At 42.3% G+C, this 142,730-nt stretch overlaps 7 protein-coding genes across 10 annotated transcripts in view; 2 read left to right on the plus strand and 5 right to left on the minus strand.

The window, feature by feature from the left end:
* LOC307269430 (ADAMTS-like protein 1) overlaps positions 1–29,149 on the minus strand; it is a gene marked incomplete at its 5' end in the record, with an annotated part of 96,575 nt that extends 67,426 nt beyond the window's left edge. The window contains one exon of the mRNA XM_080052398.1: positions 29,093–29,149. Coding sequence (XP_079908524.1) covers positions 29,093–29,149 — 57 coding nt within the window. The remainder of the gene's footprint in view (positions 1–29,092) is intronic.
* Positions 29,150–52,927: 23,778 nt separating this feature from the next.
* plin2 (perilipin 2) lies at positions 52,928–59,010 on the plus strand. The gene is made up of 8 exons (XM_080051707.1): positions 52,928–53,010; positions 53,208–53,248; positions 53,532–53,727; positions 54,139–54,221; positions 56,212–56,431; positions 57,282–57,460; positions 57,752–57,868; positions 58,373–59,010. Exons 2-8 carry the CDS (start codon positions 53,225–53,227, stop codon positions 58,799–58,801), a joined length of 1,248 nt encoding a protein of 415 aa, XP_079907833.1. The 5' UTR covers positions 52,928–53,010; positions 53,208–53,224; the 3' UTR covers positions 58,802–59,010.
* A 1,124-nt stretch (positions 59,011–60,134) lies between these two features.
* cdca9 (cell division cycle associated 9) lies at positions 60,135–62,255 on the minus strand (the record flags this gene model as incomplete). Its single annotated transcript, XM_080052399.1, has 9 exons — positions 60,135–60,173; positions 60,321–60,410; positions 60,557–60,638; positions 61,164–61,219; positions 61,432–61,505; positions 61,609–61,669; positions 61,777–61,814; positions 61,916–62,050; positions 62,159–62,255. 9 exons carry the CDS (start codon positions 62,253–62,255, stop codon positions 60,135–60,137), a joined length of 672 nt encoding a protein of 223 aa, XP_079908525.1.
* Positions 62,256–63,461: 1,206 nt separating this feature from the next.
* Positions 63,462–98,429, minus strand: dennd4c (DENN/MADD domain containing 4C). Of its 4 annotated transcripts, none has more exons than XM_080052158.1 (34): positions 98,178–98,429; positions 85,674–85,984; positions 81,432–81,684; positions 81,260–81,329; positions 80,236–80,405; positions 79,645–79,886; positions 79,185–79,251; positions 78,997–79,055; positions 78,135–78,279; positions 76,536–76,711; positions 76,335–76,435; positions 75,679–75,903; positions 74,981–75,126; positions 74,686–74,724; positions 74,262–74,395; positions 73,740–73,872; positions 73,097–73,303; positions 72,727–72,855; positions 72,477–72,612; positions 72,202–72,342; positions 71,596–71,715; positions 70,868–70,999; positions 69,344–70,428; positions 68,871–69,063; positions 68,667–68,764; positions 68,349–68,524; positions 68,090–68,236; positions 67,521–67,719; positions 66,839–66,949; positions 66,587–66,724; positions 66,378–66,495; positions 65,860–66,016; positions 65,451–65,515; positions 63,462–65,313 (listed from the first exon to the last, which is right to left on the minus strand). In XM_080052158.1, the coding sequence occupies exons 2-34, from the start codon at positions 85,970–85,972 to the stop codon at positions 65,177–65,179; spliced, it is 5,748 nt and encodes a 1,915-aa protein (XP_079908284.1). In that variant the 5' UTR covers positions 85,973–85,984; positions 98,178–98,429; the 3' UTR covers positions 63,462–65,176. The 4 variants fall into 4 exon arrangements, with proteins under 4 accessions (XP_079908284.1, XP_079908283.1, XP_079908282.1 ...); XM_080052157.1 differs by having other exon boundaries at positions 67,527–67,719; positions 72,465–72,612; XM_080052156.1 differs by having other exon boundaries at positions 72,465–72,612.
* A 2,257-nt stretch (positions 98,430–100,686) lies between these two features.
* On the minus strand, positions 100,687–109,877 carry haus6 (HAUS augmin-like complex, subunit 6). Its single transcript, XM_080052348.1, has 16 exons — positions 109,417–109,877; positions 109,158–109,253; positions 108,970–109,048; positions 108,530–108,662; positions 107,747–107,891; positions 106,635–106,697; positions 106,485–106,542; positions 106,156–106,329; positions 104,751–104,947; positions 104,236–104,365; positions 103,915–104,017; positions 103,747–103,825; positions 103,293–103,428; positions 103,099–103,197; positions 102,379–102,511; positions 100,687–101,679 (listed from the first exon to the last, which is right to left on the minus strand). Exons 1-16 carry the CDS (start codon positions 109,542–109,544, stop codon positions 100,949–100,951), a joined length of 2,484 nt encoding a protein of 827 aa, XP_079908474.1. The 5' UTR covers positions 109,545–109,877; the 3' UTR covers positions 100,687–100,948.
* Positions 109,878–110,416: 539 nt separating this feature from the next.
* Positions 110,417–117,602, minus strand: plaa (phospholipase A2-activating protein). The gene is made up of 14 exons (XM_080052282.1): positions 117,382–117,602; positions 116,753–116,946; positions 116,556–116,656; positions 116,298–116,418; positions 115,937–116,104; positions 115,644–115,779; positions 114,171–114,340; positions 113,915–114,066; positions 113,612–113,831; positions 113,052–113,117; positions 112,886–112,957; positions 112,348–112,455; positions 111,852–112,022; positions 110,417–111,384 (listed from the first exon to the last, which is right to left on the minus strand). The coding sequence occupies exons 1-14, from the start codon at positions 117,528–117,530 to the stop codon at positions 110,816–110,818; spliced, it is 2,397 nt and encodes a 798-aa protein (XP_079908408.1). The 5' UTR covers positions 117,531–117,602; the 3' UTR covers positions 110,417–110,815.
* Positions 117,603–118,573: 971 nt separating this feature from the next.
* On the plus strand, positions 118,574–125,016 carry zdhhc21 (zDHHC palmitoyltransferase 21). Its single transcript, XM_080052194.1, has 8 exons — positions 118,574–118,648; positions 119,290–119,453; positions 119,641–119,739; positions 119,868–119,979; positions 120,256–120,394; positions 120,638–120,754; positions 121,234–121,277; positions 121,579–125,016. The coding sequence occupies exons 2-8, from the start codon at positions 119,300–119,302 to the stop codon at positions 121,709–121,711; spliced, it is 798 nt and encodes a 265-aa protein (XP_079908320.1). The 5' UTR covers positions 118,574–118,648; positions 119,290–119,299; the 3' UTR covers positions 121,712–125,016.
* Positions 125,017–142,730: the final 17,714 nt, after the last annotated feature.

Genomic DNA, 142,730 nt, shown 5'->3' on the forward strand with positions numbered 1-142,730 from the left:
CAATCAATGTTTTATATTGACTATACCGGGAAAGGGTAGTCAAAACATTGTTATTTTCATTAGTGTCACGTGGACAATCGTTGCATGACCATATATTGATGTGTTTGGTGCATCACACCCATATATGGTTATTACTGCCCGACGACAATAATACTACAAAGAACATTTCTATTGGCTCCTGGCCTTTACAGGCATCCCATAAACTCGAGACGGAGCGGATAAGAGTGCCAATTGCATCAATATCCTCAATATACACAAGACTTTGACCGCCTAGCACTTGGCTTGCAGCAACACAGGTTCTTCAATCCACTCCATACGCTGTGCGAGTGGCCGTGCAGTGCTGTTTGAACAACAGTCTCAAGCAAGAACACGTTCAGATGTGTGAGGGGTTTACTTCTGCTGGTTAAAGGCCATGGAAGTCATCTCACCTGAACATTGCAGCTTCTCATTAGTCCAGTACCGGCGCAGACGTGGCGGAGAAGCGCAAAAGTATCAACATGTGACAAAGAGGAGCTCTAAAGACTGGTATCCTCCATTGATGGCCTTTGTGAGGAGCAGACTGCGCAGGGACCAAACAAACTTCAAAGGCCTGGTCAAAGAGACATTGTTGAAACCTGCCAGGAACTTGGAAGCTACACGGAGTCTAGTCTCAAGTTAGCAAATATGAAGGAAGAGGTGAGAGACACAATATGGTATATAATATATTTCTTTTCATATTGTAACAACCAACTGTTTTATAGTCAAGCTTTATAATTATTTAATTCAAAATGTTCATTAAACAAATGGTCTTTTATTTTTACAATTCCCGTGTGGCATAAAGTATGTACCTACTTTTTTAAATGATGGAAGGCTTTCGGTTTAATCTTACTTTGGCAAAAGTTCCTAAAAAGGTGTTGATGATGCAGAGGGTGATGCAAGGGCCCGTTACCACTCTGTCAAAGTAGAACAATAACTAATGTCGGCTTAGTAGAAGGCTCCTCAAGACGTAAACAAGTAATGCCTCAGACGTAAGCAAGGTTGGTTGAGTGACGTATGCTATAAACCTTCCTGTACACATGCATCATAACTCCTTGCTGGACTTCAGCCTGCATACCGTTACATCAACACAAGCAGAATCCAATAAACAATAGAATTAATTGGTTCTGACTCTTTGCTTTCCTCTTGTGTCTTCCTTTAGGTGATCCACTCATCATCTGACAGGAAGCAATGACAGATCGGCACCTCTAATACTTAGCTGCCAAAGTGACTGCTGGCCGTAGGACATCAAGGACATTGTACATTTCCAATGTTAAGCTTCCATTGACAACATGAAGTGCAATTAAAGCTAGGGTGGAGGATTTTGGGAGAAAATGGCAGTTGGGATAGAGATTCGAATCCAAATACTTCAACCGCTCCACTTGTTCTCTTTGGTCCCTCCCCTATGGTCCCTCCCTGACATGCTCTACACCAACAAAGTCGTGCCAAAGTGAATGGACAGTCCCTACAGCCAATAAGAACAGAGAATCGGAACCTCGCTCTGATTGGTCAAAGTGTACAGCTCATGTTAACTTTGACTAATCAGAAATCACATACCCCAGCTTTAAGGCTATGTAAATATGTATAATAGTTTTTTTCTACTCCATATTTAATAAATCTTCTTGAGGTATTCATGGATGGTGTGATTATTAAGGGGATCTTTTTCTATTTACATTAATGTGTGATGCTATAACAGCATGAAAATATAGCTTATCTTTTTATATAATTAAACCTTAAATATATACTTTGACATTTTAGATACCACTCTCAATTAGTCTAAACGCTCAGCTAACTACTTTTCAATATTTAGAGAAAAATATGTGAAGTGCATTTCCCGATAACTATTCCTTGAATCAATGTATCACGCATTTACAAGCTCATGTTTATTGTGCAAGGATCTTTGTTTAAAAGAAAGCACATATAGATGGCTATACAGAAAGCCCCCCTGTTAAAATGTGTGTGAGTGTTTGTTAGGGTTTTAGTGTGTCCCGTGGCTCTTTTGTAAAAGGGAACAGGATAACTCATCTAAAGAAGTAATCATCTATCATTTCATACCATTTGTCACCAGCCATTTTTCTTCAAATATCTGCAGGCTTTTGTGAGATTCAACTTTCTGACCGCAGAATATCAGTCTGCAATGCAAACAGAGACCAAATACTGTAATGCTCACACCGGCTGTGCCCGTACAATAAATCACTATTCTTAGAGTTGACCACAAGGTGACTGAAACTTGAGCGCTTGACCGGTCAAAGTGTGCAACATTAGCAAGCAGCATAAGTTCTGCTAAGTAGACAGGTTGGTCCACCTGCTGACCATGTGTGGGGCCATCACTGAGCTTTCTGCTTTAGCCTGGAGCTAATTATGTAGCGGTACACCCCCAAGTGCCGACTTCTCCTGGCTTACAATAAAAACAGATGGAGCCATGAAATCCAGCGCTGAAGCCTTTTGTGTCCCGTTAGCCAGCAGGGAGACATCTCGATGCAAAAATAGCCTCACTGCTAACATTAATCTCTGCCCCAGACATGGTGCTGTTTCCCCACTCAGGTAACCACTGCCATTATATTTATTGTGGAGGTTTTTAATGAGAGCCTCAAAAGAGTTCTGACTGCACGCCGAACAGCATGGAGCGCTGTGCAGAGGCCATTACCGGAACAAACTGTAAGACCGCAAAAAGTATTTTTTCTTTATACAATTCCCACGGTATCCCACAGCCACTGTGCTGATGATTCTGCATGGTTCTTCTTCAGTGGTGGTAATGTCCCTCAGTAGGCGAGTAGTGAATGTGTTGATTTGATGCAGACTTTTTGTAGACTATGGGGTCCTCTGTGTTTGCTGAAGGCAAAAACACAAGCATGGTAGTTGTGTTTCAATTTGGGGGGGTTACATGCATCTCTAGTGGGCTGCATAGCACGATTTCTCTCCACGTAAAAAATAATCCTTTCTGGCCCAGTGCGTAAATGAGGCAGCAGAAGTCAACACACTTTAAGCCCACTGTTTCACTTTTAGAGCCAGACACTGTATTGGATTCGCCTCAACTCTCTTGACCTTTATGCAGCAGCAACAGCAGGCAGCTGTGTCGAGCAAAAACAGCTCAGATAAACCCCCCTATATCCCAACAGCCCAGTGCTGTATGACAGTCTGACAAAGATAGTGACTGGCTGGAGATCATGGTCCAGTAGCTGCTCACCATATACGCAAATCAAAATTAAAGCTCAAGTTTCTGCTTGTCCAGTATGTGCATAAATGGGTCATTTTTGTCTAACAACCTACAAATTCAGCTTCATTAGGCCGTAATATATCAACAGTGTGTGGGATGATCAGCTGTCTATGGAGTTCTGCCAGTAGCCTATGAGTGCCAAAAAAAACAGATTTATGCAGCTCTAAGACTATGGAGCCATTGGACAGAGAAATAACTTCATGACATGTAACTTATGTCAAAACAAGGTGAACGCAGGCCCTCTGAAAGATGGGTCATGCACTGCAGTAACACTGACAGGCCCATGTGGGTTACCACGGTGATGCAAGTGAGGGCAGAATGGTGGGAGGAACCCATCCGGACAAGTCACATGTCATTTCCTGAAACATTCCTGCTCTTACCTTCCTGCAGCAAGTTTCTCTACCACACACTTTAGGAATGTCATCGCAGGATTGGAACTTGGAGCTAAAAGCTGTCACGTTAAGTGCAGAGAAGACGCCTGTTCACTGCTTCAAAGATGAGAGCCAAATAATGTTCAAGTCAAAACATTGATGTAGCTGGAGAACATACAGTAGCTCACTGTGGTTACATAGAAGAACGGAATGGATCAAACATGGTCTGGGGGTCCTTAATCATCAAAATCTTTTTGATACTCCCCTGTGCTCCAGCATCATTGGGCCAAACTCTTCATCCAACGTATGAAGGGAAACATAGACAGCTGAGAGACCTCATCTGGACTCAGCCCTGACATAATTGCTCTGCTGTAAGACATCCACCCAGTTTGCATCTTCAATCACACCCACTTAAAGACAAAAAAAAATAAAAATAAAAATAAAACAAAAAACACTTGTTTCCCGGACTACTGCCTCTGCTCGTTATGGATGGCCTTGGCCCTTTGTCATAGCTAAACGCAGGAGGGAAGAGTTATGTAAGAGGCTGAAACTAAAGCAAGTGAGGGCTAACAATCATAACCGCATCAGGTTTTCACAGGGGGAGACAGAATTAGTTTCCCCAAATCATCCATCTTCTACTCCTCTGTCTTAATGACCTTACGCTCAAAGGCAGATTGACCAAATCCATCATTTAGTTTCCTGCCAAGAGGAGCTTCCAAACGTTATCAATTACAGTGAGGGGGCAGGGAGAGGTGGTCTCAAGAAACCATGTTGGCAGGTATGCAGGATTTAGAGATGAAGAGAAATGCAGCAACCTCATCTTGGGAATGTTGAGCAACATAAATAATCAGGATCTTGTAAAGTAAAGCATGTATCTGCCTGTGGCCAAATCGCTGCACTGTTGCAACAAGTTAAAAATTGCACACAATTGATAAATGAAATTGATATACAGACCCTTTGGCCCTCCTGTTTTTATTTGGTGGGAAAGCATTTGTCAAAGTCCTGGTGCTTATGAAATATTAGCAAGTAGAGATTACTTGTTCCTTCAAAACCCTCTCTGGGTACCATTTCAGCCAAGCTATAGTGGAGTGGCTCTTGGGATGGTCCAGTCCACCATGAGTACATCGGCAACAATAAGATCTTTCTACATGAATATTTGTAAGGGCATTCATGATCGCCTGAAGATGAACCCAAATTATATTGGTAATACCCATACTTTTTATCTAGGGAAAAAAGACTGTCAAAATTCACACCTGTCCTGTGATGAATCTCAACCTCTACTCAATAGATTGGGACATTCAAGGTTCCCAAAGGAAGTATCTTATCGACTTTGGAAATCCCTTGACTTCCCTCACAAACCATCGTTGTTGCATAGTGAGAGGGAAAACTGCTTACTATCACATTAACACAACACTGGCAGCAGTCCAACCATCAGACAGTGCAGCGGCTATGCGACAGCTCTCCCTTGCAGCTTTTCATTAGTCAGATCGATTCAAGTAAGTGTGACCGCCGACCGCTATCAGTAATTAAGCTGTGTGTTATGGCGAGTGAACACAAGACCGCCTGCCTGCAAAAAAACGCTATAAGCTACAAAGATGGATGGTGTAGTGGTGGGTTCAAGAGAGCCATAACTAAGCAGTGGATTTCAACTGGGACTTTCAGTCGAGACTATGAACTGCACACATACGCACACACACACACACACACACACACACACACTTACACAAACATCTGTCCTCCTTCATCATATCTATTCGCAGAAGGATTAAAATTGACAGCTGGGTGGCACAATTACAACACACTGTTCCACACGTAACAGGCCAATGAGTTCAACATTCAGTAGCCTACATGTGTGCTGCAAAACTGATTCAAAACACCAGGGTAATTTCACACATAAAGGTGACTGTCACTGGATGATTGATGAGAACAGTTTATAAGGGGTTTTGTAGTGGCGCCCCAGAGCTTCTCTTTTTTTCCACTTTCCATTCAGGCTTTGGTCATTTCATTTTTTGATTTCACCCAGGAGGTTAAATTAAAACACAAATCACTCTTCACTATGAACCAAGAAAAACTGGTTTTACTCTGAGAACAAACATCTCATCAAGAATGAGTAGGAGTCTTTTGAGATCAGTCACCCATTTGATGAGTATGAAGTTCATATTGACCTGGGAGCTCAATTATACCGTCCAGTCATCAAAAATGAAATGCACTGTTATCTCAAAAGAAAATATTTCTGCAGTGTGCTGTTTTTTGGATCTTTTTAAGAATGAAACACATAATGGAAAGGATAAATAGTTCATGTTTAGTGTCAACAATCTGAAGAAAAAAAATTATAATGTTATTCCATTTGAATTCGGCTCCGTTTCCCAATATGTGACAATAAAACTTTACCTGAATATTGCCCTGTGATGCAGCACAGTCAACATATTGGTGAGTCTGGGGCTGTTTTGGAACATATTTCAAGGCCAAAAGCCCTCCCAAATCTGGTAATGTCTCCAGTATTATCCATTTATTCAATATAACATCCCATTGTGAGCCTCTGCAGAACTGACAGTGGCTATGTCCCAAACATGGATCCCTCCATGAAATGCATGCAAAGCCGTCCATGCCAGACCTCCCAGAAGACCAATGCAGTACTCACTGTTTTCTTTGAAATAGACAAAGAACAAACCTGGCTAGATGTAGGCCCAAGTCACAGCCACACATCACTGAGGGCAAAACACATTCAACCATGGTGGTGTTCTGCAAGGTATACTGCAAAGAACTTACTACGTGAGATGGAGAGAAAAATGTACAATCTGTGAAGACTCCATTCTCATACCATGGAGAGGGCCAACAAATTTGTTCCGCCGAATTTCCTAAACTGTTTTCGCCGACATCAACATGTGCCATGAAAGTCCTGCTCTTCTCCAGAGTGCTGTCTGCGGTTACCGCCGAATTGCTGTTGCATTCCTGCTCCCAAATTAAGCCCCTCGTTTGCGGAGTTGCCTGACCATTGAACAATCTTAATTTCCATATTCTGTGGCATTCTTGAGCCCTGATCTCATCTGGCTGGCAGCGAGGGAAAATAATGAAATGCTGCCATGCCTGTAGCATGGCATTTTTAACTACCCAGCCCTCCACTCAATAATCTTACATTCTTCAATTGTGCTTTGCATTACGAGAAGCCAGCTGCACACTGGGCACAAAGTAGAAGGAATTTTGGATGTTTACCAGTAAGCCTTCTGCATGTTACTTAAGACCTAAACTTACTTCCAATTGCTCTCTCTTTGCAATGTGTGCGTGATAGTGGCCACATCTTTCAACACTCAGAAGCTCTAGCCCTGTGGATGTCCTATTAACTGATTAAAATAAATGTTGAGGATTAGGCTTAAAAGCACGTTCATAAATCATAGAACCCATCAAAGTAGTTTGAGCAACATACTCTGTTGTCTAAGAATGACATGACCAAAGCAGTTAGGCTGGTAAAGCTATAATTACGTTTATCACATTAAGTACTGGCTTCTCTCTCAGCTGATTCATCTTAGTTATGGATGTATTTAATGAGGGCATGTTTCTTTTGTAAACTTACAATACAGTACAAGTTACAGTTAAAAAGCATCTACAGCCATGCCCTGCCTATCAGACCTAAGCCCTGTCTGACTGACGTGGGATTATTGATTTTAGTCATTTGTTTTTAATAATAGATCAAATATAGATATGAAGAGATAAACCTGGCATTTAGGCTTTCATAGACTTAGTAAGTTACGGTACAATGCACGTCTAAGAACAGTCAAATGTCTGCTCTTTGAAATACTGGAAACCTGGCAGCGCAGGCAATGAAGAGACACCAGAGCATGGATCTGACCAAAACCAAGAATAGTTCCTGGCTGTTCAGAACTGACTCTGGTAAATCTGGTATTTATTAAAACAGAATATCACTGCTAAATATGGTTGATAAGAAGTACATGTGAGGAATCAATGACCCGGCCACACAGTGACAGTTGATCTGGCCTTGTTTGAGAACCTGGCGGATGTAGGACAATCGGTGAAATTTCTTTTCAGTGACCAGTCAACATTCTGTCTTTAACAAATGCGCTTATCCGTTCGCTTCACTGAATAGAAGGAATTTCAAACTTTTTAAAAGGATCGTATTCTCTGATAATGTGCATTTCTCTTCTGAACAAAATGTCCCAAAAATCTAAGTATGTCTCCAAGGTTAATCATAAGTTATAAACTAAGGAGAACGGAACAGCAACGATTACTCAAATCAATGTAAGAAATACATTTGGTATTTTTGAAAGAGCCATTCTCCCGCAGTTTATAAGTAATTAGATAAATGAATAAATAGATTAGTAGATATCCTTGACAAAGCGATTTCACTGTCATCAACATTAATTCTGCATCAATCTGGCACGCTATCTGTATTTACAGAGGCATTGTGGGCAATTTTTTTTCACATAATAGCCAACCATGGCCAAGAAAGTGCCATGTTTTTTTTTGTCAGGTACAGATTGTACTAGAGTACCAGAACAAATGCTGACAATAACATAATTCAATTTAAAAAATAAAAAAGGGCCCAAGTCTCCGTCTGGGAGAAGCTCCCAGACATCCCCACTTGACTCGACATTCTCCCGTGCAGCCAAACAAACCACAACATCAACGCTGCTCTGGCAGACAGGGGGCTGGGGAAAGCATGTGATTTTTCTAAGGGCCCCTCTGAATATGACAATCACCAGAAGGAACTATAGCCTATCTAGCATACTTAAAAAGATACATACAAAAGATCAGAGGCGACAAAGTATTCCCCACCGGTCTACGATGACACACTTGACACAATGTGACAGCTTAATGTCGTCCTGCCATTGTCTTGTCGATATGAAGAGATTCCAGAGGGTGCAATTAACCCCAGAAGATTGACAGACAACATCCATGAAAGATGCTCTAAGTCTATGATCTAAAGGGGCAGAAACAGATCCTCTTAGAGAAGTTCAATCTGCTATGAAGAATACCTTAATTACATAACTCCTCCAAGAAAAAGAAAATGCACTTCTTCAAGGATGATTGACACATGGAAAAGGAGTGTCTTGAGCCTTGGTACATCATGCCAATAATGGGGGATGATTGCCTGGACTTGCGACAATGATAGCATGTCAAGAGAGATGATTCAGAGATCCCTGTCATACTTGTGTAATTGCCGGCGAGAGGGAGCGGTTTGATGAATGACGTCCGTGACATCTGGGATGCAGCCAAAGTGGCGTTTGAAGGGTGGGTGGGTTGGAGCAGGGGGGGATATGTTGGCACATTTTGTCCTCCACATTCCCCTTTGTGTTAAAGAGACAGACCGAGGCGCCATTTGAACTCTTAAACACACCAGGGGAGATGTATCCGACACCACGCGTGAGTCCGATACACAGTTCCCTGTTTGTCTAACGTTACGTCCTGCATGTGTCTGTGTGTGTGACAAGACTGTTCATATAAATTACATAGTGTTTAACCTTCCTGTCTCCTCAAGGGATTTCCAGGTTTGCTGTGATGTATGCGTTGTTTTTGTCAAATTTTTGTTCTGTGTTCCTGGGTTTTCTGCTTGCATGTGTACATTCCAGAAACTAAACTTTGTTTACTCTGTTTGTTTACTGTATTGGGGCATGCCTAGTCATGCCCATATAGAGCAAGCAACAGTGTGAGGCAGCGTGTCACATGTTTGTTTTTGCATTAGGGCTCCCTGTGGGACTGGCCGACAAGCGCTCTGTTATCTCAGGAAAATCATTTAGTTCCAAAGCCACAGCACAGCCCAAAGAAGCCTCCCCTGCTGTCAATTCATGGTCAGTTTAAATACACTGTGAGGGCACGGGGGTTCATCGGACATGGAAATATTTTGTTGTCAGGGTGTAACTGTACTGATCTCACCCTAAACTATTGAAGAAATTCCTTACCAAACAAACTATTGACAGTTAAGATAACACTTAACTTGTTCCAACAGAGAGATGTCAGTCAGGGGGAGGTGTTTGGCCTTGAATGTCGTTGTAATGTGATGGGATTTTTACATTAAAAAATGTGTTGCTTTCTAGTGCAGGACACACTGAGGACATTGACTAATTTAAACTAAGTTTGTGTGTGCGACTTTGTAGCTGGAATGAGATATTTGTGGTAATAAGTTCCGTGCAACATTAAAGGAGAAAAATAGCTAGAGTTAGACGGAGAATGAAGGTTGCAGCCATTAAAACGTCAGCTCACGTCTGCAGCTTGAGCGGCCCCGCTGCTCGTCGGGCTGATGGCAATGTGATAGTACTTACTTATCCCACTGCTCTTAGTACGAGGCAAGGAGTGGGCTTTTACACATAGTTGGACACAATTGATCTTTCATTTAATGACTTCAGAGTGGCCGCTTCCAAGCTTGTAAGTTCAGCCTGTGAGCCATTTAGAGTTGAACTCTGTCTAGTGTCAGATGGATGAATACCTGGATACTTATTCAGAATCAAGGGGAGGTTGCACAACGTTCCAAGTTGGAAACTTAAAGCCTCTGGAAACCTGGTCTGAAATAGTAAAAATCAATATTAGATAGCAACGTTGGGTGTTTAAATAAGCTGTTACAAAAATCTGAATGAAATAAATGTTCATATATATTGTAAAACTTTGTTAAAAAACAGCTTTTTTACTGTCTAGAACGATTGACAGGACTGTGTAGGCGTGGCAGTATGAAAGTCTCCATCGCAAGTCTTTTTCTTTTTTTACAAGGTTTGACTAAACTCAAGGTTTGTTTAAGACTTATCAGATCCTCAGATCCCATCTAACATGATGGGTTTAATGCCCTTTTGGACTGATTTTTAGCAGTGTTGCTATGTTCTTCTTCATTTATTCAATAAAGTATTCAACTAGAACCCTTGACCGTGCAAGCTCTCTTTTTGAACAATTGAGTACAATGTACTGGACAGAAATGATGGACAACTCAACAAATATAAAATCCAAGTTGTAGTAAAGGACTAACATCACCTGAAGCCCTGCACTTCATTAAAGGAAACATTACAGGCTGGTTGCTTATGTTCAGAAAGGCTGTACCCTCCTGATAAAAAAAACATATTTTTGACCGATGTCTGTGTCGACTGGCACCGTGTTGACTTTGGTGGTTCTCTTTCAAACAAAATGGAGTTTCGCGAAGAAAAATGAGCACACAAAAAAAAAAAAAAATGGGAGAAATTAAGCTGACAAGCAGGAGAATGTTCACACGGGGGAAATCTAGAAGAGAGAGTGGAGCCACAGTGGTGCGTTTGTCAGCCTTGTTCAGATCAGATGTACGGAGGTGGCTGAATATGCGCTACTGAAATGAAACGGGGGGGGGGGGGGGGAGAAAAAAAAAACCCGGGGCAAGGCAAATAATTGGATTTGGCTCAGCCTGAACGTGAGTGTGTGCTCAGCAATGCGGCTGTGTTTGCACAGCTGGAGCGTGTGCCCAGGGTCATCTCAGCAGGGAGCAGGGTTTGGCATTGCCGGGCACATCTATACAGAACAAGCCCGCTGAAGGATCACTGGGCGCCTCCCTTTTTCCCTGTCCTTCCCGTTTCACAGACCAAGTCAAGTCAAAAAGGCACACAAGGCCCACAGAGGAGTTTACTGTCAAAACACCATCCCACCTCTGGGGCTGACTGTTCTGGCTTTCTGCTGTTCTGGCATCATAATGACACGTTCAAAGAACATATGGGGGTTTTCTATCATATCATACTGTGTTACTAAGCTGTGTAAGCCTCATCCACTTGGTACCGATTAACTATGTTTGATGGGAGACGGAGTGAAATAAAGATGGGATATCATTTGTCGTTTTTTTGTGTAATCAGCACATGCATCTAGTGTCTTTTTGTTTGAAATACAGTCCTTATACCTTCCTCAAAGAGCAACTACAGTTCAACTCTCAATAGGACAAACTTGAAGGCTTGCTGGCTGGTTTCACCTTTTAAGATGAGGGATCTGTCTCTCAAGTCTTGCTCGCTGTGGCATAAGTTTGTGGTAGAAATGGAATGGCTTTAGAGTGAAGAGCAAAGCCGTGATGGCATGAAACCTAAGTGGTTGGAAGCAGCCCTAAAATCCACACAAGCTAAAACCCTGAACTTGGGTTTAGACAAACAGGTATGAGATGAGTGTGAGGTGTATCTGCACCATCTGCGCTCTCTCTACATGAGAAAGATGTGCCATGTCATGCCTGACTCAGAGCGCATAAACCATTTAGTTTAGCTCATGTTTATTACACACAGTCCAAAGCCAAAAATCTCATACAACATACAGTATGAATGTACATCAGGGAGATGGAGCTCACAGACCCTAAACACAGAAAGTCAGAGGGTCCATTGAGTGTTGAACTGTACGCAATGACAGAACAGATAACATTATACCTCTAAAATGAATGGAATAGTATTACACTCCATTACAACAACTCCCATACTTATGGAAATATAACACCACGCTTCTTATCAAAGTCATTCAGGCCACCTAAATACCTGAATAGCTTTGTCACAGACGACCTTGTATAGTTCAAGTCATAGAACCTTAAATCCTGGAGACATTCGAGAGGCTTAAACCTAATGGTGGCATCCTTAACTCCATTGTGATCGAGATTATCTGGCCTTGAAAGGGTTTCTCTTTGTCTTACATTAAGAAAGTAGCTTTCAAAAAGGCGCGCACCCCTCTTAGAAATTCCTGACAGAATTGACTTGCTTGGCATCTAGAGTTTCAATCTGATAGCTCCAAAATTGCTTCTGCAACCAGAACCTTCAAAATGTGGTTTCCAAGCAGCCCCCTTCCATTGTCGCTGGCGTGTGTAACGGAGATGGCTTCCCATTCTGCGGGTTTCGCATTGGCCACAGATATCCAGGTGACAGGGAGAGATCCTGGGGGTATATCTCAAGTCAGGTGAAACCAATGAAAGTTTCAGGTACACAGCTTTATAGCAATCTGGTTCCGCTACCAAACACCCCCTTTGTGCTATGGAACAAGGGCACGACCTCCACAAAAACCTCCATTGCCACAAATCAACACACAACCAAGGTTTTTATTTTTTGTGTTTCTATGTCTTTATTTGACCCTGATTATGTCCTGGATTAATTTTTTTCCCCCGAAGTGAACAGACAGTGTGGCCTCTCAGCAATGCCAAAAAATCACGATATCCAAATGAGTTTCGTATTTGGCACAGTCAATTCTGATATTGATACAGGTGGCCCTCCCAAGCTGAACAATGGCAGTTCCAACAACGGATCGGATCCCCCTCGGAAAACTGAACAGCTCGCCCCTTGGCCCGGGCTCTCCATGTCTGTTTCCAAGGATTAGAAAGAAAACAAAACTGGACCCCTGAGATTCACCCTGGTGCCCGTAAACGTGATGCCTCTAGCAGGTGGACAGGTAGCACTCCTGTTAATCTTTAAGAGTTAGGTGGGCAGGAAGAAGGGAATTATCGGTCAGGCAAAGGACAGAGAGGTGAAGACATGTGCTAGGCAGGTGGGTGCGTGTTGTGAGTGACGGCAGTGTAACCATCCATAGCAAAAGGTGAAGGGGCGATGCTTCATGGGCCACTGCTTTGGCTTATTAAAAGGTGGAGTCAGTGATTCTGCAGGAAGTTTGTTGTCAAAATGATTTTGACAAAATGAGTGAATATCTTCTGAAATGTAAACAAAGGGTATTTAAACAAAGGCGGCCAGAGTAACATGTTAGTTTACAGAGCCTAGGCTGTGTATAACCACTGGATTTATTTCCCTCAGCTGACACACAGCAAGTACAAGTAGTGCATCGGGAGGAGATATTCACTGTTTTTGACAACAAAAAAAATTGACAACAAGCATTCTCCACCATTAACATCTGAGATTGTTATAAATCGCAACTGCCGCAACAGCTGCATGCTGTGTAAAACTGATCTGCTATCAAGGAAAATTGCATCAACGAAAACTATAGAAAAAATAAAATAGAAGGCATGACTAAAAAAAATAAACATTGGAACATAAGAATGAGCTACAAGGTTCATTAAAATGTTAAAGGAATACTTCACCCATACGGAAGCAGCGTTCTATCATTATAAAATAACTATTATAATATAATGAATGAGGTTTTTCTTCCCTCAGTCTTCCCTTAGTCTTCCCTTGGCCCAGCTGTCCTGTTATTCCTGACCCTTACTGTGATGTCACAGTAAGGAAACTGTAGGGTTAGACAGTGAGACCATAAAACACTCTTTCTGCCTTTTCTCAGGCTAAGATGATCCGATTTAAAAAAAAAATTGCACATTTATACTAAATTGGATCTCCGAGTTCAATACACCTTCATATTCCAACCGGTGAAGTAGGGCTTTAAGTTGTAAAAGATGGACAAATGAACTCATTACTATTTTATCCAATGGCCTGCATGCTGTGGAATCCTACATTTCACAATTCTGATTAGACTTGGACTTGAGCTTCATGAGCATTTCCAAATGAATTTCCTTCCCAACTTTAAAATCTCTCTCTCCTCTTCTCCATCGACGTTTATTTACAAATTGGCTTTATTGGCCAAAAAATATATATATAAATATACAGTATATAGTGAAATGGTAATAAACCATTCATGGCGTGAAAACTCATTCAAAAACACATATTCAGTAGTGACATTCTCCTGGATCAAGAGCTCAATAAATGTTAAGGGTAATAAAATGTTTTATGTCTGATGGAGAGGGGAAAATAAAGACATTAATAAACTGGCACCTTCCTTGGTTCTGCTGCATTTTAAACTATTATTACTCTGGTAAACCTGTTATTATTCTAGGGCGGCACCATGCTTGGTGTGTAGTTGTATAGCCTATGCTTTGTTACATTTATTTTGTTATGTTAAGTCATTGTATGTGGTTAACATTGTGTGTAAGTATTGTACACGTTTAAGTAGTCTCTTTATTGCATTTATGGTGCTTGAGTAAATGTGTACTTTGAAAAATGGCATAAATAGTGATGATAAAGACTCATACATGAATATGACTTCTGAGCGCCTAACAGCACCAGATTGTTAGAATTACTGCCACTGAGCAGCAGACCAAGTGTCACGGATGAAGTAAGAGGGGATGGAAGCAGCAAAGGGCCCGCTATGACAACAGCTGGGTGTGCCCTGATATTAATGAGACACGAGCGGTGGATCTGCCCTGATTCACTTGCGTCATCCAGATAACTGGGGCATGCAAGTTCGGCAAAAAGGTGCGAGAGCCAAAGCTGGCTTCCTTATACACGCAGCGAAAGAAAAAAAAGACCTCGACGTGCACAGCTGGATGCACCAGTGTGACCGATACAACCTTTGACACGAGGTTCCGACCTACGTGGGAGTTCTGCTGTCCCGTCCATGCATGTGTGTATGTGATTAGTGGGTTCATTTGCTCTGTTAAAAATCTAGGGAACTAACTGGCCAAGTCTTTTTTTTTTTTTTTGCTACAAGCTGGATTAGTGCAACGGAAAGTAAAGCAATCCATCTTTTTTTGCCCTGGATCGTCACATTAAAGAAAGGGGGGGAAATGTCCTTCCAAATGTATCTCAACATGTTGGAAACTTACAAGCTCCACGCACGTCAGGGCTACGGCTGCAATCAGATAGCGCTGTACAATTAGATTATAACGTTTGTTGGGGAGTGCACAGACATTATTGCTCAAATACAAACACACACTGACTCCATAGCTTTAAGGCCAGGTGTACAATAATCAGGAACAATCCGCTTTGGAATTTAAAAAAATGAACATAAGAATATGTTTGAGCAACCCACTTGTATAGTTCACTTTCTATGTCTTTCTCTCTCACAGGAAATCATGTGGACCTCAGTGGCCCTGATCCGCCTATGGAAGGGGTATGCAGGGCGTCTAGCACACCTATGGCCTGTGCATGTATTGGTCATCTACCTCCCTCTTTCCACCTCTCCCTCCCTCCCTCTCTCTTTCACTCTCTCACAGTTTGAGGAAGCCTGGTTAGCTGAATAAGGTTGGAGCCAGGAAAAAGGAGAGGCCCTGTGGATGAACCCCCAGACCCAGGATCAGGGCTCAGCAGGAGCATAAAGTGAGTCAGCCAGTGGGCACGCAAAGGGCCGCGCACAGTGGAGCCCAGCCAAAAAAACGCTACCAATGCACAGCGACTCACAGGAGCAAATAAAAAGAGAGATTTACGATGTAAGTATATATCTCAAGGCTGCTTGCTCAGGGTTTATTAGAAAACAAAAAAAAAATCAGGGAGACATGTCAGGCAGATGAAAAGATAAGCAGTAAAATGAAAATGAAAAGATATCAGACATTTAAGCTCACACACTTGCATATTTACTTTCAGAGCGACCCAAAAGAAAAGTGGCGTGTTGGAGCAGGAATCACCTCAGGTTGCATTACATTACAGACACACATGGATGCACAGATAAAAAGGTTAACAAAAAAAAAGGGTTTGAGAGGAGCGAGACAGCTTTGGCACACATTGTTGAACATGAACCTGCATCCTCGGCTGCACCTCAAGGCAGTGTGTCTGCCTGACACACACCTGCACACAGCAGCAGCTCCACTTACTGAACAGCTGGCGCAAACAATAACTTTCTCCCTCTCTGCCAGACGTGCCCTGATTCATTACGCTTTGACTTTTTATGTCGCCAAAATACTATAAAGAGCAGCTCCACCCTACTACACACTGCAACGCCCTGGCGAGCTGTCTCACAGTATTACAGTGGTCTGTAAAGCTAAATGTTTTGTTAGCATTGCCCAATTCCACATCTGTTGTATAAATTAGCGGTCTGCAAGCTCAGTCTGGTTTTTGAGGGGAAAATATTCCCCCTGCAAAAATATTTGTTGTCAGCGTGGATTAAGCCACTGCAATTACAAACCACATATTTTAATATTAACACGGGGGCGAGTGAGCATCATCCCCTGTAGAGGTGAGAGGGCTGGCATTTTGTTAGCTTTGGGCAAACGCAATAAATTCCAGACCTGTTACGCTGGAAGGCTCCTTGCCAGTTACATTTAGGTGGAACTTTTAATGTGCGCAGACAAAATGTTGCACTGATTGATCGACCAACTGTGGCCAATTTGGCTTCTGATTAACATGTTGTGCGCTATGGGAAAATGAACAAGCCAGGGTTTTTTCTTTATTATTATTAGTTTTTTTTACAGATTTCTTCCAGCTACATTACCCAGTTTTTTGTATAATGAGGATATTTATGTCACCTCTCCTGGATACTTGGGCCCGTCTGTCAGCTCCCTGCAGTCTGTAGCTCTCACAGCAGTTCAAGTAAAACACCAAAGGGACATGAACATAAAATAAAACTCGCCCTGATGCACTTGTTAGTACAAGGAACGTCAACCTATAACATGCAAAACGTTTGGGTAATTGTTTTCAGAAAAGTGTCAGAGACACAGCTGCGAATACAGCACACAAATGGCTTTCCCTTGCTTTTGAGCGACACAGATCAATGGGCCATAAACTGACTGCACCAGAGTATGACGTGCTTGTTCTTTTCTCTCTCTACTATAACAGAGTGTTGAAGAGTGAGATAACATCAGGTATTAGTCATCACGTTATGTGGGTATTTGGGTTAACGTTTAATCACAGAGTGAAGACGTGAACTGAACATTTGTGCAATTTTGCTGTGATACAAACACATTTTCAAGATTGAATCCTGGTCCTTGGTGTTAACTGAGAATGGAGAAATTGCCTAAAGACAAATACAATTTCTCCACAGGGATTATTTAACTATAACATAACCATTATATTAAACTTTTTCTTTCCTTTTCCTTATTTGATAATGCTCTGCCAGAATTCGTTTTCAGGATAGAAACTTTAAAAAGGTGGAATCGGCGATTCTGGAGAATGCTTGTTGACAATTAGTCTTTGTCCAAAACAGTGAATATCTCATGATCCACTACCTGCAAACAGCCTAGGCTCTATAAACTGGCATGTTGCTGCTAACATACCAGTTAACAGAGCCAAATCGGCTGTGTATTAACACCAGATTTTCTTTTCAGCGCAAAAAGGTATGGAGGAGATATTCACTGACTTTGACACACAAAAAAAAATGTCAACAAGCATTCTCCAGCCTCCACCTTTAACTGCCTTTAACTACTGATGAAAGAATGTCTAGTTTGAGGAGGCCAGATGGGCTGATGTTGAGCTGGACTCTCATGAGAAGTTTTGGTTTTGACTCTTAAAGTCTCTCATTAAAACTGAATGAAACCAGGTGATCCCTTCATGATGGCTTAGCAATGTTCTTACATTAGAAAGCCAGCTATGAACATGGAAGTTAGACAGAGGTTAAAATCTGTCTTTTGGCATAGGCTGAATATGGGTACGCTCACCCAGGAACAACAGCTGACCTAGTAACAACACTACCCGCTTTTGACCTAAGGGGCCGCTAGAATGAACACAAACCCAAAGTTCCTTGTGGCCACTTTTAACTGTGCATGTAAACGCATGAGTGTGTCCTCAAAAGACAAAGCTCCCCCTCCCACCTCCTGTCAAACTAATCCCATTTAAAAATGTTCTTCCTACATTCCTTCTCCCTCTCTGTCCCTCTCTCTCTCTCTCCATCATTCCCTCCGCTGTTGTTGACACCACCTCGCAGAAAACACAAAGTCCTCGCAAGCCCTGTGCGCATATTTGGCACAGGCCCCTGTTCCTTCTGATCATGTAATGATTTGCCCGTAACCATTTACTCTCTCTCTCTCTCATGCGCTGACGGAGACATCCCGCAGAGAGCTAGCAGCAGCAGCCAGGCACATTCCTGCCAATCACACTGACACACGGGCATCTCTCACCAACTCACTCAGGTCGCTGATGCACTAACAAGAAACACACGAATGAATCCCGCTCACTCTTTGTACAAAACACACACACACACACACACACACACACACACACACACACACACACACACACACACACACTATTTGTCAGTGAAAGCATGCCTGTTTTCTCGTTCTCTCTCTGTGTGTGTCACTCAAAACTCAAGCGAGCCTCTCCCTCATTCCTTCCTCCTCCCGCGCTAATGAAAACAATCTGCGTTGGACATAAATGTCTTCGCCGCACCTCCAGGCATTCTGTCACCTTGTTTCGCATGTGTTCCGCTGACATGATTTCCTGACGTTTCATCAAAAAAATCCACACGGTAGTAGTGGTGGTGTTCGAATGGTTCTATAGCGCTCACCTGGTGCAAACTGCTGGGTGAAATATTGAGTGTGACGGATGAACAGACAGATGTTTCCCCGCAGTAACGTTAAAATGTCAGCAGGTGAGCTCAGATGAAGTGTGCTTGTTGCTTGGGGTCATGGGGTTAGCTGGGAATAGCTGACGTGGACGCCCTGGGTGATAATTATTCTTTCTTTTTTACCAAAACAAGCGCAACAGAATAGACTTAACCTCAATTTGGGAAAGAGATATCAAGGCAGTGTTGCATAACAAATGATGGCTAGAACGAAGACACAAGCGTGGTGCTCAATGCTGAACCTCTCATTTGGGTTCAGCTCTGCCATAGCCAGACATTAAAGCTGGGGTGGAGGATTTGGGGAGAAAATGGCAGTTGGGATAGAGATTCGAATCCAAATACCTCAAACGCTCCACTTGTTCTCTTTGGTCCCTCCCCTATGGTCCCTCCCTGACACGAAGAATTTCAGACAGTGGTTCGCTAGATAGATAAATCTACTGTAAATAGGCCTACTACTTGTAAGTAGGTTATTAGTTATAACCTTAGTTATTGTATTGAATGTTTTGGCAACACTGTTTTAATATGGTCATGTCAATAAAGTGAATTTGAATTTCCACATTTTATGAGGACTTGAGCAGTCAGACTCACGCGGAAACCATTAGCCACATAATTAAAACAAATTACCATTAGCAGATGTTTGAGTAAAGTGCCAGACAATCACTATAGTTTCTCAAATGTGAGTATATCCTGTTTTCTCTTGGTTTAAGAAGGTTAAACACACACACACACACACACACACACACACACACACACACACACACAGTAACCTAGGGGACATGGTCTGTTTCCCTTCTTTTGAGACACTAATTTATTCCTTCTTCCATTTCAACAAGCTCTTTAGCAAAATCATAGTTTGACACATTTACTCCCAGTTTGAGCTGCAGAGTGCTGAGAGACTGTGTCCACAAATGTTAGGAGAACAGTTGACATGGTTGGAGCAAGACGCGCACACACACACACACACACACACACACACACACACACACACTAGTTTGGTCTCACCTGCCCTGCTGCACCTTACACACAGCGACTAGTCCCACCACCTGTCTGCCCCCAATGTCCGTGTCTGTCAGTGTGCCCGTCTCTCAGCGTTGAGCTTAAATGATCTGACCACACAATGGCTGATCCCAGTATAACCCACAGTATCGGTCATATCATCTTAGGCTGGCTTCACAGGCCACCTGGTCACCACAATCCCAACTATGCCGGCTATGAAACAAACTGTGGCACATACACACACACACACATATACACACACACACACACACAACATGTCTTATTAAAAATTAAGGGGTAAAAAAGAGCATCATGTTGTTTGGCTAATGTAAAAAGAGGAGGAGGAGCGGCGGAGGAAAACAACGGGTGAGTGACATGCTCAATGTCAAATGTGTCACTTTTATCCATGGTCGAGTTTGCCAAATATTTTTCAAGCTCCCTACCTGTCATCAGGGAGGGGGGGGGGAGGTGCTGAGAGGATTCGGGCTGCATAGATTCACGACAGATTCAAACAAGCTGCACGCATTCAAGACTGCATTTTTTTTTGTGCGTGGTACAGGCACCCTCACTCCCTCAATCGCCCCCCTCTCTCTCTCTCTCTCTCTTTGTGGATGATGTCGTCACACAGAGGTATGCTGGGACAGGATTCCACAGTGGCACTTCAAATGAAACGCCACGTTGAGACAAAGGCCGTCAGCCGAGCCTACTGTGGACAGATAGAAAGAAAGACAAACCGACCTGCGGGTGCATTTCTTCATAGGGGTAATTATTTTCAGAGGGGTCAGGCATCAATCATTGCACAACACACAAATAACAAGACGGTGCACGCAGGCCATTTTTTTCCCCCTGTGTGCATACACATAATTTAAATAAAAAAGGTCATCTGGAGTTCACGGTCAAGTTCACTCTCAGTTCAGACCTGTCTCTGGAGGAGACTTGAACCAGAAATGTGATTTAAAACACTTAAGCCAAATAGCAAAAAAAAGAAGTTAAACCCAGCAATGCACGTTTACAACAAATCTTACTCATAAATATTTCTGAAATGTTGCAGTCTGCACTATTACAGCATCTCCTGTGATTGCTGCATATTTCCAGGCAATGTCAAGTAACCTTTATTTCCCATGACCTCCCACCTGCCACCTCGCTCCCTCACACTCTTACAACATAACACATAAACACACTTAAGGTACACTTTATCCTTGTCACACAAATGTTCCGAGACCACACAGATTGTTCCCAGGCAGGGGGTTTCCTCAAAAAAGGGGTGACCCAGGCCTCTTCACAGGCCTGGGTCTGCCGTCGCTGCATCTGTGATGTGTCACAGCTCGCTCGCCTGTGTGTGTGTGTGTGTGTGTGTGTGTGTGTGTGTGTGTGTGTGTGTGTGTGTGTGTGTGTGTGTGTGTGTGTGTGTGTGTGTGTGTGTGTGTGTGTGTGTGTGTGTGTGTGTGTGTGTGTGTGTGTGTGTAGTGCATTTCATAGAGGGGATCATGATCTAGGTAATCCGTGTGAGCAGCCTGAGAAAGGTCCCATGGTCACATCACCACCACACACAGAGAAGTCACAAGACTGCAGTCAAACAAACACACACACACACACACACACACACACACACACACACACACACACACACACACACACACACACACACACACACACACACACACACACACACACACACACACACACACACACACACACACACACACACACACACACACACACACACACACACACACACACACACACACACACACACACACACACACGTATACTATATCCAAATTACATTTTGAGGTACTTATATTCAGGTACAGCTATAGCTACTAGTTACTTTGCTAAATGATGTGACATGTCACCAGCTTTTATAATACGATGTGTTGTTTTAAATTACATTGAGTCATTTAAAATGGCCGCATGCACATAATGGGGTAAGCCTACTTTATTACTTTCACACAATGTATCGCTGTCACTTTGATGGTGCTAGTTTCAGAGGTGCAGGTATGACGGATAGAACCAGGCTAGCTTGTAAGCCTACATGTGCGCCATAAATAGTATGGAAGATGAATTACGTTTACCACACTTGTACTAGGTTGGTATATTGTATAATGTTGGTAAATTGGCTGCACTTAAAGTCATTGTTTCCAAAGCGCTTTACATAGTTTGTCTCATTCACCCATTCACACACACATATAGACACTCATACATCAATAGCAGCAGTTATACCAAGCAGCAGGTAACCATCGGGAGACATTTGAAGGTCTACAAGATCACTGAACCTCGCACATATTTACACAAAGACCCACACACACCGCACACATGTACTCCACTTAATGATCACACACTCATCAATCTGCTTCCGTGGGCGTATGCACAGTTATCCTAATATCGTCACTATTTGTTACGGGGGTCTCCGGTATTTACTCGAAGCACATGTTCAAGCCGGTCAGACACTGGTGCAGCGGACTCTCTGGTGAATCATGTTTCCACTGGATTTAGCTGTGCATCCTTACATTTTCCCCTTCCACATAACCTTTCCCACACTCGTACGCAACCTGCTTTTTCCAAAAGAAGTGAGGTCAGGCAGAGAGAGAGAGAGAGAGAGAGAGAGAGAGAGAGAGAGACCTAGGCCTTGTATTTTATTTTTCGCGCCTGTCAACGCCGTCGGTGGCTCTGGAATTATACGGCATATACGCCATTTTCCCCCCAAGAAGCTCCAGTTAAATATCTATGTTTTTACATTCCAATTTTATGCCGGTGGCTTTTTTGCTCTACACACTTAAGCCGTTGCTGGTTCTTTTGGCTCTGAGTGAGCTCTTCATGCAACTCTTCCACTCACACTCCATCAATACTCGGCTCTTGATTTTTTTTTTCGTTTTTTACGCAGACATCCTCGTGTCTGTGTGTGTCCTCTTCCCCTCCCCACATCACTATCACTCCATTAATATTCCACTCTTCCTTCATATCCTCTTAACGTGGGAATTGGCCTTCCATCTTTGCCTGGCCAAGTCTTTGACGGTTTTTCTTGTGTTTTACTGCGTTTTATTTGAATCTAAATCTGTAAGGATGTCATTCAGTTGTATTCTTTAGCATGTTGCTACATCTGGCGAAAGCTAAGACACATCACTTCCTTGAATACCTATGACCTCATTCCATTCATTTTGTCTAATCTCATTTGACTCCATATCATACAGCATAGATAGTCATTGTCTGGCACATTTCTCAGAGGCTTGCTCCTGTCCGCTTCCTCTCGCTCTACCATTCTTGACCTTTTTACCTCCACCATCCATCCTTCCTTCTTTCTTTCCTCTTTCCTTCCCCCTGCATTGACATATCTGGCTTATTCCCAGCTCCTGATGATCCTCCCCAGTACTATCACAGACGAGCACACGCACACACACACACACACACACACACACACACACACACACACACCTCCTACTACCTGCCCTCCCCTCCCCTCTAATTAGGCGTCACAAGAGGGGCCCGAGCGCTCCTTCTTCCCTCTCGTTAGCACCACTCCCCGGCACTCCCGCTGCAGTCCCAGCCCCGGGACGGTCTGAGGTCAAGGCCGGGGCAGAGCAGACTGAAGCAGACGCATGTGCTCAGAGCTACAGGGGCAGAGCGGCTCCTCTACAAGGGGTTCTGGGGGCTTTTTTGGAGATTGTCTGCGTGTGAGAAATGTGCGGGCCAGATGATCCGGGGAGGGCTGCCTGCCGGCTGCTGCTGCAAATGAAGTTTGAGCTGGCGTCCGGGGAACACACAACAGGATAAAACAACAATGCTTAATCACGCTGATGGAGGGGACGCGGCCGGCTCGCTGCAACACATGGAGCCCCCGAGACGTTTCATCAGAGCAACAGGATGCCAGAGGCTCGGCTTTCAAGCTTTCAAAGCTCGCCCAATGACAAATAAACCTTCGCCAAAGGAGGAACAAATGCATTCACCAAGGGGCGCCACAGGAAACGGAGAGGGGACGGAGGGCAGCCACCTGCAGAATCACAATAGAGCTGACTATGTGTGTGATGGACCTGAGCGCTCGCTGCTGAAGCGCACAGAGAAGAAAGCCCCTTTGCTGTGATGTTGCCATCTGCTGGCAGATCTTTATCAATGCATGACAGCTACCCCATATTAAAGGTGTAGTCAGCGATTCTGGAGAACACCTCCTGACAATCCACTACCTGTCCGTACTGTGGGTGTGCTGTAAAAGGATCTGGTGTTAATACACAGCCTGGGCTCTGTCAACTGGTTTGTAAACAAAGAGTCAACGAAGGGGGCCCAACGTAGCTAGCATCATCCCCGTGTACAGAGCCTAGGGGGTGAATTAACACTGGATTTTTTTTCCAGCTCACACACAGTAAGTAGGGTCGGTAGCGGATCTGGAGGAGATATTCACTGTTTATGACAAAAAAATGTACATCAAGCATTCTCCAGAATCGCTGACTCCACCTTTAAATCAAAGAGTTTAGCAGATTGTGTGGCAAAACAAGACATAAAACCACAAAAATGCATTATGCAAGTCGTCTGAACAACATGCCCTCTTGCATACACTTTGGCATCACACTGCAACATGACTCCTGCAAGATTTGCCATTTCTTGGCAAGTGCCACTTTGGACCGTCAGTCACGGCGTGTTATTAGAACTTGGCATGGAGTGATTGAAAGGCAAACAACACTATCGAGTTCCACAAGACCTAGAAGGGGAAAGCGGCGAAAGCCATATTCTTCGTCCCACAACTTTTCAATTTTTCATATGGCCTGGTTTGTTAATCAATTCCTTATGTTTCAAAGATTTTGAAAAATATACCCTATGATCCCTTCTTGCCACGAATTCGATGGGGAGATCAATACCACTCACTTCTGTGCACGTAATAAGAAGCTGGCGCCAGGGGACCGTTAGCTTAGCTTAGCATAGCATGAAGACATGATGCAGAAGGGAAACAGCAATCCTGGCGGTGTCCAAAGGAAGGAGAAAAGAAACACCAAACGGTACATTCTAAATCTCACTATTCAACATTCAAACTGTTCGCCCGTAAGCCAATAAGCATATTCCCCAAGACGTCAAAGTATTCATTTGACTAAAAATAAGGTTCCGGAGTAAAATAACTGTCAGGTTTCGTTTATCTGCTGCTTCGCTTGAAGCAAGTGTCTGTCATCACTGGGATTGTCAGGGGGGAAACAGTACTTTATGAAATACAATTACAGAGACCAGCTCATTATCTGGTGCTACTAGCCAGGTCTGATTCAATATATTCTTTTCAAGTGGTGCCATTTGTGAAATCTCTGATTGGAGGGTTTGAATTTCTACAATGTCGTATTGTCCTAGGTATGTTCTGTATTTTCAATAAAGAAGTAAAAATACAAATTGGAGATGAGGGCTTGACCTAAGCCTCAGCTATTGGCTTATTGCAACGACCCAACATCCAAAAGACACTTTTGTTGGGTTCTGCAGGACTTTCCCTCCGTTGGCCCACTGAGAGCGGTGTGGAGCGACTTGAACTTCCTTTTGGCCCGGCGCTGTGGGGATGAATGCCCGCTCTCTTGATTTCCAGAACTGGAAGAGCAGCTGCACCTCCGGTCTACCTGAGTAGGACACACACTGGAGACATTGCTACTGTGCCAGGAACACTGAGAGCGCTGCATGAAAAGTCAAACACTTTGCGGCTATACCAATCTATCTCAACATAAGAGTACCGGTGAACTTGGCCCCTTGTATTAAAGAGGAACATTGCACACACATATACACTTCAGCACTTCCACACTGAGCAACCAACTTGACGGATTAAGCCCAGATGGGAACAATGAGATGAGTATGAGGGCTTTCGCAGCCTAACTAGAAACACTCGCTTTTGTTAACGCTCTCCAAGATCTCGCTGAATCCCATCATCCATCACTGGCCATGTGTTCTCTGAAGCCCTTTTATTTTTTACTCCTGAAGTGGGACCAATCCCCTCTCAAATTTAATCTGCTTCCCCGTTCCACAACAAAGGCCACTCGTGAAAGCTAATTGGATAGTTTCTGGTCTTTATGACGAAGCAATCAGTCCGAGGAGCGTGTGTTTAGGGAGAACAAGAGATGGTGTTGTTGACGGGCGATCACTTGGGACCATTTGCGCGCCGTGACCCCACTTAATCCCACCATTAGACCCCAGAGCTTCCCCATATCCCGGGCACTTCAATGCTCGCTGCATTACCACTCTGAGAGGGACCATTTCCTTGAATAAACATCAAAATCTGTTGCTTTTGTGGCTAATTTCCTTTTGAAATTCCAGCTGAGGAATGAGAAGAAAGGCATGTTGGGAAGTGAGCACGGCAGCCATGCACTGTGGTGAAGGCCTGGCAGTGGACTTCAATCCATCATGTGTCAAAAGCCATAAAGCTTGTCGTTTACCAATAAATCCCAGACGGGGAGTGAGTTCATCCACTTCAATAAAGATGTCATTGTCAAAGTCGGTGTATTTTGAAGGCTTAAGCGAATACATGCGCCTGACTCTGTGTTGGAAAAAGTGTAACGAGGCACACACCATTGTTTTTAGTTAAGATGGTAATCCTTCAATAGATGCTGATCATATTAAACGGGGTGGCCAAACGTCACTGATCTACATTATGCGATTCTGGAGAACACTTCTTGTCAAAATCAATTTTCAGTAACTAAAGCTCAGGAAAACAAGGCTAACGCACATCTTTCCAAAAATATGTTTAACAGTGACATTGTTTGCTTCACTACAGTACTCTCTGGTTGATACCCTGAGTTAGCATCCCCACCTGTGAGGTCAAATTGACAAACTAATAAACACAATGTTATGATCTAATACTAACAAATATTAGAATTATACTGTACACACACACAAAAAAACACGAAAAAGGCAAAAACAATGGAAGAGGGTGAGAGGCAAGTGCTAAAAAGACCCCAAAATTAAAGCATAAAAAAAAAGGTTTGCTTTGCGCTGTGTAGTCCTGGCAGGTGTCAAATCGGGTTTTTTTTTATGGCCCCTGACCTTGGTGCTCAGGGAGCTGCTCCAGTGTCTTTTAAGGGTAAATCCTGGAGCACACACTCACCTTCAAATCCCCATCCAGCAAAAAAGAAAAAAAGGAAAAGAAAAAATGTCTCTGGAAGGTTCCACTTTGCTGCACAAATCAAGGGAATAAGAGTGCACGCGGCAAGACCCTCCAAGAATCACTCGAGGTATGTCATTATGTCACCCACAAAGGAAGGCCTATTCCATTTAGGGGTTGGAGCCACAGGCCATTTGGCCCACACACACAAATCACACAACGTCCAAAACGGCCTCACACACAAATATAGAGTCTCATTCTTCAGTTAAATGGAAATGCAGAGACGCTGACCTCAGAGCGAGGATGAAAAGAAAAGGCCAGTGCATAGCTGAGACCCCGGGAGGGAGCACTTGTTGATCCCTGCTCTCTGATACAAAGCTCTGAGGGTCACCCTGTGTGTGTGTGAACAGATGACATGTCTGTCGCTGACTCATGCTGCACGCTCACTCCGTTGCAGAGATGGGAAATCTTGTCATGACCACTTGAGAAAAAAAACAAAAGCTACTGAGGTGAGTGACAGAGACACAAACCAATCGAGATGCAACCACTTGTCGTAACACAGAAGTCAATGTGGGGTGGGGGGGGGGGGGGGGGTGTATCACTCCAGACACTCTAGATGATGAACTGAACTACTCACAGAGAGGTGCACAGTAATTAAAACACACAGGTTTTGTCTAAAGTTCAAGAACTATTCTTCAGATGATCCTGAAAACTGAATCAAAAGGTCTTAAGTACTGATGCTCACACACATATTAAAAGTGGAGTCAGCGACTCTGTGAAACGCTTCTTATCAAATTCACTTTTTTGGTGAAAATCAGTGAATATGTCCTCACGATCGGCTTACCTGTCCGGACTGTGTCTGCGCTCAGTATGGACAGGTAAGCGAAACGTGAGGAGATATTGACTGATTTTGACTAAAAGTGATTTTGACCACAAGCATTCTCTAGAATTACTGACTCCAGCCATAAGTGTGTAATAAATTTACCATTTCACGATTGTCTCCCTGTTTTAACTGTCACATAAACAGACCAGCAGTGTATATGGTGTGTGTGTGGCCCTGGTAAAGAGCTGACGAGCGCCTCTCTGTCACAGCCCACTGATTACATACAGCACAGCCAGGGGGGGGGGGGGACTAAAGCCCAAATCACCTTGAAGTGCCATTAGCACCTGTCGTGGTCATTTACACACGCCGACAGTGGCATTCGGTCCCCTCTGTGTCATGACCTGAAACAATCTGTCAACACGGCCAAACAACTGCTTTGTGTTCCGCCACGTTTAAAAAAAGCTTGCTCAGCGCTTGTCAGCTTTTTTTACACAACTTTGGATGATGCATGAGCTTGACATGTCTTCAGGGAGATAACATGTGTGTTAGCGTGTTGCAGAAACCAAGGTGAAATGTAGGCAAGAGCCACTGTACTGATTTTTTGAGAAGTTTGTTCAATGCAAGGGCTGATAAGCTTTGACCTTTTCGAGGTTGACCGTATGCTCCACGGGAAATACAGCCTTGACTACACATTTGATTATATTGTCAGAGTATTTGAGCATATGCAATCCATCTCTCTTTTTTTCTCAATTAGCGTTATTACTGTTATTACTGGCTTGTTGGCTATACCTTATGATCACAACACACACACAGTTAGTCATTTCAGACTTGCAGACAAACACTGTTCCTTCTCTCATCATTGGAGGAACACAATAAACAGATTTGATTCCAAAATAAAAATGTCAAATCTTTATTGAGAGAGATTCCGGGTAAGAGAGGCAGTATGGGTGCAAGTTGGATGCTTACATACAGTACACTTATCTGAGATTAAAGCAATCCTGCCATAGTCTATTTATATAAAGAATGTTTTTTGTTTTGTTTTCGTAACTATAATACCCAAAGCACCTGGCCATTGGGCTACAATATTGACTTTTCCTTTAGAAACAGAGATAGGTCAAATATAATGCAGCAGGCTACTTATCTAGTTTCTTTCTCAATAAAAGTAAAACGTTCTTGTATCTAGGTAAGGTATTAAGCAGTTTCGAGGTGCGTCAAATTCACTAACGTGTGTGTGTGTGTGTGTGTGTGTGTGTGTGTGTGTGTGTGTGTGTGTGTGTGTGTGTGTGTGTGTGTGTGTGTGTGTGTGTGTGTGTGTGTGTGTGTGTGTGTGTGTGTGTGTGTGTGTGTGTGTGTGTGAAGCTGGAGTGACGCGCCTTGTCTCTTTTAAAAAGTGTTCAATGAGTGGATCAGAACCGCAGCAGGCAGCCTACCTTCACACAGGCAGCGAGGAGAAGCAGTCCAGCGGTCCACGAGTAGCGTCCTGTCATCTCTGACGCAGATCAGTTCAGTGCACTTTTCAAACTGTGTGTGTGTTGAGGGGGGGACGACTGTGTGTACTGTCCAGTGTGTCCCAGTCTGCTGTCCAGTCACTCAGAGCAGAAAGAGGTCCGCTGTCCTGTCCGCTATACGCACTGCGCTCCGGGCTCCAGATTACACACACACACACACTCACTCACACACCCACAGAGAGAGAAGAAGGAAAAAGACGGGGGGAAAGTCAGCCAAGAACGGCCGGACTCGACATGACACCTCACGGTCGCTTCTCAGAGATGTTGTTCCCCCGGCAAACACGTTGCTGCTAAATTTATGTTTGCATACCAGGCGTGCGTCAGGAAAAGGGGCTCAACCACCTTACATTCTTAAAGAAACACACTCCAGTCCCGGGCCGTTACGCGCTGCTAGGCTGCTCAGTGCGCGGAGTTGAAGTGATGCTTTCCGTTGGTGGTCCCATTTTAAAGGCCTCAGGTGTACCGTGTAGGCTATGCATGAAGAATCTTGTTTTTTTGTTGGGGGGGGGGGGGGGGTGGTTAGGATTTTTCCTCACAAAAGCAATAAACCAAAAACATGAGCTAAACTTTTGGATTCCACTGCTGCTATGTCAATTACATGCAGGACTGAATTGCCCAGAAGGCAAAACTAACTGTCTTTAAAGGTGAGGTCAGTGATTATGGAATACTTGTTGTCAAAATCACTTTTTGTCAAAATCAGTGAATATCTCCTCACAATCCGCTACCTGTCTGTACTGTGTATGTGCAATGAAAAAAAATCTGGTGTTGATACATAGCCTAGCTTTGTTTACATATGGGTTTCACAGAACCAAGGCTTTTTTTACAGCGCACACACACACACAGTACAGACAGGTAGCGGATTGTGAGGAGATATTCACTGATTTTGACAAAAAAAAAATATTTTGACAACAAGCTTGTCCAGAATTGCTGACTCCACCTTTAAATGTCTCTTCTTGAAGGCCAACTACATCATGCAGACCACAGGTACTTAAGCTTCCGTGGGAACATGGACTAAGTGTTGTCAGCTTTTGGATTTAGTCACGACAAGTATGAAATGCATTACTCTTTGGAGGTAGACGCCCAGAGCTGCCCACCATGTGCCATGCAAAGCCAAGCTGAGTTCTGAATCTGACTTTAGCTGTGTCTGCTTATGAACTGAGATCAAGCAGATGGAATGAAACATCCCTGTACTCTTGGATAGGATTTTTTTCTGCCGTTGTTTCTTATTTACCTCAATGAGACTCACACCTTCCTTTCTGGTTCCAATAAAAACTAGAACTGCAAGCAGTTGTGAACGGGGGCCAAGCCTCCCACGCGACTCGGGATCGGGCGTTGTCGTCCGCGTCGCCGGCCCCTCGCTTCACGGAATCCGGGGAAGTAAAGATTTTGAATGTGGGATGTTCGGTGTGGAAGTTATAGCCCCAAACGCGTTTCCTTTGCTTTTTGTGGTTTTGGCGCCCCCTATGGATGACATTCGCAAAACTACGTTAGATAGAAAGATGCAGCTCAATGTACCAAACAAGTGGATGTCAAGTTTTTGAATGTGCGATGTTCGGTTGGGGAGTTATAGCAAAATGAAATTGTGAACCTCTCCATTGTAAAGACACTTTTTTGAATTTTCCCATTTTCCCGCCTAAAGACTTAGAAAATGGCGAAAACAGGCAAAAAAATGTAAAAACTATTTTTTTTAATAAGTCCGGCCCACATAAAAATTTCTTTCCCATATTTTTGCCATAGGCTCAGGTATGCCCCATGATAGTCTCCCTTCAGTTTCAAGAAAATCCCCCTTTTTTTTTTTTTTAAGGAATTTTTGCGAATCTTTAAAGCGCTACCGTTTGGTCTTCCAATGGTCGTAGAAAAACTATTTGACCCACTTTTGCTCGTGGGAGTCGGTAAAGCATAATGCTTTTGGTTTCGTCCAAATCGGGCAAAAACTGTAGGAGGAGTATGTTTTGGTGACTGACACAGTTTTTGCGACGTAGCAAAAAATTTATCCTATCGCAAATGGGCGTGGCCTATCTCAAAAGATGCAGCTGACTTGTGGGCATCTGTGGATATAAAGTTTTTGACTGTCGGACTTTCGGTGCGGAAGTTATAGCCCAAAACGCCTTTTCCTTTGTTGTAGCGCCACCTACTGGCCGGGATGTCTGAATTTTTTTGTCTGCGTACGGGGTACGGACCTGAATATGCCCTGGAAGTGGCATGTCCCAACCCTTTACGGTTTGGGCTGCAGCACCACTTTTACGCGGAGAAAAATAATAGGAACTAGAACTGCAAGCAGTTGTGAACGGGGGCCAAGCCTCCCACGCGACTCGGGATCGGGCGTTGTCGTCCGCGGCGCCGGCCCCTCGCTTCACGGAATCCGGAGATGTAAAGTTTTTGAATGTGCGATGTTGGGTGTGGGAGTTATAGCCCCAAACGTGTTTTCTTTGCTTTTTGTGGTTTTGGCGCCCCCTATGGATGACATTCGCAAAACTACGTTAGATAGAAAGATGCAGCTCAATGTACCAAACAAGTGGATGTCAAGTTTTTGAATGTGCGATGTTCGGTTGGGGAGTTATAGCAAAATCAAATTGTCAACCTCTCCATTGTAAAGACACTTTTTTGAATTTTCCCATTTTCCCGCCTAAAGACTTAGAAAATGGCGAAAACAGGCAAAATAATTTAAAAACTCTCTTTTTTAATAAGTCCGGCCCACATAGGAATTTCTTGCCCATATTTTTGCCATAGGCTCAGGTATGCCCCATGATAGTCTCCCTTCAGTTTCAAGAAAATGCCCTTTTTTTTTTTTTTTAAGGAATTTTCGCAAATATTTAAAGCGCTACCGTTTGGTCTTCCGATGGTCGTAGAAAAATTATTTGACCTTCCTTTGCTCGTGGGAGTCGGTAGAGCATAATGCTTTTGGTTTCGTCCAAATCGGGCGAAAACTGTAGGAGGAGTATGTTTTGGTGACTGACACAGTTTTTGCGATGTAGCGAAAAATGTATATATACGCAAATGGGCGTGGCCTATCTCAAAAGATGCAGCTGACTTGTGGGCATCTGTGGATGTAAAGTTTTTGACTGTCGGACTTTCGGTGTGGAAGTTATAGCCCAAAACGCGTTTTCCTTTGTTGTGGCGCCACCTAGTGGCTGGGATGTCTGAATTTTTTTGTATGCTGAGAAACCGGGGGTCTGAACTAGTGCTGCAAGTGGCATGTCCCAACCCTTTACGGTTTGGGCTGCAGCACCACTTCTAAACATGGAATAATAATAATAATAAAAGGCCCAACAAAAACAATAGGGTTCCCTGCCCCGCAGGGCTTGGGAACCGCGTTGCTCTGCAAAACGCGGTCCCAGCCCTACTCGGGCTTGGCCCCCTAACTAGAACTGCAAGCAGTTGTGAACGGGGGCCAAGCCTCCCACGCGACTCGGGATCGGGCGTCGTCGTCCGCGGCGCCGGCCACTCGCTTCACGGATTCCGGGGATGTAAAGTTTTTGAATGTGGGATGTTTGGTTTGGGAGTTATAGACCAAAAGGCAAAACAATCGCAGAGAAAGATGCTCAAGTGTGTTTTTGGCACCCCCTTTTGGAGCAATTTAAGGAAAAAGTAGAACCAACCTGAGAACCATAGGACAAACACGTGTGAAGTTTGGTGTTAATAGGATGAATCGTTTTGGATTTAGGAGCAGTTTGGTACAAGGTAGCCAATGTGCAAATCGATGTAGCGAAAAAAAATCCCATACGCAAATGGGCGTGGCCTATCTCAAAAGATGCAGCTGACTTGTGGGCATCTGAGGATATAAAGTGTTTGACTGTGGGATGTTCGGTGTGGAAGTTATAGCCCCAAACGCGTTTTCTTTGCTTTTTGTGGTTTTGGTGCCCCCTATGGATGACATTCGCAAAACTGTGTTATATAGAAAGATGCAGCTCAATGTACCGAACAAGTGGATGTCAAGTTTGTGAATGTGCGATGTTTGGTTGGGGAGTTATGAGTAAAATCAAATTGTCAACCTCTCCACGTTTTTGAATTTTCCCGCCAAATAGTTCGAAACAGGAAGTGAAAGTGCAAAACTAATTTGTTTAATAAATCCGGCATACATAGGAATTTCTTGCCCATATTTTTTGTATAGACTCAGGTACGCCCCATGATAGTGTCCCTTGAGTTTCAAGAAAATCCCTTTATTTTATTTTTTTAAGGAATTTTCGCAAATCTTTAAAGCGCTACCGTTTGGTCTTCCGATGGTCGTAGAAAAATTATTTGACTTACTTTTGCTCGTGGGAGTCGGTAGAGCATAATGCTTTTGGTTTCGTCCAAATCGGGCGAAAACTGTAGGAGGAGTATGTTTTGGTGACTGACACAGTTTTCGCGATGTAGCGAAAAATGTATATATACGCAAATGGGCGTGGCCTATCTCAAAAGATGCAGCTGACTTGTGGGCATCTGTGGATATAAAGTTTTTGACTGTCGGACTTTCGGTGTGGGAGTTATAGCCCCAAACATGTTTTTTTATTGTTGTAGCGCCACCTAGTGGCTGGCATGTCTGAATTTTTTTGTCTGCGTACCAGGCACGGACCTGGATAAGCCCTGCAAGTGGCATGTCCCAACCCTTTACGGTTTGGGCTGCAGCACCACTTTTACGTAAGGAAAAATAATAATAATAATAATAACTAGAACTGCAAGCAGTTGTGAACGGGGGCCAAGCCTCCCACGCGACTCGGGATTGGGGGTCGTCGTCCGCGGCGCCGGCCCCTCGTTTCACGGAATCCGGGGATGTAAAGTTTTTGAATGTGGGATGTTCGGTGTGGGAGTTATAGCCCCAAACGCGTTTTCTTTGCTTTTTGCGGTTTTGGTGCCCCCTATGGATGACATTCGCAAAACTGTGTTATGTAGAAAGATGCAGCTGACTTGTGGGCATCTGTGGATATTAAGTGTTTGACTGTGGGATGTTCGGTGTGGAAGTTATAGCCCCAAACGCGTTTCCTTTGCTTTTTGTGGTTTTGGCGCCCCCTATGGATGACATTCGCAAAACTACGTTAGATAGAAAGATGCAGCTCAATGTACCAAACAAGTGGATGTCAAGTTTTTGAATGTGCGATGTTCGGTTGGGGAGTTATAGCAAAATCAAATTGTCAACCTCTCCATTTTAAAGACACTTTTTTGAATTTTCCCATTTTCCCGCCGAAAGACTTAGGAAATGGCGAAAACAGGCAAAAAAATTGAAAAACTCTTTTTTTTAATAAGTCCGGCCCACAAAGGAATTTCTTGCCCATATTTTTGCCATAGGCTCAGGTATGCCCCATGATAGTCTCCCTTCAGTTTCAAGAAAATCCCCCTTTTTTTTTTTTTTAAGGAATTTTCGCGAATCTTTAAAGCGCTACCGTTTGGTCTTCCAATGGTCGTAGAAAAAGTGTTTGACCCACTTTTGCTCGTGGGAGTCGCTAGAGTATAATGCTTTTGGTTTTGTCCAAATCGGGCAAAAACTGTAGGAGGAGTATGTTTTGGTGACTGACACAGTTTTTGCGACGTAGCAAAAAATCTATCCTATCGCAAATGGGCGTGGCCTATCTCAAAAGATGCAGCTGACTTGTGGGCATCTGTGGATATAAAGTTTTTGACTGTCGGACTTTCGGTGCGGATGTTATAGCCCAAAACGCCTTTTCCTTTGTTGTAGCGTCACCTAGTGGCTGGCATGTCTGAATTTTTTTGTCTGCGTACCAGGCACGGACCTGGATAAGCCCTGCAAGTGGCATGTCCCAACCCTTTACGGTTTGGGCTGCAGCACCACTTTTACGTAAGGAAAAATAATAATAACTAGAACTGCAAGCAGTTGTGAACGGGGGCCAAGCCTCCCACGCGACTCGGGATCGGGCGTCGTCGTCCGCGGCGCCGGCCCCTCGCTTCACGGAATCCGAGGATGTAAAGTTTTTGAATGTGGGATGTTCGGTTTGGGAGTTATAGACCAAAAGGCAAAAAAAATCGCAGAGAAAGATGCTCAAGTGTGTTTTTGGCGCCCCCTTTTGGAGCAATTTAAGGAAAAAGTAGAACCAACCTGAGAACCATAGGACAAACACATGTGTGAAGTTTGGTGTTAATAGGATGAATCGTTTTGGATTTAGGAGCAGTTTGGTACAAGGTAGCTAATGTGCAAATCTTTAAAGCGCTACCGCTTGGTCTTCTGATGGTCGTAGAAAAATGATTTACACAACTTTTGCTCGTGGGAGTCGGTAGAGCATAATGCTTTTGGTTTCGTCCAAATCGGGCAAAAACTGTAGGAGGAATGTGTTTTGGTGACTGACACAGCGATGTAGGGAAAAAAAATCCCATACGGAAATGGGCGTGGCCTATCTGAAAAGATACAGCTGACTTGTGGGCATCTGTGAATATAAAGTTTTTGACTGTGGGATGTTCGGTGTGGAAGTTATAGCCCCAAACACGTTTTCTTTGCTTTTAGTGGTTTTGGCGCCCCCTATGGATGACATTCGCAAAACTACGTCAGATAGAAATATGCAGCTCAATGTACCGAACAAGTGGATGTCAAGTTTTTGAATGTGCGATGTTCGGTTGGGGAGTTATAGCAAAATCAAATTGTCGACCTCTCCATTGTAAAGACACTTTTTGAATTTTCCCGCCTAAAGACTTAGAAAATGGCGAAAACAGGCAAAAAAATTGAAAAACTCTTTTTTTTAATAAGTCCGGCCCACATAGGAATTTCTTGCCCATATTTTTGCCATAGGCTCAGGTATGCCCCATGATAGTCTCCCTTCAGTTTCAAGAAAATCCCCTTTTTTTTTTTTTTTAAGGAATTTTCGCGAATCTTTAAAGCGCTACCGTTTGGTCTTCCAATGGTCGTAGAAAAACTATTTGACCCACTTTTGCTCGTGGGAGTCGGGAGAGCATAATGCTTTTGGTTTCGTCCAAATCGTGCGAAAACTGTAGGAGGAGTATGTTTTGGTGACTGACACAGTTTTTGCGATGTAGCGAAAAATGTATATATACGCAAATGGGCGTGGCCTATCTCAAAAGATGCATCTGACTTGTGTGCATCTGTGGATATAAAGTTTTTGACTGTCGGACTTTCGGTGTGGGAGTTATAGCATTTTCCTTTGTTGTAGCGCCACCTAGTGGCCGGCATGTCTGATTTTTTTTGTCTGCGTTCCTTGGACGGACCTGGATCAGCCATGCAAGTGGCATGTCCCAACCCTTTACGGTTTGGGCTGCAGCACCACTTTCTCGCGGAGAATAGGAATAATAATAATAATCCCTACAAGAACAATAGGGTTCCCTGCCCCGCAGGGCTTGGGAACCGCGTTGCTCTGCAAAACGCGGTCCCAGCCCTACTCGGGCTTGGCCCCCTAATAATAATAATAATAATCCCTACAAGAACAATAGGGTTCCCTGCCCCGCAGGGCTTGGGAACCGCGTTGCTCTGCAAAACGCGGTCCCAGCCCTACTCGGGCTTGGCCCCCTAACTAGAACTGCAAGCAGTTGTGAACGGGGGCCAAGCCTCCCACGCGACTCGGGATTGGACGTCGTCGTCCGCAGCGCCGGCCCCTCGCTTCACGGAATCCGGGGATGTAAAGTTTTTGAATGTGGGATGTTCGGTGTGGGAGTTATAGCCCCAAACGCGTTTTCTTTGCTTTTTGCGGTTTTGGTGCCCCCTATGGATGACATTCGCAAAACTGTGTTATGTAGAAAGATGCAGCTGACTTGTGGGCATCTGTGGATATAAAGTGTTTGACTGTGGGATGTTTGGTGTGGAAGTTATAGCCCCAAACGCGTTTTCTTTGCTTTTTGTGGTTTGGCGCCCCCTATGGATGACATTTGCAAAACTGTGTTTGATAGAAAGATGTTGCTCAATGTACCGAAGAAGTGGATGTCAAGTTTTTGAATGTGCGATGTTTGGTTGGGGAGTTATGAGCAAAATGAAATTGTGAACCTCTCCATTGTAAAGAGACTTTTTTGAATTTTCCCATTTTCCCGCCGAAAGACTTAGGAAATGGCGAAAAAAGGCCAAAAAATTGAAAAACTGTTTTTTTTAATAAGTCCGGCATACATAGGAATTTCTTGGCCATATTTTTCGTATAGACTCAAGTACCACCCATGATAGTCTCCCTTGAGTTTCAAGAAAATGCCTTTATTTTATTTTTTTAAGGAATTTTCGCAAATCTTTAAAGCGCTACCGTTTGGTCTTCCGATGGTCGTAGAAAAATTATTTGACTTACTTTTGCTCGTGGGAGACGGTAGAGCATAATGCTTTTGGTTTCGTCCAAATCGGGCGAAAACTGTAGGAGGAGTATGTTTTGGAGACTGACACAGTTTTTGCGATGTAGCGAAAAATGTATATATACGCAAATGGGCGTGGCCTATCTCAAAAGATGCAGCTGACTTGTGGGCATCTGTGGATATAAAGTTTTTGACTGTCGGACTTTCGGTGTGGGAGTTATAGCCCCAAACATGTTTTTTTATTGTTGTAGCGCCACCTAGTGGCTGGCATGTCTGAATTTTTTTGTCTGCGTACCAGGCACGGACCTGGATAAGCCCTGCAAGTGGCATGTCCCAACCCTTTACGGTTTGGGCTGCAGCACCACTTTTACGTAAGGAAAAATAATAATAATAATAATAATAATCCCTACAAGAACAATAGGGTTCCCTGCCCCGCAGGGCTTGGGAACCGCGTTGCTCTGCAAAACGCGGTCCCAGCCCTACTCGGGCTTGGCCCCCTAACTAGAACTGCAAGCAGTTGTGAACGGGGGCCAAGCCTCCCACGCGACACGGGATCGGGCGTCGTCGTCCGCGTCGCCGGCCCCTCGCTTCACGGAATCCGGGGAAGTAAAGATTTTGAATGTGGGATGTTCGGTGTGGAAGTTATAGCCCCAAACGCGTTTCCTTTGCTTTTTGTGGTTTTGGCGCCCCCTATGGATGACATTCGCAAAACTACGTTAGATAGAAAGATCCAGCTCAATGTACCAAACAAGTGGATGTCAAGTTTTTGAATGTGCGATGTTCGGTTGGGGAGTTATAGCAAAATCAAATTGTCATCCTCTCCATTGTAGAGACACTTTTTTGAATTTTCCCATTTTCCCGCCGAAAGACTTAGGAAATGGCGAAAACAGGCAAAAAAATTGAAAAACTCTTTTTTTTAATAAGTCCGGCCCACAAAGGAATTTCTTTCCCATATTTTTTCGATAGACTCAAGTATGCCCCATGATAGTCTCCCTTGAGTTTCAAGAAAATCCCTTTTTTTTTTTTTTTTTACAGATTTTCGCAAATTTTTAAAGCGCTACCGTTTGGTCTTCCGATGGTCGTAGAAAAACTAATTGACCCACTTTTGCTCGTGGGAGTCGGTAGAGCATAATGCTTTTGGTTTCGTCCAAATCGGCCGAAAACTGTAGGAGGAGTATGTTTTGGTGACTGACACAGTTTTTGCGATGTAGCGAAAAATGTATATATACGCAAATGGGCGTGGCCTATCTCAAAAGATGCAGCTGACTTGTGGGCATCTGTGGATATAAAGTTTTTGACTGTCGGACTTTCGGTGCGGAAGTTATAGCCCAAAACGCCTTTTCCTTGGTTGTAGCGCCACCTAGTGGCCGGGATATCTGAATTTTTTTGTCTGCGTACGGGGTACGGACCTGGATAAGCCATGCAAGTGGCATGTCCCAACCCTTTACGGTTTGGGCTGCAGCACCACTTTTATGTGGAGAAGAATAAGAATAACTAGAACTGCAAGCAGTTGTGAACGGGGGCCAAGCCTCCCACGCGACTCGGGATCGGGCGTCGTCGTCCGCGTCCGCGTCGCCGGCCCCTCGCTTCACGGAATCCGGGGAAGTAAAGATTTTGAATGTGGGATGTTCGGTGTGGAAGTTATAGCCCCAAACGCGTTTCCTTTGCTTTTTGTGGTTTTGGCGCCCCCTATGGATGACATTTGCAAAACTACGTTAGATAGAAAGATGCAGCTCAATGTACCAAACAAGTGGATGTCAAGTTTTTGAATGTGCGATGTTCGGTTGGGGAGTTATGAGCAAAATTAAATTGTGAACCTCTCCATTGTAAAGACAGTTTTTTGAATTTTCCCATTTTCCCGCCGAAAGACTTAGGAAATGGCGAAAACAGGCAAAAAAATTGAAAAACTCTTTTTTTTAATAAGTCCCGCCCAGAAAGGAATTTCTTGCCCATATTTTTGCCATAGACTCAGGTATGCCCCATGATAGTCTCCCTTGAGTTTCAAGAAAATCCCTTTTTTTTTTTTTTTTAACGGATTTTCGCAAATCTTTAAAGCGCTACCGTTTAGTCTTCCGATGGTCGTAGAGAAATTATTTGACCAACTTTTGCTCGTGGGAGTTGGTAGAGCATAATGCTTTTGGTTTCGTCCAAATCGGGTGAAAACTGTAGGAGGTGTATGTTTTGGTGACTGACACAGTTTTTGCGATGTAGCGAAAAATGTATATATACGCAAATGGGCGTGGCCTATCTCAAAAGATGCAGCTGACTTGTGGGCATCTGTGGATATAAAGTTTTTGACTGTCGGACTTTCGGTGCGGAAGTTATAGCCCAAAACGCCTTTTCCTTTGTTGTAGCGCCACCTAGTGGCCGGGATGTTTGAATTTTTTTGTCTGCGTACGGGGTACGGACTTGGATGAGCCCTGCAAGTGGCATGTCCCAACCCTTTACGGTTTGGGCTGCAGCACCACTTTTATGTGGAGAAGAATAATAAGAAGAACTAGAACTGCGAGCAGTTGTGAACGGGGGCCAAGCCTCCCACGCGACTCGGGATCGGGCGTCGTCGTCCGCGGCGCCGGCCCCTCGCTTCACGGAATCCGGGGATGTAAAGTTTTTGAATGTGGGATGTTCGGTGTGGAAGTTATAGCCCCAAACGCGTTTTCTTTGCTTTTTGTGGTTTTGGCGCCCCCTAGGGATGACATTTGCAAAACTACGTTAGATCGACAGATGCAGCTCAATGTACCAAACAAGTGGATGTCAAGTTTTTGAATGTGCGATGTTTGGTTGGGGAGTTATGAGCAAAATGAAATTGTCAAACTCTCCATTGTAAAGACACTTTTTTGAATTTTCCCATTTTCCCGCCTAAACACTTAGAAAATGGCGAAAACAGGCAAAAAAATTGAAAAACTCTTTTTTTTAATAAGTCCGGCCCACATAAAAATTTATTTCCCATATTTTTGCCATAGGCTCAGGTATGCCCCATGATAGTCTCCCTTCAGTTTCAAGAAAATCCCCTTTTTTTTTTTTTTTAAGGAATTTTCGCGAATCTTTAAAGCGCTACCGTTTGGTCTTCCAATGGTCGTAGAACAACTATTTGACCCACTTTTGCTCGTGGGAGTTGGGAGAGCATAATGCTTTTGGTTTCGTCCAAATCGTGCGAAAACTGTAGGAGGAGTATGTTTTGGTGACTGACACAGTTTTTGCGATGTAGCGAAAAATGTATATATACGCAAATGGGCGTGGCCTATCTCAAAAGATGCATCTGACTTTTGTGCATCTGTGGATATAAAGTTTTTGACTGTCGGACTTTCGGTGTGGGAGTTATAGCATTTTCCTTTGTTGTAGCGCCACCTTGTGGCCGGCATGTCTGATTTTTTTTGTCTGCGTTCCTTGGACGGACCTGGATCAGCCATGCAAGTGGCATGTCCCAACCCTTTACGGTTTGGGCTGCAGCACCACTTTCTCGCGGAGAATAGGAATAATAATAATAATCCCTACAAGAACAATAGGGTTCCCTGCCCCGCAGGGCTTGGGAACCGCGTTGCTCTGCAAAACGCGGTCCCAGCCCTACTCGGGCTTGGCCCCCTAATAATCCCTACAAGATCAATAGGGTTCCCTGCCCCGCAGGGCTTGGGAACCGCGTTGCTCTGCAAAACGCGGTCCCAGCCCTACTCGGGCTTGGCCCCCTAATAAAAGGCCCAACAAAAACAATAGGGTTCCCTGCCCCGCAGGGCTTGGGAACCGCGTTGCTCTGCAAAACGCGGTCCCAGCCCTACTCGGGCTTGGCCCCCTAATAATCCCTACAAGAACAATAGGGTTCCCTGCCCCGCAGGGCTTGGGAACCGCGTTGCTCTGCAAAACGCGGTCCCAGCCCTACTCGGGCTTGGCCCCCTAAATAGCAGTTCCACTTTATTTATTTTTGCGTGAGAATCGTGTTTGTATGAAGGTCTGCATTGTATCTTTGGACATGAATGCCAAATCCCACACCGTCAAGATACACCTTCCACCTACAGTAAACACACTGTATTAACAAAAACAGAAACCTTATGTTGTGATTCACTCATATTTAGAAACAAACTATAGCTCTAATTGATTCTAAAAGGACCACGGCACGTTCCTCTTGAGTGAGATAATCATTTTGTGCGGCCGGGGGACGGACACTCCTCTTCCTTTTGATCCCAAAGCTTCATTAAAGTGAGATATGAAGGTCTTTGAAGCGAATAGCCCACAGTGGTAGTTCTGCGTCGGGACTTGCTAGTAGCGTTTGAAGCTGTCCCAGGGCCACCATAATAACAATGATCCTTGTAGGGAGATGCCCTTGGAGAGCCACACAATAGAGCAGGTATGTATGGTATGAGCTACCTGAATTGGGCCCTGTCACGCAGGCTTGAATTCAGCTTAATCTCTATTAACACGTTGAGCACAGGAATGTCAATGTTTATTTCCCCAGGAGAGGAGAAAGAAAAAAAAGTCTTTACCTGAGGACCAAGAAAAGGGGGGTCGGACATTTCTTTTTTCCAGCTCGGGGTTAAAGGTGGTGTCAAAATGAGTGAACATCTCCTCATGATCTGCTGTACAGTGTGTGCGCTGAAAAAAATCCAGTGTTAATACACAGCCTGGGCTCTGTAAAAACTGGTATGTAAACAAATGATATGCAAAGAAATGGGGCCCACCATGGCAAGCAACATGCCCATTTACAGAGCCTAGGTTGTGTATTATGTAATATTTTTGGACAGCAGATAGGTGATCCTTGGGAGACTTTCACTGATATTTAAGGAAAGGTGATTTTGACAACAGGCGTTCTCCAGAATCAGCCTTGATAGCACTTTCACATTCAAAGCCATACTCGCTCATGCCACTCATCATGTAAAGTCTAGTGTCTTTGAAAGAGCAGAGGCCTTTCAGGAGCCTCCTGTCGAACTTTGACCACCCCAGGCACCCCTAAGAGCAGCGCAGACACCCCTCAAAGCCGGGGCGAGCGGCAGATAATGCTCCAGGACATGAATAGTGTACATTCACGGTGAGCGGCGGTGCATGGCTAAGCCACGTCCTCATGTTACCGGTCCCTGTTGCTCTTATTGATGGACATGTTCAGTCGGATCACTCGCTCAAAGCTCCCATCAGCCGTGGGCCTGTTGCAAAGTCACTGCCCCGAAGCGCAGATGTATTTTTAGGGACTCTACGAGCTTAAATAGCATGTGTCAGTTGTTTGCACCAACAGATCTTACAGGGACATTTCTGTGTGTGGGAAGACAACTATAGGGGTCGAGGCAGCATGCTAATGACAGTCTTTTAGCACAGATCTGTTTTGTTTGAGTGCAATGATGGACTGACTGGAAGCACGTCCAGGCAGCTACGACCTTTTACCCTCTGCAGTTCCTTTTGCATGAACACATGCATGAGTATGGCTTTACAAGTGCAAGAAAGGGCCACAGTATGTACAGTACATGTGTTGGTTTCCTAGCATAACATACTCAGAGCAGGTCGGTGCCCCCCATATGAGTAACCTAGTTGTCCCCCCCACCCCCAAACATAGCTGTTTGATCAGTGATATTTGGCCTGAAAGTCAAAGCTCTGCTTGTCACATGTGTTCAAAGAGAGGGCAGGAATTTGCCAGATACCAGCTAGAGAAAAGGCCCTTCACAGGACACCGGCTGGCTTGTTCTAGCATTAGAGAGGCAGCAAACATATTTTTGAAGTGCAGTTTTTTTTCTACCCAACTAAATCTTCATGATTGACAAAATAGTTTTTGGGGAAATCCCTATATATCGATGACAGCCTCATGTGTGGCAGTTAGATATGAAGCTACACAGCCAAGTGATGGTTGGCTTAAACTTGCCATAAAGACTGAGGAGTAGATGGTAAACATGGTTCTGTCCAAAGATAAGAGGAAAAACAAACCAGCTTACCAGCATCTCCAAAGCTCACACTTCTACAAGGCAAACAGGTTTCTGCTGGTTTCCTCCTGACTAACACACGGTCACATGAAAGTCACTGCACCCGGAAAAGAAATAGTCTTAGATGAAACCCCCTATGTTCAACCACAACTTAACATTTTAATACTTAGTTTTTGTATCAAACTGGTGTATTTTCTTACGCTAAGCTCAGTTAGCTGCTGGCTGTATATCTTCATTTTTAGGAACACAAACAAGAGTGTGATTGATCTTCTCCCCTTATTCTCAGCAAGAGGACAAATATTTGTATTGCTCAAACTCTTCTTTTAACATTAACCAAAAACAAGTCCTCAGATGGTTGTCGTGACACCTTGTTATAGCGTCCAGTCCCCCTGGCATGTGGTTTACCGCCACTTGCTTGCCTTTCTCATCTGTCCCTGATTGCCTTTACGGCTCTGTGGAATTTGGCACGCTATCTGCATGTGTGTGTGTGTGTGTGTGTGTGTGTGTGTGTGTGTGTGTGTGTGTGTGTGTGTGTGTGTGTGTGTGTGTGTGTGTGTGTGTGTGTGTGTGTGTGTGTGTGTGTGTGTGTGTGCGTGTGTGCATGTGTGTGTGTGTGTGTTTGTACATGTGTTTGACTCCAGAGGAAACAAAGAGCTCTTGCTATTGGTGGGCCGTAGTGTACCCGGGAATTCCAGGCTTGCTAAAGGGTACGGTGAACCTGTCTGTCCGTCTGTCAGCGCAGATCTGTTGGTGCTGCAGGCATGGCGTTCCATCAGGCATGTCCTCTGCGTGCTGTCTGTCTGGGGGCATCGTGCCACCAACCACCAGCCAGAAATGTAGACAGTGGGCACAACACTATTCATGCTGTTGCCAATGATCAGTCAGCTCATCTGAAAAACCCCAAGGGTGTAATTTCTTTCTTTCATTCCTTAAGGGAAGTATCTAATTACATACAAATCCTTAGCTTATGGCTAAAACCAAAATGCTGCGGGGATGAATATTCATGAATGTGCCTGAACTATTTACCAAAAAAATAACCGGTATCGAGTTCCACATAAGAAGATTAAGCCCTCATACTGCACAAATCCAGGATTTCCTGTCGTCTTAATGAAAAACTTAAAGTGATTTGATCTGAGGTATATAGGCAGATTTTTTGGGGTCAGATTTTCCATGGATATTACAGCTCTGCAAATATCACAAGAAAATGATCAAACAAGTTATGTTTTAGATGTGGGTTGCCATTGTTCCAGTAAGTCTGCTACATGCTAGTAGTTGCTGGCAGAAGAGCTAAAGGGCAAAGAGGACTAAGCATCCGTGGGAATCATTTTTATACAAGGATCTGCCTATGAAGGCAGAGCATGTAGGTCTACTACAGAAGCAGTGGCAGCAAGAGAATAATGTTTAAAGCTCCCAGGCAGGCTGGCAAACTGTCTAACATGAAGAGAGGCTGTAATGCCATGATTATAGCCTATGCCATTTTATTTTACCTCCAAACATATTTCCACACAATCTAGGCTACATAACACCAAAAAAGCAGATAATGCACCCTGTCTCAGAATGTAAGGGAGAAACACATGTAAAATGATGATCTTTCAAAATAAAAATAATAATTGAACTTTGAATATTTATAGCCCACAGGAATTCAAATGAGCCTATCTCTATTTTGCTAGATGTGTGTAGGATATGTCTGTCCACTATTTACCTGGTTAAATAAAGGATATTGATTGATTGATTGATTTACATTGAAGCCAATATAATATATTAATTTACAACTTAATACTGTATAGCACAACTCCGCCAAATCACATGAACTGCTCCTCCACATATGAAGTTCCTAACAGAAGAATAAAGTCATTTGAATTTGAATTGAATTTGAATTCCCCTAGAGTCAAAAGCTGAAAGAGCTGCTGCTAAAATCTGCTATGCTAATGTTAGTTTGGCAGGAGTTTAGCAGGGGACATTTTTTCTCCATCATTCCTGAATATAGCTACTTCCTTATTGAGTTCTGTAGAATAATAAACAGAATCACTAAAATGTGAGTTTAAACAAAATTTGAATTATTTCAATTAAAGAAAAAACAGCTAGGGGGAAATGAGTAAGTTAGTTTTAGCTTTAGCTTTGGCTAAGTGAGGCCAGCCATGGTAATATCATCTTAAACTCGATGTAGCTCTTTTTATTCTTAAGCTGTCTAGTTAGCTGTCCTTTTGCAGAGAGTGTACTAAGTGTAACAGCAGCTCCTATAGTCAGCAGATGACCAAGCCAGGTTTCCTGCTGGTTTAATCACTATGTCATTTGAATATTATGTCCCGGACGTAGGTCAGCAGGCTTGGACATCGTCAGCTTAAATTGGGCTGAGAGACATTCGTTGCCAGACTGAAAATTACAGAAAACATTTAAATAGGCTAAATTAAATGTTTCTAGAAAAAACAGATGTCAAAATGTAAGATTTAGGTCTACGGCAGCATTGTCACCTCATTTGCTAATCTTCAAATTTCCACCGTTTACTGTTCCCCATGGACCTCATCGGCAGTGCATTTAGTGAGGTGATTCGTAAGGCTTTTTGGGGGATGCCAATACACGTGTGCTTGATATTGTGTCAGTACATCACAATTCATATGACTCATCTCCTTAATTTCCTGGAATATGAAATAAAATAAAAAACCAATAGCTGAATGGAGATGACAAGCAGAGAGAGTCATGTAACACTTAAGCATCGCAAGCCACATGGACCTCAATGTGAAATCCCCAGTCCCCGCCAGTGTGCTTGCTTCAGATTTCAGCATCTTGTAGCGTGCCGCCACAGCCCACTGGTTACCCATGGAGACCACCTGGGCGGAGGTCTGACCGGGTGAATGTCTTCTGTTGACAACACATGTGTGTGTGAAAGAAAAACAGAGAGACAGACAGACAGAGAGAGAGAGAGAGAGGGGGAAATGACAGACAGCTTGGCCCGGCTGTCAGCTGCCACTCGGTTCCCATTACGACTTTCCCCATGTCCGAGCCCCGTTCCCTTGCTCTTTCCAAAAACTTGTGCAGGCCTCAGGTAGTGTTCTGGAGGCCAGCTGAACGTCCATCTGACAGGGAGACTGCCGAGGAAAAGCCCGGAGAGAAAGCAGAAATGAAGCAAGGGCCCGTTTCCCACGTTGTTCTTGGCTCCTGTCTGCCCCCGAAGACTTAAGCGAACACTTCCAAAACAAAGAGTTTGTCTGTGTAGGTGCCCAAATAGCCAGCCCACGCATATGCACACTTGCACACACAGACAAGAGACACACTCACGCTGGGACATAGAAAATGTTATTCTAATTCCCTTCTAAGTGCCTGTTCAAGCAGCTGTTTTCTGTAAACACTGAGCCGGGAAACGGAGGGGCCTCGGACATTTGGGTTTTAGATCGTTCTCAATTATATCATAATTACCAGGACTCGGGCCTGGTTGTCAGCGACGGCACCCAGAAAATATAGCTGTGAACGGCTTCCCCTCGTGTGCCAGCACAAACAGCCGGACTCGCTAATCCCAGCACGGCTCTGTGAAAAGGAAACATGGCCGGGTCATGTGGGACGGTGTCCGACCAGGCAAGAGGGAGAGCCTTCTGTGGTCATTTTCTCACCTCCCTCTGTGTAGCCTATACACACTCTTCAGCCGGCTCAGTGACACACTTTTCAAACGATGCAACCTGAGACTGTACTTGTCCAACCTCAGAAAACAATTAGTAAAAAAAATCATCAAGGTGGATGTGAGGGGTCAGGGAGGTGTCCCGCGCAAAATCCCATTTTCAAAGCAAAGACTGGTCCCATACTGACCCTTTCACACCCTTTTAACCTTGTGTCGTTGTTGACTCATTTTCTGCCTTGATCCTCTCAGTGGGAAATTAATACAGTTAACTTGGATGTCTTAGCTAATGAGCCGGAGTCATTATTTAAGGATTACAATGACAGGTGCACAGAGCTCTGCTTAGCAAGACCCCCCGGTTCTTATCTATTGGTCTATATTGCAGCTATACATCTGTGGTTAGTGCCCCGCTAAACAAACATTGTCCACATAGATCTGTTGGTTATTAAAGGCTGAAGTAATGGTTATTTCTAGAGGACAGGCATCTTGTTAAAATGTTATTCATTTCTGCATGCTGGAGCTCTCTAGTTCTGTGATTGAAGTCGATGCTGGGAATAAGAATAATAGTGCCAAATTTAGCAGCATGGCCAAAAAAAACTCATGTGTGTGATGTTACAATTTTGGTGTAAATTCCCTCTGACAACAATAAAACCGCCAATATTTTGTCTACCAATACTCGATCAATACGACAGCCAGACATTTCTTGACAATGGGTTCATTTCATGTCCTTTTTCCATGTTCGGTGCGGTAATATATCTACTAGAATTACATTGTATCATGTTTTCCGAGCGCTTTATTTGCTATTGTGCAAATGTAATAAAAAGCTGTTTCAATTCAAGCAGAACAAAAAAAGCATTGTTTACCCTGACTGAACACATGCAGAGATAAAAGTTAATGGATACCTTTCAGCAAACAACTGCAATCATGACTCTACTGACTTTCATCCTACAACAGTCAGAGGAACCTTCAAAAGCAATGGGATCTACTTGTGTCATGTCTCACCACAACACTGTTTTTCTTCCTGAATTTTCATTGGAGAAGGCCACCTCAAGAGTTTGCTCATCTTGTATGTTTGTGAGAGTTGGGTCTTATTTTGCGGTTAAGCATTGATGTGCTTGTAGATGATTTTTTTGCATTCAGAGCGTGGTTCATAGTTCAATTATCCAGGAACGCGCCGCAAAGTGTTGCCCAAAATCAGCGATATACAGCCGGTTCCATGAACGCTTCAGCACACACATGTACTTCATCACCTGGTTTGCCTTGCGCTATCCTCTGCCCAAACCCCCTCAGCAAAAAAAGAAAGAGAAGTAAGGAGGACCACCCTCTCACTTGCCCTGGCATTTCAACAGTTGTTGGTGGGAGATGATGTGCTGCACCTTCAGGCATGGATCCCATTCTGCTCTATCCTCGACATTTAAGGGGCGGTCTGGAACTTTCCACCTGCGAAACAAAGACATCTTGTCAAGAGATTTGATTAGTACAACATCACCCACCTGAAAAGGGAAGAATTGGAACCTCTGACGGTCTGGGGAGTCTGACATCTGCAAAAATGAAACTTTCCCAAGGTTTCTGTTAGTCTGTTATACTCAGAAGTCCATAGCAGAGTAGTTGTTTAATGTCACTCAGTTCCTTCAGGCAATTATTTAACTGTGTTGTGTTTACAGGTTGTTTCTGCTGCAGGCAAGTGGCCAAATCATTTATTGCAGGTTGATCACAGAGGTCAGCTACTACCGTAATGGGAAATGTTGGTGTTTTTCATTCACTAATCTTTTGCTCTCTCTACTGCTTGTTTCCATTTAGAAAAATGCAGTGTCATCTCTGTTGTTCAGATTTGGGAAACACTGATTACTGCTCATTCGACTTTGTATTGTTTTTTTTGTGGAATATCCGTATCTGTTGAAATACAGGAGATCAAGCTATATAAAATGACAAATTAGGCAACTATCTGGGTTGTCCCAAAATTAGGTGCATGCGCTATTAGCTGCAATTGCTAATCCACGTGGCTAGTCCTGGGGTTTACTTTGGGTCACAGTCACCTGTTTATTATATAAGTGGGGATGTTATTTGGAAAACTTTACGAGGTTTCTCCTGTTTGCCATGAAGTCTTTTGGCCAAACCATGCGTTTACCGAATTTCTACAAAAGGAACTGTTAACATTAGTTTAAGTTTAAGTTCTTTTCTTTTATTTGTAATATGCACAACAATGACATGAGAAGCCTTTGGCAATGACATTTAAAATGAAGAAACAAAGTAAATTATATCAATATAATTATTCTGAATATGGTGATCTTGAATTTACAGAACTCTGAGTTCCTTTAGTCCCACTGTAGTAACTGAATCCACATCCGCCCTTTGGATTTCAAGTTTGATGGACAGTCCAGCTGGCAGGTGGTCACACTGTCTGACAGCAGATGTATTAACAGGCAGCAGCAGGGTTTTGTGGGTAGAGTTGACCAAAGCAGCGGCAAATGCTTTGGTTAACTCTACCCTCAAACGCACCAAAGACATGTCACTTTCTTTCTCCAGCCATTCTCCCACATGTCTTTCTCTTTCTGTCGCCCGGATCCTCTTGACTGTGTGTGATCCGGAGGTGTGACACTTTCCCAGTATTAGCCCACAGGTATCCGTTACACAGCCAGCAGCCTTGGCGTGCTGCCCACAGCCCTACCTGTCTCAGAGGGCACAATAGATGGGATGCCGTGTGAGGACCTTCTCTCCAGGCTCTACAGTATGCAGGGCAGAGTCTCCATGACTGATCTCTTCTTTTCATCTTGCCTGTCTGTCCAATGACAGAAGCAGTGGAGACTTGGCGCAGATCATTACCACCGCTGTCCTGTTTGAAACTGTGCACGTCTATTAAAGGTGGAGTCAGCGATTCTGGAGAACGCTTTTCGTCTAAACCACTTCTTGTCAAAATCAGTAAAAATCTCCTCATGTTCTCCTATCTATCTATCTGTGTGTGAGCTGAAAAAAATTATGTTAATACACAGCCTATGATCTGTAAATGGGCATGTTGCTAGCTATGGTGGACCAGAGATACAGAGTCTAGGCTGTGTATTAACCCTGGATACCATATCAGTGCACACACAGTAAGGACAGGTGGTGGATCGTGAGGAGATATTGACTCTGACAAAAAGTGACAACAAGCAATCTCCAGAATCGCTCACTTCACCTGTAAATATGTCTCGTACACATTCCGTTTCCTGTCTCCATAAACCTCATAATAGATCCTATGTGAGGCCCGTCTTGTCTTGAATGTCAATGTTCCCTTGGATGGTTTCACTCGAACCAATCACATCAAAATCATAAAAAAATAATCCTACATCAGCAGTGAAAGAACTGGGTGTAATACATATATATAACATATATATATAACTAGTATTGCTACAATTCTTGAAGTGAAAACTAAGTCTATTATGAGAACAGAATGATTTGGAACAGGTTGTCATGCCACATGACATGATGAGTATAAGAACTGTGTCTACTTTGGTGTCATCTAGTGGCCTAAACCCGCCACTACTTGTAAGTGTGCTAGAAAAAACTACACTGTATTTGATTTGTTAAAATTCTTCATTTGAATTAGTTAATATATATTGCTTTATAATTAAATGACGAATGGACACTGAACCAAAATTATCCTGAACCCTGTATTTACACAAAGTAGTGTATCAAGGCACCAATACTCAGCTAATACACTGGTTTCATTGTAAAGCTGTCCATATGTATATCATTCAAATATTGGTTGGTGATGGTGAAATCAAATGATAGGATCCTATTGTAAACTATGTATGAGCTAATCTTTTGCACACAAAATAGTGACACGTTCATGTCGACAAGTGCCCTAAATATTTAAACCTTAACCCAGATCTCTTCATTTCATTTTGGCTTTGTCATGTTGGAATTCCCCCTTGCACAAATAGCATAAAATAACTTTGAACAGCCCATAAACAGAAATCATTCAAGTCCATAATTCATTTCATAGAGGTGTAATATAACAGAAAAACTGTGAAAATATATACCCCTGAAATACAAGAAGAAATGTTATAGACTTCAATGTAATAATCCTGATGAGTCATTATTTTTGGATTGTACTTTGAAAGCTATCAAATCAAATAGCGGCACATCGAGGCAATTAAAAGAATATGACGCGGACAATAAAATGTGTGCAGATCAATGTCCAGTACAACGTGGTTATTGTGTGTGTGGAGGTAGACTTACATACTTTTGAGAATTGATTGTCATTCAATTAGTTATCCAGTTCTTCTAAATCAGAACTAACTTAAACCCTTCTTCCGTAGACTTGCTCCAGATGCAAACTTATTAAAAAAGGAGAGTTTTGTGGTTAACTGCAGCCAACATTTACATATGGGCTTGATTTGAGTTATATACAAGGGCTGATAAATGGGCCCCAATGGCTTTCATCTACACAATCCAGGACCCCAATCTGTTGGCCAACTGAAGAATCTGAACCGAGGCCATGTTTCCTCATCTGGCCCCCAAATGTGTAGCATCCAAGAAACCGCATTAACACTTAATTTACATTTTTTTAATAACCCATACAAAAAATCCTTTTCAGAAATAAGCTCTGACATATGGGGGGGGGGGGGGGGGGGGGCAGGGTGCATTGCTCTCAAATTAGAAACAGGGTCCCAGATGTGGCTCTGATCAGTTACTGGCAACACACATACCTGTTCAGCTTGTGGGTTAAATTGACGTATTGTGCTAATCAGGCCATTATATCAGTAATCACAAATGTATTAAGGGGAGGTGTTGGATTGGTCCGAGTTCTAGCTTTTTGTTTTAAAAATAGCACGCAATGTTTCTCATTAATAGCATGAGAGCCAGTATAAAGCGTGTGACTGGCTTCCTTCCACGCTGAGTAGATATTCTGACGGTAAAGTGGGCTGGACTGAACTGAGGGTCTCAACATGTGCTCAACTTAACATGCACAAGAGGGATGACTGGTTGTGAAGCCATGGATCCCTCACGAGACAATCCTCAGAAGATATGCAGAGCAAGGAGCTATTAAAGTTCAATGACCAATCTATGACTGGCATCATCATGCGTCATCTCATCCGATTATCTTTAAACCATGATGACCACATCAAAGTGCTTTGTAAAGCATGTGGTTTAATTATTGTCTTCTCAATTTAATTATTATTTATCTCAGGGTGCCAATACATTATAGTTGTATAACTATTGACTTAAATTCTAAAGCCTATATTGTTCAAATAAAAACCCATATTCTGTCTTTATCAGTGGCGTCCAAAGACTTTCTAAGGGGCAGTGGTGAAAAATAAAAAATGGGACCTCATTGAATACCCTTTTATCCACAGAGACAGTTTAAGGGTCAATTTGGAGCAGTGCCCAATCATGGACAAGTTTTTTTTTTATGTTTAAAACAATAGCTATATATGATTATTATTATTTGAATATCATGTGAACATGTAAACTAACGTAGGGCCCAAACTGAGCATGCCACTTCAGATGAAAATAAGTGCTACTAAGATGCACTACATTGTATGAACAAAAAGGCTTCATTTTTGCCCTAAGTTTACCCCAGAGTTGAACCTGAGCTGCTCAGATGCCCCTTGTATGAACTTCGGGCAAGAGTGGAAGTCCCTTTATAGCCAACAGATTGAATACACTGGTTTGAATCATAGATAGTATAATAAAGGTTTGAATAAAGATGTTCTACTTATAATAAGAGGCATTTAGGCACTCCGAAAAAAGAAGGGCTTTTATTTATTTTATTTTCTATTTTATTTTGTAATACTTAAAGGAACCCTGGCCGACTTGACCAGACGCCCTGGGGAAAAGAAGAAAATAAAAAAAAATCTAACAAATTTTTCCTTTTGACCCCCAAAAAATTTCACCGGCTTATGAAACGTTAGGACATTAGACTGATGCTGATGTGTGTAATAGCTTGCCCGCCTGACGGATGATTTCAGAGGAATTCCCCCCGAATAAACTTTCACCTTTGCCCCAGATAAAACATTTATGCCGTCGCTTACGTCACGGCGCAGCGCTGCGTCTCGCGATATGAAAGAATATAAATACAGCTGCTGTCGCCTCTAAAGGCACTATCAGTCAAACTCAGTGACAACACGGATATAGCCTACTTCCAACTATCGGTGAGTCTTTACTTCTATCTCTTTTTTAATGGTGGGACGTTGTAACATATTTAAATGACCTAAAGTAATGTTTTGAGGAAGAGAACTGTTATCCGGGAGTTAATGTAGCCTACTTACATATCTTGTTTCTAAAGAACGAGTCGATATATTTGTTCATTTGAACACTACATGACGTGTGTCTTATCTTATCTCTGTAGGTTTTGTTTTGACAGACATGGCGGCAGTTATCTCAAATCAGGTGAGTTTTGCACTTTAAGTCATAGTTATTTGGCATATTTAGTTCAGTTCACTACAATGTAACTAACGAATTTGAGGATGAAAAGAAACACTTAGGTCTGTAAAAAAACAGGGATATTAATATCTGTTCAGATGTCTGTATGATTGGACTAGATGGGCTTTACAAGTTTAGACTCAAATAAACTTCAGGAACACTTAAAAATACAAAACACAAAAATATAGTGTATTTTCTGTATTTTTAAGCCTAACTTTCTCTCTCTCTATTCTGCATTCTTTTCTTTCAGAATGTGGTGGAGAGGGTGAGAAGCTTCCCTCTGGTGAGCTCCACCTATAGCCTGGTGTCCAGCGTCTACTGCAACACCAAGGACACACACCCGTACATCAGGAGTGTGTGTGAGGCTGCCGAGCAGGGCGTGAAGAACATCTCCTCCGTGGTCTACACAACCGCTTCGCCCATCATTGGCAAGCTAGAACCTCAGAGTAAGTAGAAACACCAACCAACACCCCTTTTTTAGTGTGAATGTTCACTGTAGATGTATAGGCCTATACCTGAATGAATACATTAGTATACAAGGTGGCTTAGGACAATGAAGTGAAACTAGTGAGGATAACTGTGTGCCAAGCAGCTGAGTCACACAGAACTTTAAACAGGAAGTTCACGTCAGGCTGCTTGGCTACTTACTCATCTTGATCTTTAACCCAGTGTTTCCTGTCACTCTTTATATTAAGTGCACTGTGTTTGGCCTCACTAATTGAATCACAGTCCCCCTGTCCCATTAAGGAATATTTATTCACAAGTGTTTTCTCTGTCCATTTTTAGTTTTTTGATGTCTTTGTTGCAGTTTTCTGTAGTTCACCCGATTAACTCCCAATACTTTGTTTTATCTGCAGTTGCCATTGCCAACGACCTGGCCTGTAAAGGATTGGACAAGATTGAGAAAACCTTGCCCATTCTCAACCAGCCGTCTGGCCAGGTATGTACACTGCATTCGTTATCGATAGCTGGCGACATTCATTCTGTCTATTGGGATCAAGCCATATTACACAATGTCAGAGATGACAGTTGCTGTTGGTTGAAGGTGGAGTCAGTGATTCTGGAGAATGCTCATTGTCAAAACAAGAGCATTTCCCCGCTACCTGTCCGTACTATGTGTGCACTTTACAGTCTCGTGTGAAAGTTTGTGAACCCCTTGAACCTTTTGGAATTTTATTTATTTTTACCATTATTAATTCATTTTTATCAATACCAGTATTTTTTATATGAAATAACAGATGTTTGTTTATCAATTCAACATTTTTCTTTTCCAGAAATCAATTGTTAAAACACATAAAACAAATGATTTGCCAACTGTTGTATGTGCAAAAGTTTGTGAACCCTGAGCTGCATTGCTTAAATCGAGCAGGTTAACACAATCAGGTGGGCCAAATTGATTGATGAAATGGACCAATGTAATGAGAGATCTTTAGGGAAGAAATTGGGCGGCACTAGATAAAACAAAGATAAGGCTTAGGCTCACCAAAGTGAACCCATACAGGTCAGACATGCTAAAAGGGAAAACAATCTCAGAGGATCTCAGGAATAGAGTTTTGATGTTGCACATTTGTCTGGGGACAGCTATAAATTCATATAAAAAAAATTGAGCTCCATCGGTCCACTGTGAGGCAAATCATCTACAAATGGAGAGCTTTAAGAGTGACTTAACATCTGCCAAGAAGTTGACTTCCTTCAAAAATATCCTCAAGCGCCACAAGAAAAGTGATTTTTCAGGTAAAAGCCAACCCAAACATTACATATGGAGATTTGCAGACAATTTGACACCACCATTCTTCACTTGGGAGAAGGTTCTCTTGGTGGTAGGCAGAGTTGCGTTTTTGCCCAAACATGGCTGTTTTGGTTATGACCAAACAGTTACATTTTGGACTAATCTGTCCACAGAATAAGACTTCAGGTATCTCCAGGTGCTCTCTGGCAAAGTTGTGACAAGCAGTTTTGTTCTTTTTTGAGAGCAGAGGCTTCTTCAGCCACCCTCCCATGAAAGACATGTTGACTGAGTTTTCTTCTTATTGTGGAACCATGCACATCTTTCCCAGATGCTACAAGAGAGGTCTGCAAATCACTAGATGTAATGTTTGGGTTGGCTTTTAACTGAAAAATCACTTTTCTTGTGGTGCTTATGGATATTTTTGAAGGAAGTCAACTTCTAGGCAGATGTTCAGTCACTCTTAAAGCTCTCCATTTGTAGATGATTTGCCTCACGGTGGACCGATGGAGCTCAAACTTTTTTTTTTAATTTATAGCTGTCCCCAGACAAATATGCAGCATCACAACTCTATTCCTGAGATCCTCTGAGATTTGTTTCCCTTTTAGCATGTCTGACCTGTATGGGTTCACTTTGGTGAGCCTAAACTGACCTGGTTTTATCTCTGTTTTATCTAGTGCCGCCCAATTTCTTCCCTAAAGATCTCTCACTACATTGGTCCATTTCATGACGCAATTTGGCCCATCTGATTGTGTTTACTTGCTCGATTTAATCAATGCAGCTCAGGGTTCACAAACTTTTGCACATACAACAGTTGGCAAATAATTTGTTTTATGTTGATTTCTGGAAAAGAAAAATGTTGAATTGATAAACAAACATCTGTTATTTCATATAAAAAATACTGGTATTGATAAAAATGAATTAATAATGGTAAAAATAAATAAAATTCCAAAAGGTTCAAGGGGTTCACAAACGTTCACACGAGACTGTATATCCAGTGTTAATACACAGCCTACGCAAAGGGTATGTAAACAACATAGCCACCAACATACTTGTTTGTCCAGAATCACTGACTCCCCCTTTTAATCTCCCCATGCTGACCTTTGTCTTGTCTTTCTCAACTGCTGCCTCCCTTTACCGACTTTTTGCCCTAATCGTTTAAATAAATATTGATTGGTGTCCTGTCTGTGTTCCCTTTGCCCAGATCGTTTCCAGCGCCAAGGATGTTGTAACCAGCGCTAAGGACGTGGTGAACGTTGCAATGCATGATGGGATGGAGAGGACCAGAGCCGTAGTGAGCGGGAGTGTGAGCACAGTGCTAGAGAGCAGAGCGGCTCAGCTGGTCAGCAGTGGTGTGCACACGGCCCTCAGCACCTCAGAGAGCCTGGTGGAGACGTACCTGCCTCTGACTGAAGACGAGCTGGGTAAGGGCCAACACAAACTATCTGGTAGACCACCTCTTGGGGGAACACTTTCAATATGCAGTCAGTGATTCTGGAGAATACTTGTTGTAAAAACATTGTTTTTGTAAAAATAAGTTAATATCTTCTTGAGACCTGTCCGTTCTGTGTGGGTGCTGTAAAAAAAATAAAGAATCCCATGTTAATACACAGCTAGGCTTTGTAAGCAGGAATGTTGCTATGGCTACGGTGGGCCCCCTTTGTTTACAGACCAGTCTACAGAGCCTAGGCTGTGTATTATTAACACCAGCACACACACAGTACGGACAGGCAGCAGATCGATATTCACTGATTTTGACAAAGAGTGATTTTGCAATGTCAACAATTGTCTGTAGAATGGCTGACTCCACTTTAAGAACAAGCGACCCTCTTTTACTGATGTGGAGGGAAGCTCAACGGTTTATCTTGACTTGAGGTTAAGCTCTGTTTTTCTGTAGCAAGCCATATCAAGGTTCTGTTCTTAACAGGCAGCTGGAGGCTGTTATTGACGACTCTGTGCAGTTTCCTTTATCGGATTATTTTGCATTGGAGGCCAGTTTATCTCCATCATTAGAGGATTTGTTGTTTAGAGTAAACTGTGGTCATGAGAAAAACATCCTGTACTCTGTTAGTTTAAGTGGATCTGTTCTGTTTAGAGGGATTGACCAGCGGACTAATTACATTCTTCATGGCTTTAAAGCCTCCAGCTACTTTACCACGCAAAACATTCCAGCGATATGCGCTTAATTCTTCAGAGTTAAGGGCAAAAAAAACAGCTGAGAAACTCAAAATAATCATATGCTCTTTCATTTTTTCCCCCCTTCCCTTGTTACAGAGCTAGAGGCAAAAACTGTGAGAGGTTTTGACAACAAGGAGCCGAGCTACTACGTGCGCCTGGGCTCCCTCTCCACCAAGCTGAGGAGGCGTGCGTTCACCAGAGCTGTGGCCAGAGTCCAGGAGGGGAAGCAGAGAAGCAGGGAGTTCATCTCTGAGCTCAGCTCCACTGTGGACCTGGTGGGTCTCATTATTCACTAGTTATATTCCTAGCAACTGTTTCTTTGTTGTCAAAATCACTTTTTCTACTCTGCTCTTTCAGCGCACACACAGTACGTACATGTAGATCCTGAGGAGGTATTCAATGATTTTGAAAAAAAGTGATTTTGGAGCATTCTCAAGAATCGCTGACTCCACCTTTAACATAACTAAATCTACAGCAAAGTACATTCCTGCCGTATAAATACAATATTTCTATAACCGCTTATGGATAGAAAATAAACTTTGAACGTGTTTTCTTTCTTCTTCTAGATTGAATATAGCAGAAAGAATATTGACGGGGCTAACCAGTTGGTCAATAACAAGCTGAACTCCCTGGCAGCGTGGAAGTCCAACGGTCAAAACCAGGAGAATGGTCATAATGCAGAGGTAAGGAGGTGGACAACACATGTGCACTTAATCCCCTGCGTTCAAAAGCGCATACTCTTTCTTTTTACTATGCTACATACTACAGCTGGCCAGAGAGTGCAGTCTGCAACCGATGGGGACATTATTTTACTTATTTCATCAAAACATGGCTCTTAACTTGCCTCTTGCTTATATATCCGTCATATCGCTAGTTATTTAACTCAGAGGTTCAGTTGTATCGATGTAACTTCTGCTGCAATGTGGGTCAGAATCGCCAATAAAGCATGCTGATTTAAACTCTAAAAGTTACAACTAAATGTAGGAAGACATCTGGGTATTTTTCAGCATGCTGCATTTCATGTATCGGGGCATCCTAAACCTTTTTGGACTGTACTTAATAGTAGGAGAGTATGGGGATTGAACTAAAGTGTTTTATATGAATATGTTGGTTACACCACCCACACCCATGTTTCTTTGTAATGGAAACCAAGATATTGACAGTTCATTTCTATCTTTTTTTCCAAGGTAATCGAGTCACGCACCTTGGCCCTGACCCGTTCCCTCACACAGCAGCTGCAGACCTCCTGTCTGGTGCTGGTCTCGGGCCTGCAGGGTCTACCCAACCACATCCAGCAGGAGGCGCTCTCCCTCAAGCGCTCTGCCAGCCAAATGTACAGCAGCGTCAGCAAGGCCACAGCGCTCAGAGACCTGCCAGACAGCCTGCTGAGCGGCAGCAGGGTCCAGCTAGGCAAAATTAAGGATTCCCTGGACACGGTCATAGACTACCTGGTCAATAACACGCCACTCAACTGGCTGGTGGGGCCCTTCTACCCACGCCTGGCCCCAGAGCACACAGACAAACCGGCCTCTGACAAGCCCACCTCCTCAAGCCATCCACACACACAGCAGCCCATGGAAGAGGAGATGAAGTTAATGCATTCCCACCAGCAATAGTTTATCCACTACTACAGCTTTCAGTTTTAATATATTCTGCTGATATGTTGACTTTTTTTAAAGTAGAATGCATTTGGATGTCAAACTAATTTGATAGCTTTTATGAATGTATAATTTTTATTGCTGTAATGCAATCATCTAAACATGTTAAGATTTGTCAATTCTGTGCACAATTTTATGATGACATTTACCAGCCTGTCTGGCAACACTTTCTCCTGTGACTGTTTCTGCATAAACTTTATTGGATCAGATATTTGCATTTGCCGTTTTTTTCCTCCCTGAAATGAAAATCTGAGTTGGATGTGTTCCAGTTTCAGTAGCAGATTTGTGATCTTACCAAGTAATGACTTATCATTTATGAGAACATTTCTTGGTTTTAAAAAGGCGTAAAATAAATGTGGAAAGAACTCAACTTAGATTACATTTTACACTTGGAGCAGAAATATCTGCAATAAAATAACCGTGTCCTCCAGGAAACACATCTGTGCCATGCAAACAGTGCATATATTAAATCTAGAGTAACGACTTGTTTGTCAAACGCACTGACAGTAGTAATGATTTGTAGGTAAAACTAGGACACATACACACATACATGTATATACACTCACTGGCCACTTTATTAGGTACAGCGGTTCATTTTTTTGTTAACACATAACTAATCAGCCAATCACATGTCAGCAACTCAATGCATTTAGGCATGTAGACCTGGACGGGACAACTAATTGAGGTTGAAACCGAGCAACAGAATGGGGAAGAAAGGGGTTTTAAGTGACTTTGAACATGGCAATGTGTTGAGGGTGCCCGGAGGGCTGGTATGAGTATTTCAGAAACTGCTGATCTACTGGGATTTTCACTCTAAACCATAGACGTAAAATGTCTTGTTGAAGTCAGAGGTCAGTGGAGGATGGGCATACTGGTTCAAGATGATAGAAAGGCAACAGTAACTCAAATAACCACTCGTTACAACCAGGGTATGCAGAATACCATCTCTGAACGCAAAACACGACCAACCTTGAAGCAGATGGGCAGCAGAAGACCCCCCTGAACCTGCCATCTGAATGTCGCAACTGAAGTTGAGACCCCTCAGACCAGGCATGATTTTTCAATCTTCTATTATAATATTAATATATATATTAATATATATATATACATACATATATACATATACACACACACACACACACAGTATATATAATATTTGAACATACTAGAATCAAATTCTAATTTCAATCATGTAGTCTGATACAAATAATCTTTATTATACATTTTAAAACTGTGGTACAAAAATATATAGCAATCAAAGTGTTCACGGTGGATGTTAAAGCATCTTTACTCAGCGCTGACTTCGCCTTGACACAAACTCCATCAGACCCTGAAAATACGACATACTTGGTACATTTCAAATATATATATATATAAAAAAAGGAACAGATTTGGAACACACACAAAAAAGATTTGTAGTTCTGAAAATAACCAAACACTCTTAAAAATCAAATTAAAAAGGTGTACTTTGGATTACCGTGGTGAACTTCTGAAGCTGACACAACGCTACGTCGTCCAGCAGGTCAAAGTTGAGTTCATGTTTGGTCTCTTCAGAAAAGCTGACGGCCTGAGAGGGGAATAAAACAACTTGTATAAAAGTCTGCGGCATCGCATAATAAGAAAAGTGAATCTTAACCGTTTAAAAATAAATTATTATGTAAAAATGAAGACATGCATGTTCTCCAAAAGGTTTATGTATGTGCCATTAGGTACCTGGCCCCGTGCTGTGGTGACAGTGATGTGTGCAGCTGATGAGCCTGCCATTGAACAGTGCAGATCCCCGGTGGAGACAGACCTGGAGACAGCGTGAGATTCACAAGGCAAATTTAATGTATTGAGAGCCAGTAGATATGCATTTGTACATAAAGTCCAATTGTTGTTCATGTGTGTGTCATCACTTGACCTGAGTTTAGGTTTGTAGTGGCTGGTAAGGGGTCTTTTGCCTGAGATGGAGGCCCTGTAAAAAATGAAAATATAAAAAATGTCTCGATACTCATTCACCACTTGTTCAGCAACTACGGAGATTGCTTGCAGTCATACCACTTTGTCAAAATCAGTTAATATCTCGAACAGTGCTGTGCGAGTTATTAAATAAATATATATACAGTGTTAATACAAGGCCTAGGCTCTATAAACGGGCAAGTAAATAAATGGGGGCCTGCCGCACCTGGCAAGATGCCGGTTTACAGGGCCTTGGTGTTTTATTAACATTGTCACACAGTAAGTACAGGCAGTGGATGGTGAGGAGATCATTGTTTTTGACAAAGCATTCTCTGGGATTGCAGACTCCACCTTTAAACACTGTAACCTTCAGTCTTACCTGACATTTCCAGTGCTGTTACTACCAACTATAGTCCTTTTGGTTGCTTTTCCTCTCTAAAAATGAAAAAAAAAAGAAAAAGAACAGATATGGTGTTGCAACATGTCTTAACGTGTTATAGCTCAGCAAAAGAACATACACCATCACAGTGGGCAAAGCAGGACTTGGTATGAGATCCCCCGACTCAAAATCTCAAAAAGTTCTTACGATGTTTATTAGACCAACACCAACCTTGCCCATGAGTGCTAAGGTTTGCTACACTGCTAACCTTGGAGGATTTGGACGTGGACCTTTGGACTGGGTTGCCCTGAACCGGTGGAGAATCAGTGGATCTGACTTTTTCTTTTTAAAGAAAAAAAGCACAATAAAGCACAGCAGACATGTTCAAAACGTTTACATACACACTATGTTCATGCAGTAAGTGACACTGTTGTTGGAGAGTTACCTCTTTTACTGGGGGCCCTTCTAAGGGGCTTGTGCATCTCCATCTCAAGGGAACCCTCATTCTGCAAAACGTGACAGTTATGCCTGTTATAACAGGAAAGAGCCACCAGGTGGCAGCAGCTAGGCCTAAAACTAAATTAAACTTATGAGTCAACCGGAGTCTACTCACCTTCAGGGCAATTGACACATCACTTTCAGAGATTTCCGCTATCATATAGAACACAGGGGCAACAGGTCAGTTGAGAAAAGATAAATAAAAATAAAAGTTTAAATAAATGTTCTTCATTGTATCAAAGTTGAAGGCTCACTACTGCTTATTAAATCCCCCATGCGCGTGTTTCGCAGAGAGCGAGGCATCTTCATCAGTTCCACATGAAACACTTTGTCCACGGTGGCCAACATGTTCTCCATTTTAGCCTCTAACTCGTTTATACGCTCTTGTGCTGTGAGAGGAAAATGTTTCGTAGTTTTATGTTATGGTTGTTAAAATATAGTAAGGCGGGAAGCATGTGAAAGCTGACATTTTGACACGCAGTCCACAACTACCAAACCTTCTTTCTCAAACTGCTGTATGAAGAGAGCCAGTCTGCTCCGTCGCACCTCCCAGTCGGGCTGCACTTTCGTCTGGGCATTTCTCGTTCGCTTCATCGTTATATTGTTGTCCCGTCCTGTCTGAGTGAAACACGTCTGGTTAACTGCCTTTTTTTTTAAGGTTAACAGCAAGTCAGCAAACATGACACACCTGCGACCGCACTAGACCTAATTAAGGTATCCATGCGCTCACTGCAAACTCACAGTGCGACAGGTCTGTTCGCGGAAGGATACTAGCGTTTAACAGGTAATTATTTTCAAATGTCGTAACATGTTTGAAGCATAGATAGTAAGGTTTGCAGTGGTTCTCAATTATTTTCTGTCATGCCCCCCCCCCCCCCCCCCCAGGGGACAGAGTTTATTTCGCGTCCCCCCTAAATTGAAATACTGTTGAGAACCTGCTAATATTTATTTATTTATCTGTACAAAACCACTGTATGGGTTTCTGGCATGAGCATTCCGCATACAATCACCTTATTATCAAATTAGATGTTAGATTATAAAATTAGCTGAGATAACTTCTGCAGCAACTTAAAAAAAAATCGAAGTTAATTTGATTAGCTCAATTTGTAACATTTAAACAAGACTACTCAGTCTGTGTGAATCTCAGGACAGAGAAACAAGAGCAAATGATTAACTGAGGTTTGCATTTCATTCAAACATTTTTAAACTGTAAACATAGTTAAGGTGGTGTTTTTTTATTATTATAGGCCAATATGCCTTCTGTGATAACCTATAATTCATTAATGTTATTATTAGTCTACTTGCTTGATTTATTTTTTAAATAGCCTACAGAGACACTTGGATACACATGTGGACGTTTATTTACTGCAAATCGCGGCCTTTCGCGCGGTTATGACCATACACAAGCACACATCGCGCTCGCTAGCACAAACAAATTATATATATATATATATATATATATATATATATATATATATATATATATATATATATATATATATATATATATATATATATATATATATATTTTTTTTTTTGGTCAGTTGAAAATCAAGGCCACCCGCGCCCCCCCTGAGAAGCACTTATGTGTTGCCGCGTATGTTTAGCGTGAAATTGGGGTAAATGTTCCAGACTTAACACATCATAACATTAGTAAAAATATATATATTTTTCTTTCTAGAAATCCTGGGTGAAGAGCAGGTATGATACTTTGACACCATACAAGTTCCGATCAAGAGAGGGACAAGAAAACAGGAGACATGTCTTTTGCAATCAGTTCACAAACTCATTTATTGCAGCGCACATAAAGTGTAGACATTCAGTTCCTTTCCACAGGACGGTAAGAGTTCACCTAATCTATCGTTAAAGAACAACCTCTTCTGTACATCCTCTGTCACCATAATGGAGGTCAAATGTACAAAGTCAGTATAGGATGGAAAAAGATTGGTTAAAAAGGGAGAAGGAGGGCCGTTAGTTATAAAAATACTAAGTTACTACAGTCTGCAATCCGAGTGTATATAATACAAAAATAAATAATTGAGAATTCTTTTTGTTTTGGAGAAAAAGATACTACCGCATGTTGTTAATATTTGGAGGTGGTCTCATCTCATATTGTGTTAAGGTCAGGTTTTAATCTATGCAGTGCAATTTGAATAGTTCATAATAGTATCACTTCTGTACAAGTCACTGTCCCAAATCTACAATAAGACCCATCCGCAACCATTTTCCCCCAGCAGTTCATCACAGTACTCCGCTATCTTCTGTATACATTTTCAGCAATTTAGTGGAATGTCACGTTGTAAAAATGAACACAAGTGTATGGGCAGTACTGAAGAAGCCCTTTGCAGTATAAAGCATGAAATGCTACCACTACCCACCCTTCAAAGCTACTCTGTTTGAACCATAAAAGCAATCTTGTAAAGAATATACCCAATTAAAAAAAATCTATGCTAGATTAAGGAGTAGCCCCCAGTACATGTAAATTATAGCTCTAATTTCATCTAGGATGGTACTGTTAAAAATTGCAGATATTAAAAAGGCATGAAGTTGAACTGACTGTTCCGTCACCAAGGCACTGCGCCCTTGTTGCAAGAGAACAAGTCTTTCTTTAATAATCTCTCCCTCAAATTTAGCTGATTTTAAATCAGTTGTTGCAAGAGATCAACAATACGTCTTTAAGACCTGTTTTGATTGCAGGGGGCATGTGGAATGTTGTAAAATACATTATTTTTTAGTGACAGATGATTAGTGATTGTCCTCAGTCCTCTCCCATTTACATGTGTGCCTCACAACATATTTACACGGACATAGAACCGCGCTCTGAACCTGTACATTTACACTGAGACAAAAGGTCAACATGCATTAAGACTTGGATCAAACACACAGTCAAAGTTGTTGAGACTTGTTGCCTCAAAAAAAGTAGGCAACCCTGGTTTCAGATCCCCCCCCCCCCCCCCCTACCAAGTCAACAATATGTACAAAAAGGACCGGTGGAGATAGCTTCTTTTTTCTTATTTTAGAAAGTGCACAATGAAACAGTCGAGTCTGTACACCGTCGCAAACAAGTCAGATGGAGCTGATCTCGGAACAGTTAAGACAAATTTAAGCAAAGTGGGAAAAAGGCTACGAGAGAGGGAACACACACACTTGCGCACGCGCGCACACACACACACACAAATAGGGGCAGTCAATACATTCTGTACAGTGATAAATCATTCTATACACCATCTGCAAAAGAAACACACCTCAACAACTCGTCCCCCAAAAGATTCACTACAGCCTTCCAAGTCATTTACAGAAACAGTCCCACCTGTAAGTAGCTGCTTGGAAAGCCCATGAAAAGCAAAGTAAAGTAAAGTAAAAAAAAAAAAAAATGGGCCTCTTCCAAGACGAGAGAAGAAGAAGTACCATGGTTGGGTGATTGGAGGTGTTTAAATACAAAATCTTTTTTCTTTTGTTTTACGCTCACACCCAGTCAGTCAGACGTTCCCATCTTTCCTGCGGGGCTCGGGCAGTTAGATGAAGGGGGTCCCGAAGGCCTTAAGGCACCACTGGACGCTGGGGGTGGGCGGCCGATCGATGATGTGCAAAGACTTGAGCTGCTCTGGGCTCAGTTCGTCATAGGCCAGGCGGTACTCTCTGTCAAAGGCCTCTGCAGAGAACACAGTGAAAAGGTGATTGACACGACGACATATACAATTCAGGAACAATTCTCTCTCTTTTTTTTTTTTACAAACCTCAAAAAGCAAGATTCATGCGTCATCATGTAACTGCTCATTTTTTACTCACCTACGTCGATGTTCTCCTTCCCCAAGGCCACCAGAGAGAGGAACATTATTTCTCTGTAGATACTCCTGAGAGAATTACCCAAGAGGACACAAGAATGAGACATGAGAGGAGAGAGTCCATTTACATTGCTTAAACAAAGTAGTGACTTTAAAGCAATAGTTCAACATTTTTAATTTGTAGCTTTTTGCCTCACTCTCCGGCTCAAGAAAAGATGACAGAAACCACTCCTTTAACCATGCGACATGGGCAAAGGTAGGTCACTCATACAGGAAAGCTAAGCACAAACACTGGATGACAACGGTATAGAGTTAGCCTGCCTCTGCTGACACTCAAACAGGAAAACTTCACAACATCACTTTCAATTCAAATCATCAATTTCTTAAAGATGTAAAGTGGACCCATGTCTGACCTGTGGCGCTTAGCCCCCTCTGGGCGCCGTTTGATCTCTCTGATCAGCAGGTTGATGGGGCCGTAGACGTCGTTGGTCTGGATGCTGCGGACGATTGTGTTGAGGAGAGTACGAATCTCCTGGTGATCTGTGGGCGCCAGCGTCCCCTTCTTCTCCACTAGAAAACAACACAAGCACACAGTCAGGAAGACTTTTATTCTATCCTTTTTAGTGAACAAAAACACCTTGAGACGGACCGCTTGTGGCCAACAGTGACATTTTATCAAAGTAACAAAAAAAGAATGTACATAAATAATGATGTTATTTCTTTTTCCACAAATTTTCAACCTGCACACTTTTGTTATGACATTGACAATAATTTTTATTGATTTAGAAGCCATTTACTTTTTAATAACATAAACCAAACCTAACTGCATGTAAGATATATACATGCTGGACCTTATCGCCCTCTAGTGGTAGAAGAAGTTTCCTACAGTTAAAAACATTCCACCTGCTACAATAAAGACTCATTGACTCACATAACGTCCTCCAGAGCAGGTATAGGGGGTCTCCATGTTCCTGGTGGAGGTTGACGTTGTCCCACAGGAGCTGGACATACACCTGCTTACTGTCCTGGGACAGGGACGTCAGAGGCAGCTGCAAAGACAACCATGGACATGAAGATGAAGTGGAAGAAAGCCATGATGGCAGAACAGACAGGATAGATGCAATGTTAAAGACTCTTTACCTGCACTCCCTTGTTGCAGTGTTCAGAGGTCAGGATGAGACCAGGCAGGTGGGTGGGAAGGTCCAGGCGACGGAAATACCAAACCAGGTTCCAGAAGATGATGGGGTGCTGGCTGAGGAACTTATGGGTGTAGATCACCTGTTGGGACAATGACAAGAGAAGTTACAGGGACTTCCAGAAGAACTTTCAAGATGTTTGAGCTGTGTGCCATGACATATGCTGTAAATAAGACTGTTAGTGTTAGTACTGTACCTGATCTCCCTCGTTCTCCAGCAGCGTCTCCAGCTCCTTGCGCAGCACCAAGGGGCTGAGGTAGGGCACGGACACAGGCTTGGGATTGGGTCGTTTGGTCCCCATGCCATCCTGAAAAACACACACAACATTTGTACTGCACACTGCTGCTACACAGGTTTGAATTAGGGATGCACGATATTATCAATACGGTAGCTGTATCGGCAGATATTGGCTTTAAAATGAAATATCGGATATCGGAAAGAAAAGTGGATACATGCCGATATAACAAACCGATAAATATACTGCTGCTTCATCACATAAGTCAACCTGCAGCTGAGCGAGGGAGAAGCTCAAAATGTTTTTCACAATTTAAATAAGTATTTTTCTTATTTTACACAAAATAAAAAAGTGGTTTATGCAAAAATATAAAATCACATAATTTTGAACTTTGTATTTTAAACTTGCCAGTGGTCCAACACTATAAGAGTATGCATAATAATATGTCAATTCCTTTACAGAAGAGAATTGATAACTGCAAATTTGATGTGGGGAAAAAAGAAATGATATAAATTCTATATATCGGTATTGATATCAGTTATCGGCGGAATGAGTTTTACAATATCGGATATCAGCAAAAAATCCAATATCTGGCATCCCTAGTTTGCATTGTTAGTGTGTTCCAGTAAGAAGGAGGACTGACCGACACCTCTTGCAGGCTGCATGGCAGGCTGATGGTGGAGACTCCGTGTCCAGGCCTCAGGGGGATGTCCAGGCCCTGCAGTGGACCACCAACACTGTTGCTGCGCGTCAGTGAAGTCCCATTGCTTCTCTCAGGCTTCAGCGCAGCCTGGTGCTCCAGCAGACCCAGGGGGTCAGACTGCACCGGCTCTGGAACCAGACTAGACAGCAGGCAGAGAGCAATCAGGAGAAGGCAGGGCTACTTCAAGTATGTGTGTCGCATCTTAAGGTGAGACACTGCAGGCATTGTGTTTTCAAGCACAAGTCAATTTAGAAATGTTCTTCCAAATGTCTTTCATACTTTATAAATCAAAAAGGTCATTTTTAAGACCTGTAGATTGTATTTTTGAATTATAAAATTAAAAGAAAGGCTGTATCCCAAATCTGTTCAGTAAAAACTTTGTAATGAAATAAAGTTTTTAACTCTGGCAAAGACTCGTGATGATATCTTTAAGTTACATTTTCTTTTGCCCTATCCACTTGCAGTGTTAAAGCTTTAAAGTGGACCTGGAGGAGTTAGTGGTTAGATACCTCTTATGCGTTCCAGGCCGATTGTCTGGAGTCTCTCTAGCTTCCTCTTCGGGGAAAGAGATCAGCTCTGGTGTCTTGACGTCGGCTGTGGGCTGAGTGCTGGTGCTGTGGATGCTGTCTCCAGAGGCACTGGGATTCATGTAAAACCTGACAAGGAAAAACATAGAAAAGTCCATTGCCACTTGTTATATTGCTTTAAGTGCATAGCTCATCTTAGCAATACTTGAAAATAAATCAGTCTACAACAACAGATTCCTACCCTGTCATCGTACGCAAGTCGTGAAACTCCACATGCAATAAGGGCAGAAAGGCAGTGCGACAGAAAGGACAGTTGGTGTTCAGGTTTGAGTCATCGGCTGTCCAGCCCGCCATTATCTCCTCGTCGTACACCAGGGCTTCACATGAGCGGCACTGGGAGCAGCTGGACATCAGCACCTATCAGCAGGGACATATGGACAACATGTTAGTTAGCGGCAAGGGAAACAGCAGCAGCAAAGCAGGTGGGTGTAGTGGGTGTAGTGTGTGTGTGTGTGTGTGTGTGTGTGTGTGTGTGTGTGTGTGTGCATGCGTGTCTGACCTCGAGCGCACAGTTCTGGTAAATGCTGGAGGAGGAGGCGTGATGTGAGGAGCCTTGCTCAGAGTCTGGACCCCTGCCTGCCCGGGCTGGAGTTTGATCTGCAGACAGAGACAATAATCCAAACTTAAAAAACCTCCTTTCACAGGACAAGTGATTAGTCATTATAGGGCCCTGATCTTCCACTCCCACAGAAGGATTGCTTACGTGTGTGGTGAGTCCCTCGGCCTGTGTCACTGCTGCCACTGCTGCTGCCCAGGCTGGTGCAGCTCTGGTTGAGTCCGTTGGCCACCATCCCGGGGATGGGCCCTCTCTCTGGACTCTCATCCACCTCATGGTCAGCCAGCAGGTTTTCATCCAGATGTGAAGGGAAGCCTCCTCCGCCCTGGGCCTGTTCATCCTGCAAAGTAAAGTGAGGCAGTGTTCACACCTTATAGTCTAATAGCTTCTTTGGTGCACACCAGATGCGATGTTGGATACATTGTGTACACTTTTTAGATGGTCTGGTTTGCGTTCACAAAGGCAAAACATCTAAACAAATGAATTGTTAACAAAAGTCATGTGCACGGAAATGCTGTTCACTGATTGGTCAGAGAGTTTAGGAGGGTAAAAAGGCAAGTCTCCTGGTTAAATAAAGGAAAAAAAACATGTTTATTTAATTATTGGTAAATGACACTCACCTCGTCATCTGAGTAGGAGTAAGCCGAAGCCACCGCCCCCCACACTTTGCTGGCCACATTTGCCGCCTGTTTCATGCCCGACTTGAGCACGTCTATTTTAGGTCCTGACAAGAGGTTGTCCATCTTCATGCCTGAGATGGAGTTGATGACGGAGCCCAAGGACCCGCTCTGGGAGGACTTGACCAGTGCAGTGAGTGAGGCTGATCTGGGGCCTGGGCTGCCCACGTTGCTGGAGGGGGTCCTGCTCTTCACGGCAAAGGTCTTGGAGCGTGTGACGGTGTTGGGGCTGCGTTTGGGTGTGTCTCCCGGGGAGCCAGATGGGGTTTTGATGGGGGGCACTGGGAGGCTTGACCGGCGCTCCAGAGAGGCTTTAGTCTGCGGGGTAGAGTCTGTGGAGTCTCCCTCGGCCTGCTGGAGCTCCATGCTGGAGGACTTGGCACCCAGAGGGCTCCTCAGGCTCATGTACATCTCGATCTCCTCAGCCAGGTTTCGGGACACCACGGCGGGCAGGGAGCGCGGTGTGTCCTGGCTGGTGACGGAGGCGGACTCTTCACTCTCAAACACCATTAAGGACAGCGGGTCGGCGCCCACCTTAACGTCAGCTCTCTCCAGCGCTGCAACCGGCAGAGCACAGTCCTCATCAAGGGTTTCAGTCTCAGGCTCTCCATCACCTTTCTCCTTTATGACGACCTCATTTTGAATCTCTTCATCTTCTTCTTCTTCTGGTCCGTCTTCCTCTGGCAGCTTCCCCAGAGTCAAGCCCAGGTCTTCTTCAGGCTCCTCCTCCAGGTCTTTGAACAGTGTTTTGGACACACTACAGGGGGGTGGGCTTTGGCCTGAGCAGAGGGCGGCGGCCAGGATCCGGGCGTCTGCACCCATCTGACTGGCCATGTGGTCCACTCCCTGCTCCAGCAGCATGCCGGCGCGGGTCTCTGCGCTGAAGCTGCGGCTGCGTTCGGCGAAGGATTTCTGCCTCTGCTGCTGAGGCTTGTTAGAGACGTCCATGGAGGCCAGCGCGCCATCGTCGTCGTCGGGGAGTGACACGTTGTCGGTCTTGCTGTGTATCCTGAACAGCTTCCCCGTGCCTAAAACAATGTGTTTGAGAGAATGTGAGAGTTTGATCTGGGGTTCCAACAATTAAATGTATGGTAGTTTAAAGGAGTCAGTGATTATGGAGAACGTTTGTTGTCAAAATATATTTTTGTCAAAATCAGTGAATATTTCCTCATGAGTGGAGAGTTACCTGTGTGTACTGTGAGTGCGCTGAAAGGAAATCCAGAGTTAATACACAACCTAGGTTCTGTAAACTGGTATGAATAGCAAGGGTATGGAAACCACGTAGTAAGGGGACATACCCGTTTACAGAGCCTAGACTGTGTACTTGTGTTTCTTTTTTTATCATACACACAGTATGGACAGGTAGCAGATTGTGAGGAGATATTTACTGATTTTGACAAAAAGTTATTTGACAACAAAAGTTCTCCGGAATAACTGACTCCTTAAAGGCCTCGTTTCAGTCTTTACCCTTTTCCCTGGCTCCATCAAAGCTCCCAGTGGACAGCTTCACTATACTGGGGACAGGCGAGGGCAAATCAACTAGACTGGGGGGCTCTGCCACTGTTACTGCACTGTCCACTGAGCCAGCAATGTCACCTCCTGGTTAGAAAAGTACATAGTCAACACACCGGAATTGATACAAGTGGAACATGGGTAATATGTAGCACACACAACCTTTAAACGTACTCACTGTAAGACTAAATCCATGCACTTTCGCTGTGTACACCCATACAAAGGTTTTGGTAAAAGGTAACCACTCCACTGTTACTACTTCTTAGACTATAACTGGAGTATCATCTAAATCAAATTGTCCTAATAAGAACACACATGTAGACAAAGCTATTCTACCAACGGGGGCGCCCTTAGCTCAGTTGGTAGGGCGTCCCCCCCATGGGCCTCGGCCAGCAGCGGACCCGGGTTCGATTCCAGCCCGCGGTCGTTCTCTGCATGTCACTCCCCTCTCTGCCCCATTTCAACTCTGTCTCTACACTATCAATAAAGCATAAAACATGCCAAAAAAATATCTTTCAAACCTATTCTACCTATTTAAGATAATGATAATCTTATCCAACCCAAAACTAATATTACCTCCAGCTTCCCTTTTTGTTTTTGTTTTACTGACCTGTGTCTTAATTTGTTAGTGAAAATGACCGATGGCTGCCTGTATCATGAGGATTGGAAGTAGCTTTGGTTACCGTTATGTTGTGCTTTAGAACTGTTCCTCTGTTCAGTAGAAAGGTCAGCTGTACGTGAAGCCTCTACCAGCTCCTGGTGTAACTCATCCTTTGAGCCGTAGCCTTGATCCGACTGCCTTCCTGTGGATCACCAAAACACACAAGAGGAATTTATTTTTTTCAATCAGGATATTATTAAGGAAATACGCTTTTCTTTGTTTTTGTTTTTTTTAAATGGGTCTTTATTATCGTTTTCAAAAACACTACACTGGCCTACTTTATTATAAATATAGAATGACATATTTGGATAATTAAATATGGCTGTATCACAGGTCTCCTTGGCAACAGTCATTGTTTTTATAAACAGAACCTAGTTGATTGGTTCAAAATACCTATTGTGTCACAGGAACCAGAGCATGGCTCACCTCATCTAAACCGAATTTCTGTGCAGTTTATCAAACATAAATGACAATAGCCTATCTTTCATTTGGATTGATAAATATGCATTACTCTTTTCAGATGCCTTCTATCATGTAACTAACTACCCAAATTAAATAGTTAGACGGATTCTGTGGATTTGGGTCTACAGGGGCTTTACAGCTTTAATGTGTTTTAGGGTAACAGTACCTGCACTACAGTGGTTGTCAGTTTTATCTTCTATGCTGTGGGCGAACAGGTTGTGTTCCCCGCCGTTGACTTCACTTGAGCTGTCAGCACTTCCATGACTTAATCGGTCAGCGTCGGTGGCAACTGAGCCTATTGATGCAGCTAGACACGGAGGGACACAAGAGGAAAATAATGTATGAGAACAACACAAAGACAACCAATGTAAAAAAGTGAAAGTGTGTCCCACTATGCAGCATAATCGTAACACTGTGTTCCTTTCCCACCTGCAGTACTACCTGTGGTTCCCTTCTGAGGAGATGTTTGGTTGAGAGCCTGTTTGAACTGGCCCACTCCGCGGACCACATTCCGAAGCTTGGTCCACATAAAGAGGCCGCTGCGGTTTCTGCTGGGCCACGGGCTCTCTAAGACGGCCTGCAGAGGGGAGATACTGAAGGGTGAGAACATGCCCGAGGCAGTGTAGTGCTTTGGGTCATTTTGAGCTACAATAGACTTGTGTTTTAGTAATGTAAAAGACCAATACGTGACCTTGTTGTAGTATCCGTATGTGATGGCGTTGGGGTGCACTCCGGCTTTCTTCATCTCAACCAGGACTCGCACCGCCATGACAGGAAGACCCCACACACCACAGAGCTGCATCACTACTCTGTAACACACCTGAGAAGTCAAGAGGGATACATATGTTAAAAAGTGCAGTGTGTAATATCAGAGGATTAAGCAGAATCTAGTGATGAGATTCTAGATGTCAAAGCTCCCTTGCTTACCCCTCCCTTTGGGAGAATTCACAGAAGCTACGGTGGCCATCAAGGATAGTAAGCTAAATTAGTCTAAACATGCAGAAATAGGAAAAAACCTTGCTAAAAGCCAAATAAAATATAGATGGGTAATGGGAGTGCACCTCATCCAGGACCTCCACCTCGGTGGTCCTCATCTTCAGTAGGACGTTGTAGGCCTGCTGCATGGCACGGCTCTTAGACTTGGCCAGTCGCACACCTGTTGGCAGGCAGATGAACCACATGCTGTAGCAGTGGCTGAACAGACAGCGGGCCCACAGCGGAGGCTGGGCGTAGAAGCGCTTCGCCATCTTGTATGCTAGCTTGATCTCCTGTTGGATAAGGAAAGACATATAAAGAACATCATATAAAAAGGAACATAGACGTGTTAAAGGTGGATTCAGCGATTCTGGAGAATGCTTATTGTCAAAATCACTTTGTCAAAATCAGTGAATATTTCCTCATGATCTGCTACCTGTCCGTACTGGTTTAAGTGCTTTTGTTTATATAGCCTTTGTTTACATGCCCCTTTACAGGGCCTAGGGCTAGGCGGTGTATTAAAATCTGATTTTTCTTTCAGCACACAGACAGTACAGACAGGTAATGGATCGTGAGGAGATATATTCACTGAAGTTGCCAAAAAGTGATTTTGACAACAAGAATACTCCAGAATCACTGACTCCACCAAGAAAGAGTTGATGAAGACTAAGGATAAGATGTGTGTTCCTGTACAAGTACTACTACTTGTTGTGCTGCGCGTGCACTCACCTGCTTGGTCCTCTTAGCCAGTAGTGCAGGGCTGCTGGACAGACTGGCCCCCGCTGCTCTGCTGCTGATAGCAGGCCGTAACTCCCTGGGACGGTCAAACAGCTCCATGTGTAGCCACGGGAAACTTTTATAGCTGAAGGAAAAGAAATTGGACTGTTGTTAGCCATGTAAGATTCTTTTTTTTAAAGAACATATAGATGTACCAAAACATAAACTGAAAAAAGGAACACAAAAACAAAAGACAAAATAAAATAAACAACTAACAGGGAATATTATACTTTACAGGTTTCAAAGGAATTCCAATTACATTGTTTAAACTATAGGCAAATGTTAAACAGAAAATAAAAAGTCAATGAGGTGTCATGTTGGTCCCTTCAGTACTGTTACGTAGTCAAGGAAAGACTGCCATATCTGTTTAAACTTGTTCCCTGAAATCTCATAACCAATTTTCTCCATTTATGAAGTACTGCCATCTTTTTTCTGTCTTATGAATATTGAATACAGGACAGTTGAAAGCCGTACGTGTATCTGGGGGGAGGATCGGCTCCATCGTTTGGTGGAGGTTCAGGGGGCATGACAAACACCGTGTGCTCGCTCTTCTGGGACTCGTCCAGCTCCAACAGTCTGGTGTCCTCCGATGACTCTGCTGCTTCCACCTGCAGTGAGGATGACAGCCACAGCCTTTAGTCATACACACAACTAACCACCACACCTCTGAAGGTCATTCCGCTATGATGGCAGAAAGCAAACAAATAAGCAGTAAAAAAACATGCTCTTTGGATCTAGGATTAGGATTTAAGGATAGAAGAAAAGCAGGAAATAGCCATAGCCCTCGGTGAAAACATTCATCAAACGGTAGAAAAAGGGTTAATGTACTGTGTGAACCTTTTTTATGTTAGTTACTAACAAGAAGCCTGCACATTTTGATTCCAGTGTAAACGATTACCTTGGTGGCCTTGTCCGTGATTTTATCAGAGGGAAATAGCTGCGAGAAGAGGAAAGAGAGCAAAATGGAACAGAATGAATCAGAGGAAATTTTAAGCTTCCTTGCGTTTCCCCCCCCCCCAGCGGGACGGGGGTGTTATTTAGCCCAACGACACAACATGAAACAAAAGGGTTCTGTTGGTGGAAGGAAGCCTCAGGTGGAAAGAGGAAAAACAAAAACACGTCCCCCCCCAGACCGGGCCCTGTGTGTGATCCCCCCCCCCCCCCCCAACCCCCCGCCCGGTTTGGTAATTCACCTTCTCCACGCAGTCGTCGAAAAAGGCCAGGCCCGTGTCCTTGTCACTGACGAAGGTGCACTCCTCGATGAAGCGGATGAAGATCTGGGTCTTGGTGAGCGTGGAGTAGAACTTCTGGTGGGTGCGGTCTCTGCTTTTGAGAAACCCTGCAGAGAAAAAAAAAGGCAAAGGGAAGATTGTGGTGTCAAGCTTTTATCAGTTTGATTGGAAATCACATCCGAAGTCATTCTTGTATTCACTTCAGGAATAATTGGATCAACTTTCAATTGCATTTTTTTTTTTAAATCCCTCTTCAAGAATACTGCGATATAAGCATCTGTCTTCACTCTATTTCTTCATTGATCTGTAATGTGTGTGAGCCAATTTCCCAGCAACAGGCATTAGTGAAGTCTTATTTATAGCCAATGAGAAATGTGATTGATTATAAAAAAATACAAGGTTGAATGATCATGTACATCCACCTTTAAATAGAATTGCCAATAAAATTAAGCATCAAGGGAAGCTATCTAAATAAAGCATGAAAATTATGCAAAAGGTTTCAAAACCAGGATATCTTTCAACAACAATCCAGGATCCATAGTATTAGTCAGCCAATAAACAAAACCGTTAGCTATATGTGGATTGAAATTATTTGAAAATTCACCCGAATGACTTTCACTAGCATGAACCAACCAGTTTTGACCTGCAGCTTGTTTTACCTTGCAGGTCGTAGAGGGAGTCTGCGGATGTGGCCTTGGCAGAGGGGGCCTGGGTGATGGGTTTGAGGTAGGAACGGTAGCCTTTCAAGATGGACGCCATGAAGCGAAGGAAAGCCTCCTGGATCTCCATCTCCAGAGCCGTCTTCTTCTTGTGCCAGGTGAAGTCTGCCTCGATGGGGGTCATGTCCACCGCAGACGCGTCCTGGGATGTTTGACGCACTGAAACTACCAACACACAACCAATTTTGAAGTCAATTTTGGGCACTTTCATTTCAATTCATATTCATAGATTGTATAAGACGATATAAAGCTTTCTATTTTTTCATTTAACATTCAATAAGTTGATCAAATAAATAAAATCTTGAATTATTTTTACTTATTATTTTACTTTTACTAGCTCATTCTATTGTGTAAATCCTAAACCTGATGATGCACTTGAGTTTTACTATTTTATATTGTAATTTTGCATTTTTTTTTAAATTGTTTCATGGCTCAAAGTATGTCCTACACTGAGATAAAGATTCAGCTTTATAATCATTTTTGACATCATGGTTTGTGGTGTTGTATATAACTAGATTGAATTGTTTGTGATAAATGGTCCATTCCTTGTGAATTCATTTGGTTGGAGGTTTAGCTATATGAGGTGCTTTTTGTACCAGTGGCCAGCTGGTGGTGCAAGTTGCTCAGGGAGTTCATGAGACTCTTGCAGGGCTTCTTTGGGAGGTTCTTCCAGTTGCCGTGTCTCTTTTCATCAGACCTGTAACACACAATAGCACATTATATTAACATATTAAGATGTTTATGTACAGTACAAAGCCAGTGGTGACTTGTTTTTTCAGTATAAAGGCACAGCATACAGGTAGATAGTGTTGGTGTCCAGATCCACACAGACCACATCTGGCGGGGGGTCGTAAAGGTCAAAGTAGCGGGAGTCCACGCCCACTATGAAGGGTAAGGGAGCATTAAGGACGCCTGCTAGAGACAGAGGGCACAGGGGGATGTAGGGACACTGCCACTGGAACGGGAAGATCATCTGAGGACAGACAAGAGACAGAAGCATGGTTACCAAAACCAGGCAGGAAAATAAAATGTTTGACACAACCTCTTCATAGTTTCTACATCAGACTGAAATTAAATTGAGGCAACTAGCAATGGCTTAATGGGTCTCACTTGCATAATATATGGTTCCCTTCTTTATCCCAATTGATTTATTGTGAAATTTGGGGAAATATTTTTAGGATTGTGACATCCTGTGTATTCAAAAAGGGACATGGCTGGTAAAGTTCAGTTGTGGTCACAGAGCTAGATAATGGACAAATAAAATATCAGTGAAAAAATAAATCAAAATGTCTAAACTTAGAGGCCACTTAGAGGACTGTACAAAATATTGATTATAATAAAAACAGAATGAAAAAAAAATTTAAAAGCAGCATTACTGTAACTTGCAGAGTAAAAAGTTCACTCTTTTTAATGATGAATACACTTCTCTGAGGGATTCCTGACAATGAACTCTAGATGACATAACTCATGTGGAACTGATCACATAATTACTGTAGTTCCAACATGGGAAATCATATTTGTCAAAAACCTCTTCCTCTTCTGCAGCTGCTGCAGTTTTACAGTTTGTAGTTCCCAGCATTCTACCTGACTGCTACCGCCATCAAAGATGTGTGAATCAGGTCAAATTAAGAAGTGATTGTTATAGTTCCATCATGTTTATGTGCTTCCTGTAATGCTATCAAGGCATCCAATTAAAAGAACCAGGACAAGACTTGTGTTAATTATATTAACACAAGTCTTGTCAGATATATAATTATATTATTATTATTATATAATTATATATCTGATTAAGTATTCCTATCACACTAATGCGGGTTAGATGAGGAGATTATGAGACGGGCTGTGTCTTCGGTCATCTCATAATAAATGATAGTATTCATGCAGATGAATTGGTTATATGTTCCTCCCTATAGAGATGGTTAATCGCAACAAGAGTGATAATTACACATAAAATGAGTAGTGAATGAGAATTTTCTAGTGAGAATATCATAGCAATATATAGCAAGGTGGGTCTTGGCCACAATTAGTTTCAATTAGTTTAATTCTCACATCAGTTCATTAACTTGTATTCTGTAAACGGGTTTGTTGCTAGCCACGGTGGCCCCCCCTTTGTTTACAGTTACCAGTTTACAGAGCCTAGGCGGTGTAAAACCATCCAGGCAGCAGATTGTGAGGAGAGACATTCACTGATTTTGAACAAAAAAATTATTTGGACCCCAGAATCGCAGAGCCCAACCTTTAACCCAATTGTAATGGTAATGTAAGCAGATTTTTTAAAAAGCAGCAGATGTTGCTCAAACTCCCATCTTTCCTGGAATTGGACTGAATATTTGGTGTGGGTGCAGCCGGGGTGCGTCCACTACATGGCGGGGGGCGGGGGGGGGGGGAGTACTCACAGCCACCACAGCCTCGGCCACTCCGGTGAGCACAGCGGGCCTCAGGGAGTGCAGCAGGATCTTGCTCTCCAGCAGGACAAAGTGCAGCAGTGTGGCACAGTTCTCAGAGCCCAGGTTCAACAGCAGAGTGCCATAGTCTGCCCCGCTGTCAGGGAGGGAGCGCACACAGAGAGAGGAGGGAGAAAACACAATAACAAAAACGCAAATGGAGAGGGTTAGGGAGTGTGGTTAAGGAGTGTGGAAAAGGAATGGATGGAGTGTAAGAGAGAATTCAAAGCTTCACTAAACAATGTTAGACAATGAAGATCCCAAAAGGAATTAGAGTCAGTGCCATTTCAAACTTTTATCTGAATCATTAGTGTTTTTAATATCAACACAGAGATGCTCAGAAATAACACAAGAACACTATCATTTAACAATAAAATACAATATAACCGCGCTTGAAAACCAAACTTGTGATTCCTGTGAGTTTTCAAAGGTATCATAAGACAGCAAAGAAGGTTATAGAGCTGCTGCTTGACTTTCTCATTTTGATTGCAACCACATTGGCTGAGTCTGTTTTTCAGAGTGAGGATTTGCTATGGAAAAAACAAACATAAAAGAATGTGTTTTGCTTTTTTTCTGGAACAATACTCCAATGTTTTTTCTTTCAGCCGGAACGTCTGTTTTTTTTTCCGACAAAAGTACAGAATATTTAACTGAGGGAGCGCTCCATTTAGCTTGAGATGGGAACAAAACTGTCAACGCATAAAGAATGAGCTTAAATTGCCAACCCCAAAGTTTGAATAAGGATTGTAACAATATAACTGTTATTTGTTGGCAAAATGATTGTGTTATGCATTGAAAAGCCCGTTGGTTGTACCTGAGGGGTAAAGGTGTACACACAGGCTGGGAGAGGATCAAGGTGTCATGTGCTGAGAGCTGAAAGAAAGACATTTAAAATGTTAATATAGAGGAACTATAAAAACTAAATTCACCGATGTAAAAGTACATTTTTGATTATCCAAATCGATAATAATAAAATCTGAAGAAAAGAAAATAACACGTCACCTGGACTAATATTCTGGGCCTTTGAGGAGAGGGAAACGACACATTGTGCAAGAAGTGTGAGATGTGCCTGTTGAGAGAAATAAAGAATCGGGCTCACAACTGGTATGACACACAGCTACATTCAACCAATCAGAATGAGACCTTAGACATCTGTATGGTGCTTAGCATTAAAGGTGGAGTCAGTGATTCTGGAGAATGCTTGTTGTCAATTTTTTTTTTGTCAAAATCAGTGAACATCACCTCACGATCCGCTACTTGTCTGTACTGTGAGTGCACTGGAAAATAAATTCAGTGTTGATACACAGACTAGGTTCCATAAACGGGCATGTTGCAAGCGAAGGTGGACCCCCTTTGTTTACATACCTTTTGTTTACACACCAGTTTACAGAGTCTAGGCTTTCTCCAGAATCACTGACTTCCACCTTTAACATCCCCAAACTAAAAGTGAGCAGATTCTTACTTTTCAATGGGCAGTGGGTGTGGGCCTGAGACAGAGAGCTTGTAGAGGAACATGAGGAACTTGCGGAAGGACTCGAAGAAGGGCCAGCGGGAGAGCACGCAGATGCATTTGTTGGTGGTGACGTGACGGTTCGGGATCATCTTCTTCTCCACCATGGTGAGCAGACCCAGCTGGATCTTCTGCTTCTCGCTGAGCAGATCCACGGGGTACGGCTCGTAGAACTGGATGGCCGATCCATACACCTGCCAACAGAGAAGGACAGATTCCCAGAGTCATTTTGGAACTTTTTTTGGGCGGGTTTAACCTTGCCTATACAATTTCCTGTGTGTCTTTTTTAACATTGAAAGAAGGCTGGAAGTTGGATGCTGCACCTCACTGCTGCTCTTTAACCACTGTATATTGCTGTTTTTTTATCATCTCAGTTATTCGTTCTTTTATATTTCATCTTGTTACTGTCTTTGATTTTTTTTTTTTTTTAAGCTGTGGACAGGTGTTGAAAAATATAATACACTAGTACACTCAAAACAATGCATCTGAGTTCATCCAATGAAATTGTGATGTCCATGTCAAATAGAATCTACATTACATTACCTTTTCACCAGAAGAGACGGTTAAGACAAAGGTGGAGAAGACAGGCAGGGGATCGCGCGTGTTCGGTGCCCAACACTCGATCTTGGCGCCCATGGGCAAACAGAACAGAGGGACAGATTCTGACAGAGGGAAGGACTCGTAGTCTTCGGCTGGGTAACGAAAGATGAGACCTGGACAACAAAAGGAAAAAAATAATAATAGTTGTTAACCAAAATGTTGTTATCACCTAGTAATATAGGCAGCAGTATCAAACAAACTATATCCCACATGTACGTGCTAGACTGGATACAATAGGTCAATGGTCATCAGTGGTTTCATTTTCAGGGAATAACTATATTTTGCTCCACACTGTAACTGGTTGTTCTGACAAGAAACACACATTCTTATGTGAACATGCGCCTACACAAACAAGCCTGCAGACACACACAAGCAAGGGGGCGTGGCAGGAAGTGCCCTTGTCTGAGATGAATAAACAGCCACCTCACAGGAAAAAGGCCGGCCAGCAAGATAATGCAGCCGTGCGTGCGTGCGTGTGTCTGCATACACCCATAAATATGAACACTGATTATAAACGTGTGTTTCGAAACAAATTGTTCCAAAGGCCAAGCTGTTAAGAATCAGTCGGTTAGTTAGAAATGTCACACATCAGTTCAGACATGCCAACAACTATCTACATCTATATCACAGATATACACTGGCGGTGCCGCTCACCGGAGCTTTGAGACTAAAACATAAAAAGGGGCCGATTGTAACTGCACAAATAGCCGCATAATTATTGCAAAACACAAGTCATTTTCAGCATTATGAAACACCTACATTTTGACTTAAACTACCCCCACTTCAACCTTTATACACAGCAGCCTTTAGGGACTCATATCTTCATTATTTATCCCAAGTTTAACATTACAACTAATTACTAGTACTGCTAATAAAAACCATCATCTAATGTGCAATAACAATAACATCGATGTAACAGCACAGCAGACCTTATGTGTTGACACTGTGAATATGGCTTTTTACTCACCTGCTTTGTAACTGAGGGAATTGGACGCAGACACTGACTTCTTGTAGCACAGGAACACATTGGAGCCCCACTGGAAAAAAAAAAAAAAATATATATATATATATTAAAAGAAAATTGTTCTATGCGACGATGCAAAAAAAATGCATGTTAAATAATACGAAATGGGACCTACCATGCCACAGTTGAGGTTCTTGTCTACTTTGCAGAAGGTGTGTGGAGGCGTCTCCCCCTTGCTGGTGACGATCACACAGATGTCGGTGACGGCCAGGGAGTTCTGTGGCTGGACGGGCGGCGCGCGGCGGAAGGTGATGAAGATGCGCTGCGACGTGGCCGAGCTGTTGTTGACGTTGGCACAGCGACCGTAGGGCGTGGCCTGGATGACCTCACAGCCCTGGATCAGACGCTCCTTACCCTCGTACAGCACACTGATACACAGAACATTGAAACAAAATGTCAGCTTTGCAGAGCACACAAAAGAAAATGACCAAGATACATATTGTGTCTTTTAGGAGTAAAGATGCGATTATGTACAAAAAAAGCAAGGACACAGAGGGATATTGATGGAGCCTATGTAGAACTTGAATTAGTGAGTGCAAATGTGATCCAAATGGTGTGGGAAATTAACATGGCAGTTGAGGCAGAGTCATTCAAAGAGCTGGCATTGCAATGACTGACTCGTGCCCACACACTCTCCAAGGCTCAAATGGACAATAAGGTAGGTGTCTCAAAAGAAATGCTGTCCTAGAATCAGGTTTGCTGTCAGGCACAGGCTTTCATTCCTTAGACAAGCTTTGATGCCAACAGAAGAATAACTCACATTCTGATTATGCAATAGTTAAAGACCTACTTCACCGGTGGAAATATGAAGGTGTATTGAACTCTGAGATCCTATGTTGTATAAATGTGCAAGATTTTTAGAACTCGGTCCATCCTAGCCTGAGAAAAAGGCAGAAAGAGTGTTTTATGGTCTCACTGTCTAACCCTACATGTTCCTATGTGTGACATCAAACATGGTCAAATGTAGGGTTAGGATTAAGACAAAGGTGGAGAAGACAGGCAAGGGCCAAGAGAAGGCTGAGGAAAGACTGAGGGAAGAAAAACCTAATTCATTATATTAATATAGCGATTTTATAAATATAGAACGCCGGTTCCGTATGGGTGAAGTATTCCTTTAACAGTCTACAGAAACATTCAAGTTTGGATGCCGACAACAAATTCCGAACTCAATATGGAGCTGGATAGTCTCAAGCAAAGGTTTCCAGAGAATACTCCAACGCGGAATTACCTACTGGGTGAATTCTTCAAGGAAAAGGTCACAAATAATATTTTTAAAAAAAGGAAAAAATATGCTTTCCTACTCCAGTCTGTGTCTAGTTTATATTTCCATCAGACAGGATGCAGAGAGAGACAGTAGAATACTTGGGACCATGACACACGCAGCGCTACAGAGAGTTTGAGAAAAAACACAATTTAGTGTTGAGTTCTTGAACTTCTAATTGAGCCACTGTGTTCACCAGCTAGTCTGTAACTATGCGCGCTGTTTGTTGCCATGTACGGTGGGTTTATAACATCACTCTGTCGAGGCTGGAAAACACACTGATTAGAGAATTGAGACTCAACCAAAACTGTTTAAAAAAAAAAGTTGAATGGAAACGGGGAGCTGAAAGACACTTTCAAATACAACTAGTCGTATACTGTACGTGTACGTCAATCCACATTCAGACTGAAGAAGTCTTTAGTAAGAACCACTAAGCAAATGGCTAAACTATGTCTGTGGGGTGAGGATAAAATGTGTTTCTCCTGTTTTAACAAGCAGGGTCAGCGTGAGGTCGTGTGCATCACTCTCTCTCTTCTTAAAGCTCTGGTTTCCTTTGAGAAGCCTGAATGGGAGATGTGATTCAGACTGTACAGTATTAAGCAGCTGACTCATTTAAAACTCCAGACAGTAAGGGAAGCTTACATCTGACAAATACTCGTATGCAACTCAGCAAAAAAACAAACACTTTGAAATGTAATGTAATGTGGATTGCTGCATTAGTCTGTGGAATAAGGAAAGGTTACACACAGGAGAGCCATCAGGGCCCTACTGTGTTGGATCTTTTATTTTTTTCATGACTGCAGGGCTTCCATGGTAGCATGCACCGTGTCCTCCCATTCCATCTGGACAATGCCATGTGGGAGGCCAGAAACCTGTAAATCGCTGCCCTCTGAAACACTGAGACAGAACCCCCAGGAAAACACATTCTGTAACCTTTGTGAAGGCTACAGGGCAGCCATCGCCGATATAATAGTGCACCGAGACACTCCATTTATTCTGAATGGGGTGCAGGACGAAACCTAAAGAGGCCAGCAGGACGGTAGCCAGCAAATTCTCATTTAGGCAACAAAAACAAGAGTCCTAATAATGGGCACAGTGAGTCGTGACGGCCTGGAGCCCCCGGGGCTGGGAATGCTGCCCCTTCACAGACAGAAGGAAGTCTGAATGATTTACAGGTTTGATAGCTTTTCATTCATTCTGTTGGATGGCAGGTGGAACAGAACTAAGGGAGGGGAAGACACCGGTGTTGCAAGAATATTTACTGTCCTTCCGTTTTCTGTCTTAACCACAACACAACCACCAGGAAGTGAAGTAATTGCTACAAAGCATCCACAAATGGCATTTATTTATTACAGACAGTCAATCATATCTATCATATTACTTATGAATAGACCACACAGTCTATATAATTATGTTTGCACTGCAGTGACACATTAAAAAGAGCTTGTGAAATCCGTTATTCAGTCTCATCAAGCTGCATTTGGTGCTCCGAGAAAAGATAAACTAGAATGTAGCTGGACAAAGGCTGGGAGTCCTTGAGTCTGTAAGTGCACACGGCTATTTCTCCTTCACCCTATATGTCTGTTAGCATGCCAAGCAGCAGGATTGTGCAATCTCTCAGGAACATGACTTGACACACGAGCCTCTGTTTATGCTGGGGGCAGTCAGTGGTGGCTGCCGGCTGGGTTCACCGGGCTACGTTTAGCAGAACGGAATCACATTGAAGTGGGAGTCAGTCGTTCTATAGTATGCTTGTTGTCAAAATCCCTTTTTATCAAAATAGGTGAATATCTCCTCATGATCGCTACCAGTCCGTTCTGTGCGTAATGAAAAAAAAAATCCAGTGTAAATACACAGCCTAGGCTCTGTAAACTAGTATGTAGACAAAGAGTATGTAAACAAAGGGGGCCCACTGTAGCTAGCAACATGCCTGTTTACAGAGCCTAGGCTGTGAATTAACCCTATGTCAGCACACATACAGTACAAATACACAGGTAGCGACTCTTGAGGAGATATTCACTGATTTTGAAAAAAGAGTGATTTCGACAACAAGTGTTCTCTAGGATTGCGGACTCCACCTTTAATAAGACGAGTAGCGAAACAAATTCATGGCAGAAGGAGTGGAATGCAGTCAATGTGTTGACATCTCCACTTTGGCTAACACCAGTTTCAATAAAAAAGAACTGAATTTGCAGGGTGGAAATGGTGTCTCTTGTAACTGGAAACTCCAGTTGTGTTAGCGGGGGATACAAAGAGGCTTCAGACAAAGACATAAGGTGTGTGTGTGTGTGTGTGTGTGTGTGTGTGTGTGTGTGTGTGTGTGTGTGTGTGTGTGTGTGTGTGTGCGTGTGTGTGTGTGTGTGTGTGTAGAGAACTGAAAGGCCTCGGGGCTGTTGCATTATTGTTCTCAGTAAAGCGTTACTGTATGGATGTAGCAGGCTCATTCAGGACAGACAAGTTTACTGTGTGAATAAGTTGGAGAAGGAGAGCTAGCTTAATTGCTAGCTGGACTGGATAAGGTAAATCACGGCAGAGTTCCCTCATGTAAGATAATAGACGGAAGCAGGAAAAGCTGTATCTATGGACGGCAGCCAGGAGGGGTGGCCGACAACTCCATGATGCAACACAACTTTAACACACCTACTTCCTTCCACTTCGGAACAAATTATTGTCGTGCTATCAGACTTTAATAAACCAGGAAGACACTTGGGGACACAAGAACGAAAACACCCTTTGCTATTATACACAATATGATACAATGAGCTTTAAAATAGGCAAGTGTCCCAGTTATGACAGTGTTACAGTGAGCTTATATCAGGAATATGAAAAAGCAGCAGCTACATGGAATTTAGTCATAAACAATTTTTTACCGCTTGAAAATGACTAAAGAGCTATTAAAAATATTCTAGACATGCTATCTAGCGGGACACTATTGCAATTTTCCACCATATATGTGATTGCTGTTGTCATGCAAGTCAATATAACCATACATTTGTTTTTGAAGTTTTTGCAAATATTGAGTTCCTTGATGTTGCAGGCATATGAAAATACCAGATTGACAAACCAACCACATAGACAAGGTGCCAGAGGACTCACCCTATGTCTATGAGGGGCGGCTTCCCTCTGGTCCTCTTGTAGCACAGGAACAGCTCGGGGCTCTTGAGGCTGCCGTGGTTGAGGTTGGCTGGCTGGCCGCTGTAGGTGGTGTCGATGCAGGTGAAGCCTTCAGGCACCGTCTCCCCGGCAGAGCGGTTGATGACGGCCAGGTCTGTGATGGGCGCTTTGGGCCCTCCGGACTTGGTCTCTGACAGGTCCTGCTCCAGGGGCGTGGACTTGTCCGTCAGCCCGGCCACCACAAAGTAGTCGGTCACACGGTGACCCTTGTCCTCGATCATGACTGGGCGTACCTGGAAGAAGGAAGATGGGAGATGAATTTGGAGTATAGCCTATAACTGTGCAGTTTTAAAGGTGGAGTCAGTGATCCTGGCGAGCTCTTGTTGTCAAAAATCACTTTTTTCAAATCATTGAATATCTTCTCCGAATCCGCTACCTGTCAGTAGTGGGTGGGCACTAAAGAAAAGCTGGTGTTCATTCATACACACCCTAGGGTATGTAAACTGGTATGTAAACAAAGGATATATAAACAACGCAGGCTCACTGTAGCTAGCAACATGCCCATTTACAGAGCCTAAGCTTGGTACTACCACTGGAATTATCTTTCAGCGCTCAAACATTACATGCAGGTAGCATATCGTCAGGAGATACTCACTGATTTTTACAAAAAGTGATTTTGTCAACAAGCATGCTCCAGAATCGCTGACTCCACCTTTAAGTGTAAATGTGTTGCCTAGTAGAGGATAAACCCTCCTGAAGCACAACCATAGAAGACATTAAAGTATTCTTATATCTGCTGTACAGTGTACTACTGAACACTACAAGCTTTTACATACCACTATGGGAAAGTGGGATGGATCCCACATGTAAACATACGCAGAATGCTAAGTAAAGTAAAGTAAAGGGTGAGGCAATAAAAAAGGATCCTTTAGGAGTTTTATACTACAGCCAAGTAAACACAGTGGGGAGAACACAGGGGGCAAGGAAGGGACTGGATTGGTTGACAGTCACAAAACGCTTTAGTCAGTGTATATCACCACATCGCTCCAATTACATGGAGAGAGTTAAAGCTCTGGTGGCAACGGAGAGCCAAGGGAGGGCAACCAGGGCCCGGAGGAATGCTCCCAAATGCCACTGAGAGCATAAATCTGTCCTGACACTGTACCAAAGTATATATAAAAGCCTTGAAATATGGCCGCAAATTTGACTTGAACTACAGGTATCCAATAAGGCAGAAGAGTGCTGCTCGTCATATTATACTTTATATATTATGGTTCTAAGTAAAAATGGAAGAGCACTTAAACTATCAAGCCCGGCCAACACAACTGGTTGTCTAAGACAGAGAAAACGTTATAGCAAGCACATCCACGTCGCCTTCATAAAGCCGTTAGGACCTTGCACAGGAAGTTACATTTTTCCAGTGGTGAGTCAGCTGTGGTAGGAGAAGGGGGAGGGAGGGGGGGGTTAAAAAAAGGAGCCTCTTTGTACGGACACAGCGAGCACAGACAGCTCTGGACTCTGTGAGACAGATTAATTCTGTGCATTGTAGTTTTTGTCTTTTTCTTCAATATCTATTGGGGACTTTGATGTGTAAACGACGAGATGCGAAAATGATTCCTCGTTTAAAATGTTAAAAAAAAAGTTTATTTTTCAAGAAAAAGAAAAAAATGTAAAAGAGCATGTGTGTGAAGATGGTGTCAGGAGTGTGATACCTGTGTGCAGGAGGCAGTGGCTAAGCTAATGTCTCCTAGCAACAATCCTCTGCTACACTAGAATGTGGCAGGGAGGCACACTGACCTGTGCCACAGTGAGCCGACAAACAGCTGACACATTTTCCAAACAAAACTAAAATCTTTTCCACTGATTTTTGAAAAATGTCCATCACTTGTACAGTCTTGGGAAAAAAAACCTGGCATTCAATGTGTAAAATATCGTCACATTAACGACCCATTCTTTTGAGCACTATAAGCTACAGACCGTTATCTCGTTGTACGATTAATGCAGCACTGCTCTACCTCTAATAAACTTGGCAATTTGCCTGTGAGTGTGCACATGCCAAAAACCTGATGTGTTTCAAGTGCCCTGCCAGCTATGTGGACCAGGCAGCTTTGAAGAATTGTTACGGGGGTTATTTGCCCAGAATGCGGCATGCATTTTTTCCATTCCTCTTTCAAAACGATTTAGGGAAAAACACTCAAATCAAAGAGCAGGAAAAAAAACCAATGCAGTTTTGTGGACAGACTCAGCCACTTCAACAAAGAAAAACTGCAATATAAATGCATCAATGACAGTCACATAGATGAAAGTCATAAAGCTCAGATACTGTAGACATCACAGGTAAAGAGAGGGAAACAAATATCCAAAGGCATCAGCAATTCAGCATTAAAATCGAGACCAGCCCTATGCATTCACCATATTGAAGTATTTTCCTTCCTAAATAAGACATCGGTTGCGTTCCGAATCGCATACTCTTTCTTTTTTCTATTCTACATACTACATCCGACGATAAAAAGAATCTAGTTAGGATGCAGTAGGCATACTATTGGGACATACTTTACTCTCTTATTTCATCATAACATTGCACCTTGATCTTGCCTCTTGCTTTTATATCCGTCGCATCCCCGTTTGTTTTCATATGGAGGCTTCGTCGATGTTACGTCACTTCACGTGCGCACTGGATTGTGGGTCAGAATCGCCCAAATAGGATGCACTTTTCAACACTAACAATCTTGGCCGCATGAAGTAGGACATCCGGGTACTTCTAACCATCCTAAATCTGGCCATAAGAATCGGGACATCCTAAATCTTTTTTCTACATACAATATAGTAGAAAGTATGCGATTCGGAACGCAACCATCCACTCAGTCTGAGATGTGTCACTGAAACTTATGTCTTGATTTGTTCTCGTCTGTCAAGTTCATTAAGCCCAAATGATCCCAGATGTTGCCTTCTCAACACAATAAATGATGTCTGTCCCACGCCTTTAGAATGACCAAGGTTGTTCAGACTGGATCCAGCTCCTCATTCTTTGATGATGCGGGGGAAAAAACAATCTAAGCAAGGACACAAGCTGTGTTAGGACTTTATGCTCTGAAGAGGTTTACTGCACTGTATCCATGGTTACATCTCCCCTGTAAAAAACCCTTTTCAAATGGAAAATGCCCTTTTCAGACTAGATTTGCTTTATAGCCAACCACACTGTCTAACGCGATCTCACCGGTGAATGTGCTCTGGTGGTGTGTGATTAAATGTATGTTTAGGGATAAGGAACACTGTGGTATTCCACAAGGAAACTGAACACTGATGTTTTTTTGCACTATTTCACATTGAAGATGGTATCGAAATCAAAATAGCTTTCGTAATTAGTTACTGTGCGAGACGATTTTGTTTAACTTTAATGTAACTACACACACACTCTCTGTGCACTTCTGTATGAGTCTGCTCTGCTGAGTGACATGCACATTTTAGCTCGTGTCATATAAGCGTTGGCTTCCCCAATTCAATCGGCTCTGGAATGGTATAAAAACATCAGGGCTATGAGTCACACAGCTTCACCCACGGCATGGGCACACAGATCACCACAATGTGTCGCAGCATGGAACAAACTGCAATATTACAGGAGAAAAAAAATTGAAAAACAGACACAGCCCTGGGCAACCAGCAGATCTGTTCGGCCCTGATTCTGGCTTGATGAATGCTGTGAACGTTCACAATGTTGGTGTTCTCTATAACATGCATGTTATAGAGAACATCAACTTCCCAAAATCTGATACGGAACTAAAGTGGGATTAGTACTGTCAGAACGAGGATTGTTCCCATTCTGTGGAATTTCAACCTAGCACCGTACTAATCCTAACTGTTTCACTTAGTTATGTTATGTTAAGTGAAGGTAAGTGCCTTGCTCAAGGACATAATGGTAGAGAATATGGTGGGCAGCACCGTATGTAATACCAGCCACCACTATTATTTGTAACACCCTCCGGTCCAGTGCCGGGGATTGAACTAGTGACCTCATAGCTACTTGTAGGCCCCTCTTCCTCTAGCCATCTTAGCACCCCTAGAAATGGGACATACTGAAAAATACATTGAATGCTGTCATAACAATGATTTCCCGTGCCAATATTTAAAAAAAAATTGTATACAGGTAAATCCCGTTGAGACCGAAGACTCTTTTTCAAGGGAAACCTGTTCCCATTCCCACGTTACCATTCACACACACATTCATACACCAATAGCAGGCTAACTATTGACATTCACACAAGGCAAGGTTGGTGAAGTGTCTTGCCCAAGGACACAACAATCATGACTCAAGTGGCAGGGGGGGATCGAACCGCCAACCCTTCGATCATTGGCTGACCCGTTCTACCACCTGAGCCAGCCCACAGCAAATGTGAACTTAAGCGACGCAACAACATTTATTTGTTGTGGAGATGCTACCGTTACAAGCTGGATTAGTCTGGCATGCTATATCGCTTCTGTTGCAACAGAGAGGGAACCAAGGTAAATGCAGCAGATAACTATCACTGAACCCAACGTATGTTTTGTTTTTAATATGTATTATTGCCGATACCTTCCATATTCAGTTCAGAAATAACAAGGACTGATGCTGACATGTGTAATAATGTGTCCCTCATAGGCCAAAGAGACAGTGATGCAACGGCCCCTCCACCTCCCCTGTCACAACAACCATACAAATATCTCTTTGTGACAGCCCATGACGGACAAACATCCACGCTGCCATGGCAACGGGGTCCCAAACAATGCCAGGCCTCGCGACCCTACACTGCGACTATAGTGTTACTCCAGCCGAGGAAATTGATCTACGAGTGTTTCAAGGGCACATTCAATATAACCGACATGTGCCAAGTCATAAAGACATAACCGTCTGCTGAGTTTTAGAATGATAATGAAAGGAAAGGCCTGTTTTTATTGTCAACTTTTCTACCTGGCGAGGAATATAAAAAACAAGTGGCAGTGTTTAACAGCAATTGTGTTGAGAAGAGGGGATTAGGCTGAAAAGCTTTTGGAGCCATTGTATGCAGCCGTGGCAACGTAACATTTAGGATTTTCTTGCCCTTTATGATCCCAATCTGGCAGCATGCAGGGGGGAGGGGGAGAAACAGAACTCTTAAGCCTCAAGGCAAAAATTGTGAAGCTTCAATCTTGGGTCAATTGCAAAAAATAAAAAAGAAGAAAGAGGTCCATTACATTTCCACTGTCCTGTAACCCGAGCCCCTGCCCCTCCCCTCCCATGTAAAAACCTGTTCCAGTGTCACTGCCGAGCCCGGATGATCGAGTGTCACTCTCTTTGTCTGGGCTGCTACCAACCATGATCCAAAATATAGCCTACTGTCACATGTATTCCTGACCTGCTTCTCTAGTTTTTATTAACCCTAGTCCTCCAAGGAGGCCGCCATGTTGCACCGCCATGTTTCTACAGGTAGCACAGAACAGACTAACTTAACGGCCATACGTGTTTTAGTGGTCAGTGTCCTACTGGGGAAATGCACCTGTCTAAAAGTACTATAGAATAAATAACTAAATACAAATTCACTCACACTTGATATTGTGGAAAGACTTCAGGCAGTGGTTGATGATGCCATCTTTAGTAACTATAGCTTCTTGTCCTTGAAGGCCACTGTAGCTTCTGTACGCTACACTATTCCACACTGCACCTTTAAATTATAGCATATTCAAACTAGTTATCATGTAGGTATTATCACCTCCTCCTGGAATAAGCGCAACCTACTCTTTGTAGTGATAGCAGTTAAATTTCAATAAATTCACATAAATCATTATTACCAAATGTGTTAAACGTTACTCAAGAAGACTCCAGAGCATGTTTCCTAACACTCGTATCGTTTCTGAGTGCCCTAACAGGCTCAGAAAATGACAACATACGGCACGTGGTGCAGCCTGGGAGCTTTGTGACGTTGCCATTGGCCTGTGAATAAAGGTGATGAAAGCCAAGCTAAAAAAAACAAAAACACAATCCACAAAGTAGAACAGGTTTTGCCATCCAAGCCTACCTTTTAAAACGTGTGTCTCTTATCTGGATGCTACATGCTCCAGCTGGTTGACATTCATTATATATGATTTAAATGCAAGTCTTAAACATCATTAAATAACATGAAATATTTTGTATCAATAACAATTCAAAGCGCTATCTCACGGCTTAATAAATAACCCATATGTGCGGGTTAATTTTTCTATAACATGGGCGTTTGAGGGAGGGTATCTGGGACACAGGGGCTGTTACGGCATCAGGACTAGAGATCCAGTCAGGAACACATTAACTTCCATCAGCTAGCGAGTGCTTTCGTAAAGGGGAAAAAAAACCATCCCGTTAATTAAGTGCTCATCTTTCAGGCTTTTTGGAGGCCAGAGACGGATAGGCAGTGACAACCGTAGTGTCGTCTCCTGTTGGCCATTACTGCCAGCTGTGGGAAAGAAATGTGGACAGACTAGTAGTGTGTAACGTTAGGCTAACTGATCTCCCAACTCCCAACCTGCTCTGTGGTCATTTAAGAGAGGCCTATTCAGATTTTTGATTTTTTTTTTAAGTTAAGACAAAAACAATTTCGGAAGCTGAATGGGATACAACAAGATGGAATTGCTGCCTCTGGTACAATAGCCTATTCTTCTTGATGACAGTAACTAGCAGTAAAGAGGACTATATTAACATTTCAGATTAGGAATTAAGGCTTATTATTATTACTACGGTTATGCTTTCAAAAAATAAGTAAACTAAATCTGTGATGATGACTCCTAAAATCCTGAGAGGATCATTCCTGGAGGTGGCTGGTTTTGCTGCTCTGGAAAGTCTTGTTCATTGAGGGCAGCACTGGTCTTAACTTGCATGCAAACGTGCTAAAAGGTGGTAGGTAGCCCAACAACCCCTGAGGGCAGAGGGAAAACTCTCTCTAGCTGCCATAAATAAAAGCGGGGATGTCCCTCTCCTGACATGCATGTACCAATAACCTGATGTCTGTTCATTGTTAGCTCTTCTCTAATGCTAAGGCCATTCACCTGGCCACCACACTGAAAAGGTGCACTATGTAACTTTAGGTGTGTCAGAGAAGTGAACATTTTATGAGCTATATTTTCAACACTGATTAACAAACTTTCCTCGCTAGAAAATTGGATCCCTGCCCTGGAATGCTAATTGAAGTTGAGAAAAAGTTGAAAAGCTACTGTTTCACTATTATTGATACATCAGCAGGGCCCACAGTTTTGTTTTTGTAGTCTTTTGTTTGGTTTCATAAGCCTCAGAATAATTTTGTTTTGGTTAATGATGGTAGAAATAGTCAATAATAAGAACAACATGTCAGGGAAATATGTTTTATAAACTTACTGAAGGCTCTGCAAATTAAACTGCAAAGTGCAGCACCTTTGAACCTAAAGGAGTGAGAGAAAGATGGAGAGAATATAGACAGGCACAGAGAGAGATTTCTCTATTTAAGTGCACACAGAGTGGAACCCCTTTTCCTCCATCCCCCCATGGTCCGCCCCCCAACAATGATCTCATCCCTAGCACACAAAAGAGCTTGGAGGCTCGCTCCCCCAGGGGTGAAAGAGACTTGCTGGCCAGCGTGTGTGTGTGCTCGTTCATGCACGATTCTGCTACGTATTTGTGTGTGTGTGTGTAATGCCAGACAACGGACAGTGCTGTGTCTGTTCAGGGGGAGCTATGCCACACAGATCCACTCCACAGCAGCTGAGCATGACACACACAAACACACACACGTCACGTACAGTGCACCTTGGACTGCTGCAAACTTAAGAATAAATGCAATGTTCTGAGTGTGCGTACTACAGATGCAGCGATTGTGCCAGGGAGCGGGCCGAGCCTTGGTTATAAATATAGGATGGCCTGGTGCAAGTTCACATCAACCCTTCTATTGTGACAAGTATACATGTTTGTGAGCGTCCAGGCAAGTGCTGCTTTATGGCACATGCACAAGGCCGCTTAAGTGCACTTAAAATCATTCATATGTCAAAGAGGACACAAAAGCAACAAGTTGTCAAGGGAAAGTCTATTTTATTTTGGCTGAGATAGCCTCTGACACATCACCCTTTCAGCTCTGCAGCAGCAGCAGCAGCTACAGCCTCTGATCCTCAAGTGCCTCTCTGCCAGAGCAAAGTGTCTCTCCCTGCCACCTGTCATCACAGTGGGCTGAGGCCAGAGCGTGTGTACAAGGTGCCAATGAGCTGAAGAAAAAACCCGCCATTTTTAACAAGGTGGCGACCACAGAAAACAAACCTACAACCTGGCCTTACTTGGTTGGAGGGAGCAGTCCGTTTTACGATGAAAAAGAAGTCTCTTGTTATCTATTTTTCCTTTTCAATATTTGCTTCTTCAGGGTAAGTGAGAGGTGTGGGGCGTTCACAGCACCTGCTTTTGGGCTGCAGTCAGATAAGCCTGTGCGATAGGCCTGGCATTATCATATCCGTATGCTAACAAAGTCTCTCTCTTGAACAAAGCAAGCACAAGACCAACGGTAAACTCCACACCTGTTTGTTGAGCCCTTGGCAGCTGTTATTTTTTTTATATACAGGAGGTGATACGCAGAATAATTGGAGTTGGATAAAGAAATATCTCTAACTGACAAATCACACTGATAACAGACACAACAGACAATGTTTGCTGTTTTTCTCCTCCTTTGGTTTCTTGGGGATTGGGCTCTGTTCTGTTTACATTCTCTGAACTCTAAATTGAGCCCAGCACATCTGTCACGTTGCTGAAACACACTGTCACAATATTTGCCCGGTGCAACTTGACATCACAACACATGTTCACATAAAATAACAGAGATATAATCAATTAGAGTTTATATATACGCTGCGGCTCATTTTAAATCAACAACCAGGCTATATCAATTTCATAAGAAAATAATTACATTTCCATTGCTCAATCTATAATGAAATTAAACAAATCATAAAAGTGACCGTAAAATTGCTTTGTAAATATGGAATACATATGAAAATGATCTGAACATCATACAATATCTGAAGCGGCAACCATTGGCATATTCAACATGATAAAAATATATCAAAACTGCCTATCATTAACTAACCAATCAAACAGACAATCAGCAGTGCTATAATAGACACCCATTAAAGCCTGTCACAGAACTGTCTGCTCCACTTCACAGTTTATCTCTGTAAATCTTTGTTGATCCAGCTGCACTGGATCCTTGTTTAATGTTTTATCAAGAAGATAACGTCAAAAGAGAGCGGTAGCAACCGGTGCCAGGGAGCAATCCAGGGCAAAAGGTGGCACGAGTCCTGATATGCTGAAGCTGAAATGTATCTTTATTTCTCTCCTTCTGCCTGGCTCCAATGTGGTTGCTCTCTTCATAGTCGTGGAAGATGTGATTTAAGAGGGGCAGGTGTGCTGTTCAGAGAAAGTGTCACACTGACCCTGCGTTCCAATACCCGAATATATGGGATGTCCCTATTCTTATGGTTCGATGCAGCATGCTTAAAAAAATACCCGGATGCCCTACTACATCCCCTCTGGATTTTTAGTATGGAAAACAGCATGCTTTTTAGGCGATTCTGACAAAAAATAAGTGCAGGTATAGGTCATGTCTCCAATCGACAACAGTGAGCAGGAAAATCTAAAGCTAGACGTTTATTTGTCTGCAATTGAAAAACTTCCTGGGTTGCTTGGACAACGGGAGGCAGCTGAGGCCAGTGGGGCAAGGCTCAGCAGAAAACGTCACAAGACTGCCTTCCTCCTGGAGCATGACAGCCCCACGGACAGAGAGCATTCTGTCCACTCTAAGGAGAAGGCACAGAGGGCAAACTCATTGCCCTCAGTCACTAACTAGCCGCGGCCCGTACCAGCTCATAGCCAGGCCCGCTGACGGAAGCAAAACTCACACACATCACACCAAAGTAAAAGGATCAGAGGACGGCTATAGGTTACCTGAGTGGGTGTTTGGCTGGACCACAGTACAGAGTCTTACTAGAGGCTCTTTGACTTGACACACGACTATCAGGAGTTAATATGTGTTAAGACATGGAACCGGTGGGCAGCTTAACACAATGCACTGAAAGGTGGAGTCAGCAATCCTGGAGAAAGCTTGTTGACTAAACACAGTGATTCTTTTTGCGCTGAAACGTCTCATATCGGCTCGGCGAGCAAGAGAACTTTGCATTGTCAGTAGTGATAAAATCAGCAGTTATCCGACTCAGGCTAATTAAGTAGAAACAGCACGTGAAATCATTTTGAACTGAGATAGCAGGGGTGAGAGACAGAGAGATGTGTGCTTGTGGCCGAACACTAGTAACCAGCTGTGAGGATGCTACTGTGTCACCGACGATGAAGCCAGACCTCCTTATGGTGTCCTTCCAACAGCAACAACAACAAAAAACATACAGATATATAATAGTACAAATTCTAAAGAAATGCATGTTTCTGACAATTCACAGTTGAAGTATTTGAGGTGGATCAGTTCGGGTGGAAGTGTCAATTGAATAAAGCGTCCGAAAATTGAAAAAAGCGAGGTGATAGTTTCAGTGTGTTAAGTTGGTGGAGTTGTTAAGTTCAACTTTGAGTTGTAAAGACAGTTGAAGTGTGGGTGATGAATTGACCCGGGACTGTCAGGGAAACTGAAAGTGATCTGAAGACGTTAGAGCCGGTTCCAAGTGTACTAAGTGAAAGGTGAAGTCAGTTGAAGTGGTTACGCCTTGGACTTAAAGAGAAAGTGCTTTAAAAAGAGAAGACTGAGCTCTGTTGGTTGTTGAAATGTCAGTCAGGGACTACTTTTGGTGCACTTCTTGGGAAACATTCCTCTCACTGTCCCACGGGATGAATCAAAATCAACGTTGCTATTTGGGAGTTGAGAGTCCTTTCCATAGCTCCAGTCAATGGCCAATCTACTATGGTCACCTGACTGAGCCTTTGGACGACCAGTGGTGGTGACAAAGTGCAAGTTTAATGTTCACACACGGAGCCACAGTGCAGCCGTGACCTACTTTACACCTGCCGCCACTGTAGCGGTTCGTAGGAGGCAACACTCACTCACTCACTCCACTCCACTCCACTCCCCTTTTCCTGCTGCTGTCAGGGCCCAGCCAAGGTCAAGAAGGGAATTTTTTCTTCTTCTGCAATTCCACCATCGTTGATTTAATCCCAGAACACACACACCTTGATCATTCTGATAGAAACTGACATTCCTGCATTCTTGTCAGGTGATTGAAATACCCTGTTAATATGAATGCCAATAGGAAGTGCCATCCCTGGGCTCTGCTGGGACTTGTGTTACGGTCGTCACAAACAGGAACAGCACATGCACGCTGTGTGAATCACCATATGATGGGAAGCTTGAGAGTTACTCTGTCCTTTAAGGTGGAGTCAGCAATTTTGTCAAAATCTCTTTTTGTGAATGTGAATTGGAAAAAAAAGCTGGTGTTAGTACACACACAGCATAGGCTGTAAACAGGCATGTAAAGGAAGGGTGTGTAAACAAACAGGGACCACTGTAGCTACTGCAAGCAACATGCCAGTTTACGGAGCCTGTAGGCTGTGTATTAACACTGGACTTTTTTTTTTCAGCGCTCAACCAGTAGGCCTACAGACAGGTAGCGGATCGGGAGAAGATATTAGCTGATATTGACAACATGCGTTCTTCAGAATCGCTGATTCCACCTTTAAAAGTAGGGGGGGAGAGGTCACCTGCTGCTGGTGACTGGCACACAGTCAAGTGCTGAGGCGTAGATATGCGAGTACCTTGGCGTTGCGTTCAATGGCATCGGTGCTCAACTCCACACCCTGCAGCCACAAAACCAACACAGTCAGGCATCTTACACAACTCAATAATTTACTCAGGACTTATGGTCACGCAAATGCAGACATGGCACATTCAAGAGAGAGGGGGAAAAAAGTCCCTTGATCTATTCAAAAATAAAAGGAAAAAAGCAAGCAACACGCCCTTAAAGGAAGTCGGGCTCACAGTTCCTTATCTGTGCCTTAAACTGCAAAACAAACAAAAAATGTTGTTAGAGCATACACCTGCAAGGTTACGTTAAGGCTCCAGGAGGGCACAGTATGATTATCAGGCGTCAAGGAGGGCCCGCGGGGAGGAGGGGGGGTGTTATATTCCCCCAACTGTTGCATCCGAACCAGAACTAGGTCAACCTAAGTGCAGGAAATACACACATCACCGCGTACACAACAAAAGAAACGTACTGCTGTGCTCAGGCCGTGCATTGATACGTGGCTGTCTGTGCCTCTTCTTCTTCTTCTTTCCGCCGATAGATAACACACGGTGGAAAGAGTTGAAGTAGACAACAGCAGCAGCCGAAAACGCAACACCAGGAAAACGACTTTTCAGCGGGTCACCTTACTACGTAGCCTATTTTCTACACAGCTGAAGTCACCTTAAAGAAAAAGTTAAACTAGGCTAGGCTACTATAGTTATTGTCTCCTGTGCTTATTCGCAGCTATCTCTGTATTCACAAAACAAGAGCACTTACCAGCTGTTTACACTGCAGCGAGAAGGGACAATGTTGACATGTAGGCAACTTGCTGCGTTTACCCGCTCGTTATATTCCGTGCTTATCGAGACAGGTAGACTCGGGACAGCGCACGACCAAAACAAGAAAAGAAGTGGGGACTTCAAGATACTCCTTCGAAACTTTGCTGGCCGCCTCTTCGCCCCACTTTTATCCGGAGTTGTTGGCTGAGGCAGGCGCCATGTTTTAAGTCTGCGCTGATAGTTTTGTTGGTGAGCTTTCTTCGCAAACGTCTCTTTCGGACTGGAACCGCCCAGAGAGGAGGGGAGGGCCACGGTGCTCGCTGTGACTGACAGAGGCTAACACGCTAAGCTAGCCCACACACAACCAGCAGTGTCCGGCCTGTCTTTTCAAATTAAGGCAGCTTAGTTATTGTTTTCAGAGTAAAGTTGTATGTTTTGTTTAAACCACTATCTATGGTTTTAACATGGTATTAATAGTTGTATATAATTATTACAAGTATTAACATGTATTAATTCTAATTATTTTTCACTAGTTACATTCATATCCCTAGTTTATAACTAGATGTATTACTGTATAACACTGCTGCTTGTTCATAGATTTTGTATAAGCAATTATACTTAACTAGTTAACTGGTATTATACTGTATATGCTATACGCTCTACATACAGTATATAATAGTATGTCAGTATGACTTTAATCACAATTCCATATAAATACTAATTACTTCTGCATACATATTTGCACAATGCACAGCCTATGTGACCAAAGTTGTGTAGTGTATACATATTTTGAATTAGCTTTCTTTAAATAATTTTAATTTATTGCAAATGTTTCCCCCCCTCCTCTTCATACCCTTTCAGCTGTGACCTGAATTGCCTCTGGTTACCAAGTTTGATTAATCTTAAGGACATTGTCTGTACTAGGTCTATATTAAACACAATTGTTGCATATTTATTTTGATGAGGTATATCAAATGCAGCAATCAGGAGATGTACTTAATGGAAAACATATCAAAAGTAGCTTTTCTTAAATGTTTTTGCAAATTTCATCCCATCCAAAGGCAGTTTTCACATTTTATTGTGAAATGGTTTGGCTTCCCGCCTTCTGAGTCTAAAGCTGCCTTGACTATTTGTTTCCCCCTTTTGCTACATGGTTTAACTTTTTATCGGTTTCTGACGCACCCCCCCCCCCCCCCCATCTCCCCCATCTCAAACTAGAAGTTACAGCTTGAAAAGCAACAGGTGCCTTAGAAAATGTTTGCTGCTCTCCTTAAACACTGGTACCTAGATCCATTCTGTGATTATTCTGTAGTCATGTTACCATGTCACAACTGCAGATATTGTCTCTAATGCAATAAATAAATAAAACACAAGTTAAGAATTCTTGTTTGATGACTGGCTTCCATCTTATACATCTAACATACATAATAAGGGGAAGAGGCAAATGAGCTTTTCATGAATGCAGTGGACTCAAAAAATGTTCTGCTGGACAACATTTTAATAAGAGTTCTACAATTAACAGATGAACATATTTTTGTATTTGAAGTAAATTATTTGTTCTATTTTCACATTACTCTCTGTAGGCGACAAGACTTTTGTCCTGCCAACATCTGACCTTTCTGTGTTCATTAAATGATCAATATTTCTTCAGTGAAGCAAATTTATTTTACTTTGTTAAACATAATTTGGGAGGGTTTTAGCTTTCATATGAGCCATCTAAAACCAATGGATTAATTAAAAGTCAGGTTATAAGCTGTTGTTTCTACAAAATGGATAAGCGACAAGACTTTTGTCCAGGAATGTATGCTCTACTTAGTAATTAAATCAATTACTAAGTCAGCCTACTACCACCTTAAAAATATATCGAGAATTAAAGGGCTAATGTCTCAGCAGGACTTGTCCATGCATTTATTTTTAGTAGACTTGACTACTGTAATAGTGTCTTTGCAGGCCTTCCCAAAAAAATCAGACAGCTTCAGCTAATTCAAAACGCTGCTGCTCGAGTCCTCACTAGGACCAAAAAAGTAGATCACATCACCCCAGTTCTGAAGTCTTTACACTGGCTTCCTGTCAAACAAAGAATTGATTTTAAAATATTGATGTTGGTCTATAAAGCCCTAAATGGTCTAAGGCCAAAATACATAACTGATCTGCTGATCCGCTATGAACCGACCAGAGCTCTTAGGTTGTCTGGGACAGGTCTTCTAAAAGTCCCCAGAGCTAGGACTAGACAGGGAGAGGCGGCATTCAGCTTTTATGTGCCCAATGTCTGGAACGGACTGCCAGAGAGTCTGAGGTCTGCTGAGACTCTCAGCTCTTTTAAAAATCGGGTCTCTCAACTTTCTTGTTTCCCTTTTAACCTGTACATTTTATTTTTTGTTCAAATGTTTAATTTCTTTTATTTAAATGTTGTATTTCTATCCATGTTTTAAATGTTTATTTTTTGTATGTGTATTCTATATTTGATGTATTTTAATTTTGACCTTGTGAAGCACCTTGAATGGCCCCGTGTCTGAAATGTGCTATAAATACAATTACCTCGCCTCTTCTCCTACACAGGCAAAACACACCCTACTCATTTACACGTGAAAATTATTATTTTACAATTTTATTAAGGCAGTTCATGTCTTGCCACTTTAAGTTAAAAGCAAAACTGTTATACACAGGAAACTTTAGGTTATTTCACAGCTATGTACAAATATTGTTTAGTCTACTAAAGTCAGGTTAGACAGTCAAGGCAAGAAAAAAGTGGTTCTATATGAAAGTAATTTAACACTTCATGTCATCAATAGGGGAGAATGTGATCAGTTTGGGGAGGCCGTAGTCCTCTTTCTTTGGGGGTGAAGGGGTTGCCAGTGTGTCTAGGTCCAGTGAGAAGACCTTGTCCCCGGCTTCCACCGTCTCTGCAGGCTTTAGTAGCCAGTCTCTGTCCAAAGCAGTGTGGTCTGACAGAAGGAAATCCGGTGTCCTCTTCAGGCTTTCCATGAAGGAGCCGTGGTTTAAGGCCTGCTGGAGCGGGCTGGCATGATGGCGTGGGCTAAGTGGCGAGTGCTTGGCCTCCATCTTGAGGGAGGGAATGAGGAGATGTTCGTCGTCACCATCGTCCTCACTCTTCATATCCATTGCTTCGTCGCTAAGGCTCAGCGTACTGTCAAAGCTAGGCATTTCAGGGAGAGTTTCTTGAGCCAGGCTGAACTGGACCGCACTGCTGCCAGTCCCACTGGGGCTGTCCGGGGCCTGTGTGGTGAAGGTGTCCCACGTGGTGAAGGTGTCCCACAGCACAGGGGATTGGAAGGACAGGCCCGGAGCGTGGACAGGGAGGCTGCTGTGACTGGGGACAGTGGGGGTCATACCGTGGGAGGGAGCGGCAGAGCTTAACACATCTGTAGGCCCGTCAATGGGAGTGAGCCGCCCCATTATACTGACGTCCAACATAGAGCGCCCCGTTTCCTCTGCGCTCTCCTCAAGTGCCTTGCGCCAGTAGTTTCTCACGTCCATAACTGTTTACAAAAAATAAAAAGCTTTTAATTTTATGTACTGAAAGATGGAGACAGAATGCAACATATTCACTCCAGGGTTCCCACACACTTTTACCAATGCATTTTACCCAATTTACATAACCTTATTTAAGTAGCTTAAAGCAGGTCGGCCTGTTTCACAATCATATGGCTCAGTAATGCTGTGTTTTTATTGTGCCACGAGTTATATTTATCTTCCGAAAGCCTTGAATTAACAAACCCAGGCATTCTTTTGGTTAAGCAATCTTAACTTTACTCACTCTTCAAAAGAACTGCAGACTAGCTTCAGTCCAAATGTGAATCACGAGATGATACTAGCAAAGTTTAAACGGGCTGAGCAGCACTGGATTTCGAATGATAGAATTTCAAGGACCAATTTTGCATAGCCTTAAAACATTATTTTTTTTTTTTAATGTTTTAAATACTAGCAAAAATCAGTTCCGGTAAATAAAAATGCTTCTAAAACATTCAGGTTATTCCAAACCTTTTCCAGGTCTGGGAAAAGTTCAAAATTTCATAACTTTTCCAGGAATTTCATGACCATGGGAAAGTTGTGACTAACTGTAGAAGCTTTGACTTTTCTGAGTCACCATGCTTTGACCATCATGCCAGTTTAAATAAACTCAACCGCATGCAGCAAAATGCAAGGCTGGAGGGAACACGCTACAGATCGTGACTTACTCAAGCTCTCAGGTGTGCGTGTCAGCTGCTTCCTAGTAGAGAAGGGATCTCCTTGGAGTGTGCCGAGAATACTTTCCAAGTCCAGTCCTTTGACCCTGCCTTCTTTGGAACTCGTAGTTACAGCTTCTGCAAACTAAAACACACACTTTATTCAGAAACGAGTCTATTCAATCTTAGCCAAAGTTGTGTGTCATGGCATTTTTTACTCCACTGCTAAAGACGGTCTATAAAAAGCTCAATAAGGCAACGTTTCTATGTAACTTCAAGTGTCTGCTCCGTATCTGTCCGCTGCGATTTCTCTCAATTCGCCTCGGTCATCAGAGAGCATGGATGCTGTAGGGAGGACTAGTGGCGGACAGAGCACTGCTCAGGACTGCCCAGGTATCTGCCTCCCATCACAAGCTAATACAAACACTTGAAACAATACTCGATGAAAATGATTGCTTACATCTCCCTCAAAGTGGAATCAGCAATTCTAGAGAGAGCTTTGTTAAAATAACACAATCAATGAATATCTCCTCACAATCAACACACAGGTAGCGGATCGTGAGGAAATATTTACAGATTTTGAAAAATGTATTCCGACAACAAACGTTCTCCAGAATCGTTGATACTACATTTTAAGTTTCAATGTAGTATGTTAAACTTTCGCCAGGTTTTGTCAATGCTAATTAAAATGTGCCTTTGCCACCTCCATTTGTTTGAAAGTCATTGCTATACCTGATCAGCTAGGTTATCACATTCCATGTCCAATATGCGTGACTTGGTCATCATGGGAGTCACCATCGGATGAACATGGGTCATCTTCCTCACACTGGCCTAAAAACAAGCAGATGTAATAAAATGTATAAGAGGAACTGTTGCAAATTGAAAAAGGTGGATTAATTAAAAAACAGGTTAGATAAAACACTAGCCTGAGGTGGTGGTAATGATGGAGTCCTGAGAGGAGGGGATGGAGGCTCGTCAAAGAGCCAGTCGAGGGAGGTGTTGGCTTTGGCCTCAGTGGAGACAACAGGACTTGCAGCCTTCTCCGCTGTCGCAGGGCACGAGCTGAGTTGGAGACAAAAAGCGTGATTACTCAAAACACACTACTGTGCACAGATGCAGTGAGTCAAAGTGTATATTCCCCAATTCTAAAGACTGTATAAGCTCAATAAGGCAATGTTTCCATGTAACTTTGTATAAGAGTTAAGTGTCTGCTCCGTATCTGTCCGCTGCGATTTCTCTCAATTCGCCTCGGTCATCAGAGAGCATGGATGCTGTAGGGAGGACTAGTGGCGGACAGAGCACTGCTCGGGACTGCCCAGGTATCTGCCTCCCATCACAAGCTAATACAAACACTTGATAATGATGATACATAAATCTTACATTTCCCTCAAAGATGGAACCAGGTTAGAATGACTGGTGTGGATGCTTTCCTGTGATTTACCCTCTGCAGGCTTCTCCTCTGAACAAACAACAAAAAACAGCATTAGTGTTATGACAGATCCACGTGGACACATGACCTCATACGCATGTCATCAGACATTAGCTCACCGTGAAGCACTGCAGGGTACTGGGAGAAGACACTACTCCTGTAACTAGCGTCAGCCGCTGGTTCAAAAGACAGTGGAGCCATTGGTGAGAGGAAGCCTAGCGCCTGAAATAGATCATTGGATTAAGACGTGCAGCTGCAGTGAAAGGCCTTTTTGAGTTACATAAACGTTTCAGTACTGCGACTGGTTTTATGATTGCCACCGGAACAGATTGCTAGAGACAGTATTGGGACAGTAAAAGTACAGAGTAACCTGCACTACTGGCTATACTGTGACTGCTAACAGGCCCAGCACTGTTTATGAACCCCAAAGGATGACTCACAGGATCTTCATTCAGAAAAGAGACTAGGGGCGTGTCTTTCAGGGTATCCATCCACTTCCTGTCCCACTCAGCCTCCAGCTCTCTGATGCTACTCCTGACCTCAGGAATGCCTTCCTTTGAAATCTTTTGTCTGGGGAAGGAAGGGGAAACAAAACTCAATACCCTGGTCATACAGTTATCCACTATTGAGGCAGATCTAAAATGACTACAAATGTAGCCCTTTACCATTGGTGTTTCTGATTCACTTATCAATCTCAGTAACCTGAGAAACTCCCATGTTGGATTGAGCATGCCTACCCTTATATCTTAAAGTTAAAAACAGTTAGGTTAAGCTCCTTTACGGGTCCATTACATTGAACGTCCTCGCACAGGGTCAGCCATGGTACAGCACCCCGGAGCAGTTTTTTTTTTTTTTTTTTTAAAGGGGGGTAAGGGCCTTGCTCACGGACACAATGATAGAGATGGTGGGCATCGTAGAAGTGAATCCTATCCAGTGTGTGGCTGGGTGTGCATACCTGATGAGGTGCAGGCTCTGCAGTGCACGGGCCATCTGCTGGCATTTCTCCTGCAGATGCTGAGGACTGATCTGGGGTCTGGCGGCGTGCGAGACTCGACACTGCTCTTCCCTCAAGAGCTGCAGCGAGTGGTGCATCAGCTCCAGCACACACAAGAGGTTCAGCTGGGAAGACTCGTACACATTCCCCGAGCTCAACTGGAAGAAAACGCACACAATGGGAAACAATCAATGTTTGGACAGAAAAGGGTTCGACATCTCCTGGAGCAACATTGATTTAAAAAGGTGGACTATAAAAGGGGGATTTGTTACATTTGCAGAGCCTGCAGTTAGTTTAAAAAACACTTACTCTACATGATATTCTTAGTATTGACTAATTCTATCATAAATCAAACTTCAGACTAGAATGTTTGTAAACAAAACTGTGGGCCCTGCTGCTGTAAACAACAGTAAAACAGTAACTTTTCAGGTAGCTTTCTAACTTCAAACAGTGTTCCATACGTTTATTTGGTTATGAGAGTATACCTTTGGACTAGGGCTGGCCCGAATACCATTTTTCAGGCTTCGAATATTCGTTGGTTTTTCCGAGCGAATATTCGAATATTCGTTCCAGAAAAACACACCATCAAAAACAACATTAAAAAAAAAAAAAAAAAAAAATATTAAAAAAAATTTTTTTTAAATTTTTTTTTAAAAAACGTTAACAATCCCTATATACTCCCTGGAACCGATTTTGACAGTATCTGCATATTTTGTTGAAGATTTACGCGCTCGGAGGTGAAGTAATGGATGCGCTATGACACTTAGTGATGTAATATCCTCCTAAATGAGCAATACTACTACTACTACTACTACTACAATATTACTAACTTTTATATCCAAATATACAATTATTTGATGACATTATATTGCAGTACTAGCTTTTTGCAAAAAAAAAAATTTGAAAAAAAAAAAAAAAATAATTGAAAAAAAAAAAAAAAAAAAAAAAAAAAAAACGAAGCTCCGAATACTAATTTAAGCTCCGAATACTAATTTTCCGAACGAGTATTCGAATATTCGAATAATTCGGGCCAGCCCTACTTTGGACACACCCAAAGTTACATAGTGCACCTTTTAGGCCATGGCTGCAGTACTGTTACAGTCCTCCATTTCAATATAGCGTACACACACACTGTAGCTGGATAGAATTCTGACCAAGGAATCAAAATCCAGGCAAATGTGAAGATTTGAGTGAGAAAATAGATCGTTAAAAAATAATAATAAAATAAAATCACAGATGCCTCATAGCCCGAGGTAACAGTGAAATGACAAGGACATATAAAGTATAGACTACATTTTTTTTAAACAATCCGAGGTGAACATAAGCAGGTCCCAACTGACAGAATGAACAGAAGCATAAGCCATACCTGATGTGGGAGCTGTTCCACTCTCTCCAGCAGAGTCCGGGGAATCTTGAGGATGCGATCCGTGCCGTCCAGGACGTATTGATCTACATCCCCCTTCAAAACACTTGCCACTGCACACTGCTCCTCTTTTGTAGTCGACAGCATTTCATCGATGGCCGACCACAAGGAACGCACCTTAAGACAACACAGTGCTTATATGAGCCCCTTGAGAAGTTAACATCTCAGTACAGAACTCTTTTTATACGACAATAGCAAAATTAGCCCAGTTTGGTCTTACAATGGGTCTTGAGAGTTTCCTAGCAAGTTGGACTCTTTCCAACATTACATACCCTGTTGGTCTTCTCAGCTAGAGAAGCCCCCTCTGGTGGGGAATCACTGGTGTGACGCCTGAAAAATAGAAGAAATGAACAAGATAGATTAAAGAATAAAGATGTAAGCTGTACTGAGAAAAAAAAATAGGAAAAAAAGAAGTCACATACTTAAGTAGCTCGTTATACTTGGCCCCTTCTGCTCTGATGTCCCTCATAGACTTCACCAGGAGCCTGTAAAAGGAAGAAAAACAGAAGAATACTGCTTAATGAGATAAATGACCGATCAGTAGTACAAAGTTAAAACAACTTCCATGTAATAGACTAAACCCCATCTAGTTGAGCAAATGCCAGGGTCCTTGTAGTGTGCATGCTGGCCCACTGGCAAGTGGCACTGGCTGACAGGGACCTATGAAGAAACTGCACTATCGTTAACAGCATGTGTGTCACCTGTGCTTTTTTCCTGCACGTGAACACCTCAAGCTGATACCAACTGGCCTCGTTAAATGTGGCTTTACCCGATAACTTCACTCGAAACAGGTGGAACTTTGAAAAAGAAAAATGTAATTATATAAAAACTGCCTATGCGACATTGGGAGCACAGACAGAGGATTCAAACAGAAATACCGCTTTTCAACAATAGCTCATTGTGTTGATTTAAATCATTCAGCCATGTAAAAAAAAAACGAACCACTCAGAATGGATAGAAGAAGCAATGGAAATAACACAATGACCATGTATACTAAAAGGTAAGAGGCCATTCAGCTAAAAGTTTAGGGAATCAAATAAGCCTTACTACAGTAGCTATAGTTCACATTTAAAACATGATAAATAAACAGTTCAAAACAAGTTCAAAAAAGGAATAACAACCACAGGATCCTTTTAAGCTCATCTTAAAATGACCTAATGCTAAATACTGGAGAGTCAGATTGAATACAAATAAACTATTATAATATTAGCAAAACGTGATAGTTGATAACACACACTGTTGCTACTTCTTAATCTGGAAAACAGTCATTAAGAAGACAATACGTTTCCTTTTCATTTCCTTTATTTGAATTTATGAGTTTTATTTACCACTGATTTTATTATTTGGTTGCTTTTGCTAAACGAGTCAAAGAAAGGGACGTTCTTTCGATGACCTGAGCTGCCAAGTGATAGATAAATAAGCTCTAGTGCTGTAGCAGTAGAAAGCTTCTATCGAAAGCCTGTTTCTACTAATGTAAACATGAAGTCATATCTAGCTTTGTCCAGCTGCCAACATGGACTAACTGAAGACTTACTGTGCTCGTGTCTCATAGTCATGGAGAAAGCGATCCTGGTCCACTGCAGCTTTCAGAAACCTGCTGTTGGTCATGTTCAGTCTCTTCTCTGCCATGTCCAGGGAGGAAGCGGGCATTGCTGCAGCCTCTGGAACCCAGCTGTCATCTGGCAATGACAATATTCAAGATCATTTGTCTTTTGGGAGCCACCTCCATGTCAAATTTGAATAAACAGGTTGAAAAGAAACAATGCCTGGCTGTTACTGCTTCACTGTACAAGTCATATTTTGAATTAAAAAATCCTTTTGGGGACATGTCCACACGTACATGGATGTATAACAAAAATGTAATTAAAAAATGAATAACCCGTAGTTTCCCCAACTCCGTTTGATGAAAAATTCCAGTACACACAATAGTTTTTTAGAATACGTCTCTGGCCACACGTCAATGCAAGAATCGATTAAAAATCGCAGCGTTACATTGCCATGTATGTAGGTGACAATGATGTGACACGTCAAACACCATAGAAGAAAATCGTGAGCATGCACATTGCGTCTCTTTATGAGCAAGGTTGCCGTATATGTAAACAACAATTGATGCCAGCGTTTCCCAAATATCCAGTTGTCCCATCTCCAGCAGTACAGAACAGACTTTTCCAAAATCTCCACTTTGGCTGGAGTTTTCAAATGCTAGTGTCCATTCTTTGCATTGTGGACAAAAGGCCAAACCGCCCAGAAAAAGATATGGTTATGAAAATACGTGTGAAAATGGCCCGGTATTGAAAATAGACCTCATCAGACCTACCTGTGGTGAATGTTTTCATTTCCTGCAGCATGACGTGATTGGCCAAATTAAGCATCAAGCTGATAAACTTATGGCCTCCGGGTGACAGGAACAAGGATGCTACCACTTTGGATCCCGCATTTGCAGTTTCATCCTACACACAGTTTAAAACATTGTCATTGTTAATGTTTTAAACAAAACAGCAGCAGTTGCATTCATCTATTTTCTTCATTTATATATTATACATTTTTCCATTAATTGAGCTATATTTTCATCTTGACACTTGCTTTGTATGTGGATCCCTCACTTCAATATAGTACAAAAGCTCTGTGTACTAATGTTTACGGTGGTGAGGAGCAGACATAGGTCAAAGCAAAGCCAAAAGAAGGAATGGAGAAACAAAAGGCAAAAAAAAGTTGGACACATTTCCCTCTGTGGGAACATCATTGGGGTATCCTTACCATGATTTCTCGCAGCCAAGCGCAGGTAACTTTGCGGAACGCAGCATCTGCTTTGTGATCCAACACAGGCCAGCAGTGCCTAACCAAATAAAAAACATATAAACATTTAAATGAACATGAACAATTAATCCTGGGAGCGTTCATAAAAATAAATGGCAACCAATAAATGATATAGTGTAGAACCTTACCTGTATAGCTCGTTGAATCGTGTCTGGTTAAGCTTAACCAACAGGAAATGGGTTACTATGTAGAAGGCATCCTTGTTTGGTTTGTCGAACATATTCCTATTGGCCATGAAATAACATTTAAACTGGTTATATTACAGTTTAACATCGAGTGACTTAAGTAAGTAACTGAAAAACTATCTGTAAAAAGACTTGTACAAGCTTCATTCAGTTATCATTTTACTGAGAATGTTAACGTTATCCACATTGAAATCCCACTCACGGTCCTAGGTTGATGTGTGTCGTGTTGGTTTTGCCTATCAACGCAGCGTCGGGTTGAAATCCGAGCCCGAGAAGAGCAAACCACAGATACTTTCCATTCTTTTTCTGTAAATATGCCGGGTTCGCCATTGTTATTCCGTGACGGAGGAAGAAGCAGCAGGAGCAGAGCGATAAGGACCAGTGTTGACTGGTCACAAAAGCCCAGCCCTGGCTGACGTTGATACGAGGCAACAAGCCAGCTAACTAGCTTCAGTTGATAGCAACAAAGTTAACAGTTTACGGCTAGCTAGCCAACTTAGCTTTCGCTTTTATTTTGAGTTTGTCAGAATACATTTAACAAACTTAATTAACGCGCACTTGCGAGCAACAGTTAAATATGTTTTAAGACTATTCTATGTAACCTTACGTTTAAGGTTCCCATTTGCTAAACTGAATTGAATTAGATTGGTAAGGAACTGAGAACATAAATCCATACAGCTAGAATGAAAACCACCGCCAATTTATCCAAATCAACCCGGATGTTGTTATCAAGTACTTCCGGTAAGCGGATGCGCTCTTATTATTTTTTTTCCAGTCAGAAATAAATCAAAACTACCATAACTAACTTGTCCTATATCAATTAGTATAGTATATAATATATACAAAAGCAACAACATCTGGTGTAACTTTTAAAAAAGAAACATTTGTGTTCTAAATACTTTAAACTGTAGTTGAGTCGCAAATTTGACCATAACCACCTCTATTTGATATAACTATTGTTCCATACATGCTACTTATACCTTAATGTAACTAGTACAGAAGTATTGGAGGACCTAGTGACACACAGCCTCGTGTAGACATACAAGGGTGACTCATATTATTCTACATGAACAAGGTGAACTGGTTCTACAGTGTCTGACACAGATGTGGAAAGCTTAAGGCTTAGTTTAATAAAACAGTCAACTGTAAGACAACTGTTACCAAGCAAAGACATTGTTTTTATTCATGTTAACTGACCTCTTTACCCTTGCTAGAGTTGTTTAATCCCAGCTACAATATGCATTTCACTTCCTGTAATAATAGACTTTATTTAAATGTTTTTTCCCCAAGTTAAAGTTTAACATGGCAGTCGGAGATACTATAAAAACTGTAAGAATAGGCCGAGATGTAACTTGTACAGTGTATCGTTAAAATGTACACATTCATAAGCCATTATTACATGCATTCACTCTACATTTAACACAAAAAAAATGTTCAACAGACAAGTTACAGCAATAAAAACACAGGCTAACCATATGCAGATATTTAATTTGTCCTTTTTAATCGCAGAACATACAAGTAGTGAAGTCTCCACAACAACTGATTTAGAAGAACAGAGTAATAGTAAGAAACCGGTGCTCCTTTCCCCCTAATCATTCACATCATTGTAGTTCTTTTAAAATCAGCTGGCAACACTCGGCCACCTTGGAAGGATCAGACACTGTTGAGTACTTGGAAATCTGAGAGTTGACCCCCAGGGAGCGGGCCAGGTCCAGAGCTGACTGGTCCGAGGCCACGGTTGTTCCTAAGGCAACCAGCAGCCTAAACACGGCCTCCTTGTCTTGTACCGTCTCCAGAGCTCTGCTGGCCACAGACAGACACTGGGCCTTGGCCTCCAGATCGGGCTGGCTGTGTAGGCAGCCGGCGTAGTTAAGCAGCAGCGTTGCCAGGGCGATGTGGATGTTCTTATTGCAGACGGCGGATAGGTCTGCAGCCTGCGACAGCACGGTTTCACGCTGGGCCAATAGGAGGGCTCGACCGTGCCGACCGCCAAAGCAGTTACACAGTGTCCGCAGCGCCAGCATCTGGTTGGCAGGGCGACCCTCGGGCCTCATCAGGCTCAGCAGGTGGTTGCACAGCTGGACTCCCTCTGCCTCTCCACAGAGGCTCTCGTTAACCAGCGGGTGGCGCACTGCTAGCCTCATAATGTCCAGCACAGGAAACACGATGTCTACAGTCCAGGGGAGCAAGGAAGGAAGGGGGGGTTTGGTAAGTGAACAGTAAATAACCTAAAAAGGTGGAGTCAGCTTTTCTGAAGAACGCTTGTTGTCAAAATCACTTTGTCAACATCAGTGAATATCTCCTCATGTTTTGCTCACTATTTGTCCGTACAGTTTGTGCCCTGAAAAAATGTCTGGTGTTTATACACAGCTTAGGCTCTGTTAGATGGTATAGCTAACAACATGCCCGTTTACAGAGCCTAGGTTGTGTATTAACACTGGATTTTTATTATCACCACACACATAGTACGAACAGGTGGACAGGAGGAGATATTCAACAAGCATTCTCCAAAACAACTGACTCCACATTAAAATCAAGTTAATTTGTATGTTTTTTTAGAAGAAAAAATACATGAAATAAATTGGCAAAAATGAAATGAAGGAATGCTAACTTGGTGTTTGAAATGCTTTTGCTAACCTTCAGGCCAGTGAGCGGCTTTCCAGAGCAGGTTGATCTGTTGGATGGTTGGGGGAGGGTTGGAGGAATTGGGCGCACAGACAGACATCAGCAGACTCTCAAGATTTTCCAGAAGGTCTTCAGAAAGCTTGTGCTCCTGCGGGGCCCCTCCATTCAGCTCTTTCAGCTTGGCTGGTTCAGCAAAGAAAAAAATAATTTACCCCAGACACAATAGGGAAACGTTAGTGAACCAGGTGAATTTGGCACTATATGTTCATGACAAGAAATGAATTTGATTTTTTTATTAATGCGGTATATACAGTATAATGTATACAATTTTAGAATGTTTTCTGTCATTCACAACTGAAGCCACTCAGATGAATGACTAAATATATTTAAGTCTTGTGGATATTGCCAAATAATGAATCTCCACATAGTTCAAAGTGCTAACCTGGTCGGCTTGGCTTCATTTAGACTGTAGAAGCACATTACAAAACGCTCTACTTGAAATGCTCACCAATGATTGCCGGGGTATTGGCTTGCTCAAAGGTCACACCGTCAGTCTTGGGGAAGTAGATGTTGGTTGCCGTCCGTCTGAGTGCTGCCGAGGAGTAGGCGCCTCTTCCTGCAGCGTGGGGAGAGGGTAGGATCCAATGAGTGCAACACACAGCATGGAAGGTATTCAAAAACTAACCCTGCGTTCCAATACCCATACTTCCCTACTATTTAGTATGCCAGAAAAAGATTTAGGATGTCCCAATACATACACCTCAATTGTAGTATGCTGAAAATACATAAATGCCCCACTAACTCCAATAGCATTTTGGAGTATTTGTCTTTATTCTTGAGATTTCTCGACATAATGAAAAAAAAAAATCTTCCTTGTCTGATTATTTTTTTCTCTTGCGGCCCAAAAACCCTTCTGTACTTTAGTATGTAGTGTAGTAAAAAAGAAAGAGTATGTGATTTGGAACGCTGGGTAAATCACTACTGCCTGCCGAGATCGCTGGTTTAGTTTGTATGAAGTTCTGTGGTTTCTTCATTGATCGACTGACCTGTGAAGGGATCCGCCACGCCCACTGGAGCACCTGGGTTTGGACCCGACCCTGGGATGTAGCGACCGGAGCCTGTGGAGATGGGGAGAACCAGCTGTGAAAACAACACCTCTGGGCTGATGCTCAAGACTTTCAGAAAGATCTTTTAGTGGAAATATAGTTTTACCTGTGAAGGGATCGGCACCACTGCCTGGCCCGTCATCAGTCCCCCCGGGGATATACCGAGCGCCTCCTGTCACATGAAAAGATAAAAAATTTTAGTAAGATATAAAGCTGGTCCAATAATCTTTACATGCTACAATATAAACAGTTATACATGTACAGTGCAGGGGCATCTCAAAACATTTGAATATCATGGAAAAGTCCATCCATAGGTGAAACTTTCATATATTCTAGATTCACTACACAAAGGGAAATATGTCAGGCCTTTCTCTTGTTTTAATTTAGATGATTACGGCTTACAGCTCCAGTATCTCAAAATATTATTATATACCCAAAAACAATCCAAAAAAGGATTGATCGTACATAAATGTACATTTTCTGAAAAGTTTTCTATATTCATTTCACTTTATGGTTAATGAATCAGGAATATATAAAAGTTTCACTTTTTGAATCAAAATTACAGACAAAAATGAACTTTTCATTGATATCCACATTATTTTTAGATGCACCTGAATATATGCTAAAGACATTGACTGTTCCTGAAAGAAGATCTTTTATCCTCACCGGTGAATGGGTCACCACCAGCGGGCTGGGCCGGTCCCACCACATGTCCTTTGGTGTTCTCTATTATAAAATTGGCAACCTGGTCGAGGAACTGTGGGCTGAGGTCGTTCTTCTGCAAGAAGTTGTGTGCGGTCAGCCAGGGGTCCTCTGCCACGTTGTAAGGCAGCTTCATGGACGGCCCGCCCTCGTTCACATCGATGGTGAACACGTAGTCGTATTCCTGAGGGCAGATCAGGATTCACTGATTAACTTTTCTCACACACACTCATCAAATCAGTTTTGTGAAGAAGTTTGAGGTCTTACCTTTCCTTCATACACCACGCTTTTGGAGGTCTGTTGGTTCGAGCCGCCGACCACATCGCCGATTTTCATCCAGCGGGCGTCGCTGACACTCCACTGATACGCCTCCACCTTCTCTCCATCTTTAATCAGGCGCGTCTGTCCTTCACGATTCCCTGGAGGAAAGAAGAGAGAACTTTGAGAAACAAATTCTCTTGAAGCAGGGAATAGTATCTGCACTCAAACATATGTTCAGATGAATGTCGGTCTATTTTCTCACCGGGCTCGTCAAGGTGTTCCCTTCCAGGAAGCTCCTCCATCTTGATGTCCCCCAGGTCTCCGGTCTTGGGGTCGATGGTGGTTTTGGACAGTTCATCCTCAAAGGCCTGCAGGTCCTGTGCACTCGCCATGCGCTCCTCGACTTCAGTGAACACGCGGATGATGCCGTCGCTGTGGACAGAGGAGCAGTGCCTGAGTTAAGCAACAAATCTTAATCTACAGTACTTCCTCTTTTAGTTTACCTGAGTCTCCATCGTGTCGCGTGAATGCAAGACTGATGTCAGCAATAAAAGAAAGGAACAGGAGATAAAAAGGCTGCTGAATTATATTTGTTATGACTAGGGAAGGGCAAATGTGATCGATTCCTCCAGTAGTCCTTGCTTTAAATGAACTTTAGTGGTGAACAATGGCCGTTTTTTTGTTGGAAAAATAGTTCTGAACTTTGAACAAAAAAAAAATGTAAAATGAGTACTTGATCGATCCTCGAGGAATTAACCCATTGATGACGGCTGCTGCGCGATGCCACATTGGCTCTCCTGCCTGATGCTGCATCGCGCAGCATTATTACTTTATCTATTTTTCATGGCATTCCCAGCATAGAATGCACTGTCATTGGTTCAAATACACATGAGGTGGGTTTTGTTGATTTTTTTAAGACCACGTGACCACCCAAAAGTTGTGTGGTTTGCCGAAAATCATGTCAATCAAAAAAAATAAAAATAAAAAAATAAAACAAAATAATAAAAAAAATACGCCAGCTATGTCGGCGACAGAACAGTTAGTGGCGTTTGGTGCGCAGAATCAAGGTCTACTATAGACTACTGACGAAAATCACACAACACATTGCATCTATTTATTAACAATATTTAATAATTTTCTAATTCATCTAATTTTGACGATTTTTAGAAATATTTGTTGGTTTGTAAGCGCTAAGGGAGCATGTTTAAATAAAACCTGTGAACCTTAAATTTTAAATGTATTTTATTTCATGTTTCTATGTGCTACACAGGCTTAGATATTAAGGTTTTTGTAGACTTGACAATTCGTACTATTTTTTCACAAAACCCTCAGGCATTAAGGACATGCATCCTAGATTGCCATAGTCATCAATGGGTTAAAGGTGATTTGCGATTCTGAAGAACGCTTGTTGACTTAATCACTTGTCAAAATCTGTGGATATCTCCTCACGATCCGCTAACTGTCCGTACTGTGTTAACGCGTATGTTAACAATGGGGCGCCCACTGTAGCTAGCAGTATACCCGTTTACAGAGCCTAGGCTGTATTTACACTGCCTTTTTTTTCAGTGCACATACAGTAAGGACAGGAAGCGGGTCGTGAGGATAGATTCACAGATTTTCACATTGTGATTTTGACAACAAGCATTCTCCAGAATCCCTGACTACACTACTCTTGCCCATCACTATGTTTGACACTAAGTAATCTCACACAAGATATCCAATTAAGTTCCGTTACCTGGCTCCGACGGCTATATCACCATTAGGTAGAATACAGCAGCACCAGACTGACTGTGCGGGCAGGCGAATGGTCTGAGTGCAATCCCCCTGCCTCCATATCCTCACAGTCCTGTCCTCTCCCGTGCTTACGAAATCTAGGGACGGAAAGCATCAGTTTGGGGTCAGGGTTAGCCAGCAACCATCTATATAGCCAAACAATTTGATGCTGGTTCGATACAATGACCAAGCACACACAAGCCTCCAATTCAGCTCTTACAAAGACATTTTAAATAACGACGTCGATGAACACACCTTGGCTATTGGGGAAGACGGCCAAGCTGTAGATGTAGTTGGTGTGGCTGTAATAGACCTGTACACATTCGCCCGTCACCAGCCACCTTCTGACGCTCGTGTCATTGCTGCAGGAGAAGAACTCAGTGTTGCTGATCACTGCTAGTCCCCTGACACAGTCCTCGTGACCTAAAATGGAAGGAGAAAAAAAATTGGTTAGTTGTAATCATGGATTTTAAAATAAATAAAGTGTATTTTGCCAGACCAAACTACTGCAATTAGTATGTAGTAGTTACCACCAAATGATGACTACATTTACTATTTAAACAGCTCAGTTCATAGAAGAAAAAGGTAGTACTAGACACAACCTGCAAACCCTCACCTGTATACGTCTTCTCACATCGGCCGGCTTTCCAAAGCTTAATGGTCTTATCTGCTGATCCAGACAGCATGAGGCCCTGTTCAGGTAAGATGACTACTGCCCACACTGCTGCAGTGTGGCCCTGTCGAAAAAGTCACACAAACAGATATTTATATCAGGTCAACCCCGATCATATTTTTGCTTTGCCTTTAAGGAAAAAAACAACATCCATTAAGGAGAAGATCAAATCAATGTGTACTATAACAGAGGCTTCAATACCTCTAAAGTCATCATGCACTTCTCATTGAGCCAGACTTTGGCAGTGGTGTCCCAGGAACCGCTCAGAAGGGTCCCAAACTTCCCGGAGGACAGGGCGCAAACTGTGGGGATTAAAAAATGTAAGAAAGCCCGAATTAGCACACTTGCAAATAAAGAGAGATGCGTGATTACAATGTAAATATCATAGGAGTGCACACCTGTGTTTTTGTGACCCTGGAGAGTGAACAGGGGCTGGGCTTGGTCCAGTGTGAAAATACAAATGTTGTTGTCATTTCCACCTGTGGCAATGAGCCCTCGGGGATATGTTTCACTCGGTGCAATGGCGCATACGCAGGAGACAAAGTTCGAGTGGCCAGACATGCAGTGCATCTCTGTGAAGGCATTGTCCGGGCTGTCAGAAGGAAGGGGAGAGAGCAAAGGCATCTTGAGTGAACAACATACAACACAACTACCTGTCTGAGAATTAGTAGTTGACAATTCTGTGGATTTGAATTTAACGGACAAACAAAAGACACAACAGCACACTACCGCTGGTAAACTTTAGCGGGTCCTAAAACGTCAGCGCTGGATGTATGGGCAGTTGCAGGTGAATGAATGACAAAGCTAATTTCATCACACGTTAGCCCTACGCTTACTAGCTAACTTAGCTACCGAGGTTAACGCACAATTATAACTGGTGAACGACGTCAGAGGGGGAGCCGTTGGTTGGCGTGCTCCTTTCCCTGGTCAGAGCGCCTTCCCCGACCATAGAGTTGGTTGTAAACCGAGATAAATCGTAGAACACCCATCACAATTGCATAGTCAGTGGTAGGCTAATGCTAGCTACCTTGAGTTTGGTACCCAGACTCTTCCGGTTCGGTCCCTAGACACGGACAGGAAGGCTCCCTCTGGAAAAACAGCACTCGCGAGACCCCTGACGTCCATCTCGTGGCCCGGGATGGAGCACCTGAGTTTATATGAATTCGCTGATGCCATTTTTGTGCCGGACAACACACAACAAAAACCACCAGTGTCGAGTTTTAGCTAAGCGGCGTTGCTGTCAACAAACACCGGCCGCTAATGCTAGCGGAAGTTCAATGACGTCACTGAAGTCGCGATTTATGTTATTCAATGTAATGTAATTAAATTACGAGGATATTAGTGGTTTGGTTTCGTTTAAAGGATTTTTATTGAGAAATGTTATTCCCATTTACTTTTAAAAATAAAAATAAAAACCAGAAACGAACGAAACACAACTGTAATAATCATGCTTCGCCACAAGGCGGCAGCAGACTGTTTCCTCCTTTACCGGTGGTGCACTGCGCTCCATACGAGTCCACCGCCCACCTGTCCTCAACAGCTGCGTCAAGTTGCCGCAATCAATCAGGGTCTAACCGGAAACTGGATTGTTCTCTCTCAAATTAAAGCCTTCGCGAAAAAGAGTCATCGGGTGGTCCTGGGCTGACAGAGCATTCACCATGCAGCGCAGCCCCTGGTATAGTATGGAACTCATAACCTAACCCAACACATTCAGAACTGTATATGCACATTCAAATCACTTCAGATTAGCCTTTAGCCTATATAACAATATTACATTTCAACATATGCCCGTTTTATTGTTTAAATTGCTTTCTATCTTTGCTTCTGTTTGTTGTGTCGGTTGGATTGCTCAAAAATAAATAAAAAACGAGTTTATTTACTAGGCTACTACAACTGTTTTTTAAGTTTTGGTGTGGTGGGGGTCTTCATTGGAATTGGCTACTGACAATAACTATTCTAATTCATCTCCTCCTTGGACACATCTTTGTCCAGGAAGCTTTGTTCAGGAGCTGAAAGCAGTAGCCTACATTGTGGTCCCTTGACATATGCAATTGATTGCTTTAAAATATAATTGATTACTAGCTTTTGCTGTGGATTCATTTATTGTCAAATGATAAATCCTCACCATTAAGGAAGGCGTTTTAATTTTTAAATCCAAGTAAACCGGAAATGTGTGTTTTTCTTGCAGGTAACGAATCAATGCTCCTGTCCAGCCCACGGAGGCTCGGATGAGGAAGTAGTCACACCGATACCATGATCGATACGTGCGCTGAATAGGACAGCAACATAACGAGGTATGTATCTTTTCATTCATAAGGGCAGGAGGAAATCATGACTGACGCCGAACACGTTGAATTATGTCATCTTTTTGTGTGAACGCGAGGGAATGTATTGACGTTAGCTCGATGTTACAAGCCGTCACAGCGAGGCTGTACAGAGCCAAGCCCATCTCGACTGACAGTGTTATTATGAATGATGGAGTAGGCGAGGTTGGGCAATAACAAGGTCCTTCTCAGTGCAGACTAGCCGGGTTATGAGAGCTGTTTGTGCTGATTCAGTCTGTGAGGTTGGCACCTGCTTTATAGCACAGTAGTAAGGCCTGTGCTGAGGGATATGTATATGACAGATAATTTCTCAATCGTACTGATGGTGATGCTAACATAGGCGTATGCAGGAGGAAAAACTGGTAAAACATGACTGTGTGAGAGAGCAGGGGAGCAGCCGGCTAGTACTGTCTGTTATCTGTTTGAATCTATTTTGCATACGTCAAAAGGAGATCTTCACTGTTGTGTTTGTGTGTGTGTGTGTGTGTGTGTGTGTGTGTGTGTGTGTGTGTGTGTGTGTGTGTGTGTGTGTGTGTGTGTGTGTGTGTGTGTGTGTGTGTGTGTGTGTGTGTGTGTGTGTGTGTGTGTGCTGTGTGCTGTGTACAATGCAGGATTGCCGCCATGAAGCTTCGACTGCACTTTGTGGTGGACCCCATGGGCTGGCTGTGTATCAGCATGGTGTTTGGGATCTGGCTCTATAACACCTTCTTCATTCCCAAGCTGGTTCTACTTCCACACTACAACGAGGGCCACATCCCTTGGGCCATAGTTGTTTGTGAGTATACTTGCTTGTTTCCCACTGCAGGAGTTTTTCTTTACGAGATATTGTTATAAAGAAAAGTTATCTCAAGTGTTGAGGGAGGCACCACTGGAAAAAAAAACAAATGGAATTTCTTCTGACCAGGCCCCAGTGTGTGGATCAGGCACTTCTTGGTAGAGTAAAGCATTGTGTTTTCCTCCAGGTTACTACATAGCCTCAGCACTCTGCTTCGCGGCCCTATTCAGAGCTTCCACAGCAGATCCTGGCCGTCTTCCTGTGGACCCTCACATACCTCACGCTGGTAGGGATGCAGAAAAAAAGCCTGCCCCTCTATTCTGACTTGTTTATGGCTCGGGTGTGCCAGATTGTGCATGATGTTTATCCTTGTAATGACCAGTAATAAACGTGACGGTTGTGTGTTTGTCACAGAGCGAGAGCACTGGGAGTTGTGCAATAAGTGCAACTTAATGAGACCTAAAAGGTCGCACCACTGCAGTCGTTGTGGCCATTGTGTGCGCAGAATGGACCACCACTGTCCTTGGTGAGGATACACACACACACACACACACACACAAACAAACAAACAAATGAAAGTCTTACCTTACATTTCAAACACATACTGTAAAGCTCACCTATTGAAAATGATGTACAAATTTAATTTTGGTTCAAAGTAAAAATATATACATTATACTGTATATACGTATATCACAAACATTGAGAAAAAGAAATACATTTGTGTCCAGATGATATTGGTCTAATAGTGTTATAAAATAGGAAGCAAGCCAATAGCTGAATATCTGTTTTTATTTCCTTCCAGGATCAATAACTGCGTGGGAGAAGACAACCACTGGCTCTTCCTGCAGCTCTGTGTGTACACTCAGGTCCTCAGTTTGTTCACCCTGGTGCTGGACTTCTGCCAGTACTATTACTTCCAGCCCTTGACGGGACTAGACCAGGTACATTCATATACCGCAGGATTAACAATAACCATACACTCTGTTGACAGACCAACGTTATTAGAGCTCAGAGAACTACATTTCAGACATGCATGTGTGTAGCAGTTTGGACCATTTGCTGTATTTATTTTTGCTAATCTCAATGTGACTATGCGACAAACTTGGCACACTGTCTGTGCTCAGCGCTTTGTTACATCCTGTGAGAGTCAGTTACAAAAAAAACTGTTTCTGTTTCTCTGCCAGGAGAAGTTTACAACTCGCCACGAGCTAGCTCTGCTGCGGGTCTCCACGCTCATGGGCTTGGTCATGTTCGGTGGCATGGCTAGCTTATTCTACACTCAGATGACCGGCATCCTCTCTGTGAGTACTGAGCGACTACTAAAAGACATGTTACTGCTCAAATTATGTTCATGTGATTATGTCTTCTCTTAACAAAGTTGGGGGATGTATTTCCAAGCTAGTGTCACTTTGTCAGATCTGTTAAAATCAGTCTAATTGTACTCATTTCTGGTTTTAGCTTGTTAGTCCCATTAAAAGACAGTCCTGTCTATTCAAGAACAAGCTAGCAGCACAAGAAGCTTCAGATATGACACAGCACACCAAAATAAAACAATCAATGTCAGTAATGCAGAAATCAATAGAAGAACAACAAGGGAGAAAGTCTAGAGTCGAGTTCTGTGTGTGTGTGTGCGTGTGTGCGCGTCTGTCTGTCTCTCTGTCTGTCTGTCTGTCTCTCTGTCTGTCTCTCTGTCTGTCTGTAATGTTAAAACATGAAGCTTGTTGCGTGAAATGATCCAGTGATTTTACTTTGTCCTTGTTTCCCCCCCCCCCCCTCACAGGATACTACCACCATCGAAAAAATGGCTCACTTCTCAAATGAAATGTGAGTCGAACTGTCTAATTCTCTCTCTCCAAATGCCTGAAATATTTTTGCTGTTGCCTTAAAGAGATATGTCGACATAATGGGGAAGTACTATTATTCTCTTTCGTGGATTTGACCGTTTCCCCCTATTCTAGTGGTGTCTATGCTAAGCTAAGTGCTACCTTGCTTTTTTGGCTCAGTAAGAAAACAAATAAGCGTGTTGCCCCCACCAGAACCTTTTTTGAACTATCCCTTTTTAAAACAGCCTCATGATAATTTTTTTTAATTATAATACCATTTTTCTTTTTTTATTTCCTGTAAGATTTGGTTCAAAGAAATCCTGGCAGTGGGCCCTGGCCGAAGTTTGCGGCACTCGCTGGAAACTCCTGTGGCTCAACCCGCTCCGGAGCAGGCGGCCGCTCCAAGCCAGCCACAACTTCCGCACCCACGTGTAGGGCCGGTTAGCCCCAACGTCCCCACCTGCACAGATGGTAGGGGCTGCCATGATGAAGAAAAACCACACACACTCTTTAGAATCCATCTGTTCGCCTTCAACGTCCTCTTTCGTGCTATGGGAGCTGGGTGGCAGTCTCGGTTTTATCAGTGGATACTCTAAGCTTTTTATTTTTTTTACTTTTCTCTACAAGGCCCAGACTGGCACTATAGACAGGGTCAAGAAACACCTAAGGGAGTGACGGGAAAATGTTGCATTTTCTTTCTCTTTTTTTTTTACTCACTGTGATGTTTGGAAACCACTTTTAATGGCTAATTGCATCAGGAGGATGAAAGCCTTCACCTGAAAGCAGCTGGCGAAAGGGACCCCTCTCAGGTTACTTTAATAGAGAGCCTTTACTACCGACCTTCAATCAACTACAGACAGAACCAGGGTGTCTATTAGAAAGGCCATTTGTTTGTATAAAGTTTGTGCCTTGTTTCTTTTAACTGTCATTTATGTTTAGTCATGCATGAGCAGTGTTTTGTGCTGTATATTTCCTGGCGATCTTCCATTTTTAAAACATTCTTTTAGGGGTTTTTGTGTCTAGTGAAGGGATCTGGGCTGGCGTCAAACTGCATTCCTTGGATTGGTGATGGATCTCAAATGCTTTCTTGCACTGTTCCTTGAACGTTTTATCTATGAAGTAATGTTATACGACGCGCATGGCCACAGAGCAAAGTTGATGATGAGTTGAGCGAATACCGACATGTGATACCTTTGTGTCAAATGACCAGCCGAGTATGAGGATGTGCACATGTGTAATATTACAATACAATAATAATAATAATAGCGGAATGTGTAAAGTACACGGTTATCCAAAGTAGAAACACGTTTATGCTGTCAATCTTAGGCTGTATATGTCAAACCTGCTATATATTCAAGTTGTTTTATCTGATTGCATCAAACATTCCACAGCAAATTTTGTTGCCCACTCTTAGTGAAGGGGTTCGGGTGTTACATACTATCCTCAAACGACATCTTAAATCCCTTTGTTTATTTTAAAAGAATAGTCTGACATTTTAGGAAATACACTATGTAGGCGAGAAAATCGACACTACTCTCATGTCCGGACACTACATACAAAGCTACAGCCAGCATGGTTAGCTTAGCTTACCATAAAGACATAAACCCCCCTGTGAAACCACAGCTTGTCTTTTTTAACACTTTAAACACAAAAAAAAAGAAGTTATAACATTTGGCAAGATGTTTGTGGACGGACTAAGCTTCTTTAAAAACAGTAACAGGCTAGCTGCTTCCTACTGTCTCCAGCCTTTATGCTATGCTAAGCTAATGTAACGTTGCATGCCATAAATCCGACGTCCCAATATTCCCACAGCTACATAGTCCGACTTAATTCCATCGCGCCTGGTGAACTTTGTTTTAAGTTGGATATTCCACAAGTTATTAATATGCGACTATAGCGGTTTTGTATGAACTAGACGGTATTTTTCTGGTGTATACCTTAATAAGTATGACAGTTAAAGGTTCAGTAAGCAGAATGGTCAGTTTAGCTAACTTCCCGTCAGTGACTGCAGTTAGCAGTCCCCTCCCTCGTCCCCACGTCACCACATTAATGCACTGCGGTCTTCAAGCAGCAAGTTATCTGGCATCATCTCAGATCTGTAAGTGCTATAAAACATGATTAAAACCATGAAAGCAGACATAGGGAAGGATTTTTTTACCTGCTCTGCCATTGTAGGCGCTTCAACATTCACCCATATGTCTCTGCGAGTGCATCGTCAGTGAGACGGGTGCTGGTTTTTAGTGTTCTCTCTTCTGATTGGTTATCAGTAGTGGGATCCCCGAAAAGTTTATTACATGCAGAGCGGGTGACTAAGAGATCGGAGTTATGAAACGCGCACACTATATAAGTGACCACTGTATGAAAATGGAGCGATTTAACACGTTTGTTAACATAAATATATCGCTTACTTCACCTTTAAGTCGGAATAATGGGCAGTCGACCAATGTAACCATCCGCTGAATGTATCTTTTTTTATCTACCGCAAACGAAAGTGGTATTTATCTACTTGACTTACTCTTGCCGTGTTATACAGTACAAGCCTGTTTAACTTACACCTGTTACAACCCTGTAATGCATTGGCACAGGTGATTATTGAACACTCCTTTAATTTAAGTACTAAAAAGTACAATTTGTGAATTATACTTAGAATTTTTGTCCACTACTTATGTCTTAACAAGTGGCTTTAAATGCGCATCTACATACAAACTAGCCGAGTATTGTACGTGTGGTGACATAGGCTACAGCTAGTCAACACAACACTAGCAATTTATTTATGGTGGTTTTACTGTAACGTTACGGTACTGATTTTATTGTATTCTTTAATAGTATGCCTTTTGAAGAAGATGATTAAGCGCATAGTTACACTAGCATAGCGCGGATGTCATTGTTTATAATACTCGGCAATCCCATTAGCTAAACACTGTATGTAAATAAAGCTTGCCATACGTGGGGAAATGTAACACTTAAAGTAGTTTCAAGTGCCTTTTCTAGGTCTTCTATTTACTCTCACGGTACATTGTCATCGCCACGTTGGTCTCCGTTAAAGCCAAAGACCTGGGGAAATGTTGCAATAGTCACGGCAAGCGTTCAGTAAATGCATGTTTCACCAAACCTCTAGCGCTTAATGTTATGCACTGAGTTTCACAGTAGCAGATGCTCTGTTTTACTGCATCGATGGCACTCTTGACAGAAGGTCTTAACTTGAACTTGTTTTATTTAAGGTACATCCTGTTTTATCCATATCTTAAAGATTGTTCAAACTGTATATGCATAAGTGTGTTGATATCTGCTCAAGTGTTTTTTATAACTCAGGTTCAGGTTCTTGAATGTTTTTGTGAATTACTTTTTTATGTTGGGATAATATGCGGACTTTGCATTGAAGAAGTGAGGGATTTTTTTTCAAATAAGTTTTGAAAGCAATAAGCATTGTGTAAGCCATCCTTATTTAATACAACAGTAGTGAATATCTGTTTAGTAGCATATAAACTGGATGGATGAATGCAGATGAATACTGTAGCTGCTGTGTATAGTTTTACAGTATAACCGCATGTCGGCCTCCACACGTTGTTAGGAGCAGGATAACGGAAACTACAATCCCTTCTCAACCGTTATGTAGCGTTCCACAGGGGTCCAGAATTGGATCTGTGCAGTTGTGTTCACATAGTTGCTTGTTTGTTTTTTAAATATGTTTTCAAATTTTATTTTGTATAATTCACACCTCATACGCTGGAACAATTGAGTTTTTGTGAATTAAATGAATACACCATAAATATCTGATCTACAGTATTTCTTTATATATAGAACGCTTATGAAAATGTGTGAATTACTCATGTTATAAACGGTATTAATTGTAATCATAGAAAATATCATATATTTATTCATATTCTAATAGATTAGATTCTGAATGAGTTGAGCTGATTCCCCTATCCTTTTACGGAAATAAAGGGGTACAAGTTTAGACCCATTCTCAGAAACAGCTGTCAAATGGAGACCTTAGCTATGATGAGAGTAGCTTGGAAGGAAAATGGTGAAACAAGGAATGGTGTCAGGATGATGTTGAAGTCTCCAAACATTTCACTGCACTATTAGAGACCATTTTTCTGAAGTGTCGGCCATTCTATCTACCCAGAGAGCTCAAAAGCATTATAATTGTCACCGTGTATATTCTACCAAGTGCACATGTCAAGGAGGCTCTGAATGAACTGCACAATGTCATCAGTGAGCAACAAACAGCCCACCCTGATGCATTCTTCATTGTATCGGAAGATACAAACCATGCCAACTTTAAGACAGTCCTGCCCATGTTTAACCAACACATACACTTTGCAACCAGGGGAGATAACACTCTGGCCTACACCAGGTCAAAGGGGGCAGACAAGGCAACCCCTAACCCCCACCTTGGTTCTTCAAATCACATCTCCATAATGCTAACGCCTGCAGATAGACCTCGGGTGAAACTGGCCATCGCAGACAGCAAAGCTCCACCACCTGTCCATGACAGTGACCCCTCCTTCCCTGACCAGCTCAAGAACTTGTATGCACGCTCTGAGGCCCATGTGTGCGTGCTGAGTCGGCTTACAGCACCCATATATTGGGGTTAGGGTTGCAAAATTTTGGGAATTTTCAAAGTTGGAAACTTTCCATGGGAATTTATGGGAATTAACGGGAATTTTGGGAATTAACGGGAATAAACGGGAATTTACTAAATGTAAAGCAACCCAAATGCACTAAATCCTTCTAACTGTGTTATTTCAGTCCTGGCAAACGTTATAAACTGTAAAAATCAGTTTTTTCAACTACGTTTTATAATATTTATTAACATTTAACTTCAAATCAGATTTTTCTAAAGATTATTGAGACAAACTTGATATCATATAGACCAGGTTTAAAGATGCTTAAACAGTGATTATAGATAAAGGTGGGGAAAATATATTTTAGCATAATCTTGACTAAAACAACCAGATTTAATGCAAGTACACTTGGCAAGTTGCACATAGCACACATCCTACTGCAGCATGCCCGCTACATGCACTGTGCATTCCTCCATCACAATTTACTTAATTTATTGAATGGGTTGGGTCAGACAGATGAGTTATATTTTACTCAACATTCATCTTTTTGTTGTTCAGTGAAATTATTGATTGTTCATAAAATAATCAAAACTTGATAAAGTTCTACTTACAAATAAATCTGTTCAAATGTAATGTGTTTTTATTGTATTAGTTTGCATGGATGTCTGCCTATGACAAAACATAATGTTTATATGTTTGGATATGAAAGAAAAAACATTTAAATGATCACCATTTAGTTAATTCCTATAATTTCCAATTTTGAATATTCCCAAAATTCCCGAGCGAAAGTTCCCATGGAAAGTTTTTGGTTGAATTAGGTGGCACACGCACAAATGCCCCTCTGATAAGCAAAGCTTAATTGTTTTGCTGTAAGGTCACAGATAGATCAACTGCTCAAATGCCCTGTGTCCGACCTTAGGGCAAGCGTGGAAGTACCAATTAGGATTTAAAAAAGGGTGTATAGGCACTTTGAACAAAAAGGGCAGGGGTGGTTGTCCCCCTCTGCAAATAAAAGTATTTCTTCTAATTGTCTGCAGATAGACCCACCTGACATCTAAAGCATCAAAGTCAGACTTCAAGAATGGTTCAACTGCTGTCTGTGTCTCTCAGTATAATTACGATGTGAGACCAAGACACAGTTCAATTGTCTCTAGCCAAATGGCTTCATTGTCCTGGACATTTTTGTTAAGTCTCAGTGAGGCGTGTGTAATGTGTGCATGATCCGTGAAAATAAGCTATGTGTCTTGTCAAAAATGGTTACATGTTTTAAACATACATTGAACTCACGGCCGTAAACACACACAAACACACACACACACACACACACACACACAGAGCCGGCCCAAGCCTTCAGGGGGCCCTAAGCAAAATATGATTAGGGGGCCCCTCTCCAATGTTAGCGCTGCTGAAATTATAGATCTTTGTTAAATATCATTCACACACCCAGTGTTTTCCGCTAGTGCCTCCACTGTGCACTGTGGGTATGCCCCCCCGGGAGATTTTTTTAACCTTTTTAAAATGAAATGCATGGATCTGGTGCACTTTGAGAGGAAAATTAAGAGGCTAAATCTGAGAAATTCAGTGTGAACAAATAATTTGGAGACACTGGGTCAGATGAATTAGAAGCTATTGAAGAAGGACACATGGATTTTCCATAAAAATATTAATATAAAATTAAATATTATGGAGGGTCCTCTGGGTTGGGCTTGGAGCTCTTTTTCTTTTATGAGACATATTTCTCTGTAATATAATGAATGCATTTAAATGCAGTGAGAGGAACGAAGCAGAAGAACTCTTGTCCAGCTATCTTTTTTTCCACAGACGAGGCTGAAATAGGCTATAGACTATACACAGTGCATGGGAAACTGAGGGCAGCCCCATTTCCAATTGTTTTTAAATAAACTCAATACACACTGTGCATGAATGTGAATGTGACATGATCAGATAATTTCGGATTACCTCACAGATTTTTAGGCTATTAATTATCTAGACCTTAACACTACACTGTCCGAAGCACTTGATACACTAGCTCCTCTTAGAACTAGTAGAGGCACTCGGTCCAAATCTGTCCCTTGGTTCTCTGACCACACTCGTGCATTAAAACGGGCCTGCCGCAGACTCGAAGACAGATGGCGCACCAGTAAATCTGACTCCTCCCGCCTTGCTTGGACACTTAGTTTCAAACGCTATAAACGTGCACTTTCTGCTGCTAGGTCTTCTTATTTCTCCAATTTGATTGAAACCAATCAGAACAATCATCGGGTCCTGTTTAATACTGTGGCCAGACTTACACAGTCCTCACCTTCTCTGAATCCTGCTATTTCACCCAATGATTTTCTAGAGTATTTTACTGATAAAATCTCCTTAATCAGGAGCAATATCACTAGGCAGCAGTCCCCTAGTACTTTGAGCGACCAGTGCCAGGCAACCACAAGTACACTCTCACAGTTTGAACCTATCTCGGCTGAAGCCTTGGCCTCATCGGTTGTTGCTTCTAAGCCTACAACCTGTTCACTGGATCCTATCCCTTCTGACCTCTGTAAGGAACTTTTCCCCTGTCTTAGTGGCCCTCTACTCTCCATCCTGAACACTTCCTTCACTGAAGGGTGTGTCCCTCTATCCTATAAATCTGCTATCATTAAACCACTCCTCAAGAAACCCAACAGCGATCCACTGGTTCTGGCTAACTATCGACCTGTCTCTACTCTCCCCTTTTTCTCTAAAATTCTTGAGAGAATTGTTGCCGATCAACTGACTGCCCACCTTTCTGCCAACAATCTCTTCGACAGCTTTCAATCTGGTTTCCGCTCCCGTCATTCTACTGAGACTGCCCTAACTAGAGTAGTTAATGACCTTCTCATTACCGCCGACTCTGGATCTGCTTCTCTTCTACTCCTTCTTGATTTAAGTTCGGCATTCGATACTGTAGATCACTGTATTCTTCTACATCGACTGGAGCATTGTGTGGGTGTTCACGGGTTGGCACTCTCATGGTTCCAGTCCTATTTATCTAACAGAACCCAATGTGTTAGTTTTAATGACTCTTTATCTGAATGTTCTGCAGTTGTCTCTGGTGTGCCCCAGGGGTCTGTCTTGGGCCCTCTGCTCTTTTGTATCTACATGCTTCCTCTGGGTAGGATCATTGCTGAATACGGCATCCAGTTCCATTTCTATGCCGATGACACACAACTTTACATTCCACTGCAGCCAAATGACCCCTCTCAAATTCAAAATCTTGAATCATGTGTAGTCCGAATCAAGAGCTGGATGAGTCACAACTTTCTTATGATTAATACCGCTAAGACTGATCTCTTGGTGATCAAGCCCAATAATTATAAATACTTATCTGAAGGTCTTCGTATGAACATTGATGGTTGTTTTATTTCTGAGAGTCCTCTGATCAAAAACCTTGGTGTTACCTTTGACCCAACATTGACTTTCCAGTCTCACATAAAAGAAATCACTAAGACAGCTTATTTTCACCTTCGGAATATTTCTAAAATCCGCCCTTCTCTGTCCCTGCGTAGCGCTGAGGTGGTTCTCCATGCCCTTGTGTCCTCTCGACTGGATTACTGTAACGTTCTCTTTTCTGGCCTCCCTTTTTCCACCACCAGGAGCCTTCAAATTGTCCAGAATTCAGCTGCTAGACTTTTAACTAAAACAAGTCAATTTTATCATATAACTCCTGTTTTAGCTTCATTACACTGGCTGCCCATTCAGGCAAGAGCGGATTTTAAAGTTCTTCTTTTAACTTTTAAAGCCGTGAATGGTCTTGCGCCACTTTATCTTTCCCATTTACTCACTCCCTACACTCCGTCCCGTCCTCTTCGCTCCCTTGGCTCAAACCTCCTAGTCATTCCACCCATCAATAAAAAATCAGCTGGTGGGAGGGCTTTCTCTTACCGCGCTCCTCTTTTATGGAATGCCCTCCCACTTGACATCAGAAGTACCTCCTCCATCTCACTTTTTAAATCACGTCTTAAAACACACCTTTTTACCCTATACTTTGATTAAACTATCTTTTAGCATTTCCCCTGGTCTTTACTATTGTTTTATATTTTTATTTTTTATTGGTTTTTATTTTCTTAACTGTTTTATCCTTTCTCTGGTGTTTTAACTGATGTTTTGTAAATGCATTTTAACTGTTTTTTTTTTTTTTTTGGTGGTTTTGATTGTTTTAACTGCACTTGTTTTTATTGGAAAGTGTATTGGGACCGTGTACCATGGTGATTTTGCACTTTAAATAATAAATTGATTGATTGATTGATTGATAGACCAAAACATTTTATTCCTTTTTTTGTATGATAACTCACATTTGCATAATATGATGTTAATATCAAACACACAAACTAAAAAAATATATGTATAGGGGAGAACGGGGTAATCTGAGCCACTTTTTAAATTTGCTCCCCTCTAAGGGAGCTAGAATGATTTATCACTCAAATTTACATATTTCCCATTAATTCAGCATGTTTCCTAGAAATGGGCATTTGCAGAATTTTTTCAAGACAAAGGGCAGTGAAAATATGATTGTTTTAAAAAAAGTTGTCATGTGGCTCACTTTACCCCAGCTGTGGGGTAAACTGATCCACTTACTTTTTCCACTCTGAAACTACCATAACAACACATATTGTAACAGTAAGAATCCTGAAAGCTAGCCACACATTCCAGAACTAATGTCGGACTAGTAAAAGAATGATGGGGTTTGGTCAATTAAGCAAAGCAAATTTTCTAAACACACTGTAACTCTGAACAAAATCAAATACAACATATTATAATTCAAAAGGTTTTAATAAGATTCAAATGAAAGATAGAACCAGTTAGATTAGAACACAGCCTGGGGGTCAGAACACAGGACCCTTAGAGCCAGCTTGTGTCTGGGGGTCAAAGCATAGGAAAATCAGAACCAGCGAGAACAGCCTGGGACTCAGAACACAGGAGAAGACCCAACTGGATTATAACATCAGCCTGTCATACTCTACAACTAGGCCTACTCTACATTCCAGCCCTGAAGGTTACAGGGAAAGATGAGAAGGTGCTCTTTCCGTGTGGTTCCCCCAGGTCGTCTTCCTGGTGTATTTCCTTGGCATGATGGCTTTTCTACAATGTGTATGACATTAAAATAAAACATATGTCATGTAATATAAAATATGTTTAAGACTAAACTTAACTTGTGCCTCATGGTGGGGGAAAGTGAGATAGTGGCTCACTTTCCCCCACAGCATTTGGCTCACTTTCCCCCACCACCACAATTTGAGAAAAAACTACCTCTCTTAGCATTTCAGGCTAATCTTTAGCTAATATCATCACATGGTTTTTATATGTTGGTAGTTCATCAACACGTATGATAGAAGTTTTTCTACGTGAATACATTTGCTTTGGCACAACAGTTGATTAAGTTGACAGCAAGAAAGTTTACTTTTACATGCAAAATACCTATTTTGGTTAAAAAAACATGCTTACCACAGCACCATGAGGTCCTCTCTTTCAGGGCCATGGGGAAATGAGAGGGGCTTGAAAACATATATCTCACATGACCACAAATGTTTTCCGTTGCCTAGATACAGGGGGTGGCTAACATTACCCGATGCCTCAGATTCCCCCGTTCTCCCCTATATATATATATTTTTTTTTTGAGGGGGCCCCCCTGGCGGTCGGGGGCCCTAAGCGACCACTTAGTTCGCTTATGCCTCGGGCCGGCTCTGCACACACACACACACACACACACACACACACATACACACACACACACACACACACAAACATGACCCAATTTTCTCACTATGAACAGCAACAAAGTGAGAAGTTTTTTAATTTGTTTATTTATCAATGTAGCTTGAAGCATAGGCCTACTGATGAATAAATATGCATTGAACATAGGTCTATGTTAATCAATACAGTTTATCTTTTATTGAACAATTTATTTTATGTTTGTATGTCACCAACGCTATGTTTGTATGTCGCCACCAACATGAGAAAAACAATATTGGCAAGAGTAAGATCATTTATAATTCTTAAAATAGGATTATCAATGACACTACCAGTGAAATAAAAATATCCCTCCATTTTTAAGGGCTCTGTCAATTCCGTAAGGGATTAAAGCATGATTCGTTACCTGATTTTGATGGTGGTGCATTACATTATCTTTAACAACAGTAAATGTAAATTGGAATAGATACATTTGAAAATAAAGTAAAAGAACATGGTCCCGGATATATTCTACTTCTATTGTTGCTATCAGACATTTTTTTGTAAAAGAGACACACCAGTATGTTTTAATTGGCCTGCATGGGTCGAAATTAAATTTGTTAATTTGTGTTTTATGATAGTTCAAAAAAAGAGGAAGGAGTCCAGTGTAGATAATAGCATGCAGCATCCTGGTTAAATGTGCCCTTAATCTCTGGTAAAGGTTGGTCAACTGGACTAATTCAATAAGTGACCACCTGCTGCCTGTGCAGTGTATGGCATCTGGCTGAACAAAAGAAATAATTAGCCACATGCTTGATAAACATAAACTATGCTTGGTTGGAACAGCTATCGCTCAGATACAAGGCTGCGTGTTCGTCTAGGATTGGAGTTAGTGGCTTGGCGTGTTCTGCTGCCATTTTAGCTAAGCCTAGACATGGATTAAGTCTAGATGGAATTTAATATCGTTTCATTAATTAATGGTTGGCATTATCATTTTTCAGGGATTCTAATCATATATCCCATTATGACTGGGTAATTATCCCCTATGTCGCTTATGCTTTGTTTAGGGGACTTCCTATTTTAGGAGCTGCTTCTGCAAAAGATCCTATATATTTGACAAGCAACAATGTGCAGTTGTTTTGATTGATTTCATATCATTCAGGATATCGCCAATGTTATGAATCACTAAAACGATATGCGATACAATGCAGTCCACCCTTTTTTAAATACAATTAGAATGTATCACTGATTCTGATTCCACTATAACACACACACAAAATAAAATATTGTGTTTACTTTTAAAAATCACCATTAATAATTAATAAAGGCATAATTTAAAAAAATGTAGAACTTAGTGAGGCTCATGGGTTGGTTTCCGGTGGCAGGTGTCTGGCAAGTTTCTCAATGTCTTCCGCTCCACAGCTGAACATCCTGAACGTGGAGGTATTGATTGGCCTATTGATTTTCAAGTAACCTCTCATCGTAGAAAGTAGAAATCCAATTATAGAAATTTAAGTTGAAACATTTAATCCCTTCAAGATGGCGAAATGTATCGATTTTACCCCCAAAATCAATAAGGTTCACGCGGACCCAGTGTGAGCTCTGCGTCTTCCTTTCTCCGAGAGAATGAAGAGCGAATTTAAGTCATACTAATGCGTCAGAAATATTTTTGTCTTCTTAAAATATTTTTCTTTTAAAAAATTCTTCAAACTTTTTTTATATTGGCTTACACAAAAACCCAGTAGCCTACAGTATGCTGTGTACAAAATATAATCATTGCTTTCACTTTACTTTGATGCATTCAAACAAAGTTCCATGAAGTAGACTAAACATGATTTTATCATGCCAGTCATGCCTTTTGAATTATATGGATAAGGCAATGCCAAAACTGAACCCAAAACCCAAGATTAAGGTTAAATTACATTATACATAACTTTTAAATGTTAAACAAGTTATTTTTTTAGATACTTAATCATTTGCTTATTAAGGAATACAATGTATTGACAGCAGTATCAAACACCTCACAAAATGCATATAATAATGGGACAATTTTTTGCCGTATGGCTTTATGACTCAGTTTTCCTTTTGGATCATATAAGCAAAAGTGCCCAGTGAGTTATTACATTTGTAGTAAAAATAAATATTAATTTGCCTCTCTCTGTCACAAGTTGACATTTGCCTTCCGTAATGACTTGTCTTATTGTTTGTTGTTTGGCCAGCTCCTAATTAGGATTGAAATAAGTGCTTCGTTAAAGGCTTGTGCTGAAAAGGTCAAGTGTGAGCAGGTACTTATTCAAAGCAGCTATACAATCAGCTGCAAGACAAACACGCAGCATGTTGACTATGCTGCAGGTGCCTCATTAAGAAGAGTGGCTAAATCTTCACATATTTATTTAACTCTGAGTGCTCAAACAGGGGGCTCTGATTCAGTGTATACAGTGATGCTTGAAAGTTTGTGAACCCCTTATCCCTTTTGGAATTGTATTTATTTTAACCATTATTAATTAATTTTTATCAATACCAGTATTTTTTATATGAAATAACAGATGTTTGTTTATCAATTAAACATTTTTGTTTTCCAGAAATCAATTGTTAAAACAGATAAAACAAATAATTTGACAACTGTTGTATGTGCAAAAGTTTGTGAGCGCTGAGCTGCATTGCTTAAATCGAGCAAGGTAAACACAATCAGGTTGGCCAAATTGATGAACTAGACCAATGTAATGAGAGATCTTTAGGGAAGAAATTGGGCGGCACTAGATAAAACAAAGATAAAACCAGGTCAGTTTAGGCTCACCAAACTGAACCCATACAGGTCAGACATGCTCAAAGGGGAAAAAATCTCAGAGGATCTCAGGAATAGAATTTTTGATGTTGCACAAAAATATCCTCAAGCACCACAAGAAAAGGGATTTTTCAGGTAAAAGCCAACCCAAACATTACATCTGGAGATTTGCAGACCATTTGCCATCACCATTCTTCACTTGGGAGAGGGTTCTTTTGGTGGTAGGCAGAGTTGCGTTTTTGCCCAAACATGGCGGTTTTGGTTATGACCAAACAGTTACATTTTGGACTAATCTGTCCACAGAATAAGACTTCAGGTATCTCCAGGTGCTCTCTGGCAAAGTTGTGACAAGCAGTTTTGTTCTTTTTTGAGAGCAGAGGCTTCTTCAGCAACCCTCCCATGAAAGACATTTTGACTGAGTTTTCTTCTTTTGGTGGAACCATGCACATCTGTCCCAGATGCTGCAAGAGAGGTCTGCAAATCACTAGATGTAATGTTTGGTTTGGCTTTTAACTGAAAAATAACTTTTCTTGTGGTGCTTATGGATATTTTTGAAGGAAGTCAACTTCTAGGCAGATATTCAGTCACTCTTAAAGCTCTCCATTTGTAGATGATTTGCCTCACGGTGGACCGATGAAACTTTTTTTTAATTAATTTATAGCTGTTCCCAGACAAATGTGCAGCATCACAACTCTATTCCTGAGATACTCTGAGATATTTTTCCCTTTTAGCATGTCTGACCTGTATGGGTTCACTTTGGTGAGCCTAAACTGACCTGGTTGATCTCTGTTTTATCTAGTGCACTGCCACCCAATTTCTTCCCTAAAGATCTCTCACTACATTGGTCCATTTCATCACTCAATTTCTCCCATCTGATTGTGTTTACTTGCTCAATTTAAGCAATGCAGCTCAGGGTTCACAAACTTTTGCACATACAACATTTGTCAAATAATTTGTTTTATCTGTTTTAACAATTGATTTCTGGAAAAGAAAAATGTTGTATTGATAAACAAACATCTGTTATTTCATATAAAAAATGCTGGTATTGATCAAAATGTATTAATAATGGTTAAAAATAAAATTCCAAAAGAAAAACTTTCAAGCAGCACTGTATATGTTCCAAAAGCTACAACATAGTGAAACCGTTTTCTCCATTTCCAAAACTTCCAAACATTAGCTTGTTTTTTTTCTTGACTTCATCTATTTGTTGCAACTTATGCTGAGTTACTTGTTACTAAGTCCACCCACCACCCGTGCGGGGAAATCCATCTGCCAGCGAGCGGCCCCAGTGAGGAGGATTGGAATGTGGCAGGGGAGAAAAGGTCTTTTCAGCTGGCCTTCGGATAACATTTACATGGACACGCCAAACGTCTTAATTTGTGGATCAAAACACAGTCGTGCTCCAGTAAAGCCCTGACATGGAGGGGGGTGGGGTGGGGTGGGGGATGTGGGGGGGTTAATGCAACAGGTCTATTGATGACTAGCTGATCTTCTTGTCTGCTTTATAAGTTATTCATTGGAACAGGCATGGGCAGATATGATATTCTCACGTCACGGTAGTAAGGATATTGCGATTACAGCTCTCCAATGTGTAATATTGAAATGTCTGGGTAGAAAAAACAACAACTTTTTTTCCGGCTGAATCTTGTATTTTTAAACAACATTTTGAAAATTCTGAACATTAATAAACAATAAATGAAGGAATTAATGCCCAAACAATTCAATAAAAGTCAAATAAAGAAGAAAAGTCCTTTTAAGTGTGCAGCTCGATAAGGTTTGGAGAGACATGCTCAGTTTCAACACATTTTTCTTTTAGTCAAAGTTATGATGCAGGAATATTCTGAACATTAATACATTTGTATGTTAACGTTGTGTGTGTGTGTGGGGGGGGGAGGGGCTGCTAATACCTTAGAATGGTATGACAGAAAATAATAGTGCTTTTCAAACCTTTACATTGGACCTTTCTTGGAACTAGTTGAATAATTGTCAGTGCTATTCTATAATCGTTTGACAATTCTTCATTTTAAAGGACCACCTATAGCGCTGTGCCACCCAGTGATACCGAGCTGTATCTATAGTGGGTATAGCTCCATACACCGGCAAGGTTTTTTTCCTCACACAAAATAAATGGTCGACGAGGTGGAAACCAAGACAACAACGGGGTGGAGGGAGGTTGGTGTGGGAGGGGGGAGGGTGACGGCTGCAGGGTCACAGCTCTTGTTCAAGGCTCAGGTCCAAATCACTGGTCAAGTTGTTTGCTGTTTTTCTTTCCTCTGTTTTTTTTCTTCTTCTCCCACAATGCAACGTGTCTGAGGACTGGCCTACATGTGTCACAGCATGCCTCCACTGCTGCCCCTCTTTGATTAGGTGTCTTATAGTCCTCCACTGTGCGTCCCACGAGAGCAAAGGGTTAGCAGCATGATGGCTGGGAAACTGGCGGAGAGGTCCATCAAATGGCAGCTTTGTTATGACATGTCAGCGAGGACGTGGTGGATGGTAAGTGGAGCCCTTTTGTCTTGATCTTCCTCTCTTATAGCCATTATGATGAACATCACTATCAGGCCAGATCATGTTCAGAAAGACAAGTATTTAATCTAATAGCCTAAGTCTAAAAAGTTTTGATGCCACAGGCACAGACATCTGATATTGTTTTCAGGGAAAATCCATGTCTTGTCTCCAACACCCAAATATTGAATTTACCGGCCGTGACATCATTATTTTGCATTGTTTTTGGGAATGTTGCCTTGCAGATCTGTACCCAGGTAAAGATTGACAAGTTTAACAGTTTGACAGAAATGAGAGCTAATACTTTTCACTTGCATTGTCCCAGTCTGTAGTTTGTCCATCATGTGCTAAATGCCTCCAACAAAGATGTGTTTCAGCTCCCACTTGAGAAGTATTTTAGAGAGCACCCCCTTGGCACTAACATCCATGTCTGAATTAATGTGGTCCTCAAGGCCAGCAGTTGTAACTTTGATCACTTAACTGTTTAAACCCCAGTTTAACTCCAGTATGACTACAAAGGACCAAGGACTTTGAAGGCGAGGAGGGAGTTAATTAGTTTTCAAAATAACTTAATTTTTTCCCCGAGATCAACGACTGAGGGGACTATTTATCCTCCCTTTAGTGTAAGATCGTCCTCAAGTGCACCTCTCTGTGCACCCTCTGCGGTGTTAATTTGATAGTGTCGGAAACAAAGAGCCCTTGTCCAACCCGCGCCTTTCCCATGCCCGAAGACGATGCAACGCAGGCTGACATTTCTTACTGAATATTTATTTACTTGTCCCGAGCACAGGCAAGCTTTTATTGTGCCCCATTGTCCGGGTTTAAAGTCCAGGTTTGTTTGTCTGTCCCACTGCGTATGAGCTGAGAGAACTGACCCCTATTCTGCTCAGTTCCCTCACTGCCATTCATGTTCTATTTCAAAACACAGCTGTCAACACCGTGGGAATTTTATTATTCAAGTAATATTTATTTATTTATACGTTTTGTATTAAATTCTTTTTTTTCTTGCACTTGCTGCTGCACTATTTTATGCACCTAATGGATGCTGTTTAAAATAAGCTCTTTTACCTGCAGGTTCATATTAATAAAAACAGGCTGTTGCTTGTAAGTATAAAAATGCAGGAGGGGATTTAAAGAGCAATTTCAGCAAGCAGAGACAGAAGATGACGTAAAGTAATGATCAGAAATATAATTGAATTAAATGTTCTTATTTAAGGTTAAAAAAAGGTTCAAATATTGTAGGATTTGGTTGTTAAGTTGTCTTTTCATGAACCGTTAGCTGATATGAAAGGACCATAGGAAATGGAGCAATTATTAGGAAATGGCATTGCAGTAGGCTGGTCACAAAGTGGTTTGCCAACAGTACTGCTGTGTGTGTGTGTGTGTGTGTGTGTGTGTGTGTGTGTGTGTGTGTGTGTGTGTGTGTGTGTGTGTGTGTGTGTGTGTGTGTGTGTGTGTGTGTGTTTGTGTGTGTGTGTGTGTGTGTGTGTGTGTGTGTGTGTGAGAGAGAGTGAGTGAGTGAGTATAGTGATATATGTATGTATTTACTTCACATTTTTTGCTGGAGCAGCACTACTGTAGTACCAGTATGGTTATCGTTACATTGCAGTTTATTTGGATACCCACATTGAGCATCAGAATCACATTTTCTACTCCACTACCACTGTTTATTGTGGTTCACTACATTAAATGTCAAGCACATTGATATAACTTTGGTGTATCGCCACCTAATGGTTTAAAAAGACACTGGTAATGGGCATGCTTCCTCACTGTAATAAGATACTGTAAGTCAGAAGATAACTGTATTCAGATGTGCCATTATAGTGCTTGTTGCTATTTTTAGAAATTATTAATGATTGTTTATAAAAAAATATATATTTTTAATTTTTTTGCCTAATGGTGATTGCAATAATACTGTAGCTAATATATGCAAGTGTTCCGTAAAAAGAAAAAGAAATATATAAACATGTATATCCTGAGATTTAAAATGCTGGAACGCCAATACAAATGTCCCTAATTTAAAAAAAATCAGAGCTACTACATATAAAGGACCTCAGTTTTAATTCTCCAACGGGTCCCATCCCTGCAACTAGCAGTTGTGTTTGTAGACACATGGGGGCGCTAGGTCCACAGTCAGAGGGAGGAATGTGTTAAGGCTCATGCCATGTGTGTACTAGTAGACTGGCATGGGCTACTGACACATGAATAGAAGCTGAGATGGTATGGAGTCAGGGTTTGTGATAATGACTTAGCCTTTCATCATACTCACCCATTTAAAGAAATTAAGAAGTAAACTGAACTTAATCTTTAAGTCAAACGTTATGGTAAATAATAAATAAATAAATAAATAAATAAATAAATAAATAAATAAATAAATAAATAAATAAATAAATAAATAAATAAATAAATAAATAAATAAATAAATAAATAAATAAATAATAAAAAACTGACTTCATAAAAAGTGTTGAATGTGTTTAAAATGTCCATTTAGCAGCTTTTTATGGCATTAAAGAAATGTCTAATATATGAACGCGCTTAGCTTTTTTTTAAGGGAATCCCAACTGACCCCTGGCTGTGTGTTGTGGATGATGCTTATCAAGAAAAACACTGACATTTTCAGACGGTGTGAATACTGTGTCAATGTCGAGATAACAGCGGCGAGAGAGCGGTGAAATCCATTGTCAGACTTCCCCATTCAAGTCATGCACTCATGCTGCCCGCCGTAATTATGCTGGCACAGTCATTTGCACCTAGTGGACAATTCATCAGTGCAAGGTACTTTTTAGCCTTTTTAACCTTCTTAAACAGCCTATCAATCCACTGCACTGGCAACATGCCACCATTACATTACTACTATACTGCAGTACTAAGGCTGTAACTGTTACAAACACTATTGTTACTCTAATGTCACTTTACTGTCCTTATCCTCCTTAATTAAAGGTGTAGTCAGTGAATCTGGAGAATGCCTTGTTGTAGTCAAAATCAGTTTATATCTCCTTCCGATATGCTAACATTCCCGAGTAGGCTACATTGTGCACGCTGAAAAAAAATCCAGTGTTATTACAAATCCCAGGCTCTTTAAATGGGCATGTTGCTAGCTAGGGTGTGACACCATGTTTGTTTTTTTTAAATACCCTTTGTTTACATACAAGTTTACAGAGCCTAGGCTGTGTTTTAACAGATTGTTTTCTTCCGGTGCACACACAGTACAGAGGTATCGGACCATGAGGAGATATTCACAGATTTTGACAAAAAGTGATTTTGACAACAAGCGCTCTCCAGAATCGCTGACTCCACCTTTAATGAGCACCATAACAGCACTGATGCACTAGAATACTGTTATATTACAATTTGATTACAGTATAATAGGAGCCATATCAGTTCAAGTGGTAGGCCTATGTATGAGGCTGATGTGTTGTTGAGGAAATGGCTGTTTTGTAATAAGAGTAAAATTAGAAACATAATACAGGGATGGTCTCGTATAAATCACAGTAATTACATTAAGCCTATACCTGTTTTGCAGCTACATGACTGTAAAATATAGCTACACAAAGTGGCATTAGTTGTGTTTGGAGGATAGCGCATATTGGTAGAGGCTTACCACGGCCACTTTTAACTGTATAATAATATTGATGAAAACTTAATGATAGAATAATGATAGGCTGACAATAAAAAAATAATACTAATATAATTATAATTTCCATTGGTGCATGCTGTGGAGCATTAGTTACTGCCGTGTAGTGATTTCCACCATCAGTACTGTATACTTACTGCTGGCCGCATCGCTATACAGGCCGACTGTCCGCTGTCCAGCAGCAGCTCCGTCCAGCCATGGACATGCCTCCAGCCCGAACCAGCACGTCAGAGGAGAGGAAGTGAGGGGCCCAGGGTAGAGTGTCCCGGGGCCACTGCTTCTAGCCAATGGGAAGCAAGAATGCAAGCACCATTAAAAAAAACTGACTTGTCAAGATACAATGAAACCGCTGCTAGGTCACCGGTATGTCTGGGGTTTTGATTTCAAAATAAGAGGTACAATTTGTGACTGGGGTTAAGGAAATATCTATTCTGATCAAATAAAACCAGCCTCTCAATCACTTTTAATTTACAGTATTGACAACATTAACACCCATAGCACTATAACTTGATTGTTCATAGTAGCTGTGTTAAGACACAGCATTAAAAAAAATATGCTATCCAGTGGAGACCACTGTATCTCCATATGTTGGTAATTTTATGTTTTAACTGCGGGCTTGATCTGTTCTGGGTTCAGAATATGGGCAAAAAAGCAAACAAAAAAGCTGATACAATTGCTGTATCTTGTTTCACCGAAACCAAAGCATTTTGGAGCTACAGGTTCTGCATGCTTACTGAGCCATGTAAAATATGTGAATAAATGTATAGGTCCATCTTTCATAATTCCCATGTCGATTGGCTAATAGCTCAAGCAGTTTCTGTAAATGGGTTTTTTATGCCAGACCGTCTCAGTAAATAAGAATTTGTTCTTAATGTTAATAATGTTATTTTGTAAAAGTCGTACCGGAAACCGTCTTGGTCATCGATATCCGACTTGACAGCTGCTGCTGAGAGCCGGAGGGCGGCAGTCAGTCAGACAGTGAAAGTGAAGGCGGAGACCAACCCAGTGCCGAAAACTCAGCCTCTTCTGGATCGCGTTCAACTTCACTGAACAACCCTAAAAAACGATCCAAAAAAGTAAGCCTTGAAGAGGAAGGAAGACGAGAAAAAAAGAGAGGTGCTCCAAACTTCTGTTCACCGCTATCTGCAAAGAATTGTCTTCCGGTGTAGACTTTTTTTTTTTTTTTTTTTTTTTTTTTTTTTTGCGAGTCCTGCAAGAGAAAGCCCTCCAAAGCACAAAAGTTGAACGTGAGAAATGTGAAGCTATCGGCTTGTGTGTGTTTTTTTCCAACCAGGCTCCAGGATTCCCTATTAATCCATGCAGTACAGTGCAATGGTACGTGAATGTGGATTATTATTGCTTTCAAATGTTGTGATAACGTTGATGATATCATTTGTGATGAGATTTTTTTTTCGGCTTAATGCTGTCCTGTCCTGTCCCGTCCTCGCGACGATTTGAGTTAAGTGGGTTAACTACACGGACCCAAACAACACTGGGGCCAGAATTACACGAAAGTTGGCACCGATTCTCCGGCAGCCTATGTTAACATCCCATTCCCCCATAATTTGGCGAATGAACTCAATGTGGACTGTTGACAGCTCCACAGGACACATACACAAACACACGCACACACACACAAGTCGCAGAGGCAAAGCCACACTGTTACACTTTCAGGCATATCACCAATAGTGCTACAATTTGCACTTGAGGACTTTCTTAAAATAAAAAATTGAAAATAATAACAATTATAAAAACAGGTTATTTGTGTCTACGGCTCGAGTAGAGTTCTTCGGCCCACTGATATATCCTATAAAATATAATAAAAACAAATCTAAATTCCCTCTGTAACCTAATTGTAACGTGTTAAAGTTTTAAGTTTTAAGCTAGGTATCGTGTTGACAGGCTATCTCGCCTACAAACAATTTATGTTCTAGAATATTATTTTAAATAGCCTACCCTATGCCTTTTTATTGTCCTTGTTGTGTGTTTTTCAGGAACTTTTTTGTTCAAAGTTCATGTTGGTTTTCTCGCCAAAAAACTGTTTTTTTTATAGAATAAAAAAATATTTAACTGAATTTAGGAAAGCTGTTGACACGGGGTCTCGCGGGTTAAAGGTGCCAGATCTGTTGGGGGAAATTCTCCTTTTCCGTTTTGTTTTTACCCTTTTGGCTATGGTCCCCAAAGCTAATAATGATGAATAATAGCCTAATAGGCTAATAATAGTAATAATAGAGTGTGTGATGGTAAGTGACATGTTATGCTGTAGCCTAC

This window comes from Ammodytes marinus (genome assembly GCF_949987685.1).
Source record: "Ammodytes marinus genome assembly, chromosome: 23".
NCBI classification, from domain to species: Eukaryota; Metazoa; Chordata; class Actinopteri; order Uranoscopiformes; family Ammodytidae; genus Ammodytes; species Ammodytes marinus.

What these genes read in the sequence shown, in the direction of transcription:
- haus6 (XM_080052348.1), bottom strand. Translation starts at nt 109,544, where the DNA reads ATGGCGAACCCGGCATATTTACAGAAAAAGAATGGAAAGTATCTGTGG. An exon ending in CGATTCAACGAGCTATACAG is followed by an intron (nt 109,049 to 109,157) that starts GTAAGGTTCTAC and finishes TTATTTGGTTAG; the next exon opens with GCACTGCTGGCCTGTGTTGG. An exon ending in CATCATTACCACCACCTCAG is followed by an intron (nt 103,198 to 103,292) that starts GCTAGTGTTTTA and finishes GCTTGTTTTTAG; the next exon opens with GCCAGTGTGAGGAAGATGAC.
- dennd4c (XM_080052156.1), bottom strand. Translation starts at nt 85,972, where the DNA reads ATGATCGAGGACAAGGGTCACCGTGTGACCGACTACTTTGTGGTGGCC. An exon ending in TGATGGAGCCAGGGAAAAGG is followed by an intron (nt 70,429 to 70,867) that starts GTAAAGACTGAA and finishes ACATTGTTTTAG; the next exon opens with GCACGGGGAAGCTGTTCAGG. An exon ending in CCGAGGGACTCACCACACAC is followed by an intron (nt 68,765 to 68,870) that starts GTAAGCAATCCT and finishes CTCTGTCTGCAG; the next exon opens with ATCAAACTCCAGCCCGGGCA.
- plaa (XM_080052282.1), bottom strand. Translation starts at nt 117,530, where the DNA reads ATGGCATCAGCGAATTCATATAAACTCAGGTGCTCCATCCCGGGCCAC. An exon ending in ATGTGAGAAGACGTATACAG is followed by an intron (nt 116,105 to 116,297) that starts GTGAGGGTTTGC and finishes CTTCCATTTTAG; the next exon opens with GTCACGAGGACTGTGTCAGG. An exon ending in CGTGGCGGATCCCTTCACAG is followed by an intron (nt 112,456 to 112,885) that starts GTCAGTCGATCA and finishes CCCACGCTGCAG; the next exon opens with GAAGAGGCGCCTACTCCTCG.
- plin2 (XM_080051707.1), top strand. Translation starts at nt 53,225, where the DNA reads ATGGCGGCAGTTATCTCAAATCAG. An exon ending in CGGCAGTTATCTCAAATCAG is followed by an intron (nt 53,249 to 53,531) that starts GTGAGTTTTGCA and finishes CTTTTCTTTCAG; the next exon opens with AATGTGGTGGAGAGGGTGAG. An exon ending in TGGCAAGCTAGAACCTCAGA is followed by an intron (nt 53,728 to 54,138) that starts GTAAGTAGAAAC and finishes TTTTATCTGCAG; the next exon opens with TTGCCATTGCCAACGACCTG.
- zdhhc21 (XM_080052194.1), top strand. Translation starts at nt 119,300, where the DNA reads ATGAAGCTTCGACTGCACTTTGTGGTGGACCCCATGGGCTGGCTGTGT. An exon ending in CCCTCACATACCTCACGCTG is followed by an intron (nt 119,740 to 119,867) that starts GTAGGGATGCAG and finishes TGTTTGTCACAG; the next exon opens with AGCGAGAGCACTGGGAGTTG. An exon ending in AGATGACCGGCATCCTCTCT is followed by an intron (nt 120,755 to 121,233) that starts GTGAGTACTGAG and finishes CCCCCCTCACAG; the next exon opens with GATACTACCACCATCGAAAA.